This window comes from Muntiacus reevesi, chromosome 4 (genome assembly GCF_963930625.1).
Source record: "Muntiacus reevesi chromosome 4, mMunRee1.1, whole genome shotgun sequence".
Lineage (NCBI taxonomy): Eukaryota > Metazoa > Chordata > Mammalia > Artiodactyla > Cervidae > Muntiacus > Muntiacus reevesi.
Window position 1 is genome coordinate 77,354,351 of NC_089252.1, and position 143,845 is coordinate 77,498,195.

Below are 143,845 nucleotides of genomic sequence, written 5' to 3' on the forward strand. Positions count from 1 at the left end.
CTTCTGTGTCTGCACCCACTGTGCTATCCTCTGAGATGTGGACGATCCTGACACTTCATAGGCCCTCAGCCAAGTTATTCGTTTATTCAGTTGATATTTATTGTGCTCCTGCTGTGTGCTGGGCAGTGTGCTGGGCTCTGGAGGTAGAGCAGTGGGCTGGACAGGCGGGGCTCCTGCCCCCGTGTGGTCTTTGCATGGGGTTTGCTGAGTGCCAGGCTCTGGCGGCTCAGTGATAAAGAATCCACCTGCAATGTGGGAGACCTGGGTTCAAGCCCTGGATTGGGAAGATCCTCTGAAGGAGGGCATGGCAACCCACTCCAGTATTCTTGCCTGGAGAAGCCCATGGGCAGAGGTGCCTGGTGGGCTACAGTCCACGGGGTCGCGGAGTTGGACATGACTGAGCCACTAACACAGGCCCTGTGTTTGCCGGTAGGAGACTGTATTCAAATGTAGGTCTTCATACTGTTTATGTGCTATGAGGCCAACAGATCAGGACAGGGCAGCCCTTGAAAAGAGAGTCTGTTGCTCATTCCCAAGAGGAGGGACTCATAATGCCATGGAGGGCTATGCAGGGAAACGGCGGGGTCCTCAGGAGGCAGGAAGAGAAAGGAGGAAGAGTAGGCAGAGCCTTTATTGTGGTTTTCACAGGAAGGCATGGGAGAGGCAGGGTGAATAAGCTGAGCTGTCTAGGGCTGGGTAGTTTGGAGAATTTTATGTGAGCTCTGGACTTACAGGAGGGTTGGTCCCTTTTTGTCCAGTATGCAGCCTGGAGGTGACTTAGGGCAGGGGAATAGTGTCTCAAATTGCAGGAGTCTGATCAAAGGTGATGGATGAAGGGCAGGATCAGATTGGTTTTCATATCAAAGGCCTGTTGTTTAAGATCTCTAAGGAGTGACCAGCTCTGGGAGAGACAGTCAAGAATACAGAAAGTTAAGAAAATGCAGTTAATATAAAGACACCTTCTCTGCATGAAACAGACATGGTTCTGCCCTGGAGAAGCTTTCAGGCCAGGATGGGAGGACAAAACAATAGCAAACTCAAATATAGGCTGTTAATTCCTCTGTCAAACATTTATTCATTCATTCAGCCCAATTTATTGCGTGCCTACTCTGTGCTGGACACTGTTGACAATCCTGAGGGATAAAACATGAACAAGGCCCCTGTTTCATGAAGCTTACATTCTGGTGGAAAAATAAGAAGAAACTAAGAAAATAAACACGATCCACCCCTATATGTTGCACACAAGAAAATAGAGTTTTAAGTCATGTAAGAAATACATGTGTCTTGGTCTCTGCTCCTGCTTCCTGACACAAAATTCCTAACACTCTTGTAATTTCCTAGGTGAGAGGAGATCTTTGGTTCTATTGAGGCCTCCCTGGTTGGGCTCCTGAATGGGGCCAGTCACCAGAAAGACCAAATCCTGATTGGGACTTTCAGCTCCCTCCCCCAATCTAGAAAGAAGGGAGAAGGACTGGAAATTGAGTTAATAAGGAATCAGGTCCAAGTGATGAAGCCTCCATAACAATCCGTAAATCATGGGGTTTGGAGAGCTTGCACAGTGGTAAACACATCCATGTGTTGGGCGGGGTGGGAGTGATGTTCTCCAGCTCTGTACTTGGGACCCTTCCAGACCTCACCCTGTGTCCCTCTGCCTGACTCTTCATCCGTATCCTTTATTGCGTCCTACAGTAAACATGTAAACATTACTGAGTTCTCTAGCCAAGTATCAAACCCGTGGAGGTGGTCGTGAGAACCCTGATTCATGTCTGGTTGGTCAGAAGTACAGGTGACGCCTGGGGACCCGCGGCGGGTGCCTGGAATGGGTGCAGTGTTATGGGGCTGAGCCTTTAGCCTGTGGCATCAGTGTCAGAACTGCATGGCTGGACACTCAGCTGGTGTCAGAGAATGGGTGAGTCTGGGAAAGACCCCTGCGTCTGGTCCCAGAAGTGTGCTATGAATAGCGAGCATACTGAGCTGGACAGAGGAGGGGCTTCCCTTAGTTGGTGTAGAGAAGTTCTTGTGCCCCAGGCAGGGGTGTGACATAGAGTGGCTGGGGATGGGCCTTATGGATCAGGTGGTGGGCAGCGTCTCTGGAGAGCTGGCATCCGAGTCGATGCTGGACGGCAATGTGAAGCTGGTGTGTGACGACCGGAGGAAGAGGAAGCATCCCTGTACCCAGCAAGTGCAAAGGTCCTGGGGCTGCTATAGCTCAGCACTGTGGAGAGGCCCGTGTGGCTGAAACCTAATGAGTGAAGGCGGGGGTGAGGGAGGGTGAGATTCGGGAGGTTGGCAGGCGCTGCATTATTCCCAGCCACAGGAAGGAGACTGGCCTGGGTGCCATGGGGGGCACCATCAGGCTGTGAGCAGGACGGGACTTGGGCATGTCAGCACCAGCTGTGAGGAATGGGTCATGTGGGGACAGCAGTGCAAACCAGTTGGGAGGCAAGTGCCAGGTGCTAACCTGGACAATGAGAGCGCCCTGGGACGGATCCTCAGGGACTCCCAGTGTCGAGAGCAGAGAGCACTAGAGACCAGACCTCACAAGCCTGGGACAGAGCCCCCCCACCCGCAACACGCCAGCCTCTTCATGGGGTTTCCGACCTGCTCTACTTTCCCTTCAACATTTCTCTTCTGCTGTGAAACCAGCAAAACTTCTTGTCAAGTGGCCCCTTGTGGAGCCTTGTTGAGGCCCGGCAGAGTCAGGCTTCGCCCTGAGTGCCGGGGAAGAGCCCATGATGGATTGTTCTGGACCCTGAGTTTCCCTGTCTGTGAACAGAGCGCCAGGACCCTGGCCCCTGCCTTGAGCCAGGGAGCGCTTCTAGGGCCGTGAGCTGTCTGTCCAACCTCCTGTTACACTTCTCGAGTGTTTCCCAGGCCAGCCAATATTTTAACATGGATTCTGTGAGAATGGAGGTCATATTTGCCTCTCAGTTCATTGAACTGCAGTTAAACCCTGGTTCACACAGGGTTTTTCTGAGCCGGCAGGAACCAGGCCATTGTGGATGAAACTAATTGGGGTGGCGGGATTCTGTTTGCCTTTAAACTGCCTGCCCTGCAGGCAAAATATATGGGCAGAGTTACAATAAAACAAAAATACGAGTCTTTGTTCAATATCAGTTCCTCCTTTGCTTGCCAACCTCAATTAACTTCTCTGACCTTAGGCAAAAAATGACAAGGAAAACAACAAAAATAGTGGCAAAAACAGCCTTAGTGATTGCCGCCTGCTTCACTGGTTACTAGCACTGCTTTTACGGAGGAGGTGAAAGGCCTCAGGACAAGGAACCAGGAAATCGGGTGTCCAGTCCTAGTTCTGTCACTTCGCAGCTGTGTGGTCCTCAGGCCTGTTTCCTCACAAGTAAAATCCCTTCCACCCAGGTTATCATCAGTCCTGGTTTATCTGCTGTCTGCCAAGTGACCCGAGGCTTGTTCCATAACCTTCCTGAGCCAGTTTCATCATTTGCAAAAAGGAGATGAGTAACCTGCAGTGTGAGGGTCCCCAGAAACACTGTTTCTCAGCTGTGTTATTGATACAATATAGTAATGTCCGCTTACTTGAACGGTCTTGACATTTCGCCTGGAATAATCTTCCTCGGCTCCACGCTGGATATCTGGCAATCTTCAGTGACAGTCAAGGAAATAAACACAGTGGTTTTGAGCTTGCTTTCCTAAGAGCCACAGAGTCAGTCAGTTTAGGGGGAAAAGCAGGACAGAGCTAGTCCTTGAAGTGATGTAAGACCGAGAGCCACAACCGCTTTTTATGTTTAGGATCTGTTGTCTCCTGAAGGAGGCCGAGGTAGGTCAGACAGAAGGGGGGACCCCCAGAGCAGCTCCAGGTCCTCCTCAAGGCTGGGTGGCTGGCGTCAGCATCTCGGGTGGGCTGGGCCCATGTCCTTTACCTGCAGGACCCTGAAGCTGGCCTGGAAATCAGCGGCCCCGGGGCTGCGATGCAGCTCCAACTGCTTGGCTGGTTAAGCAAATCGAACGTGTGAAAACTACCCCCAGTTCGCCTCCCATCCATCACCATGTGGGTTGTTTGGACAAGAGCTGGGGTGGTGGTTTCCACTTGCAGCGTGTAGTGAGAGGCTAAGCTTGACAGAAGTTGAAGGAGAGCCATTAACGTGACCTGTCCAACCTGGGCCCAAAGACCACTGGCCTTGTCAGAGTCCCCTGCCCTCAGACCTGAACTGTGTAGTCAAATAAATGGTCTGTTTTGCTTTCTCTTTCCTCCTAATGCCCTTCCTTAAGGAACTTCCAGAAGGAGGGGGTCTGGCTTCTGCTCCTGCCTCAAGGATGAGCCTTAATGTCAAGAGCCCCTCCCCACCCCGCCCCCGTGGTTCCTGGGAACCCTGGGGTCTGTAAGGAGGCCTCATCAGTTTAGTGCATACGTGAACTGGGTGGGTCTCTGGCTGCTTTCCCCCTGCTCGTGCTTATAGCCCTGCTTTCATTTATTTCATGTATGAGGAAACTGTATAAATTTTACTGACATAGAGCATTTGGACAGTGTTTGCACATGCCTGAGTTAGGCCATCAGGGGCTGCCGAGAGAATGTCCTTCTCAAACCGGATTAACAGAAAGCTGATGTTTCTTCTGAGAATGTCAGAGAAGCAGGCAGTGCGTGACTAGGACTCTGTACAATACACACAGACCATTCCCATCCCATCTCTCGTTTGATCCACAACGGTGCTGAGGGGTGTGCGGGAGGGATGCTCTCGGCCCGGTTTTGCAGGTGAAACTGAGGCGAGAAAGCTCTCGGGGAGCAGGAAAGCCCAGGGCTGAGCTCCAGCTTTCTGCCTTCTGGGCCAGTTTCCTGTCATCCTCTTTCTAGAACCACCCCCCAAAGAAAGAAGGCCCTGACTAGAAAAAGTCTAAGTTAATGATGTTTGTGGGAATACACCACCCCCAAATGAACTGAAGTTCATGGAGAAGCAGCAAATGTAGGAAAACCTGTAAAAACAGGGCACAGGAGGAAATGTGGGTTCACAAGAAATTTCTGTTCGTAAAGATGACTCCCTGTCTCTCTATTATCAGCAGGAGACTGTTTATCACTCTTATTCACAGAGAAAGCTTAGACTTAAACCTGCCTAACAAACCCTCCTAAACAACCCTCGTTTACTGCACTTTTCCTGGTTACCTTCCTGTAACTTGACCAGCTCCCGTATCTCGAAGCCCAACCCCCCTTTCCTTTGTTCAGCCTGAAATGTGCGCTATAAATCTCATTCATCTAGCTGTCTCTTTGAGCCATAGTTTCCTTTGTCAGCTCCTGGGCACAGGTATGCAATTAAAAGATTTTTTCCTTTTGTTAATCTTTCTTTCAGTAGTTTAATTGGTGGGCCCCAGCCAATGAAAAAGAAGTTTTTCCTCCCTGCGCTAGCCTGCCGGCAGGGCCCAGATCCCAGGTCACAGAGAGATGGGTGCAGAGTGGTGTCCTCGTCATCAGGAACCTTGGAAAGTTCCTCTATGTAACACCTGGGACTGACTCCTCTGATGGGTCTTTCGGTGCTGGAGTGTCATGTGCTTCCTCTTCCTAAACTTTTCCTTACAACTCTGCAGCGTCTGGCCTCAAGTTGTTACTGAAAGCCAGTTCATGTGCCCGGCATGCAGTGAGGCATCAGAGTGTGAGGTAGAGAAAGGTTTTTGCAGGCCCATGCTAGGAGATGAGTGGCTTGTGCCCTCCAAGCCTCAAAATCTGTGCAGGGTTTCAGCAAAGCTCTTTTTATCTCTCTAGCTCTCTATGTTTGGCTGTACTGGGTCTTCATTGCTGCCTGTGGGCTTTCTCTATAGTTGTGACGAGGGGTGACTACTCTCTAGTTGCGGTGCATGGGCTTCTCATTGTGGCGGCTTCTCTTGCTGCCCAGCACACGCTCTATGCATGTGAGTTTCTGTAGTTGCAGCACTTGAGCTCAGTAGTTGTGGCTCCTGGGCTTAGCTGCTCCGAGGCCTGTGGAATCTTCCTGGACCAGGGATTGGACCTGTGTCCCCTGCAGTGACAGATGGATTCTTATCCACTGTCCCACCAGGGAAGTCCAGCAAAGCTCTTTTTATGGGAGAATGAGGGAGGGCTATGGTTGGTTGTTGCAAGTTTCTTGATGTTGGAATCCTTTGTTCTTGTAGCTGTTTACCTAAGTCATGTCATGATGTTCCTGTAACTCTCCAACAAGACAAATGTTTTTCTCTGTTCTGCAACTTTTTGCCTCTATATGGATGGAAAAGTGTTATACCCTTGAGAATGGGTTATCCTGTATATTTCAGGCTATAGGTAGCATTCTTAACTGGAGCAAAAGTATTAGAATGCAAATGTTAGAGTAAAAGAAACAGATTCAACATGGAGTCAGATTTGTTCTTCCCTATTACAAAGTTGCTTCCCAGGTAGTACAGTCATAAAGAATATGTCTACAATTGCAGGGGATGTAGGACATGTGGGTTTGATCCCTGGGTTGGAAAGAGCCCCTGGAGTAGGAAATGGCAAACTACTCTAGTATTCTTGCCTAGAGAATCCCATGGACAGAGGAGCTACAGCCCATGGGGTTGCAAGGAGTCGGACATAACCAAGCAACTGAGCATGCACACGCACATTACACAGTTAGCTGGGGTGGGTGGGGACAGGCTGACAAACCTTCTCTTCTTCCCCACTGACAGGAAGACCAGCGGGTCCCGCATCTCTAATGTAGTCATTTAGACTGCTGCCCAGGTGCCTGCAGACGACTTAGCCTTTTAAATAAGAGCCATCTCATTTTAAAGAATGATAGAAAAAATTTCTCTGATTCTTCATTATAAATGGAACAGACAAAATTCACCTATTCTAAATACTATTCCTTTTCTCTTGGTAAGTTTCCTAGCTTGGAGGATACCACATGGTGTCCTAATGGTTGGAACTGGGTTTGCCTTCAGAACAGAAGGAAGTTTCTTAGAGTGAACAGTGCCCCAGCCCCAGTGTGTGATGGATCCCCATGTCGCTCTCTATATGAAGCCAGTGGCTGGATTTGGGGGCCATGTGTGCGTTCTCCTGTGGGATTCTCTCTCCAGGCAACAGATGGCAGTCTCAATTTGGGCAGAATCTGGAAGATCTCACTCTGACTGACAGATGGACAGCCTGACAACAACCAAACCGAAATAGACGCGTGTACCCATCAGAAGGCACTTGAAACTCTGAATATGGAAGAAGAAATAAGAGTTAGAAGAAAAGCCAGCTTCCGAGGCCATGGCAGGCTGCCAGGGATTTTCTGACTTCACAGCAGTTCAGAGGATGTGTCTCTGGACCCACGTAAACTTGTTCGTCCTTCCAGCAGGAGGTGTTTTCATTTTAGGCTGTGGGTGTTTCATCTAGAATGCTTGGTATTTTCTTCCAGGCCTCTCTTTTAATAATATTTTGATTAAAAAAAATGTTTTCTTTAAAAAACGATGAATACTTAGGTATAATCACAGCTCATTCCCTCAGACCCACATGCTCATGTGGAATTTGTGATCATTCAGCTTCTACAGAATTGATTCCCTTTAGGGAAGTTGCATACGTGCTCAGTCACGTCCAACTCTTTGCAATCCCATGGGCTACAGCGTGTCAGGCTTCTCTGTCCATGGGATTCTCCAGGCAAGAATACTGGAGTGGGTTGTCATTTCCTCCTCCAGTTAGGAAAGTTATACCAGTCATATATGGTAGGGAAACCACTTTGGGGATAGTAGCGGGATTTTGGGTAGTTGGTGGCAGGGATACATAAAACTTCTGAAAGTAAATTACAATTTTCTTTTTTATAATCTCCTTTTTAATTGAAGTGTAGTTGATTTACAAAGTGACTTAGTTATACACATAAAGATGTTCTTTTCCATCATGGCTTATCATAGAATACTGAATGTAGTTCCCTGTGGCATACAGGACGTTGTTGTTTATCCATCCTATATATAGTAATTTATATCTGCCAATTCCAAACCCCAGTCCTTCCCTCCTCAACCAGCCTCCCCCTTGGCAACCTCAAGTCTGTTCTCGGTGTCTGTGAGTCTGTTTTTATTTTGTGGATAGGTTCGTTTGTGCCATATTTTAGATTCCGCGTGAGTGACGTCATATGACACTTGTCTTTCTGTGACTTCCTTCACTTGGTGTGGCCATCTCTAGTTGCATCCATCTCGCTACAGTTGGCATCGTTTCATTCTTTCTCATGGCTGAGCTGTATTCCATTGCATATAAAATTTTCAGTCTCTGGTTCCACCCGATTCCCATCCCTTTACCAAAGTTTGGCCATACAGTTTCGCCTAGATGGAAAAGCGCTGGTTACCCTGACCTAGAACTCTGGCTCGTCACACCCTGTCGTGCTGTGATGGGAGCCAAAGAACACCGTGTCTTACCACCAGCCCAGGTGGGATGCATGAGTCAAGTGCTCGGGCCTGGTGCACTGGGAGGACCCTGAGGAGTGGGGTGGAGAGGGAGGTGGGAGGGGGGATCGGGATGGGGAATACGTGTAACTATATGGCTGATTCATGTCAATGTATGACAAAACCCACTGAAATGTTGTGAAGTGATTGGCCTCCAACTAATAAAATAATATTTAAAAAAATAAAAAATAAAAACAGTTATTATCTAGGGGAAAAAAAAAAAAGAACACCGTGTCTTAGAGTAGACCCTCGGAGGAGGATTTCCTCCACGAGTTGTTGCCAGTTGATCTGTTGTATCCTCCGTGGGTTTTTGTTCACCACTCGTACCATTCATTCAACTGACAGCTTTGCTGCAGGGTGAAGCTTGACCACTTGTCACCCAGAAATAAGTCCCCATCCTAGGAATGTCGTGTTTTCATTTCATGTGTACTTTAGAACCAGGAAAACAAGATAGTTTACCTCCACTGTCTGTCCCTGCACACTCTCAGAGGACAGCACTTTACCAACTAGAAAGATGCATGTGGCATTTAAAAAACCCTCTTTTAGAAGGGATAGTGGGTAAAAATAGAGAGCATCACCCCCCGCCCCCTGACCCTGCTTGTAATTAGCTGAGCGAACGCTGGCTCACTGGCCACACCCACCCCACCTCCAGTCAGGTTTCACCGGCACATGAAGTGCCTGTTTGTTTCCGCGTGGTCTGTGGCTGCTCACCCGACACCGTGGCAGCGTTGAGTAGTTGCAACAGAGGCCGTGTGGCCCACAAAGCCTAGACTATTTACTGTCTGGCCCTTTACAGAGACGTGTTGCTGACTCCTGGCCTTGGGTTGGGGCGATGCAAACGGGCTGCCTTCAGAGCAGTTGTACCAACAGGTATGCTTTGGGGGTGTGTTAGAAAGCAAAGTGACGGGCAGCCACACGAGCCACTTGGCCCCTGCTGTTGGCACGTGGCCTGCTTCACAGATGTCTCCCATCACCTGGTCCCTGTAGGCACTGGCGTCCCATCCCTGGTTAGCAGGTTCAGGAAGGTTGTTGGCTTTGAAGCCAGGAGGCCTGGGTGGTGGTCTTGGCCCTGCTTTGAGCTCGCGGTGTGACCCTGATAAAGCTCTCTTACTCTATGGTCTGAGTTTCCTCACTTCTCAGGCAAGGGGTCAGGTTGCCTGGCCTCAGATCAGCCTTTGCAAGTCTAACATGCTCCGGCCTGGCTACACCGAGGGTGATCCTTAGGCCAACTGCATCGCCACCTGGAGCTTGTTAGCGAGGCAGAGTCTCAGGCCCCACCCCAGACCTACTGAAACGGTTGTTCAGTTGCTAAGTCGTGTCTGATTCTTTGCGACCCTGTGGACTGCAGCACACCAGACTTCCCTATCCTTCACTTTCTCTGAAACTTTGCTCAAACTCATGTCCACTGAGTCAGTGATGCCATCTGATTAGAATTGAATCAAACCCACATTTAACAATCTCCCCAGGCAATTCTTCTAAACAGTACATCTGAGAGGCCTTCCTCAAGAATGTCACCTTCCTGGTGTCAGCAGTGAATGCGTGCTTAGTCACTTTAGTTGTGTCTGACTCTCTGTGACCCCATGGACCATAGTCCGCCAGGGTCCTCTGTCCATGGGATTCTCCAGGCAAGAATACTGGAGTGGGTTGCCATTTCCTTCTCCAAGCAGTGAATACTGGGCTCCATGTTTTAAATCAGAGGCCTTTGGGGATTTCAATTCCTGAGCACTCGAGCTCAGTCTTCGACTGAATTAAGTGAGGCATAAAATGTATGACATTTTCAGAGGAATGTTTCCCCTACTTTTCCCCAGGTATTCCCTTAAGACTTCGTGGAACTCATTGTTGTGAGTCTGGGGGTCTGCAGGACCACTCACTATTCTTGTTTTTGTTTTTAATGTTTAACTGAAGTATAGTTGATTTACAAAGTTGTGTTAATTTCTGCTGTACAGTGAAATGACTCAGTTATACCCATATATGCATTTTTTAAAATATTCTATTCCATTATGGTTTATCCTAGGATATTGAATATAGTTCACTATGCTCTACATTCTGCATCTTTTAATGTGCACACTCCCATTTAATTTTCAGAACACTCCCTATAAAGGAAATGCTATTACTATCCCCATTTTATAAAGGAGAAACTTGGGAACAAAGTGAAGTGACTTATCTAAGCAACGCAGTGGAGGTTGTTTTAACATTGAGGCATCTAGCTGCCACGCCCGTGCTGTCAGTAGCGAGGCTGTGCTGCCGGACATGAAGGATCTAGTTGGTGACTGAGTGAGAAGGGTCAGGCCTGCTACTGGCCTGTTTTCAAGGAGGCTGGGGAGACCTTGGCAAGGAGCTCAAGCTGGAATTCTGCTAGGATGCAGGCCTGAGGGAATAATGGTGTTATTGGTGGCTCTCCTCTGATAGATTTTGACTCTGTTAGTGCAGAAACCATGCCTCTTTTGTCCACTGTTGTATTTTTAAGGCCTAGCACAGTGCCCATGGCCTAGTAGACATGGTAAGTGAATGAATCAAAGAATGAACTAATGAATAAGTTGCCTTTTCTGAAGACAAACGTGGAGTCTGACACATGTAATCTGGTCAAAGGCCACGTCAGTCACACAGTTATCTGAGACTGAACATCTGGAGGAGCCAGCAAGGGCTTCCTGGAGGAGGGAGCATTCCCACTGAGCCTTGACGTGGAGGTGGCAGAAGGGTGGCATTTGGGGTGGGAACACGTGCTGAAAGCCTCGTGTTGCAAGCCCTGGCCCAGATGTCATGGACACCTCTCCTGCAGAGGGGACCACACAGGCACTGTATTGAATAAACATCTTCTTCTTTGGCCTGGGACTCGGCGGGAGCATATTCCTCTGTCCAGCTTTGGCACACATGGTCCCCTTGCATTGGCCAAGGATGCCTGCCCACCCGTTGCCTCCTGCTCCCTCTCCCCTTATCAGCTGAGGATGAACTCCATCAAGCTCTCCTGTCAAACGATGCACAAACTATTCCCTTGTAGGGCAAAGACTTGTGGTTCTTTGCAACAATATTTCATAATTTATATATTTGATTAAAAACCGGAACCTGTGCCAGCAGTCTGCATAATCTAGCATATTGGGATCATTAGCTGCTGTGTCACTCTTCTATTTTAAAACTTTCCATATTTGAACTGGTGGACGTACATCCTTCACATTTATTAAACTTTTCCCATAAAAACAGCTTAGTAAGTCTCCATCATCTTTCATGGAATAAAAGAAAAAAAAAGGCCCCAATAAAACCCTGCAGACACTTCCTTTAGGGAATACCATTTTATTTGGACCTTTAAAAACATTTGTCTTTTCTTGCCAGTAATTAAAAAAAATACCGAAACAAATGAGAGTTTTAGTAGCACGATAATTGCTTCAAGATGAGCTCTGTGACTTGGCTTCCTCCGTGGCTCTTTGCTGTTCTGCTTCCAGGAGTCTGCATTCCCCAGTCCCAGGATGGCCTCGTCCTCAGATTCCTAAGCTTGGTTCTCTTCTAACTTCCCGAAGTGCTCCTTCCCTGTGCTGTGCTCCTCTAGTTTTATCCACCCTCCCTTTCTTTGCCCAGAAGGATTTCCTTTGTCACCTCCAGTCCTAACGGGACCTGTCTTTTCTACAAGGGCCTGACTTATGTGATTTAGGAGTGGCTGATCCCTTCTCTTCCCCTCTGGGATTGGCTGGTTAATCAAGGCACTGCTCATCAAGGTACCCTGCCTGTCTGGGCATAGTCATTGTTCAAGGGATTAGCCACAAGACCCATGTTGGGCCATTCCCAGGAAGCCCAGAAAAGGGAACCCTTTCATTAGGCTCACTGTCTCCAAGGACGAATATGAGCTTTGTTGCTTCTGGGGGGCTGCGTCTGCTACCATCTGGGTGAACCTGCTTGAGCATGAAGTCGACGCTGAGAAAAACAGTGGTGAGAGATGGAAAAAGGAAGCAGATTCTCAGCTAGAAAGTAGATTCTAGAATGTGGATTCCCTCCAGTTTTTTCATTTCGTTATTGTTGTTTAAACTGGTTTGCATTGGACTTCCCTCACTTGTGAGAGAGGCCTGGATAATATTTCTTCTGTCTACAAGTCCAAATCCTTCCTGTTGTTCAAGAACCAAAGCTGTTCCAGACTCAGACCAAAGAAACTCTTTATTCTCATGCCTGCAGATTCTATTATCATAGAACTGAGGGAATTAGTCCAAGAGATCATTTTGCTTGAAACTAGTAGAATCTGACTGAACACGCATCATGCTTGAGAAGAAGGAGCAAGCACACTTCTTCCTTCAACAGCATCATCTCCAGTCTCAGGTCAAAGGCAGGGAAGTGTGAATGGTCTGCATGCATGCCATGCCACCCTCTCAGCTTCCATGGAACTGTCCCAGATTTGAAGTCAAACTTTTGGAGCCAAAGGCTGATAATCTAGTGAGTCAAGCACTCATGTCACTATTGCCCGTGTCCCCCTGGACAGACTTGACTAAACGTCCAGATGAACCAGGGGGTGTAATGGCTTCAGAAATGTGTCAGTCAAGCTAAAACATGAGACATCTTGGGTATTAGTCACATTTTTTTCAGGCTACAGTGAACAAGACCTCAATAATGAGAAACTGTATGGTGAGGAAAGGTGTCATACAATTAAGGAATGTGTAGCCCAGCATAGAGTAGAAGGAAATTGTCTCCTGTGACAGAAAAGGCAGAAGTGAGTTCACTGTCTTGATGACATAACCAAGGATCTAGGTACTGTTTAAGTCTCAGCTCCATCTCCCTCAGTTTATTAACTTGGTTCAAGTGTCTCCTCATGGTTCTAAGATGGTGCCAGGAGCTCCTACCTGACAGCACCTAACTTAAGAAGACGGGACTTCCTGAGAAATGGCTGAATCCCAAACTGGGGCAGGAAAAGCACAAAATGAGCTGAGAGCTCCTTGTGGTGCCAGAATGTAAAATTATGTTCAAGGCATGACGGCAACCTGTCAAAAGAGTATAACAGCCAGCTTGTAAAAGTTTTTGTTGGCCATATTTGGGACAGTTTGAGCATCAAAAGTAATAATGAGAATAGTAGATCATAAGCAATTTAATAAAATAGACATCTGTAACTCCAAACTGACAGAACAATGAATAAATACACAAATAGGGAGAAAATAAAGCTTTTCCTTATAGTAGAAGGCTAACTGATAAATATGGAAGGAATGATTGAATTAGAGAAAAATCAGCATTTGGCAACTGTTGTAGTGATAATTAAATCATTCAAGAAACCTCAATGGATACTGACAAGCAGTGGGTGGAATTTTGATGAGGAACCAGGATATTAACATAGTCTCAAAGTATCTTCCCACAAAATAGTCATTAAGTACAGAGAAAAGGAGTAACTTTATAATGGAAGGATCTAGTATAATCAAGTGTTGAAAATTAATGTCAACACTGATAGAACAAATAAAAATCTTGTATTATTTATAGGATGCAATGAAAGGAAAATAGCATCACTTCTGTGGCCTTCCTACCAAAAAAGCGTAACCTGCATCTAGTTATAAGAGAATATCAATTCTCAAACCCAATTTGATGGACATTCTACTCATTAAGCGACCTTTAATCATTTAAGATGTTAAGATGGTAACTGTCACAGCAAGAAATAGGATTACTTCCCAACTGAAGAAAGTTAAAAGGGACAAGTTAAGTAACTGCAGTATGTAATCTTGGACTGGATTTTGGGACAACTGGTGAAACGTGACCAAGATCTGAGAATGAGAAGGTAGGATGTTAGTCCCTATTTTTGATGTTATCTCACGCTCAGGTTGGAGAACGTCCGTGTTTGTAGGAATCACAGACTGAAATATTTAGGAGCAGTGGGGCATTGTGTCAGCCAGGCTCTCACACAGTCCAGGAAGTCAGGTTCTTTGTTCTCTTTTTGAGACTCGAAGTTTGAAATTATATCAAAAGAAAAAGAAAGTAGGACTGTTCCCTCCAGAGCATCTCTTTTCCTCAAAGAAGCATTTTTAAGTAGCTTCCCTATGGCGAAGCCCCACTGACCTGGCGCAAGTCACGTGCCTGTCCTCCAGCTGCCAAAGAGGCTGGGAGAATGAGTGTATGTCATGGGAAGTGGGCTGTCCGCACCAAGAAGAAGGAAATGGAGCCAGCAGTGTCTGCCTCAGGCTGAAGTTCCCATATTCGATTTAGGCCCTTTTGGAACCCACTGCCATTAGCAACAATGAATCATCCCAGGGCCCTCTGCAATTTGTTCTTTGATTTAGTTGCTAAGCATTATTCTAAGGATTGGAGACCAAAGATGCTGAGAGTATGTGTTGTCTAAGAAGTGCATAGAGGAACCTTTCTCTAACTAATTTTTATAGCACAACAGAGTCAGTGCAGCGATCGCCGTAAGCCTGGGGGATTTGGGGAACACAGGTGAAGGGGAAGGGCACCTACAGCACTCTTGTAGGGAGGGTGAGGCCGGGGAAGGGGAGTGATGAGCGTGACAGCTGCTCTTCCTGCTGATGTGGGGATAAACCATGCACGAGTTATAACACTTTAGAGCACATGTCCTTCCAATTCTGATGCAGAATCCCATTTAGCTCTGGCAGCCCCATGGACAAGGCAGTAATAGGGCACCGTGTGGGGAACTCTGGGCAAAGCGAGCAGCCGGAGTAGCCAGCTGAGATGGGGGAAGCTGAGGTGTGTGCATTTGGCTTCTGAAAGGAGAGCGGGAAGCAAGGTGGGTTGGGGCTGGGAAAATTAAGAAGCTTGACTACAAAGCTAGGAGTGAAAGTCACTCAGTCATGTCCGACTCTTTGTGACCCCATGGACTATACAGTCCATGGAATTCTCCAGGCCAGAATACTGGAGTGGGTAGCCTTTCCCTTCTCCAGGGGATCTCCCCAACCCAGGGATCGAACACAGGCCTCCTGCATCGCAAGCAGATTCTTTACAAGCTGAGCCCCCAGGGCAGCCCACAAAGCTTTCCACCTTCTCCTGTGTGTGAACAAGGGGCCCCTGTTTTGTAGAGGAGAGCGCCCGGCAAGGCTGTGTTTCTGAAAGGTCTAGCTGAGCAGTGTGTGGACAGAGTGAGTTTGTGGCAGGAAGACTCACTAGGAGACCATTGTCAATCTGGGCAGGAAACATACAAGGTGAAGGACAGCCTTGGGGATGAGGAAGAGGTGATGGGAGAGAGGACTGCATTGTGTGACCATCAGGAGGGGTGTCAGAGGGGACTCGGGTGTTCCAAGTGCAAGGTCAGTGTCATTAGTAGGTACTGGGAAGGCAGCAGTGTGCTCTGGGTGGTGTCCGCCAGGGTCTGTGGGGGACATCAGTCCTGTCCACAATAGTGTGGACAGAGGCACCAGGACAAACTCAGTCAGGCATCACTCTGGGGCTTCATGTACCCCATGGTCTCTCTGTGCAGCCATCACCAACCCCTGCCGAAGACTCTATGCAGGCTACCTGTTGCTCTTAGGACAGAGACCGGTCTTGTCTGCTACCCACAAGGCTGATGGCCTTGTGCCTGAGCATCCATGCTCCCTCTCTGGACCTGCCACACCCGTCCATGGACCATGGTCACCACTGTGTCTCCAACAGCAATAAATAGGTGCTGAATAAACTGGCGCTGCTTCAGCCACAGGGCCTTTGCACACGCCATCCGTGCATCCATTTTTAACATCTTCCTTTCCCTCTTCAGATCTCAGTTCACATGTTGCTTTTCCAGGAACACCTTTCCAGACATCCCTGATTAGGCCCAATCTCTTTCATTTGCTTTACAGAGACACGTTTCCCCACCACCACCTTTATAGTATCCATGTGTACATGCATGCATGCTCAGTTGCTAAGCTGTGTCTGACTCTTTGGTCGTCTTGTGAATGGTAGCCTGCCAGGCTGCTCTGTCCGTGGAATTCTCCAGGCAAGAATACTGGAGTGGGTTGCCATTTGCTCTTCCAGGGAATCTTCCTGACCGAGGGATGGAACCTGTGCCTCCTGTGACTCTTGCATTGGCAGGCAGATTCTTTACCACTGAGCCACTTGGGAAGCTATAGCATCTATAGTAGCAGTAATTTTAAATCTACTTGTGGGAATATTTGCCCAAGGCCCATTTCCTGCACAGACTGTAAAGTCCGGGACATTGTTCTTTCTGTGAGCACCATCCCCACCTGTACTCAGCGGAGGAATTGGAACTCTCTAGTGCTCAGTGAATATTTGTTAATGAATGGATGAGGGAATGTATGAGTGAATGTTCCGTTGGTGCTACAGGAAGGGCTGAGAAGAAGGTTATGTTTCAGAAGCACCTTCTAGGACAGAATTTCAGTTGGGAGGAGTTGGTCTTCAAGGAACCAGCACAGAAAAGGGATGGGGGGAGAAGGGGAGGTCTTGATCCAGAGGAGTTTCTGAATGTTTAAGAGAAATCAGGAAATTGAAATCTAGAGAAAGAAAGGTTTTAAGACCAGAAAGACAGTTAAGCCACGTGTTGGAGGGATTTACATGTCAGGGTGAGGACTTGGTTCTTGAGAGGCAACTGGGAGCCGGGAAGAAGGTATCTGGAAGCTTCTCTTTGAGAAGGTGGACGTGGAAGAGAAACAGGGTGGCCGGAGAGAGCAGCTGGACACAGAGGACCACAGAGGACCAGGGTGTGGCCGTAGCTGTCACCGGGCTTGCGAAGTGCGTGAATGGGGTGTTGTAGACAAGAGGATGTGAGTGAGAGCTGGGTGGCGAAGGTAAAGAAATTGGTCAGTTTAAGAAAGAAGGCCATGGTTGACTAGACTGTGAGCTACCAAGATTCGGGTCTTTTTACACTTAAATCCCCAGTATAAAGGGAAATGTCTTTTTTTCCTGAAACTGGGGGAAGGAAATGAATTTGGAGGCTGTAAGTGCACCGAGGTCATAAAAGAGAGACTAGCCAATGAGCTGGTCTGTTTGGTTGGCAATGTTTAGAAAAGGGAGTGATTTCTCATGGAGTCCATATTTCCTCAGGTCGGCCTGCACTGGTCACCATGTCCCACGCGGCCCCCACTGGTTGAGCTGAGGTGGCCCTTTCTGAACACTCCACCTGGTCTCACTCCCAGAGGGGCTCACTCATCACCTGCCTCAGCTCTGAGAGCACTGAATTGCCGCTCCTGTTTCTAGGAGGCTGCTTTTAGGTTCCCGTGAAACACGACACTCTCATTTCCATCGGTGTCCTGGGGCTACCTGGAACTGGGCTATGGGGCTTCTGCCCTGAGGACCTACAGTCCCCAAAGAAGTCTGATGAGACACAGCTAAGGAAGAGACGCACCAGCATTCCTGGGGCCTTCTGCTGCCAGCGCTGGCATTCAGGGTCTTAGGGCAAACTAGATGCCCTGAAATGCGGGCCACGTGGAAATAAATAATGAGATCAAGGTGTATGCGAACTTCATAAAACTTTTATTGGTGTATTTATCATGCCAACATTATTTTTTTATTTAAAATTCAAATCCCATTTGAAAAGGAGGCAACAAAAGATCGTTGGGATCCCAGGCTGCTCCCGGAGGAGCCTCCGCATTCACGAGAAAGCACGCACACCCTACAGCTACAGGATTTGATCACTCAGAGTTGCATTCTGGGAAACTCCTCCTAGAGAGCCCTGGCAGGATGCCTTTCGTTGGTAGCGGGGAAACAACAACAACAACAAAAACAAAACAACTGCATCCTAGGACTTCTCAGAACATCTTTGGCTTTGAAACTCTTGACCCTGAAGGATCCATCACCACCCAACCTAGAATATATGTGTATATACATATTCCCACTGGAAAAAAGATGACTGTTTTTGTTGCTGGCTGTCTCGCCAGACCCTTAGGATGGCCTTGGCGCACTGGGCTCCCCTCCGCAGCAGGATCCTGTGGGTCCCGGCCGCGGGCAGTCAGCCCTTCAGGAGCGTTTGGACTTGCTGCATGTCGGGCACAGGAGCTGACCCTTGGTGACGATGTACGCCCGGCCGCTCAGCTGCTGCTCGCAGCCCTCACAGACAAAGTGCTTTCGATGCCAGGCCAGGTCTTCCACACGCTGGTAGTCCTCTGAGAAGATTATCTGTGGAGGGGAGCAGAAGACACGGACAACTCAGGTTCTGCCTTGAGGAGACAGAGCATGTGAGATGGTGGTCCCTCCTCCCGCATTCTTGTTATGTCCTTTAAATGCTTTAGTGGAGAAATCTGACATAAGTCTCAGGCAGTAAGTACAGTATGTGATCAAGATCATGGCTGCATCTTAGCATCTTGGAAGGAAAAAAAAACACACAACAACCCTCCACTATTGGCAGGTTTTACGAATCTGGCATCTGTGATGCTCTGTGGGTCAAATCCAAAGCCCAGTCGTGCTCTGAGCTGGTGAAGACCGCCTCACTACAGCCAAGTGGCCAATGGCCAGTCTGCAAGAGCAGGCACACCCAGCGTGACTTGGGCTTGGAGCAAAGTAAACTTTGGGACATCTGTGCAATCTGGTGAGGAACCAGAGAGCGGAACAGCAAACTGGTTAAATGTGCCTTCTCATTTCGAGGTCAAACAGGGACCAGGTATGAATGTTCATTTAAATACTTAACGGCCGCATGACGTGGGGCAAATTTCTCAACCTCCCTGTGCCTCAGTTTCCACATCTGGAGGATGGGGATATAAATACCACCCAGCCCAGGGGGTTTTACGAGTGCTCCAAGTGTTGCTGCAGATGGAGTACTCGGAATGTAACGGAGACAAAGTCAAGGCTGTGTGAATAGCACTGACCCCTCTGAGCTGCATTTTCCTCAGATGTCAGATGGAGATAGTGATTCCCTCCCCATAAAAGGCTGTTGTGAGATGTAAACGACACGTCACAGAAAAGTCTATAGCACATTGGGACGAGGAGGGGTTACTGCGAGCATACCGTGGTCCTCACGGTGTGAGCTGGGGGCCAGGCCTGCTCACAGCCCTTTTCCCTTCTTAATGTTCTTGCTGACACAGTTACGGTGTAGGAGGATTACAGGGTCTTAACTTCTCACAGAGACCAACATGTGGGAGGTGGGAGGGGAAGATGCTAGCTCAGAGTGAAGAAGGCATTTCTAACCCTCACGTGTGCCAAAGGTGAAGGTAGCGAGTTTCCCGTCACCAAGGGCATGCAGACAGTAGTTATTACTGTCATAGCTATTACTGTCACTCTTCACACACCTGTGAGTGCCTCTGGGCTAGACCCATATTGGAGAGCTGCACCCCTTTGCTAGCATCTCTATCTGTTGGATTGTCTTACGTTGATGCTACATGTTGTGGTAATACTGTTGTCTCATTGTGTATTACGTGATCCTAAGGGTACGGGCAGGAGGAGAAGGGGACGACAGAGGATGAGAGGGCTGGATGGCATCACCGACTCGATGGGCATGAGTCTGAGTAAACTCTGGGAGTTGGTGATGGACAGGGAGGCCTGGCGTGCTGCAATTCATGGGGTCGCTGAGAGTCGGACACGACTGAGCGACTGAACTGAACTGAACTGAACTGAAGAGTCAAGGCAGCTCCTATTTTTTCAGTCACTAGGTTGGGCCCATGCCAAGCATTTTCGGGCATGATCTCGTTTGTCCTCACAGCAACTGCACGGGGTGGGCACTGTTACCCTCCCACTTTTTAGGTGATAAAACTGTGACAGTTTTATCTGTCACATATGCAGTTAGGGACCTATATGCAGAGCCAGGTGTGAACGTCTTCTGTCTGCCTCCGGGTGACACCCCATGATGTTCTGAGCACTTACTAAGTGCCGGGCCTCTTGCCAAGGATAAGATTTGACAGGTGCTCTGTGTCCCACCCATCCCAACAGACCTGTGGGCAGGAACTAATTTCTGCCCATTTTGCAGATGGGAAAACAGAGGCCGAGAGTGTGAAGGGGGCTCTGCGCCGCAGTCTTCCTACCTGTGGATCACATCATTGGTGAAACCACACTCTCCTGGGCCTCGGGGTCCTCTCCTGCAGTCAGAGGCACGCCTACCCCACTGTCCACCCCTACCCCACTGTCCACCCCCACAGGTCCTCACCTCATCGCAGCCGGAGCACCGGGGCCGCAGGCTCTCGCAGTAGTGACGGCCACACCAGGGCGCCCCATCCTTCCAGAAGTAGATGAGGTCCACCAGCGGCTCAGAGCACTTGATGCACACGAAACAGGCAGGATGCCACTGCTTGCTGTAGCCTGCCCTGTCTGAGTAGACCACAGGGCTCTCGGCAGGGGCCACTCCCTTGCAGAGCTCACAGACCTGGAAGGAAGGGTGGGGGCGGACCCCCAGGACACGAGGCAGTCAGGAGCGCATCATGACCCAGGTTCCAGGGTTCACTCCAGTCCTCACCTCCTGGGTGATCTTGAGCAAGTTATGGAACCTCTCTGTTCTTCAGTTTTCTCATGTGCAGAGTGGAATAATAATATTACCTTCCTAGCAGGTATCTGTGAGGATTCAAGTGTTTGTTTAGTACAGTGATTCTCACACATTTTGTTCTCAGGGCCTTTAGACTCTTCAAAAATTATTGAGAACCTCAAACAGTTTCTGTTCGTATGGGTTAATACCTCATGGTATTTACCATACGAGAAATTATAACTTAGGAAAAAGTTAAATAACTACTTATTAATTCATTAAAAATAGCAAACCAACAACATATTAATATAAATATTTGTAATTAGAAATAACTGTATTTTCCCAAACAGGAAAATTGAGTCAGAGTGTAGCCTTGTTTACATTTTTGCAGACCTCTGATGACTGGCTCAGTAGAGAATTTCTCAATTCCGTGACTGCTTTAACTTTTCATCTTTTGCATTATGTGGTTTTCTTTGAAATATATGAAAATCTGACTTTACACTTATTAGGAATTGAAAAAGGAAGGCATTTTAAAATAGCCTTTCCAGATAACTGAACTATTTTTGTTTGCTATTAATCAAAATTTGACAAGTGGTAGTTTCTCAGAGGGCTTCCCTGGTGGCTCAGAGGTTAAAGCATCTGCCTCCAATGCGGGAGACCCGGGTTCGATCCCTGGATCAAAGCAAGTTAATGCAGAGTCTGAAACATATCAACCAGACTTTCATCCCTGTTTTCAACACAATAAAACCCACCGGTCCACCTTGCACTTTGAATGAATCTCTTACCTATGCAGGGTTGCCTTTTAATAAACTTAAAATTTTAGAAGTTTTTGATTTACAGAAAAAAACTGTACAGCTAGTGCAGAGAATTCTTGTAGACCCCACACCCACTATCCTGTTTTCTTGGCATCTTACATGAATATGGTGTACTTGTCACAGTCAGTTAACCAGTACTGATATGTTATTCTTAACTAAAGTCCAAACTTTCTCCAAATGTGCTTAGATTTTACGTAATGTCCCTTTCCTCTCCTAGGATCCCATCCAGGATCCTGCATTACAGATAGCGACCATGTCTCCTTAGGCTCCTCTGGGCTATGACAGTTTCTCAGACTTGCCTTGTTTTTAATAACCGTGGAGGGGTTCTGGTCAAATACTTGGTATTTACCACAGAGGTAAATGGCTGCTCTCATCACATCCTATTCAGACGACATCCTCAATTTGTAAAATCTTTCCAGTTGTTTTGGAGTTCTCGCCCACTCCCCAGAACTCCCGTGCTGAGGGTGATACTGGGTGTCATCTGGGGCAGGTGTATATCCAGCATTATGCTTGGCTGTTTTCACTCCTGACTGATACCCTCATGAAACCCAAGAGACTTACTTTCCCTTCTGGAGTTATTTTCCTTTTAGGGAGACCTGTGTGTCCTCCTCCCTCCCTCCCCTGACCGCCCACCCCCCAAACACGGCAAAATCCAGGTTCACAGAGATCCAGTCACTAGAGTGGAAGGGAGGCAAAGCTGGGGTTTCAACACAGGCCCAGCCGGACCCCAAAGCTGAGGTTCTTCCTACTCCATCATGTGGTCTTTCCACGAGTGTTGGCACAACTACGGCAAACACAGCTTCTGCCCGTTCTTGTAGCGACCGTCAGCTTCAAATGCATTTTACGTTTGAACTCCAATTTAGTGACATGTTTTTCTGCCCCAAAAGAATTCCATTTTTCATGAGCAGACCTGAGTTATAGACTGAATGGTTAACCTCCCCCAATTAATATGTTGAAGCCCTAAAGTGTGACAGTATTTGGAGATAGAGCCTTTAAGGAGTTAATTAAGGTTAAATGAGGTCATTAGGATGGGACTCCAATCAGACAGGACTTGTGTCCTTAGAAGAAGAAGAGAAACCAGAGATGGGTGGCTTTTTTTGTTAGTCTCTATCTGGGTGTGCTCACAGGGAAAGCCGTGTGAGGACACCCTGAGAAGGGGGGCCCCTACAAGCCCGAAAGAGGGGTCTCACCAGAACCCAATTGTGCCAGCACCTTGAGCTTGAACTTTTATCCTCCAGAACTGTAAAAAAAACACACTTCTGTTGTTTAAGCCCCCTGGTCTATGATATTCTTTATGGCAGCCCGAGTTGACTAATACAACATGTATTGTAAAAGCCTGTCCTAATTATCCTACTTTATTTTGAATTTCAAAAAGTAGTGGACGTTTATTTTCTCTCTTGCCACAGAAAGTTCTTATGTGATATCACTGATTTTAACTCTTGGCCCATAACACCTGATTAATTGATTACCTGGCCCTCTATAGAAATGCCTGTTGATCCATGGCTTGAAATGAACATACTATCTTACTAAGCACTAATTATATGTCACCCCAAATAGAGATATTTATTGTTTTGCTATGTAAAGATGAGTAGGCATGTATTGAAAGCCTAAACACTTTGTCTTATTTATATACTTTAATTGCATACTTAATATATTCTTATAAATGAAGAAGAAATAAAATGGTGATAATCAGGGAGGGAAAACCAAGTGACAAAATAAGCCCAGGTACTGACAGTGGTCCCCAGGCACAGCCGTGGTTGAGCGCGTGCCCAGATAGGAATGTGTTTGATTAGTTGGTCCTGGCTGCCTGACGACGTGACTTGGACCACACTGGATCTGTGGTTTCATTATGCCCACAAGAATGATGTGTGTGAGTTCCTCCCCAGAGTGAAACCCTGTCACTTTGCACATGACTGAGCCCCAGCTCACCTGGAACTCATCAGAGCCTGCCTGTGCACGCCTGCTCAGTCGTGTCCGACTGTGTGACCTCAGAGACGGTAGCCCGCCAGGCTCCTTTGTCCACGGGATTCTCCAGGCAAGCATACTGGAGTGGGCTGCCATTTCCTCCTCCAGGGAATCTTCCCAACCCAGGAACTGCACCCTCATCTCCTGCATTGGCAGGTGGGTTCTCTACTACTGAGCCACCTGCGAAGTCTTACGGGAAAACAGATAATGGATCCACATTCACTGACTGTCACATCTCTTAAGCATAACTGGGAAGTGGCAGCTGTCTGGTGAGGGCTGTTTGAGAACAAAGTGAGTTTCCTATCCATCTGTCTTTCCATATTTCACAGAATGAAGTTTCCAGCCCCTTTTCTCCCACACAGAAGGGCTTTCTGTCCATCCATCATGCCTGGTCAGGTATCACCAGGCGACATCAGTGGGGCTCCCAACTTCAAATTTCCAGCTGTTTTCTAACACAGAGGTGGGGAAAGGAAGGGATATAAATGCACCTGGGTGTGTCTGGGGGGAAGTGGGGGTACCGGCAGGTGCCTGTGACCCAAGAAGGAAATAGAGGGATGTGAGTCAGAGAGGCAGTCTGGGGTGATCACGGGTGACTCTGAACTGTGGGTTGGGATCTCACTCTGGAGGTAATGGGGAGCCATTGCTGGTTCTGGAAGCCAAGAGTGCCGAGTTCTGGTTCGTACCGTTGGAGAGAACTCTGGGAGCACTGTCTGAAAGGGCTTTGTCAGGGCCTCTCTGGGGAGTGTCTTTTCCCTCGTTGTCCCCCAGCATTCCTGGCTCTGCACCCCATTACTACCAGTAGCCAGTCCTTTTTCTTTTAAGCCGATCCTTTTTAAAGCAAACAGTGTCACTGCCATTTTACGAAAACATGATGTCTGATTAGTAAGTCCCGTCAACATGCATCAGGAACCAATTTCTTCTTGTCTCTGAGCTGGTCTCAAAGGATGAGATATCTGATAGTGTCTTGATTCTATCACTCTGGCAGCCCCTCAGCCACTAGGGCCATCCTGGCAACCAAGAGTCCAATGGTCCAGCCTGCCTGGGTCCTGTGATCCAGGGTCTGCCTCTGCATAAACTTAGTCTATCATCCTCAGTACTGAGGATTACCATTTCTAAACTGCAGTGGATGCTTGAGCGGGGCGGAGGTTAGCTGTGTGACCTTGGGCAAGTTAACCAACCTCTCTGTGCCTTAGTTTTTTTCATCCATCAAATGGAAAATACTACTAATGATACTCAGAACATCATAGGCCTGTTATATGGATTAAGTGAGATCCTAGAATTAATGAACTTTTTAAGGGTTCAGTACTAACTAGCTAAAATCTACCATCATCCCTACCCAGCCCTGTTTATAAAAAGTTGAGGCTTGGAGGAGTTAAATCCATTTCCTAAGATGACAAAGATGTCTCAGGCAGGATCTGCTGCTGGTTTGGAGGCTTGGGTTCCTTTCAGTAGGACCATGAGCACGTGGAGTGTGAGGAGTTCATTCCTCCCACCCGGGGCTCTGTGTTTTTCCATGTCTGTTCTCTTTCTCTGTACAAGGCCAGAGAATAAAGTCAGGCGAGTTCTATCCTGTCACTACCCCAGACTCGGCTACAACCAGTCCCTGGCTTGGCAGGCCCGCTCGTCTCCCTCTCCCATCGTACCCCTGCTAAGACTGTGCTCTCCGTTCCCCCACCCTGCAGGGTCTGCTGAGTAGATCTGGGAGGGGGTAAGGAATTTGCAGACTCCCAGGGGATGCTGGTGTAATCAGGGGACCACAGTTCACGAATCACTGTCACAGAGCCTTTAAACATGACCTTATATATAAAATCAGCAAAAATGACATCACCAGTTAGGTTCAGTTGGAGCAAAAGCCAATTTGAATTCCTGGGATGCTTCAATTCTAGACTGTTTTGAAGAAAACTCAATGTAGTCATTCCCAGGCAATGTCCCCTCTGGAGGAGACAGCGTGGTCCAGCAGAAGTCCTTTGGGACTGGGTTAAAAGAAGCAGAGAAGAACATTGATCATTGGCATGTCAGTGGGTTCTCATTCAGACTCCCAATTGGCTAAAATCAGAGCTTCTTCATGGGAATCTGTCCATGTACTGGTTGCCATGTGACCTGGTTTTCAGACTGTCGTCCCTTGGGGAAAGGAGCTGTAGCACAGACCTTTCTTTTCTTTTTTTTAAAAAAATATTTATTTATTTATTTGGCTACTCCAGGTCTTAGTTGCAGCACTCGAAATCTTTAGTTGCAGCATGCAAACTCCTAGTTGCAGCATGTGGGATCTAGTTCCCTGACCGGGGATCACACCCGGGCCCTCTGCAGTGGAAGCATGGAGTCTTGGCCCCTGGACCACCAGGGAAGTCCCCAGACCTGTCATAAGTAGAACATATATGACATTTCTCTCGTGAATGTCTCTTCACACTGAAGTTTTGCCCTGTCCCTGTTCAAATGGTGAAAGCCTTCATTACAGGGGTCTAAATGAAAGATTTATCTATTCTGTACTTTCAGTTCAATTCAGTTCAGTCTCTCAGTCGTGTCTGACTCTTTGCGACCCCATGAACTGCAGCACGCCAGGCCTCCCTGTCCATCACCAACTCCCGGAGTCCACCCAAAACCATGTCCATTGAGTAGGTGATGCCATCCAGCCGTCTCATTCTCTGTCGTCCCCTTCTCCTCCTGTCCTCAATCTCTCCCAGCATCAGGGTCTTTTCCAATGAATCAGCTCTTCGCATCTGGTGGCCAAAGTATTGGAGTTTCAGCTTCAACATCAGTCCTTCCAATGAACACCCAGGACTGATCTCCTTTAGGATGGACTGGTTGGATCTCCTTGCAGTGCAAGGGACTCTCAAGAGTCTTTTCCAACACCACAGTTCAAAAGCATCAATTCTTTGGCACTCATCTTTCTTTATAGTCCAACTCCCACATTCATATGTGACCACTGGAAAAACCATAGCCTTGACTAGACTTTTGTTGGCAAAGTAATGTCAAGTAATGGCTCTGCTTTTTAATATGCTGTCTAGGTTGGTCATAACTTTCCTTCCAAGGAGTAAGCATCTTTTAATTTCATGGCTGCAATCATCATTTGCAGTGAGTTTGGAGCCCAGAAAAATAAAGTCAGCCACTGTTTCCACTGTTTCCCCATCTATCTGCCATGAAGTGATGGGACTGGATGCCATGATCTTAGTTTTTTGAATGTTGAGCTTTAAGCCAACTTTTTCACTCTTCTTTCACTTTCATCAAGAGGCTCTTTAGTTCTTCTTCACTTTCTGCTATAAGGGTGGTGTCTTCTGCGTATCTGAGGTTATTGATATTTCTCCCGGCAATCTTGATTCCAGCTTGTGCTTCCTCCAGCCCAGCGTTTCTCATGATGTACTCTGCATATAAGTTAAATAATCAGGGTGACAATATATAGCCTTGACGTACTCTTTTTCCATACTTTGGGTCTTTGTAAACACCTGCTTTGAGAAAGCTGAGGAGCATGCTAGATTCAGTTGCCTCCAAAGCTCATACACTGTAGGTCTGGGTTCCGTCCACTGTGATGTGTGGAAATGATGCTGGCAACTCTGTGGACCTTCCTCCCACCAGTGGGTGTCTGTCTCCTTTGTTCACATGGGGTCCTGCCTTAGTGACTCATTTCTGTAGAACCGAATGTGACAGACGGGATGCTATCAATTTCCAAGGAAGATCATAAAAGGCAGCTCGGCTTTCACCAACTCTCTTTTTTTTCTGAGTTCTGTTGGGGGTGGAGGCGGGGGCTGGGAAAAAGTCCTGAGGCCCCCTTTCTAGGGCAACTATGCAGGGAAAACACCAAGATAGAGGGAGAGGCCAAGGCCCCTGCTATGGTCCAGCCCCAGCCTTCTCTGTCTTCCCAGCATCATGGCCAGAGACAGGCTAGCCCGCTGCCCTACCCGAACTGCTGATTTGTGAGCAAAACAGACGTCAGTGCTCTGAGCTGCTGCATCCCAGGGTGGTTTGCTGCGTGGCCCTAGGTAACAGAACCAGCACACGTGGGCACGTAGAGTCACTCAGGCTTCTGAAGTGGAAGTAACCAACACGCAAAGCATTTCAGGAAACAGCAGGTCCAGGCCAGTGGCCCCAGGTCCCGCAGTCAGAGAACTATCTCCAGGGACGAGACACCCTAGCCTTCAGAGACAAGTCTGCAGACACCGAGAACCTTCCCAACCAGTCACATCCTCTCCGTCAGGGTGGCCAGCAGTTCTGTCCTAATCATGCTGTTCTCTTCTAGAAGGCTCTTATCCAAAGGCCTCCCCAGTCTAAACTCAGATTACCTCGTGAAAAGCTCACCATTATAACACAGTAAATATTAACACAAGGGCCTTGAATCCAGGCGCTGGGTTCCCTCCAACACAAATACTCAACAATTTATTCATAAACAGCATCTCCCCATCTCCTCTTATGGCGATTATTCACCATCTTGGCTTTGCAACCTCATGTATCCCAGAGTAGTTTGGTTCCCCGCCCCATCTCTTTGCTCTTTCCTGGCCCCGTGTGGTGGCGGGCATCTTCAGCCTCTTGTGTTCCGGGCCCCCACAATGGCATCTTCCCGGGCTCCCTCAGGTGCTGACTGCATGTGATGGTGCAGGCGCAGTGGTCAGCGTCCTGGGCTTTTGTACGAAGTTCCAGCATTGCTTCATCTTGGGGGCACCTTGGATGACTCAGCCGCCTGTCTGAGCCTCAGGGTCCTCCTCTGTGACACAAGGCGGGCCCTGATGGTGCGAACTGCTTAGCCGCCCTGTGCTTTGCCTCCCACATCTTCTTGGGCCAGATCCTTTTAGGAGTTGGAGCTCTGCCAAGCGAGGTAGAATGTCAGGCATGTAACCGAGTCTCCCTCACTGGTGGTCTGCTGAAGGGGGAAGTGGGGGCCACAAAGCCTTCCTACATGCAACACTTGGAAGAGAGAGGCTGTCAGCCTGGGGTGTTTTCGGGTCCAACTTTGACAAGCATGTCCTTACAGAGGGAGAGTAGGGACAAGGCTCACGTGTGGTCATCTCCACTGCAGCAGCCTCACGTGGTGCCCAGGCCCCCTGGGAACTCTGGAAGTAGGGGAGCTTCCATTGTTTGGAGTCTGTGTGGGGTTTGGGGTGAGGCTGGCCTGCGTTCCAGTTCTGGCTTCAGCACTCACCAGTTAGAGACTAGCTCGGGGGAGAGTCTATCTTGTTGGGTAATTCTTAGAACTGAAGCCCGGGCACGACATAGGTCGTCAGTGAGTGGCAGATGACACCACCCTCCATGTCATCACTGTCACTGAGTAACCTCCAGCAGGAAAAGAAAAGCCCTGTTTTAGTCAATGGAGCATTACGCAGCCACTTCAAGGGGGGCGGGGTGGGGCAAGATACTTGTGAGGCCTTCTGTGGCAACACGGAGAAGTATTTATAGTATCAAAAGTGGGATGAAAGGAATTTTCTGTGGAAAAGAAAAATCTCCTTTAATGTCATTAAAATTTCTCCGCCGTAAAGGAGGAGGCAGGCGGATGTGGAGGAGCCCAGTAACCATGGCGACTGGGAAGGCTGCCTCTTGGGCCTTTGACCCTCGGTCCTCAGCTCAGACGGGGCTCTCAGGCATGGGGTGCTGGTTTCAAGTGTGCAGAGAGAGACGGGCTCTCCTGCCAGCCCACAAGCCAAACATCTGCTCTGACCACGCTTCGGCGGTCCCTTGCCCACAAATATGTCCCCGTCGGGGTTGGAGTTGGGCTGAGCTGCCAGCTGCTGTAAGTTTCCATCTGCGAGCCGGCCTCACGGGAGGGAGGGGACCCAGGCCTCGGGTCCCTCCTCTGTGCATTCTTGTGGGGAAACGGGCCCGGGGGAGGTCCACTGTCATTTGGGACCTGAGTAACGCATCTTTACGACTTCCAGAAATGCCTTCGCTTCTTTCAGTCTGTTCTCCTTTTAATCTTCTCCGGGGCTATGGCCTGGCCCGAAAGCAGGAGCTGGGGGGCTCCTGGCAGGAATGAAAAATACGGAAGGGTGGAGATGACATTAAATGCTATGTCCTGGCTTGCTTTCTTCTTTCTTCAGTTACAAGTTTGGGGTGTAGAGAAGGGAGGAAATTCCTGGGCAGGATGAGCATGCCCAGGAAATCTGTATATTGAGTTTCTGAGAACATATCCAGTAAGCTCTGTAAACGCAGGGCAATGGTCTGGTAGAGCTGTTCACTGCCAGTGCATCAAGGTCCAGTGTCTGTGGGATCCATCCAGGTTCGGGGGGTCGGGAGCAGGATGCGGGGCCCTGCCACGCAACTGTGGAGGTCCAGGCTGCTGGGAAGGGCAGCTTCCTGACCACAGGATGCTTCGAAGCCTCCAAGACTCCTGAGAACCCATGGCGGGTGGCATTGGAATGGGGTGGACGAGCGCTTCCCTTGTTCCTGACTTGCCCCCAAATTCTTTGCTGGCTGGGCTGTGACTGACTCCACACATTGCCACTCACCCCAACAAACAGAAATGCACACGCCTTTGCTTTGTCTCCACCCTGCCAAGACCCCACAGGGCTGGTGATGCAGAAGGACCTGGGCTGGAATCTCACTAGCAAACCAGCTAACCTCTCCATGCCTCAGGCTCCACATCTGTAAAATGGGTATAACAACCCCACCCTCTCTCACCAGTTGTTCAGATGATTCAAAGAGATGAATGAGACTGCTGTGCAATGGCAGCCCCCTCCCCACTCCACGCACACGTAGTGGGGCAAATCAGGGAGAGAGAGGGAGGCTGAATACTGGGGGGGTTTTACTTGGCCTCAGTGGTTTAAAGGGCCTGCTTTGAGAGTGACAGTGGACAAGCTGGTATCTGGGATTTTTCTGTGTGACTTTTCCTCACGAAGAGGGCTGACTCTCATGGGCATTTCCCATGCTGCCACCTCTCCTAAGCACAGTGTCAGGGTGACACTTCCAGGGACCTGCTGCTCCCACCATCCCGCTGCTCTCTGGCTTCACCCAGCACTCAGCCCATGGGCAGGGATTCCACACGGATGACTCGGAGCAGGCTCTGGTGGGAATGCTCCTCTGGTCTGGTCAGTCTGGTGGGGGGAGGACTTGGCAGTCCGACCCTGGGGTCGCCCCGGGTTCCTCCCAAGGTTTCCGAGGAAGGCCATCACTGTAACAGGCTGCCCAGCCTCAGGATGAAGCTGAGTGAGTGCCGGGGAGGACCGCCGTGGGGTGCAGGCTGCCGGGGGCTCAGAGAGGGCGGGGCTCCTGGCCTCTGTCTGCTGAGAGCAGAGGGTAGTGAGCTCCTGGCTGGGGCGATCAGGGCCGGTAGAGAGCGGGGGCTATGTTATCTGCAAGTGTTCCCTGAACTCCCCATGGACAGTTCAAAGAATTCGAGAGTGCCGCATGATGTTCTCAAGACTGGACCCCCAAAGCCGTGGGGACGCCACACACATCTAGAACACGCCCATGTTAGCATCTCACGGACCCTCACTGTGTAACAGATTGGCGATATCATTTTGGCTGAGTTTATATGTCAGGTCATTTTCAACCTTCTATAGCAGTGGTACTCAGAGGGTGGCTCCCAGCCTAGCATTGGCATCAGCCTGGAGACTTGTTGGAAATGCTGATTCTCAGGCCCCACCCACACCCACTAGTCTGGGGTGGGACCCAGGCCGCTGGATTTTAGCCAGGGTGCCAGGTGCTTTTAGACATTGCCATAGTCTTCTGAAGGTTCTGAGAAGTCCAGCCTGAAAGAAACCCAGTTCGTCTTGTCCACTCTGATGTCCCCTTTACACACCCACACAGCCCTTTAACAGCTTCATATCCTTGAGCTTTCCAGGCAATAAGCTTTGGGAAACAGGAAGATGGGCTTGGGGGCTGACAGAGGCTGGTCTGAGTCCCACAGCCTCACGTCCTGTGGCTGGGTGGCTGGGAGCTCTACATCAGATGCTCCCCTGCCTAGCCCTGTCCTTGGTTCAGCAAAGGTCACAATGGTAGCTGCCGGCAACAGTCCTGGCGCTCACCATCAGGGTGACAGAGCGTGGCGTGTTACCACTGTAGCTCCAGGGTGCTTCATGTCACGTGTCCTTCTTTCTGCCTCCTCTTCCTTCATACGTCGCTGTTTGATTTGGAATGTCAGTTCTGTGCGTCCTTTCTGTATCCGGGTTCTTAGGTTGAATGCCCCGATGGCTTCTAGCCGAGTTCACTTCCCTCCTCAGGGTGAGCGAAAGTCAGGTCTGTGCCTGACATTTGGCTTTGGAGGCTGTCCTGCTGCCCTTTTATGAGAACAAGAGGAGCCCGGCACACAGGCCGGCCAGCACCCACGTCCCCTTGATATGCTGCCCCCCTGGGTTGGGGCTGCCAGGGACCACTGTCTACAGCCTGGCAGGATATTAGTTACCTTAATAGAATTTGCTCCCTGGCTTCGAGGAGATAAACACTGAGTTAAAAACAGATAACAGGCAGGGTTTTCTATTCAGCATCACACAGTAGAAAGAGTATCAGATCCGGAGTCTGCCCACCCCTGTCCCCCCCAGAAACGATGGGGCCTCAGATGAGCTACCTATGTTCTCTGAATTCCTCACACACCTGCAACACATGCGTGCAAAGAGTCGTGTCCGACTCTGTGCGACCCCAGGGACTGTAGCCCGCCAGGCTCCTCTGTCCACGGGATTCTCCAGGCAAGAATACTGGAGTGGGTTGCCGTGCCCTCCTCCACGGGATCTTCCTGACCCAGGGATTGAACTCGCCTCTCTTGTATCTCATATATTGGCAGGCGGAGTCTTTACCACTTGCGATACCTGGGAAGGCCCAACTATAATACGGGGCTTGTGAAATCCACCCACCAGGTAATGGTTTGAATTCATCCAAGACCTGAAAGTAGTGAACATAGCATGTAGCACACAGAAGATGCTTAAGGCACGTAAACTTGAGATCTCCTTGTCCTCTCAAGCAAAACAGCCACCCAAGTGGTCCCCGTCTTTAGAGGATCAATTTAGTTTCAACATTCATTCATTCATGCATCACATAATTATCAAGTACCTTCTCTGTATATTATATCAGTGGCACCTGCTGCAGAGAGGGGTGGTTAGATGTGTAGCCCTAGGTTACAGAGATGGACAAGACAGGACCTCAGCATCTAGAGGGGGAAACGGATGTGAGTCTACTAGTGACATAATTAGTTATCTCATTAAGATCAGGTTTAGGAAAAGGAAGGGGCTATGGTGCTGGAGAAGACTCTTGAGAGTCCAATTGGTTTGGAGATCAAACCAATTAATCCTAAAGGAAATCAATCCTGAATATTCATTGGAAGGACTGATGCTGAAGCTGACGCTCCAATACTTTGGCCACCTGATGTGAAGTGCTGACTCGCTGGAAAAGACCCTGATGCTGGGAAAGATTGAAGGCGGGAGGAAGAGGGGGAGACAGAGGATGAGATGGTTGGGATGGCATCATCGACTCAATGGACACGAGTTTGAACAAACTCTGGGAGATAGTGAAGGACAGGGAAGTCTGGCGTGCTGCAGTCCATGGGGTCACAAAGAGTTGGACACGACTTAGTGACGGAACAACAGCTACAAAGGAAGGAAAAGTCTGTCTTCCCTAACCAGCCCAACCAACCAATATCACCTTCCTGTGGATTCCCTATTTACTGTCTGGTCTTGTTTAAATGCTTCTAAAGTGTCAGAGCCATTTCTAGAGCTGACTGTCGCCAAGGACCTAGGGTCTTAGGCCGCCTCTGCCCTACTTCCATGCTGTCCAAACACGTGGAAACCAGGATGAAATACATTCTCAGATCAGCATTTCTCTCCTGGGAACAGCAACTGGGAAATGTCACAGACTTAAAGCTGCCTTCCAATTTGGGATTCTGCAGTAATTACTTGTTAAGAGGCAATGGAGGGTGGATAGAGAGCAAGGCTGGGTAGGGGGCTAGTTTCTGAAAACATGGTCACTGCATCTAATTTTTAAAAATCAGTTCCTGTGGTGTGAATTCTTCCTGAGAAACAGGTCTTTTCAACACCATCACCAATTTGTGCTAGGAAAAATCAACTTCATTCTTTTGTCTTCGAGTTCATCGGATGGCAATCCCAAATGAATGTGCCCATGGGGTGGGCATTGGAAATGCAGGACGCCGGTTTCAGATAGCAAGTGTGAGTTACTACAGAGAAGAGAGACCCCTTCTTGATGTAGTGACAGCATCATTTGGGTGGGCATGTCCCTGGGGTGCCTGGCTCATGTGGGTGACTCTTGTCTGTTGCCAGCAAGGTAGGTGATTTGTTTCATGGATTGGGACTCATATTTCCAAATGTCACGTAAAGTCATAGGGCCTCTTGACTGATGGGGGTTGGGGGTCCCATGAAACTTAGCAGACAGCCCCACCTGGCCCCCAGTGCCAAGCCCACTGTTGTTGCCTATGGCCCTGGGAGTAAAGTCCTAAGTCCATGACATCCCAGTATGGGGACAGGGTCCTCTGCTTGTTTAATTTCCTGGATCTCGGCAGACAGTACAGGCTAATGGATACTTGAGAGATGGATGGATGGAGTGCATGACTCTTCAGGAAATGTGCCTCTGCTGACCTTGCCAGCCCCCCAGTACCACACCATCAGCCACCTGGCACTTCATTCACACAGCACCTTTGACTGTGCCGTGCTTTGAGACCCTCACCTCTTTTAGGGCATGCTCACCTCTTGAAGGCAACACAGGCCTTTCCCGAAGAGCCCGAAGGCCTGGGGGACTCCTAGTGACTCTTGCAAGGCCACAGTGGGCCTCACCTCCTCCCCCAAGCCCACCCTCCCCATCAAGCAAGGAGAGATGCCTTTTCTCTGAGCGGGTAGGGTCTGCTTGTCTGTGACCACCTCTGGACCATGACCACAGATGAATGCAGGAATGAAGAAACAGGGCCTGGAGCTGACCCTGACCCTGAAGCCCTGGCCTGGGCATTGTCATCCAGACCCGAGGCGTGAATGGACGGACGGACGGAGGGGTGGGAGAGACTTACATATTCCTTGGACGGGTCACCGATGCTGCCGTTGGCGGTCGGGGCGGCGGTCTCGGCTCCCTCAGGCTTCTCCTGCTGCTTCCCCTCCTCCTTGGGCAAGCCGCCCTGCCCGGGGAGGGCCACCTCGCCCACACCCAGGGCCTCGCTCTTATACTGCTTCACAAACTCTTCCATCACTTTCAGCTCGTTCTCCAAAAGTCCGCGGCACCGAGAGGGGTCCTGGTCGTAGATGGGGAGCTGGTGCATGAGCTGGCGCCGGCGGTAGAGGGCGCCCTCGGTGCCCGTCACCGGCTGCTTCTCCTTGGGGATGAGCTCCATGTACTGCAGGCCCTGCGGAGGGGAAGACCCAGCACCGTGATTCCCATGCACCCGCGCAGAGATCCGAGCCCTGGCAAGACCTGGGCTCCTCCAGGTTTCTGGAGAACCCAAGGATTAGTCTCAAGGAAGAAAAGAGGTGACTCTTTGGAGAACACCCAAGAGAGGCCTGAACAAGCTTCCACTCTCCCCCAAGTCGTAACCACAGCTTCACATGCTTGATGAGAATGGGATAATTTCAGTAGACTTTCATTTTAGATCTGCTGGCTCTGCAACATGGATTTTGTTTCCTTACAAACTGAAGATTTTTACCTCATTTACCTCATGGCAATGCTTCTCATTAAAAAAAAAAAAAATCTCATTTAAAATCGCTTTTCTTAACAAAGTATAATTAAATCCTTGTAGGCAGAAGGCATTTCATGGTTTATTAATTTTAAAATATGCAAAGGCCCCTTCTACTAGTAGAATCGACAATGTCTCAGGTCAATAACATTTCCACACTGATAGGGCTGGGATAGATGGTAGACCATCTGAATATAAATATGGCCATGAATAACTGTCCGATTGGCCTTTCATTAGTTTGCTGGCTTGCTTTTCTTTAAAATGAGTAGAAATCTTACAGTTGGGTGGGTCCCAGGTATGGGGAGATAGGTCAAGGCCACACAGCATGAGAAAGTGTGAAACGCAAATTGTTTATCCCCTACTACTGTTCTCCACCTCTGTGCCCAACCCTGACCCTAACCCTCCCACCGGATAGCCTGATGATGCCCACGCCCCGTGGCTGCTGCCTTCTGTGGAAGCACTGCCTGGGTGCCAGGATGCCCAGGCCCTGGATCCGTGTGTGGCTCCCACCTTCTAGGGCCTGCACCCCTCCCTGTTTGACTTTACAAGTCAACCCTGTGGTCGAGACCATGTGTGTGACCTGCAGAGCTAGGGGGTGCCTGGCTGGCGTCCTGGAGACAGAGACCTACTTTCCTGTTGCAGCTTAAAGCCCCAGCTGGGTACCAGCTCTCCGCCTTTGCACTGACAAGGCCCCAGCATCCAGTTGCTGCTAGTGTGTGCTTCATGTTCCTGGCTGGCTTGAGACCCATGCTACCACTCCCTACTCACTCATACATGGCAGACATTAATAATCAACCCCAATGAGGGTCTCAGAACCCACCTCAGCATAGCTCTCGGACAGCTGCCATCGATTGGTATGGACTTGGGAAGGGGGCGATAGAAAGAGAGATTGGGTCAGAATCAGCGATCTCTTTAGGAAGCCAATCAAGGTCATGTAACCAAAACCTTTAGCAAGAGGCCTTTTCTCAGATCAGTTGGGAAGACTGCTTTAGGTCCTAAACCAATCTTTGGTTTAAGACTGGATGACCTTTCCAAATCATTTGGTGCTTTGCTGTCTGGTGCAGAATTCATGGGGAAGAGGTTCCCAGAATCAGGCTTTTCCAGGAGAGAAATCAAAAGAGCAGAGAGAAAAGTGGAGGAGAAAGGTGATCTTTCCTAGGGCTGGGCAGTAGGACACACACGGACTCTGCAGTCAGAAGAACCAGTCCCAATTTTGCTTTTCCTGATCTTCTCTAGCTGTCAGACAAGGACGGTAAATGGGCTTCACACTCCATATGAATCCTGGTCAGTCCTGGCAGCCTAGAGTGCTGTGTTGAGAAGGATTCTGAGGTCCAATAGGGCTCAGTGGGAGACTGATCAGTGGGAGACTGATCAGTAGTGTCTGCCACGGGTCCGGGGGTAGACAATGGCACGTGAGAGTGCCGGTCCTGCATGGACTCCTCCCAGGCCTCTGTTGACTCCTCCGTAAAATGGGAGCACTACCCCCACCCCCCCATGGCTCAGATGGCAAAGAATCCACCTGCCAATGTTGGAGACCTGGGTTCTTCTATCCCTGGGTTGGGAAGATCCCCTGGAGTAGGAAATGGCAACCCACTTCAGTATTCTTGCCTGGGAAATATGGTGAACAGAGGAGCCTGGCAGGCTGCAGTCGCAAAGAGTCAGACACAACTGACCAACTAGCACTTCCTGCGCATGTATATCTCTTAGCATAGCGCCTGGCTCACAGTATGTACTCAATAAATTCAGCAAGTAGGTTTATCATGACTTTAGTCTTTAAAAGCTCAAGCATTTCTCTGGTTTTTATTCTGGTTGGGAAGGGTGATAAAGAGCAAGATTCAGTCCATTTCCAAAGTGCAGTCAGTCCCGATCACTTGGTAATTTAAGGAAAAGTCGGAAGGGTGAGTGGGAGGAGAGTCATCCAATCTCAGAAATGCGACTTGCTTAGGCGGGCCAGACGCAGGGCAGACAGAAGGGCCTTTATCCCATGCGGTTTTATGAGCCGCCATTAATCACGGCCCGGCGATGCCTTCCTCTGATTAGGCTGGGGCCGAGCCGTTTGAGGTTTTCACCAGCCAGTTCCTGTCGCCCACAGCTGGCTCTTTTATGAGCTTCTTGCTTTAGTTTCCACTAACATCTTGGAGACCCAGTGATGGCTCACCCGGGCCCGGGCGCTGGAGGCAGACCTGTGTTCGGAACCACCGGACCCCAGCACTGCTGCTGTTCAAGGCCTCGCTCCGTGGCCCCCGACCTGCCCCCGCCTACCCACTCATGCTGGCAAAGGGCGGTTAACCGTTCTGTGTCCCCTCACAGGTCAACTACCCCTACCTCACCGGGTGGCTAAGCTCAGGCACCTCATGCATGCTGAAGTGTTCTTTGAAAGTATGCTTCTCAAAAAGCAAATTTTAAAAAACAAACAAACAAAACAAAAAAACTTTGTCTCTCTTTGCTTTATCTAGAAGCTTTGCTTTATAGACAAAGCTTTGCTTTATCTACATTTCTGCTCCCCCCCGCCCCTGCAAACTCCAGGCTTGAACCTTCTATGGTAAAGAATCAAGGTTTGTTTGGGGGTTCTGTTGGGTGGCTTGGATTGCAGGGTGATCTGTGGGCTCACTGTGCCTGATGAGACGGTTCTCGGGCCACAGGAGGCTGTGCACATGAGAACTTTGGCCATCACGCACTTGGATGTCAGTTGCCACAGAGGCTTCCGGATACTTATTCTCAATTCCTGCGCTTCTGTTTGTGGGCCAGTTCAAGGATTTTTACGGAGCAGGTCCAGCCCACTCACTGACAACACATGGTGTGTCACTGGCTGGGAGGTCACGTGGGCACAAATACTCATCACGCCTGCTGCACGCTCTGAGCGGTGTGAGGTGAAGGATGCCTAGGACGTGTGCGCGCATGCTCCGGGTGATAATGAAGCTTAGGCTTTGCATGAGACAACGGCTGCTTGAAATAAGAGCTTCTAAGGACATACCTATGGCTGATTCATGTTGAAGTTTGACAGAAAACAGCAAAATTCTGTAAAGCAATTATCCTTCAATAAAAAATAAATTAAAAAAAAAAAGAGCTTCTAAGGAGACCATGGAGAATGGAGAGAGAGAGAAAAATATATAGTGGGATGAGTGACATCAACTGCAGATGGGGTAGTGTGGTGGAGCCTGTCTGACACTTGATTGTCAGAAGGACCCAGCTATACAGAGAGGCAGGAGAGGATGTCTCAAGTAGAGGAAAGAGCATGTGCAAACCCTGAGGAGGGCAAGAGCCTAGAGTGGTCCAGGGCAGGAAGGCAGAAGGCAAGCGTATTGCCCGGTACTGAGTGAGGGGGAATGGCAGGAGCTGCGGGAGGAGGCTGAGGGCCAGGGCCACACAGGACTGGAAAGGCACTTCTTTTCTCCCACGAGGGATGGGATTCAATGGCAGGTCTGCATTGCTAACATTGCAGGGCTTTTAAAAATCTCATTAACCTGTAGGAATCACCCAGGTCCTTGCTACTTCAGGTGTGGTCTAGGAGCTGGCAGCCTCAGCATGACCTGGGAGCTTGGCACGCCAGCCCCGAGCCTGCTGGATGTGTTTCTGTGAGCTTTCCAGATAGTTTCTACACTTGTGGAAATTTGAGGGGCACTAGTCCACTGCTCTGGGTCTTGAGGGGACCTGCATAGGATATTACCTGGGACTTCATTTAAATTCTCATGTCTGATGATTCTGACCCCACTGTCTGGAGCTTCCCAACTTAACTGTCTGGGGTGAGGCCTGTTCATGGGGACTTTCCTTGGGTTCTTTTAGTTGGAGCTGAAGGGGGGCAACTTGTGCAACTCACTTGCTCTTTTTAGGCCTTGTCCTTCTCTGGGTGCCGTTTCCCCAGAGTTATGTAAAGTAAACTGGCATAATTCCCTTCTAAGCCCAGGAGTTAGGGAGAAGAGAGGAGTGTTCCTGTGTTCTCCCCCAGGCTTGCAAAAGGCACATCCCAGGCCACTTTGAGGGAAAATGAACAACTTATGGATGAAGAAAAGCACTCTGAGAATTCTGAAGGATAAAGCATCCTCTATTCAGAAGCAGAGAGCCCAAAGGGAACCATAAGCAACTGTGTACTGCAGCTGGAATTCACATGAACACCTCTACCCATTTCATGGATGAGGAAAAATGAGGCACAGATAGTTTTCACTTCAAGATCCCAGAGGTAGGAGCAGCTATGAAACCATAGCTATTCCCACCATTCTTATAACCTTGCACCTATGTTCCCTTGTCTTTGACATTCAGGAACCCATGACATGACTCCTATTTACAAAAGAAGGGAAATAACCACGTGGTTGCAGGAAGCTGTCTTACCAGTTTCTGGGTGACTCCAGGGGGAGCCCACTCGTAGGTGATGGTGTCAAAGGTGGGATCTTTCCCCGTGGCAATAGGGTTGGTCATGATCATCCGGTTCCTCTTGTAAATCCGGATGCCGTCCCCACCTTTCACCCGGGCAGTGAGCGTGGAATACTTGGAGTCCATCAGCAAGCGGCCAATTTTCCGATCATCTTCCAGGTCAGAGCTCAAGCAGTGGTCCTCTTGGCTGCATTTGCATGACTTGCATATTTTCCTGAGGGGTGGGATGGGGACAAGTGAGATCAACCTCCAGAAAAGAGAGGCAGAGTCTCCCGCTGGCAGCATCTATGCTTTGGAAAGCAAGCTCAAAGTTTAACTTTAGTAACTTGAAAAGGTTAGCAGCAGACAAATGGTAACCGGAGACCAAAAGGCCTTTGGAATCAGAACCTCAGTGTCTTCCTATCAATCTGTCTCTGGGGAATTTGGTATGACTTTTGTTGGTAAAAAGAACAGCACAATTTTTCTCTTGAGAAAATATTCCACCGCATTGGGGTGGCAAAGGCTGGTTCATCTTGGAGACGTTCTAGGTCAGGGATCTTCACAGCCTGTGGGCTGAACCTGGCCCACAACTTGCTTCTGTAAATAAAGTTTTATTGGAACACAGCCATGCCCATTCATTTACTGTGGTCTGTGGCTGCATTTGGGTGGCAACAGCAAGTGAGTAATTACAAAAGAGATCACGAGGCCTGCAGAGCCTAAAATATCTGTTATCTGGCCCTTTATTTTAAAAAGTCTGCTGATTCTTGCTGTAAAGAATTATTGAAACTGTCTCCCAAGATTCATGAGTCTCAGAGCTTCAGCAATTTGTAAACACTTTAGCACTCATCCTGAAGTTAAAATACAGCTGGAAATTTTCTTCAAGAAACTGGTGGACAGGACTAGGGGGAAAGAGGATGAGCTTAAACCCCTCAGGCTGGAGAGTTTGACATCCATTGGCAAGGCTTTGTCTTGGGGCTGGAAAAAGAAAAAGCATCCTGGGGAGGCTGCATAGGTTAACTTGAAAGCCCGATGCTTCCCTCTGACAATTAAAAACAAAAGCAGTTGGCGGCTCTGTGTCAAGCTGTTAAGGTTTAGCTATCCAGAGTTCCCAGAGTGAGAGGAAAAGCACTCCCCTCCCTTCCTGGCTGGGTCTCCTTAGGCAGGCTGCGTCTCAGATGCTGGAACACACGCAATGTAGAGCTTGTAAGGTCAAGTGAGCTGCATCACGACCCACGGTGGGACAGGGCAGGCCTCAGCGGGGAGATGTCAGGGCAGTTGCCTGAGCGCTTCACAGCCAGGCCTGCTAGGAGGAAGCCTCCTTTTCCCTTCGAAACTCAGGAGATTGATGCATTTAATCACTTAGCACAAATTTTGATTGTGGGGCTATGGGAGGCTTACCTTGATGTTCTACATCAGTGGTTCGCAACCAGGGTCAGAACCGTCCCCAGGGGGCGTTTGGAAATATCTGGAGACACTTGTGTTTTTCTTTTTAAATATTGGAGTATAGTTAATTTACACTGTTGTGTTTCTGCTATACTGCAAAGTGAATCATACATATGGATGGGCATATATCCACTCTTTTTTTTTTTTTAAAGATCCTTTTAGATTCTTTTCCCATACTGGCCATTACAGAGTATTGAGTAGAGTTCCCTATGCTATATAGCAGGTTCTTATTAGCTGTCTATTTTACATATCATAATGTGTATATCTCAGTCCCAGTATTCCAACTGGTCCCCCCCAACCTTATCCCCAGGGAACCATAGTTTGTCTTCTACATTCGTGGACTCTATTTCTGTTTTGTAAACAAGTTCATTTGTACCTTCTTCTTTAGGTTCCGAATATAAGCAACATCATATGATATTTGTCTTTGTCTGGTTTCCTTTATTCAGTACGACGCTCTCTAGGTGCATCCATGTTACTGCAGATGGCATTATTTTGTTCTTTTTTATGGCTGAGCATGGAGACATTCTGGAGAAGGAAATGGCAACCTACTCCAGTATTCTTGCCCTGGAGAATCCCGTGGACAGAGGAGCCTGGCAGACCACAGTCCATGGGGTGGGAAGAGTCGGATATGACTCAGCGACTAAACCATGGAGACATTTTTGATCATCCCAATGGGGTGCTCTGGTGTCTGGGTAGAGGCCAGGGTTACTGCTAAACATCTTACACAGGACAGCCCCCTCACAGCAGACAACCATCCAGCCCCTATTGTTGGCAGTGCTGAGGTGGAGAAATCCTAGCCTGATATGAAGAGAAGGAGGCCCCGCTGAAGCCTTCAAGGAGACTGCAGTGGGGATGGGAGAGAGAGAACAGATTGGGTGGAAACTGTGACGTAAGGTAGAATCAGGTTGGGTCATGACAGTTGCATACACTCTGGGGTGGTTCTGCTGCCTCGACCAGTTCCCCCGGGAAGTCAGGATGTCGCACGTGGAAAAGTGCTCATCGGTGATGAGTTTGGAGGACAGTGGGCTATAGAAGGTTAAACACATTTCTTCAGTGCAAGGCTTGCTTCTTGTTTTTAACACATGGTGTGCAGTGTGGTGTTCAGGAGAAGACAGCCTTTTAAGCATTGTTTGAAGAGAAGCTTCCAGCTTGCATTCAGCGGGCTGCCATTTCAGTCAGTTCAGTTCAGTCACTCAGTCGTGTCCAACTCTTTGTGACCCCATGGACTGCGGCAAGCCAGGCCTCCCTGTCCATCACCAACTCCTGGAGCTTGCTCAAACTCGTGTCCATCGAGTCAGTGATGCCATCCAACCATCTCATCCTCTGTCATCCTCTTCTCCTCCTGCCTTCAGGCTTTCCCAGCATCAGGGTTTTTTCCAGTGAATCGACTCTTCGCATCAGGTGGCCAAAGTACTGGAGCTTCGCCTTCAACATCAGTCCTTCCAATGAATATTCAAGACTGGTTTCCTTTAGGATGGACTGGTTTGATCTCCTTGCAGTCCAAGGGACTCTCAAGGGTCTTCTCCAACACCACAGTTCAAAAGCAACAAATCTTTGGCGCTTAGCTTTCTTTATGATCCAACTCTCACATCCATACATGACTATGGAAAAAATCCATAGCTTTGACTATACGGCTCTTTGTTAGCAAAGTAAAGTCTCTGCTTTTTAATATGCTGTCTAGGTTTGTCATAGCTTTTCTTCCAAGGAGTCAGTGTCTTTTAATTTCATGACTGCAGTCACCATCTGCAGTGATTTTGGAGCCCATGAAAATAAAGTCTGTCACTGTTTCCATTGTTTGCTCATCTATTTGCCATGAAGTGATGGGACCGGATGCCATAATCTAGTTTTTTGAATGTTGAGTTTTAAGCCAGCTTTTTCACTGTCCTTTTTCATTTTTATCAAGAGGCTCTTTAGTTCCTCTTCACTTTCTACCATAAGAGTGGTGTCATTTGCATATCTGAGGTTATTGATATTTCTCCTGGAAATCTTGATTCCAGCTTGTGCTTCATTCAGCCTGGCATTTTGCATGTCATTTGGGACATCTTAAAATCAACACGCTCAAAGATAACTTCAGGGAAATTATCTCTAAAGATGAATTAGCACCCTAAAGATGGTAGGCAGCAAATGCAAGAAGGCTTTTCTTTTCCTTCTCATGAGAAGGGGTTGCTTGTTTATGCAACTGGAGCATTTTATTCATGACCAATGGACTTTTCAGGTGGCTCAGTGGTAAAGAATCCACCTGCCAATGCAAGTGATGCAGGAGACGTGGGTTTGATACCCGAGTCAGGAAAATCCCCTGGAGAAGGAAATGGCAACGCACTCCAGTATTCCTGCCTGGGAAATCCCATGAGCAGAGGAGCCTGGTGGGCTGCAGTCCACGGGGTCATAGAGACGCGAACATGACGAGCGACTGAGCACACATGCACATTCATGACCAATAGTGTTCTCTATGACCAGGCGGAGGAGACTACTTCTTTAAGGAGACTGGTGAGGGCACTTTTGGCTTATGGGGGTGAGGCAGCAGCAGAGCCAGAAGTGGAGAGAGGAGGAAGAGGAAGGAAGGGAAGGGAAGCCCAGAGTCTCATGGGGTCCTCTGACATCCACAAACCTTCCGTACTCGGATCTGGGGGAAGAGCTGCCCTCTGGCAGTTTTGGTTCATGTAGATGCTCAGGATGCTATGAGAGGTGTTCAGATGCAGAGCACTTTGAAACGGAAAATGCCGAGAAATATGAGATGTCCTTTGATTGTGTCAACATTCAGTTCAGTTCAGTTCAGTCGCTCAGTCATGTCCGACTCTGCGACCCCATGAACCGCAGCATGCCAGACCTCCCTGTCCATCACCAACTCCTGGAGTTTACCCAAATTCACGTCCATCGAGTTAGTGATGCCATCCAGCCATCTCATCCTCTGTCGTCCCCTTCTCCTGCCCCCAGTCCCTCCCAGCATCAGCGTCTTTTCCAATGAGTCAACTCTTCTCATGAGGTGGCCAAAGTATTGGAGTTTCAGCTTCAACATCAGTCCTTTGAATGAACACCCAGGACTGATCTCCTTTAGGATGGACTGGTTGGATCTCTTTGCAGTGCAAGGGACTCTCAAGAGTCTTCTCCAACACCATGGTTCAAAGCATCAATTCTTCAGCGCTCAGCTTTCTTCACAGCCCAACTCTCACATCCATACATGACTACTGGAAAAACCATAGGCTTGACTAGATGGACCTTTGTTGGCAAAGTAATGGCTCTGCTTTTTAATATGCTGTCTAGGTTGGTCATAACTTTCCTTCCAAGGAGTAAGCGTCTTTTAATTTCATGGCTGCAATCACCATCTGCAGTGATTTTGGAGCCCAAGAGAATAAAGTCTGACACTGTTTCCACTGTTTCCCCATCTGTTTGCCATGAAGTGATGGGACCAGATGCCATGATCTTAGTTTTCTGAATGTTGAGCTTTAAGCCAACTTTTTCATTCTCCTCTTTCACTTTCAACATTATTTCTCCTTTGTTTGTGCTGTTATTGTTGCCAGACTCATTTCTGGGACTTTATAGATGAGGAAGACACCACCTTGGTCCCATTCCTGCTCTTTCCAGGCACCCAGACTGCAGAGGACATACACGCAACTAGAGAGATCTCAGCAGTGTCACAGTGGGCATTTCTTCAGTCTGTCACAGGCAACTTGGAAATGTGGAAGAGGCATGACATGGGATATAATCTCAGCCTGAACACTAGCCTACCGCAGGCTCCTGTCAAGTTTCTTACCTGTAAAATCAGGCTTTGTCTACATCAGGGGTTGGCAAAGTATAGCCCACTGGCCAAATCCAGTCCATCACCTCCTTCCATATGGCCTATGAGCAGTTTTTATATGGTTGAAAAAGATTGGGAAGAAGGTGATTATCTGTGGACACAGGAACATGGTGAGAAAGTTGAATTTCAGTGGCCCTCAATAAAGATTTACTGGAACACAGTGACATTCGTTCATGACAGGTTGTCTCCAGGGCCAAGTCAAATAGTTGTGATGGGAGGCCATGTGGCTTGTGTCCTGGATAGGCAGGACCTACAGGCTGAAGTCTGTATTTCTCAATTAAAATTCACTGGATGTTCTGGGAACTGGTAGGATGATGAGAAAATGTCAGGATGGAAATGATGCTGAGAGGCTTCCGCTCCCAGCCAAGCAGAACAGTGTCCAGAACTGCCCTCCTGCTATAAACAACTAGGAAACCAGAGAGAATATACCGAACACCCATTCTCAGATGCCCGACAACAGGCAGCGTGGGCCTGTGCACCTTGAGAGAAGGGAGACGTTGCGGTACTGACTCCATGTGCATTTAGGGAACACCATCCCCTGGGCCCAAGAACTCTGAAAGGGAGGCCCCGTCTCTGGTCTTCAGGAAGAACTGGTGAGGAGCCAAACTCGTCCTCTGACACCCTGATGACAGCCTCAGGACCGGCGGGGCGAGACGATGGGCAGGCAGACCCTCTTCAAGGCCAGAAAGAGCTCACATGGCCAAAACAGATGTGTGAGGAGAGGATCCTAGCTGTGGGGGGAATTGGTGCAGGGGATGGGAGTCAGGATTGGATGACCTTGACGGTCCCTGGCAACTGAAAGCCCATATGAGCTCCTCTGAAGTGGGGAGTGTCTGGGAGTAGAGTCAGGGAACAATCTTGGATGTCAGGACCCTGTGCAGAATGGCTGGCAGCATGGCATGGGGCTTTACTCACAGACCTGAGTTTGAAGTCTGCTCTATAGTCGCCAGGCCCTCATTACCCACCCTCAGTTTCCTGACCTGTAAAATGGACATACTAACACCTCCTACTCAGGGTTATCTCAACATTCAAGTAGAAGAGATTTAGCTCAGCTCAGTGTATATGTTTGTTACTGCCATCTCACAATGGAAATCAACTTCTCTGAGACAAACACCTCCTGAGATGAGTTCCCTCTCTGAGTGCCTAAGGCCACCCTCTGGCAGTAGAGACAAAAGCCCTTTTTGAGCTGCCATGCCCTACAGGGTTTAGCCTCTCTCTCCCAGGGCTGGGGGGACGGCCCCCTCAGGCTGTGCCCTGCACACCTCCAGGGGGTGCCGGCTACACAGAGGCTGATGTGAACAGTGCCTGAGGCTTGTGCAGAATGGCAGCAATACCTCTTGTTTTGAGTCCTCAGTGGAAAAAAAAAAACAAAAGAAGAACAATGCCGTGAATCCAAATCCAAGCTAGATCTCACCGCCCTCCTGCAAGGATGTGAATACCAGGTCCTGGTTTTCAAGTACTGCAAACACGGGGACTTTTATTTAGTTCCCCGGGGCACTTTGAGATCAGAATCCTGGGGGGCTGATGGTGCAGGAGGGGAGGATGAAGCCCATGCACCAAACCCCAGGATAGATGGGTCTACCCAGCATGGACCAGGCAGCAGCTAACAACTGCCCACCACTTCCCCAAGCATCCTTGCCTCCACCTGGAAATGGTTTATAAAGCCTGAACTCCTTTTTCGTCTTGGCTCCTCAAGGGCTTTTCTGTCATTTCTGAATTAAGCCAAGCAAGAATGCATTCACTCCCGAGCCAGTCAGCCAACAACCCATGCACCCTAAGCAGTCCCAGGGTTCCCAGAAAGGACAGCCAAGAAATGAAGGCAGGCAGAGCGTCTCCTGACAAACTCCGTTACCTCCATGAATGTGGCTCGAAGCCCGAACACGTCCCCTTGCATCTCAGACAAGGCACACCTCTTGCTGACTGCTGCTGGCCCAGCGACATCTGGAAAAGGAGACAGAAAAGAGGGTGTTTTCCTTCCAAACGTCTTGGACCGGAGATGCTTGACCTCTAAAGACTTGGCATGCTGGTAAAGCGATTGTGTGGGGTTCAAAGGGCTCCAGATGAATAAGCCATGGCTTTACTGTTTACCAGGAACAGAGGAGACCAGCCGGGAAAGTGGCCACAGGGTAGGCAGGTGTGGAAGGGTGGAGCCCTTCCCATAAAAATGAACTGGGGGTTCATCGGCTTCTTTCTCCCACCCTCACCCACTCCCATGATCCACTTGTCACTGGAATGGAATCTTCCAGTGAGTGTTTCTTCTCTCTCATTTATTTGTGATTTATTGATAGGGTGTGATTAAACCAAAGCTACAGGCACAAACAAATGTTCAAGCTGCCAAATGTTTATAGCTCAAAGCATAACTTAAATATTTTGCTTAATCATGGACAGTCAGAAGCATTTGAAATCTGGTCATCCTTTGGAAAAAGAACAAAGCGGGAGACAGGTTTTATTGTTCATCATCAGCCAAAGGTAACCAAAGTGCATTGACTGCTGTTGGCTGATGCATTTAGACTCCAAAATGGGATCTTCAAACCAGCTGCATCACCAGAAGCTTGCAGGAAATGCCCCACCTCTGAGGGTCTCAGTCCTTTTGAATCAGAATCTGTATTTGAAGGAAATTTCCAGGAGGTTCATAGGACGTGAAACTTGGAGAAGCAGTGGGTTAGCAAATGGATCCACCAGCTGAGAAACTGACTTGATTCTGTGCTGGGGATGGGGGCTGACTTGGGGGTGGGTACCACGTGTACTAGGATTTTATAGAAGCATTGCTCCATCACCCAGTAAGATAAAGGGATAAGCTTCTCACTCCACAGACTGTTGATTCATTTAAGCATTTATTTAGCATCTACTATGTGCCAGGCACGGGGATACACTGTGAGACTTGGGGTGCCCTGGAGGAACACACAGTCTAGTGGGAGGTGAAGAAACACACACTTCCTGGAAGGGGCAAGTTTGAGGCAAGGGTAGCTGTCTACTGTTTGGTAGAAACACAAGGACTTTGGAGCCTGAGAGACCTGGATTTCAAACTCAGCTTCATGATTTAGCAGCTGCGTGACCTTGGGCAAACTAAGCCTCAGTTTCCTTACCTGTCAAGTGGGTACAGAGATAATGCATGTGATGTGCCCAGACACCGTAGCCACTACAGATGGTAGCTGCTATTATTTTGCACGTAGACTTTAGGAGCACAGAGGAAGGTTAACCTGAGTGGGAAATCCAGGGAGGCTTCTTGGAGGAGGTGGCTCAGAATTGGGGTTGTGCAATGTATGCAGGCAGGAGAAAGGCGAAGAGAATTCCTGGCAGAGGGAGGAGGTGTGAAAAGGCAGAAAGGTTCAAAAAGGCTGGATGGTAGGGTGTCACAGTCTGAGCATGCTCTGTAGGGCATGATGCCTCTACCCTCTCTGCTTCTAAGTGGGAAAAAGACAAGTTGTGAGGCTACCCTCATTGCTAGAGTCAGAATTCAAAGATGAACATGGAAAGAAACAGTTACTCTTCACATTATTTCTCGCCTCCCCCACCAGTTCTTCTCATGATAATACCCAGTTCCATGCCACCTGCTTGACGACTTGAACACACCATGTCTTCACACGCTATGCTGTTCTCTCTAACACACCTTCACAACTTGAGGAGTAAGAGTCATGTGGCATGTATTTAGAGGGTTGCATGCTCATATCTGTGCCTATTTGGTGTTATATTCATGTTAAAATGGAAAACCAAGACGATGCTCACTGCCATCTCATTATCTGAGCCAGGGAACTTTGATTCATGGGTGGAACCTTGCTCCCTAAAGCTGTTGGCATAGAAAACCTTGCCTCTCATTTCTGACCCGTTGGATTCTGCTAGTTGAAATACAATGGTCCCCTTACACTTAATATTTAAGTAATTCAAAGCTTTGGGTGGAGGTGAACATTTTATGAATCAGGCTTCATCGTTAGATGGTTTCAGACTGATCCCCGAGGCAACAGAGCCTGAAACAGGAGAGCTCAGTGGGAGCGTTTCCTCTCTGGTAAATTACCCTGCCCGCTTGAGCACTGTTGTTATTCTGGCTGATTTCACAGCCATCCTACGAGGGGATTAGTCCTAATGCTTGGCCAGGAGAGCTAACTGCCGACTCAGGGTCTGCTTTAGAAACAGTGGTGTAAGGCAGCTCAGTGCAGCCGGGTTCTGGCCGGCAGGGTGAGGGGCTGGCCCTCTGGTGCCAACTCTGACATTTATTAGCTGTGCAGCTAGAGGCAACTTATTCCCTGCCCAGCCCACGTTAGTCCTCCGTGAGATGAGAAAACTGGCCTGGATCGGAGTGGCCCGTATCCTGTTCTGTGGAACCCTCATTGTGTGGGATGTTACAGAGGGGCTAATGGCTGGAGGCGGAAAGGGTGACATGATCAAACAAAAATGGCAAACGCTGGATGGACAGTGGTGTCCAGCGCCTTTGAAGTGCGAGGCTACGACAGAGACATGGAGAGAGATGGAGAGAAGGCAGCTGTTTCAAGTCAGGAGGTCCAGGCTTCAGGGTCAGAGGGCTGGGTTTTGATCCCAGTTCCGTCCCTTTCTTCTGCTGGACTTGGGCCAGTGACTGCACTGCGGAGTCTGTTTCTTTGTGTCATGGGGACAATAAGAACCACTCAGGTGCGTGGAGTCACTGAGAGGGTTAAATGGGCTGTGCACTGCAAGGGCTTGGCATGCACTTATTATACTCTGAATGTTTGCTGTTGGCAGTACACCTCGTATAAATGTACTCTGAATCAGACATTCTCAAAATTTTTTTTTACCCAGCTTATGATGTTCTTGGGAACATCAGGGGAACTACTTTTTTAACTGCACACTTCATATAATTTCTTTTCCTAAAATTAATTTTTTTTGGAGTATAGTTGCCTTTTTTTTTTGGCCTCGCTGTGTAGCATGTGGCATCTCAGTTCCCCAACCAGGGATCGAACCCACACCCCTGGTATCAGAAGTGTGGAGTCTTAACCCCTGGTACTGGAAGTGTAGAATCTTAACCACTGGACCACCAGGGAAGCCCCCACCTCATACACTTTCTTACTCCGTCCTTTGTTTCATGATTATAAATGTTGCCTCTCTGACGGTGCAGGAAGCAGGGTTGGCCTGCGTCTCCATCCTGCTAGTGAAATGGTTTCCATGGCAACAGAAGTCTGTGGGTGAGAAAAATAAATGACCTTGCAAGGAAGAAACCGATTTGGGCCATTGGACCACACTCACTGCCAGTTTCCTGGCTACCCGTTTAACACAAGCAGCAGTCATTTGTCCAGGGCAGGCATGCCATCCAGCCAGGAGCCAGACAGATCCAGCTACCCCCCAACACTCTCCTGTTTGTTGACGTAGGGGAAAAACATCAACCAGAACAAGTGTTTCAAATAAGACATTCTGGTTTGTAAACAGTAGGTTTCTCTGATGTGGAGGCAGTTGCAGATGAAAGATGGCAAAGTGACTCAGTTGAGAAGCGAAGAACTTGAAAGGAGCCACCACTTAAAAAAATGGGTTCCTGGAATGCGGCCTTCTTTCTGTCCTTTTTCCTGAGGGGAGGATAAAGTGTCTGGACAATTTTCTTTGGCTCAGGATAGCAGGATGTGGTTCACCTGATGCTGTGCCTCTGAATCGTGTCGGGGACTTAAAAGGACTGGGATGAGACCAGGAACCCGCTGGGATGTAAAGGGTGGGAGTCAGCAGGTGCCTCCCTCCCTCCCTCATTTACCTCCAGTGAAGCCCAAGGGAAGTCTGAAAAGAGACAAATGCCACTGAGAGTGACGAGGGGCTGAGGTGAGGGGGAACTGAGAAGGCCAAGTGTGAGATGGAGTTTAGGGGCGAGCGCCAGACTCAGAATCAGGAAGCAGGATTCTCCTCCTAGCCCAGCTTCTCTCTCTTCTTGTGGAACTAACTCAGTTTTCTCCTCTGGAAATGGATTTTCCCTGACCCTTTTGCCCCAACAGGGCTATTATAAGCATCATGTAAGTGAAGTAAAATAAGTATTTACCAAAATTGTTGGAAAAAAATATCCAAAACTTGGATGTAAGGCAGAAAGGGGGGTGGCACACCCTTCAAGGTCGCATGGTGGCATCATGACACTGTTCGCCACTCCATCCCATCCCTGCGAGGATCTAGGGAAATTCCCTCTGTGCTCTTCTTAGACTTTGTGAAGTTCCATGTTAACTTGTAGATTTTTGTCCAGTAGGGACACCCATGCAGATAGTTTTTGTCATTTTGAAAAAGACAGCCCCAAAGGTTATGGTTCATTGTCATGTAGGATATCAACTAGTTCTATATCTATTCAGTCTTGTCCTAACAGTAAATTGCTTAAGAACCCCTAGCTCCTCAAATGCTTTTTGGACTGCTCTAAATATCTTACTGGTCCCTTCATTATACCATGAGTTGAATATAATCTTTGCTACGTTTCGTTATATAGTCGCACAAGAATGCTGACCTTACCTTTTTGAAAACTATGTCTTAACACCATCACATGCCCTCCTGACTATCTGTGGGTTTGCTCTTTGAGCAGGGATGTTCTGAACTGATACTAAATTCTATTCCAAAGCAACTCCTCTGACTTGTCTTTTATGGTAAGCTCTATAAGCATACCTGTGTTGTTAGAAAACATTACTGGTCAACGTGCTTTGTTACTTAAAAACATCCCTTTCCCCCGGGGTCCCAGGAGAAGAGGTGATGAACCCAGAGAGGCACTTTTAGGAACCTTGTTTTCAGGTGAGGAAACAGGCTAAGAGAGGTTTCACCTCCCCTTCAAAATCCAACAGTCAGTAAGTGGCAGAGCTTGGACATGAAACCAGGCAGGTCTTACTTCTTGGTTATGCTCTCATCTCATGTTCTGTGGCACTTTCCACCATAGGTACAGCCTTTACAGGTTACAAAGTGCATTCACACCCCTTCTCTCACTTGGTTTTCACAACCAGCCTAAGATGTTAAGATTTAGCATTTGGCTCATGAGCAAAACAAACTCCCAGAACTGATAGGATACACCACTCAGAACATGATTCACACTCATGTCTTTGGATTCAGACCCTGTGGCTTCCAACAACACCAGGTGTCTCCAGACCCCAGACAACCTCCCACGAGTCTAGCCTTGACTCAGGGCCTTGGACTACTTGGGTCCAAAGAGGTGGACAGCATTTCTTTGGGGGTGGGATGTCCTGGAAGGGGTAGGGGCGGGAGGCAGTAGGAAAAGGTCATGATCGCCCTGGTCCCAGGATTTCTACCAGCCAACCTTGTTCTGCAAAATAAAATGTAGATGCTCCGGGCATCAGACAGGTTTCAGTGGGAGAGGTGATGGCCAGAGGAGAAGGCGGATCAGAACCATGGGCAGTGCCTCTGTGAGTGAAGCACTGGGCGCTGGTTCCCCCAGTTTATCTGCCCTGTCCTGGGAGCCTGAGATGGCTACAGGACAAATGGATAGGACCAGGCCAGGGAGCTGGTGTTTATGCTGTGACCCAAGTTCACATTTCAACTTAACCCATACAGTACAGGCAAGAAACTGCCTCTAGGTTTTCTGGGGCCCCTACACTGACTTCCGTAACAATTCACATACATGAGCTGAAGCTCCAATACTTTGACTACTTATTGGAAAAGACCCTGATGCTGGAGTGATTGAGGGCAGGAGGACAAGGGGGCAAAAGAGGGTGAGATGGCTGGATGCATCACTGACTCAATGGACATGAGTTTGAGCAAACTCTGGGTGATAGTGAAGGCCAGGGAAGCCTGGTGTGCTGCAGCCCATGGGGGTCCCAAAAAGTTGGACACAACTTAGTGACAGAACGACAATAGTGACTTCTGTAGTAACTCACCTGAATATACTGATACAATTACAAGTGCAGTCAATGCCAGGAAGGAGGAAAGGCATGTGCCACAAAACTGTACTCGAGTAAGATGATTTGGCTTTGTGTCTGTGTGTGTGTGGACCAGCGCGTCTCAAGTTACCCAACTCTCTGATTAGCAGAAAGATCCCCTGAGATCTGGCTAGTGTGCAGATTCTTGTCCAGCAGATCTGGAGTGAGCCTGATATTCCATGGTACTCCCAACCTCCCAGCGGAGGTCAGTGCTGCTGGTGTGGGGGCCACACTCTGAGTAGCCAGGGGCCACATCAGTGGTTCCCAAACCTGAGTGCATATTACAATCACCTAGTAATGAAATGAAAGTGTCAGTTGCTCAGTCGTGTCTGATTCTTTGCGACCCCTTGGACTGTTGCCCACCAGGCTCCTCTGTCCATGGGATTTTCCAGGCAAGAATATTGGCGTGGGTTGCCATTTCCTCTTCCAGGGGATCTTCCCAGCCCAGGGATCAAGCCCGTGTCTCCTGCATCGTGGATTCTTTCCATCAGAGCCACCAGGGAAGCCCCTAGAATCACCTAGAGATCTTTGCAAACTTCCAAAGCCTAGGCTGAACCCCAGAGTAACTTAGCTCCAATCTTGGGGCATGGACCACAGGCTGTAGACATTTTGGAAGTTTCCCCAGGGGATTTTAACATGAAGACAAGTTTGGGAACAACTGAGCCTCAGTACTGGGCCCTCGGCGATTCCAACTTGGACTTGAAGGCTCTCAACTCCTTGGCTTAATGTCTTCTCACCCTGTACGCCTCTCGCAGACCACCACTCCTCCAGGGTGAGGTTTTACGGGCTGCCTGGCTTTTGTTGTCCCTTCATTTTGGTCCCATCTGCCCCAGCACAGGCCGGCCTCGCAGACGTCTGTGCCAAAAGCGGTAACATTCTTAACAGCCAGACGGAAGGGAAACCACACCCTTCCTCTTCCTTTAAATTTCACTGGTGGCTCAACGCCCCTCAGGGGCTCTCAGGGATCCTGAGACACTCTGCCAGGCCTGAGGTCACGGGTGGTCCTCCCCTTACCCCACCCTGGGGCCAAAGCGGGGAGCGGGTGACGGTGCCAGGCGGAGGAGCCCAGCCTGGCTGTGGCTTCAGACCTTGGCCGTGAGAACCCTGTTTCCCCAAAGAGGAGAGGAAAGGCGGGGCACGTGGAGCCCAGACCGTGGCAGGGTCCTTTATCCCCTCCTCCGCCTCAGGAGGACTGGCTCAGAACGTGGTAGCAGAGAGTGTGCAGAACCAAATGCTGGCGGCCTCTCCCTTTTCCAAATTTCCATCCTGTGCCGTCCCACCCATGCTCTCCCGGATGACGTGTGTATCAACCATGGAGACAACTTTGGATAAAGTGCCTTCTAGAACCATAGAGAATCCCCCCAGCCTAAAGTAACAACCTTGTCTACGTTAGAGGTCATATCTGGGGGCAGAGATGTTCTCCAGGGGGCTGTGTGTGTCGAAATCTACTGTTTCTCCCCCACGTTTGCTCCTTGAGAATTTCTCTTCCTCTGTCTGGACAAACACGAATGTGAAGAAATCTCTTGAGTTTAGACCCTCTTTTCCTAAATTGTGTAATAAGACTAAAAATGTACAGACTAAACAAATTGAGATGAGCCCTACTAATCTAGTGCTTAGAATTCTGTGCATGGAAAACTTTTTTCTTTTTTCTTTCTGATTATAAAGAGCAATCCTATTTAAAGTGACAGTAAAGGAAAACATGGGGTGGGTGACAAGCTGATTGTAGAAGTGGCTGAGTAGTTTGCATTCTAGGGTAAGACTCAATTATTTTTCCTATTACATATGTGTGTTGAAATTGATTCCCTGGACTGGCTGTGGTTGGGAAGAGTTAGTCTGACGGCGTTAGTTTAGGGTGTTAGGAGTGTCTGGTGTCCCAAAGATGGTTTTACAGATGCCCCCAAAGAGTACTTTTCACTCCCTATGAGAAATGGTGTTTCATTTGGGTTTTGTCCATTAAGATAGTTTGTATGGGTTCAGCTCTAGGAGAATTTGGGTTTGGGGCAAAATATACCATGTTGTCCTTTATTTTCCTCTTTTTAAAAAAGCTGAATATAGTTCCCTGTGCTATATAGGAGTACCTTGTTGTTATCTGTTTTATAAACAGTAGTTTTTTTTATCTGCTAGAACAAAACTCCTAATTTATCCCCCTCCCCTTTCCCGTTTGGTAACTGTCAGTTCTCTGTGTGAGTCTGTTTCTGTTTTGTAAATAAGTTCATTTGCATCATTTTTTAGATTCCCTATATAAGTGATATCATGTCTTTCTGATTTGCTTCACTTAGTATGATCATCTCTAGGTCCATTCACATTGCTGCAAATGGCATTATTTCCTTCTTTTTTACGGCCGAGTAATATTCCATCATATATATGTGCCACGTCTTTATCCGTTCATCTGTCAGTGGACACTTAGGCTGCTTCCATGTCCTGGCTGTTGTAAACAGTGCTTCTGTAAACACTGGGGTCCATGCATCTTTTTTGCATCAGAGTTTTCTCTGGATATATGCTCAGGAACTGTCCTTTCTCTCTCAATACATCATGTTTAACAGGTAAAATTAAGGTTAACTCAGGGTGGCCAGGAAGGAGAATTGAATTCACAGATGCTCCAGAGCTGTAGTCCCCAACCTTCCTGGCACCTGTGACCAATTTTGTGGAAGACAGTTTTTCCATAGACCAGGGGCGTGGGGGTCATGGTTTGGGGATGATTTAAGCACATTACATTTATTGTGCACTTCGTTTCTAATCTAATGCTGCTGCTGATCTGACAGGTGGTACCGGTCTGAGGCCTGGAGGTTGGGGACTCCTGCTCTAAAGTACGTGAAAGGTAGGCAAAAAGCATGGCGGGTCCAGACCCTTTGTGGGGTGAAGGGGCCTGTTGCTTCTGCATCTCCCACACCAGCCGTCCCTGAAGTGCATCCCAGTCATCTGTTCAGGCTCCTCGACAAGCATGTGCCAGGAAAGTTCTAGAAACCACCGTCCATTTCCTCTATTGCTTCCTCAGGGAGGTTCTTGATTTTCCTAGACTGGGTCCTCCCTCCTGCCCCCCCTTAAGTTCCTAACCACCATACATAACCCTTTATGGAGCATTTTTAATAGTTGTAATAACTTATATGGTTCTGTTCCCCTCCAGGGGAAGATATGATTTCGAGATTCCCAAGGTTCACATCATATGTGAACAAGGGTTAATCTGGCTAGGAAAACCAGGTCGGAAAGCAAATCCATATGTGGCCAGGGAAATATAAAATGAAAGCCTTCTCTGTTTAAGACCCGGCCTTTGCCTCCCCTGCCCCTACCCTTGCCGGACAAGCCTCATTGATTTGAGGTTGGTTCCAGAAAAGCAGGAATGCCCAGACGGCCTGCCTTTGGGGCGGCTGGTTCTGTTGGTGGTATGGCAGCCGCCCCACCGTCCCTGCACCCCAGCTGACCCCATGCTCAACTGGCTGCATCCTCGAGCTATCCCCTGATTAAAAATGTCTTATTGCCATCATGGTAGAGAAGGAAATGGCAACCCACTCCAGTATCCTTGCCTGGAAAATTCCGACAGAGGAGTCTGGCAGGCTGCAATCCATGGGGTCGCAGAGTCGGACACAGCTGAGCGACTGAGCATGCGCGCACACACACCCCGCCATCGTGGGTGCCTGGTATCTGCCTGCTCGGCCAGTCTGTGTGTAGTGTCTGCCTGTCGCACATCATCACTTGGCAGCGCTGGGTGGGCATCGAGTGCTGGGGCAGCCACGATGGCCGATCATCTACCCCGGTTTTTTTCTCCTTCTTTCTGTCTGCCTTTTCCATACATTGACTCTTTTGTATTTTTTAGCACTTTCATCAAAAAAGAAGCTGAGAGGCCACGAGACTGAAATCAGGACTTTTTTTCCCCAAGGGTTGCCTGCTCATGGAAGGGCCTGACAGGAGGGCTGGTTGGACAGAATGGCTGCAGCAATGCTATGAAGCAACTGGCGTGGCCGGGCTCCTCTCCCAGCTGTCACTGCCAGAGCCCTGGTAAGGGGGCAGCCTCAAAATACTTGCAGAGTATCTTTTACCTTTCAAAGGAGCTGGGACTGGGGGTCATTTTGAGAAAGAGGAGCACTGACTGGGGCAAAAAGTCCCATCTCCTAAATTGAACCACCGATGGCTGGGTAGCTGGATCTACTTGATGGTTACGGAAAACCTAGGGCACTGTCAGCCACCACCCAGGATTCTGACTCCTTTGTTTAACATTCCGTTGGCAGAGAGACAATGACGACGACCCGGGAGGAAAGCAAACCAGCCTCTTGGGCAGCCAACTTCTTGTTGATAGCTGATGTGGTATCCAAAGCAGGTCCACAAATCTTTGTATTAGGTTGGCCAAAGAGTTCGTTTGGGTTTTTCCATCTGTAGCATCGTATGGAAAAAGCTGAACGAACTTTTTGGCCAACCCAGTATGAGGCACCCAGCTGGACTCAAGTGAGAGGTGTTTGTTTTGGACTGAATTCTTATTTCCCTTTGACATCAGCTTGCTTTGCACCAGCAGCAGACCCTGCCCAGGAGACCGTGAAGAGCGCACCACAAGACAGAGAGAGGTCAAGCCAGCCCTCGGGGCACAGCCCTTCTCTTCTGTTTTTGAGGATTGCCGATTTTTAGAAAAGCCTGCCCATCATCTGAGCGGCTTGCTCTCCTGCTTAATCAGTCAGTGTGGGGGGGAGGGGTTCCTCCTGCCTTCCTGCTCTGCCACCCCCAGACTTTTATGGATCTTCTGAGACACTCAGGTTCCCAGAACATGGGCACCGATTCATCCACTGTGAAAGGGGTTTCCACAGGGCAGGAGCTGACCTGGCATTTCTTTTCCAAATAAGTGTTTCCAGAAGCTCCAACAAGCTTTTTTTTTTCCCCCTTTGCAGTTGTTTTTTTTTCCTTCTTGGAAAGGCCCTGCCTGCTTTGGGGGAGATGGCAGTAAAGCCACCAGTCTTGCTCAGAGCCAGGAGTTATCCAGTCCTCCTGGGACTCTTATCTAGAGGTTTACCAAGTAGCGCAGGGAGTCAAGATCAAAGAAAATGAAGTCCCTGCAGGGAGTGTTTACCCCCCTAGCATCTCCCCTCTTCTAAATGAGAACAAGCCCGGTGTCCTGAAGTTACACTTGGAAGTGAAGGTCTCATTGGCTACATGGTTCTTAGGTTTGGACCCTTAAAAGACTCCGTCTCAAGTATAAAACTGTAAGCTTGAGGCTGGCAATGTTTACTTATTATCGCTCCTCAGTTTTGCTAAAATGCTCCTCATTTTAGAGGCCTGGTATCTTAAGAACAGCTTCTGGGACTTCCCTGGCAGTCCAGTGGTTAAGCCTCCATGCTTCCAGTGCAGGGGGCATGGGTTCGATCCCTGGTGGGGGAACTAACTTCGCTCATGCTGCTTGGGCAGCCAAAAATAAATAAATAACAGCCTTCTATAAAGATGTAGTCTGGGGTGTGTGATTGTGTGCATCTGCATCTTAAAATGGCAGCATCACTGAGTTTTTCAATGATAATACGCATTTATTGGAGTTCATTTTGGAAATGTGTGTGTGTGGTTGGGGGGAGCACCTACCTAGCAACTCAAATTGAAGAATTTTTTATCTTGCCTATCTGAATCTGAATGTCTTGAAAGGAAATGTGTGGTGTAAAGGTATAGCCCTGTTATAAAAGTCTGAAGTCTTTACTTATATAAGTGATGCCTGCTGGGAATCTCATGGTTAATGTATAGGACAAGGGAACCATTGAGACACAAATGTTTCCTTCAGCCAACACCGGGGCCTTGATGGAAAAAAACCACTTGTGTGTTAGGGTGGTGTCTTTCACAGGACATTTTCTTGGTTTAAAACAAGATCCTTCTTATAAACGACTTCTCTCTTCTCTCTTTATTGCTATCATATGTTTCTAAAACTAATCCTCAATACACTTTCAAATATTTCATCCTTTCCTTGATTTTACAACCCTGCATAATGCACTAGTTGTCCATACTCTGTAGAGTTGAATGCAGCATTTAAGAAAACCTGACACAAGAAAATCACAGATTCTGAGAAAGGAAAAACACCTTAAAGAGGAGGTAGGCCAAGTTTATCATGTTTATGAAACAGAAACTAGCAGATGTCATTCACTTTCCAGGTCCCACCTTTGGAGCTCAAGGAACAGAATGAAAATGTAGAATTAGAGATACAGAAGCCAAGTGTCCTGCCAGCAAATTATCTCTGGAGTAAATTTAGAATTACTCATTTAACTGTATGCCCTAGAAAAGATGCCAAATTCCCCTATACCTCTAAGCCAGCCGATAGGTATGGACCATCTTCCCTCTGCTTGGACCATCTTCCTTCTCTCCTCCCTCCACCTAACAAACTTCTACTCATCCTGCAGGTATTTAGGGTCTTAGAAAAGCCTGCATCATGCACTTCTTTGCTGTATCCATTGTGCTTATAGTTATTTAATGATGGCATACCATGATTATATACACTCTGATGTCATTTTTTCCTGCTGGGCTGTCAGTTGTCTGGGGGCAAGGTCCTGGGTGTCTGGTTTTTTGCTCCATCACCAGCGCCTAAGGTGGGGCCTTGCACCTAGTACTGCCTCTGTAAACATGGGGATCAATAGCTTCCTCTACAACAATTTCACTTTTGCCGTTGAGCACTGCTTTTTGGTGCTTTCCAGGTGGCTCAGCTGGTAAAGAACCTGCCGGCAATGCAGGAGACCCTGGTTCAATTCCTAGGTCGGGAAGATTCCCTGGAGAAGGGATAGGCTCCCCACTCCAGTATTCTTGGGCTTCCCTGGTGGTTCAGATGGTAAAGACTCTGCCTGCAATGTGGGAGACCTGAGTCCCATCCCTGGGTTGGGAGGATCCCCTGGAGGAGGGCATGACAACCCATTCCAGTATACTTGCCTGGAGAATCCCCATGGACTGAGGAGCCTGGCGGGCTGCAGTCCGTGGGGTCATAAAGAGCTGGACATGACTGAGTGACTAAGCACAGCGTAGTGCTTTTTGGCGCATTAAAAGCGAACACATAATAGTGATCTTCCACCTGAAGCTGACCTCTGTAGTTTGAGTTGGAAGAAGACAGATTGACCTTGGTTTCCTGTTGTCCCCAGAATTCTAGCCTCCCCTGATCACCCTACCTGCCTGGCCAGCCCTTGTGCGTGTCCCTCACTCGCTGCCCTCCCCTTTCCTAGGTTCTAGTGCTGGGCTCTGGTCTCCCTTTGGGTCTCAGGATGCTTCTGTCTTATGCATCAATCAGCTCAAACCCTTCCCTCTGGCTCACAGCATCCTCCTCAGGAGTGTGTTCAGCTCCTGCAAGTTCTTCCTGGATGGACTGATGGAAATGTCAACTCACCCCCTTGGTCATCCAACCCCACCGGTTGTCCCACACTTATGGACTTCCTGCCCATCCAGTCACCTGGCCCTGCAGTCTGAACCCTGGTCAACTGCTGGAAGAAATGTTCTTCTTCCTGGGCAGAAGTTGGCTTTTCCTCCTTTATAGTTGTGTCATCCCTTCCTTAGTGTACCCCAGAAAGTTGGACATGGTCTCCCGACAGGAGAACCAGTTAGGGAACCATCTAAAAAGTGAGTCATTAGCAAGAGAAAGTCAGGTATCTCTAACAAAACTAGAATGGAGCAACTGTAGGCTTGTCCATGAAACAGAATGTATACCATCCCTGGGAACTTACAAAACTCAGACCAGTCAAGTGGCTCATCAAGTTCCACCGACATTCTCTGGCATTTTTGGCCTTGATTACTTGCCTTGGAGTATCGCTTTCTTCCCTCCTGCCCCGACATGATGTGTTGGTGGAACACTGGGGGAGGCACCATGGACCTTGGACTTGAACCTGAGCCCTGAGTGCCTTTTCAGTGTCTGTGTGACCAGGGTGAGCACTTCCTGCTCTCTGAACCTTGATATTTTACATGGCTCATCTTTGAAATGGATCATAATCCCTACCAGCTTCATGGGGTTGTGGTAAGAATCCAGTGGGGGTCATTTATATAACAGATGTTGAAAATTGTAAAGTCCTGTAGAGACCAGGGATTATCAAGTATTAGATGTTTATGAAGCCCTACGTTCCTCTTTCCTGAATCCTATCCTCAGTATACCATCTCTGTGGTTATTTACTTTTAATTTTTCTTTAAACAAATCACTTTTTAAAAATATATTTCTTGAAAAACCCTTTTTCCTTACAATTTAGAAAAACTGTAGAACCACAGACATAGAAAACAAACTTCTGGTTAACAAAGGCAGGGAGGCATAAATTAGGAGTTTGGAAATAACACATGTACACTATTGTATATCAAAGAGATAAACAACAAGTACCTACTGATAGCACAAGGAACTAAATTAAATATCTGGTAATACTGTATAATGGAAAAGAATCTGAAAAGTATATATATGTGTATATATATATACATACACACATACACATGTACACACACACGTATGTGTATGTGCGTATAACTGAACCACTGTACACCCAAAACTAATACATTATAAATCAACTATATTTCATTAAAAAGGTGCTTGTTTTGAAAAAATAAGAGGTAATGATAAAAATACAATAAATATGAAACAACACCATTAAATTCTAGCTAATACTCTTGTTTTAAAGCTCTGAACCTGAGGACTGCTTTCCATCTGTTCAAAGCGACACTGGGCAAGTGATGCAGGTACTAAAGCCCTGTTAGCACCAGGTGGAGACTGTCTCCAATCCAAAAGGTGAAACAACGGAGACAAAGGGTGAAAACGAAGACAAATTCTGACTAATGTGGTTCGACACTGTTAGTGCATGTCTGGGTACTTACTTCATTCATCTGGTGACCAACAAGTTCACGGCCCATCATTGTGGAACCCTATAAACATGCTTGGTATAGATGAGAAATGGTTTAGAGGGAAGGCGGTTGCTGAGGACTGAACTGTCTACATTTAATTCCCATTCATCACATTAGCTTTATCACAGTGGCAATTTACTTCATCCCTCTGAACCTTAGTTTACCCATCTGTAAAATGGGATTTATGCAAAGATGAGGGAAAAAACCCATGTAGCCTAATGCCTGACACATAGCCCACGTGTGGTTTAAGTGCAGGTCACATGCCAAGTATAAGAGCAAGGCTTCTATTTTTGCTCCTCATACCAAGAGCATAACTGGTTCAAGTTTCTGGTGTTTTGGTTCTGAGGAGCATGGAAAGACTAAAAACTGAGAAGAAGAATCTGGGGCCATTTCTCTACTAGCAAAGTAAAAAGGTGAATTAAAGTGATGAATTGGACCATTCAGATTTTCAAAAGATGGGCAAAATATCAACCAACAAAACAATCTTACCCAGCAGAACATTGAATAGGCTTATCCGCTCTTTCAAAAAAGCAGTCATGGTCAGCAGGGTGTCAAAGTCTGGCTAAAGTTATAGAGCACTGAGAGGTGTTGATATTATGCATTTTTAAAGAAGGGAGTGCCAACTCTGAGTCTGCAGGATAAGAAGAAATATGATGGGTCCAGGGCCTTTTCAGAATTATTCTTGCACTTCAAAGAGCATGTACTTGGCATTGATTCCACCACTTTCCTGAGTTTGGTCAACGTGGCTGAGGGAAGGCAAAACTCTTAAAAATCCACACAGATGGAACTTTTCCACTGGCCCTATTTTGGTATAAATATTCATCAAGGACTAGAAACTTTAAGTAGATATCGGTGTGAGCTATGAGTGGTTTGGACTAAATTTCAGCCAGTTTTCAGTCGTCCTGCTGCATCTTATCTCTCAGGAGGGCCAACCCTTCTGAGATGTGGCTGCTGTTGTTTAGAGATCCCAGCCAACCTGTCTCCCTGGACCAGGGAAATCATGGGAGTTTGTTCTCAAGAGGCTTCCCGCCAGAAGCGGGGGGCCTGCTTCAGGTTCAGATGGAGGTCTGTGCTAGTCGTCTGAAGGGAGGAAGCAAATCAAGGCTTGGCTCATTCGCCACCCTGGGGTCCACCCTTGTGTAGATGAGTTTGAAGCAGGATGATACAATTCGGCACCAGACATGGAAAATTCAGGCTGCTCTGGAAGGGTGCCTTTCTGACCCCCCCTCACTTTCAGTTCCTTTTCATCTTAGGATCCTTCCTAAATACTCTCTAGGAGTCTTCCTCCCACTCTTCTGGCCCTATTCCCACCTTGCCGGTTCTGACCGCGGTCCACGAATCAGAAGGTTGTAGATTAAGCAGTGTGTATGGGGCTCTGGAAGAGGTTGATGGTCTACCCTATGCTATTCCATCTCTCTCCGTGTCCTCTGCCCTGCTCCTCTCCACCTCCCTTTCTGCCCCTCAGGATTCCTTGTCTCTGCCAGGAAGGAAAACCCACTTGCTCTTACTTCTTTTGATGCCTCTCCTTCTCTCTCCTGTATCCTGATTCCATCTGATTTCCTTCTCAGCCCATTAAGATTTTTGAGCCCTTCCTGTATGCCTGGCTTTCCGGGGTGACACAAAAGAGAAATAAGGCCTGGTCCCTGCTCTCAAGGAGCTCACGAATGGAGGATGTAGACACAAGAAAGATGTCATGGGATAGGAGTTAAATGGCCAGGAAAGCGCCCGTTAGTAGAAAAGCTAGGATTAGAACTCAGAGTGTCTTAGCATTTCAGATTCAGAAGGACTTAAAAATGATTTTGTCCAAGTACCCCATCCACAACCTTAAATGGAGATAGACCAGGTGGCCAGATGCTGTGAGAACCACTTGTATGCACTGAGACCTCGTCAAAAGATCAAGCCTTTTGGATTCCTTTAATTATTAGACAGCTCTTTCTTATTGTGAGCTAAAATTTCTCTCTCTGAACCTAACCTCCCTCTCACCCACTGCTTCTGTTTCCTTAGTTCCTTAGTTCAGGGATGCAATGGCCACTTTTTTTCTAATGTCTGGTTCACCGTCCAAGTCCTACATATTGGTCAAGATTGAGGTCAGAGCATCTGTTTCTCGGGTGACTTCCTACCTGCTGGGAGACCTAGTAGGGTTCAAGGGAAGGCACAGGGCGGGTGGCAACAGCCCTTCTAATTAGTGTGGATCTTGCTATGGAGTGTGTTCGCCCAATGGGCTGTGTGCCTGTAGGCTGTGAAAGAGGACAGACTTGAGGAAACACAGCTTTTCCATCAAACCTCACCTCTTTGTCAGATCCTGGCAAACCCAGGGATGGTCCCCATAATTTAATTTTCCAGATAATTGACAGGGAATCATCTGTCATCCCCACCCCCACCCTGTTTAACATACCATCTGCAACTGACACAAATCAACTGACAATTATTCCAGTGGCATTTCGATATACAAACCATGTGGTTTTCATTGTGCTGCGTTACCTGCTCAGAATCATGGCAGGAAGGGTCCCCACAGTCTCAGACCAAGTCAGAAACCTGAAGGAATTGTTCTGATGCAAGGGATCATTCTTACTCAAGTTTCCTGACTTTCCTTCTCACAGTTTATCAAGGAATTCTCTGTGGAATTTCTTTCCCTCTAATTACTAACTGAATGACTTCAGAATTGGAAGGTGGATAAAACTTGGGGTGCACACGCCATCCTGTGGTCCTCACAATTGTGTTTTCACATTCGGCTCACAGGCAGAGCACGCTTGATTTCACAGAGTGTGTGTGAGAGTGTGTGTGTGTGTATGTGTGTGTGTGTGTGTGTTCCTTTCTTTCCATATATGTTGCATATCCTCAGTTAACTTTTTTCCCTTTGATCACAACACAAATCTGCATCTTCCTGTAAAAATTCAAACTGAATCAGGGTGAGCTTGCTGTAACCCCTCTGCTGAGCTTGGGAGTCTCAAGCATGCCAGCTTGGCAGGCTGTGCTATCCTATCATCCCAAGGGTGTTGGTTGACAGGTGAGAGGGACAAGTTCTCGGATGAGAAAGTTACAAGACGTGCCTGATGGATGGATGGATATGTAGGAGTATGTCTCTCTGTAGTTGAAGATGGATGATATTTCCCAACTTAGAAGTCAAGTGAAACGGAGAATATGCGTGCCAAGACGTGGAACTCATAACACTGGCCTGTGACCCAAGCATAATATTCATTCATCCTTGTCTTTCAACATTCAGCTCAGATGTCGCCTCCTTGGTGAGCGTTCCCTGACCTCCCCAGGTCGGGTTAAGTACTTCCTCTCTGATCTCCCTCACTCCCTCATTTGAACCTCTGATCAAGGCTTTGATTCTCTGGTAGCCAGGCTGGCTGTTCCATCTCTCAAACTATCAGCTTCAGGGATTTCTTTCCTTTTTACTTCTCTGCTTCCCAGCTCAGCCCCTGACATAATAATTATATGGAATATGTGTTTGCACAGAATGAATTCTTAAAGTTGGCCAAATCAGAGGGAGGTGATGAGTTTCACCAAAATAATGTTTGCACATTTCACTTTCACTGGGTCTTTCAATAGTGATGATAACTCATGTGTAACACACATTCATGAGCTTTCAAATGCTGTGTTAAGAACTTAATAGGTTATTGTCATGAGGACAACTTTTAGGCCCATTTTATAGATGAAAAAACTGAGGCTCAGAGGTAATGTGATTTACCCAAATAGGAAGCAGGTGACAGAACTGGGATTTGAACTCAGTTTGTCTACTCTATCCAAGAGCCTCAGAACTCAACCCACTATGGTTGTACATGTGCATGTCTGTATACATATGCATATATGTGAATATTTGTGTGTGTGTATGTAGAATATTGTTACAGCTTTTTTTGGACAGAAGTCTTAATCTGTTTGTGTCCTTTTGTCTGACATGAAAGTGTCCCTTCTCAGAACCATGTTCTAAAAGCACAAATGAAAATATGTATGATTATAAAGAAAATGAATATTACTGAAATAATATCAATACATAAAAATTAATCTGTAATTTAGTAACATACATGCCTTTGTTAAATTAATTAACAAGGCCAGTCATGGATTTAATTACTGTTATTTCAGAACAAGGATGAGTATGAGCGGTATGCCTGGCATCTCTCTTGGCTGTAATAGGATATGAAAATATCAGATTTCCATCGGTATGAAGGACACAGGGCCTATAGCCAGTTATCTTTTTCTAACTTAAATGTCACATTCAATAGCTTTATTTGCTTTTTAAAAAAAGGCACAGGGGGTGCTAAACTGCCAGGGCTTTTGTTTTCATTTATAATGAAAAGAAATGTTTCATTTCAGTTAGAGGTTAGGTATATAAGGATGCACTATTTTCCTTCATTTCTGTTCCTTGATACCCTCAATTCTATCCACAGATTGCTGTTTAAAAAAAAAATCTCTCCTCTGTCTGTTGATACTAATGAGTAAAAACAAAATCTCCCTCCCACACTTTCTCTAAAATAAGCCTCAAATGCTGACCCCTCCCTCCATCAGAGCCAGACCCCTTAACAAGGACACTGGTGGCCACAGGGCCAAAGTGGGGGCGGGGAGCACAGAGTGGGGGGGCTCCCTCGGCAGGTGGGTGGCTCTCCTCCAGGACGAGGGCGGGGCTGGGCTCCACTTTCCCTCCAACTCTTCCAGCCAGAGGACTAGCTGGGTCAGTCACCTTGGTGGTCAGCCATGAATCAGTACGTGGAAATGCCTCTTAGTCACACAGCCCAAATAGCCGCTACCTTCCTAAGGCAGGTTTCTTATGGGGCATCAGTCAGCCAAGAGCTCTCACCCTGCGTTCCTGCCCTTTGGAGCCCCTGACACCAGCATCATGAAGGACATCACGGGGTGCTGAGCTGCCTCTGAGGACATGGGCTGAGCACAGACAACTGGTCTACCACCATGGGTGTGCAACAGGGCCGAAGGGGCCACTGTCTACTGGTCATTGCCTTCCCCAGACTTCTCTTCACTCAATGCCCTGTTAAAATGCAGCAACTGGGAGCAGAACTGTCATACTTACATCACTGTGATACTGTAGAGATGACTGGGGTCGGGAGTGGCTCAGATGTGTGCAATGCTCAAATCTGAGGGCAGACAGTAACGGAGGAGAAAAAGAGTGGTGTGTCTGTGTGTCTCTGTGTGTCTGTGAGATGGAGGAGGTAAGGAAAACGGAGGAATAGAGAATGACATTATTTGGCTCTTCTCTCTCATGTGTGCTAAGCTGCCTCAGTTGTGTCTGATTCTTTGTGAGCCCATGGACTGCAGCCCACCAGGCTCCTCTGTCCATGGGGATTCTCCAGGCAAGAATACTGGAGTGGGCTACCATGCCCTTTTCCAGAGGATTTTCCCTCTTCTCTTACTTTCATGTGAAGCACATTCCACTGGACTCCAGTCTGCAAGGCAGGGACCAGAACTTTCTTATTCATTGTCTTGTATTAAGCGCTCAGCAGAGTGCCTGGCATGTAACAGGTATTAAATAAATATCTGCTAAATCAAGAAATGGTGACTACTATGCTGTTTTAAAAAGCAAGACATCCGAGGCTTGGCATGGCTAAGTGCCTGGGTAAAATCACCTAGCTGGGACCAACGAATGGTCTCCGTGAAGAGGAGGACTACTTTTTAGATAACTGGACACCCGGGGCACATTGTTGCCATTGTCCTGATTTTTGCAGATGCCGTGACCGGGGTCTATTTATGGCCAGGTCTAAGTTTAGCTACAAAGAGAAGGTCCTGCAATCTGATATCTTAGAAGCCACCTGTGACGTCAGTAAGATGAACTTGGTCTTCCACGTTCTAGCACTTAACTTCCTATAGGATTTCTGTGCTGGGGCCGATGAGGATACCAATAGCAGCAGGAGGAACTGTTATTTTGAGAACATACTATGCATCCAGGTGCTTTACATGCTTTCTCATTAGACTATTGCTTAAATATAAAACTATTATTAAATCTCTTTCTCAGATGAGGAACTAGAGGTCCAGAGAGGAGTAGTCAACTTGGTTGCAGACCTATGAAAAGGCAGAACCACACATCACATCTAGATCTCCATGCTTGCAAAGGTTGCATGTTTAACCACTTCTCGAAATGGCCTTTAAACTGTGTGGCCAAAGCTACACACACAGCCAAAATGTTCACCTGACCTTCTGAGCTTTGAGGGTATGAGGGTGACATGAAGTCAGGGGACCCTGGGCATGGAAGTGATGAAACAGAGAAGATACCCTTTTCTTCATTCTTTAAAGATGCTGTGAGTGGCCTCTCTGCTATGTCACATGTACATTTTGGATATAACATTTTGCCCCCATGTCTCCTCTGCCACCTGAAGGGACTGACCAAGCAGATCAGTAGATTCTTCTCAGCTCTTTTATCTAATGATTCCTTTGCATTTTCTCCAAAGATTTATTTTACAAAGGAACCCATATTTTAAAATAGGAGAAGGGGAAAAAAATCAATACATACACATAGCATATGAATTTGAAACAACTGCCATGGGCTGGACCCTGGCGCCAACTTTGTCCTACAAAAAGAGTGACTTGCCAAATAGAGCCTTTGGTTTCTTCTCCCTCAGCAATCTTATTTCCTTTTAAAGCATGTCCTGGTGGGGGCTCGGGCTGTGTTTTGCTTGGTCCTGATTCCTGTGTTATTGGGTAGACCGTGAGTCAGGCTGACCAGGCATGGAGAGAATACACATTCCAGAGGCCAAGCTTATCCCCAGGATAGAATTTCCTGGAAGCTCTGGAGCTTGGATCTCTAGGATTTTTTTTTTTTTTTTTTTTTTTTGGTCAAGTGTCCTTGCTTCTTCAGTAATTTCTGGATACTATTATATGATCCCTTAGATTGTCTCTCTACCAGCCTCCTCTCTAAACAGTTCTAGCAGACGTCTAGAAAACCAGGAAGGGACAGATCTAGGAAGTCTTTCTTTTCTACCTGGGAAATCGCTTTGACTTGGGGTGGATGACCGCATACACCTGGTTGTGGCCAAGAAATATCAGAGAGGTACAGATGCCTGGTAACCTTTAGCAAATGCTGGGCTGGCCCTGAATCACCATCAACAGTGGGCTGACCTTCATCTGTGTGTGAAGCCTGTAGTAGTCATCCTAGTCCTTCCCCACCAGACTTCTGCTTCTGACAAAAGCCTTCTGGTATCTTCCCGCAGTGGAAAGAGCTTCAGTTTTAGAGTCAGAGAGGAATGGGTGCGAGTTCTTAATCTGTCATTATATGATCTTAGGCGAGTCATTGAAACCTTCAGTCTTCATTGACTCATGTGTAAAAAGGACGTCGTTATGTTTGCAATGTAGTCCTAAAGACTAAATGAAACAGTGAGAGAGAACATCAGGCATCCTGAGTGTGCTCAAAAGAGGTCTCTCTTTTTCCTTTCCCTTGCCTTTCCCCAAACTTGTCCATCCTAACAGAGAACAGGTGAATCTTCATGCATATCCTTGGGGGACAAGAGTCCAAATGGATGATGAAAGTAAGCCCAGCACAACCTGAGAAAACATGTGAACACTTCTCATATAGAAGAGCAGATGGTGAACAAATAGTTGATTCAGGGGTTTTACAAAGCTCTGTGATTGTACTATTATTTCTGTTTTTGTGAAAGTCCAATTGAATTTCCACATCAAATATTTAGGCCTAGATACCAAATACAAGTTTAGGCCACTAAAATAGCCTAGGTTCACATAGGAGACCAGACTTCTTATTTCACTGTTTCTTGAAAAGCTTTATAGAAGGTATTTCTGGGGCTTCTGCAGATCTGGGCCATTGATACACTCTAAGCTCTGAGATTTAAAGATGCTTGCTTCTTGGAAGAATAGCTATGACAAACCTAGACAGTATATTAAAAAGCAGAGACATCACTTTGCTGACAAAGGTTCGTACAGTCAAAGCTATCATTTTTTTTCAGTAGTCATGTATGGATGTGAGAGTTGGATTATAAAAAAGGCTGAGAGCCAAAGAACTGACACTTTCGAAGTGTGGTGCTGGAGAAGATGCTTGAGAGTCCCTTGGACAACAACGAGGTCAAACTAGTCAATTCTAAAAGAAATCAACCCTGAATATTCATTGGAAGGACTGATGCTGAAGCTCCAATACTTTGGCCACCTGATGCAAAGAGTTGACTCATTGGAAAAGACACTAATGCTGGGAAAAACTGAGGGCAAGAGGAGAAGGGGGCAACAGAGGATGAGATGGTTGGATGGCATCACTGACTGAGTCTGAGCAAACTCAGGGAGATAGTGAAGAACAGGGAAGCCTGGCATGCTGCAGTCCATGGGGTCACAAGGAATCGGACAGGACTTAGAGGCTGAACAGCAGAGCTCCAGGAATGGGTTCAGGACTGAAAGTTGCACGGGAAGTGAAGGAAATGATACCACCTCGAGGGTCTCCTATAGAAGTGGTTGGTGGCCCTGCACCTGGTGAGATCATAGCAGCAGCTGCCAGCCTAATCTCCTTCCTAATCAGCAAACGAAAGGGGAGAGGGGGCTATTTCCAAATGAAGGCACTTAGAGAGCAGCAGCTGTCTCTTCCTCGTGGAGGTCTCAAAAAGCTCTTCCCCTGTTCTGCTCTCAATGGAATGGCGTTTGTGTCCTGTTTTCCCATAATCATTTGTTATTTAGGAGACAGTCTGGGGTCCAGAAAACGTCAGTTGATGGCAGGAGGAACGAAGTTCCCAGCCATCATTCAAAGTTGGCCCCTTCTGAGGAAAAGTGACCTGTCCAAAGTCACCAGTAAATGCTTGCAGTTACTGTGACAACTTGGCTTCCTGCCAGAAAATTCTGCTTATCACACATACTTCAGTGGTGTTGGATGAACATGGGGGAGATAAGAACTACCAAGGTCTATGCTTTCAGGACCAATTTCCACTTTATTATAAACACACTATTTTGAATGTGCAAGTTGAAAGATTCTCCCTTGAAAAGTCAAATGGCAACTCTCTGTTGGAGCCCACCTAGAGGGTGGTTACAAGAGGAACTATTCCCTGACTTCTCTGCTCCCGATCCAACCCTCCCCAGAAGTGGCCAGGGCAGGGGAGGGAAAGAAAGATGCCCATGTGAGTCTGCACATCTGCCCCTTCTCCTGGTCCCCATCCTTTGCTGAATCCAGCTCATTCTTTTTCTCCCTCGTCACCTCTGGCCAGTTAACATGGAGAGGAGATCAAACTGTGGGATCTTCAGAGGGGAATGCCAAAGTCACTCCATGTCCTGCTTGTAGAACTGTTAGTCAGCCCTGGGCCCTGAGAAGGTCTTGGAGCTGAAATGGCTAAAATAAAGCCTACAGCTGATCTGTGAGATACCTTTCCCTGCCCCTCACCACCTCAGGGGGCAGATGTATTGATGCAAGTCAATTGTCAACCCTAACCCCACATATTTGAATACGTCTGTGCGACATGACAAGCATCTTCAGTGTACAAGTAATGGCTTCAGCCGTCTGTCTGGGGAGAACTTAAAGGACTTGGATAATTTCTTTCTTTCTTTCTTTTTTAATATGGCTCTCTTTGGGCCAAGTTGCTTATACACCTATGGGCATGTCTCCAATGATTTGGCTATTAAAGTCTTTAAATGACAGCTTAATATATTTCTAAGATGGAGGGAGCCAAGGACAATTCTCGAGGAGCCGTGTTGACATTGGATCGGCTCACCCAGGCGGCGTGCCAGCAGTTTTGCACACGGCAGGAACTGGAGGTGAAAGCAGGAAGGGCTGAGTACAGGGGGGAGGGCGAAGCTGGAGGACAGGAAAGCCAAGAGGGACGTGATGTGGAGAAGGGTGGAGGGAGACGCCCAGCTGATCCTGGCAATGCACTTGGACGAACCATCCTTTCATGCTCCTCGGACATTGTGCTGAGGGGTGAGAAATAGAACCCTCTGGAGCCGGTCCACTGGCAGGCACACAGGCAGCAGTGAACATGCTCTCAGATCTCTTTGTTCTAGCCCTTTCTAAATTCCTGCAAATGGTTCTTTGGCAGCTAAGAGCCTGTATTCTTGCAGAGCCTCCTGGGCCCCAGCCCACCTTCTTAGCAGTCTCAAAGAAGGGAGCTGGCTGCTCTGGGTCTCAGTTTCTATATCTATAAAGTGAGAAGAGCCCCATGTCTCCTTCCATGCTTAACTATTCCAGGACTCCAGAGTGAAATGCTCACTGACTGATGATCTCTGTTGTGTAAGCAGATTTTATATGTGTTGGGCTAGAATGAAGACAAGGTCATCGGTCATTGTTCTAGGTTATCAAGGCTGCTGGCTTTCGTTCAGCTGAATGAAAATTAGTTGCTCTTCAGATGGGCCAGTCATCTGAAGAAGAAAAGTGTGTCCTTCATTCACCAAAAGACTCCTTTCAGCAATCACACGCTCACTGAAATATACAACCACCACCACTGACAATAACAATGGCCAAGTCCACTTGCACTTACCTTGCTGAGCCCTTTGTATACATCAGCTCATTTATGGAGGGAGATGCTTTCAGTGTCCCCTCAGTTTTCGGATGAGGGCACAGACTCAGAAGTTGATTCCACCAAGAGAAATTGCATTTGATCATCCAGGCTTTTTGTTACTAGGGAATGTTGGCTAGTTCCTGATTCTCAAGGAACAAGATCTCCATGCTAGGAAACCTTTTTCCCAGTCGAAAAACAAACCAGGGCTCAAGAGTGGCCAATGGGAGCATTTGGCTCAGCGCAGATGGGAGGAGGGAAGGAACTGTTTCTATACCCTGACATGAACTAAGGATGGGACCCACGGCCAGTCTCTCTGTCTGCTTGGAATTGGGGAGATGATCTCAAAGGCTGCCCCAATTTGGGGATTTTAATGCTCTCTCTCTCAAAGACTGTTTTCTGACTTTCTAGTTCTAGGGATCCCCTGTGGTCCCCCTCCCTTTGGGTGCTGGGCAGCAGAGTCCTCATGGAGGCCATTTGAAACCATTTCTCATTTTGTAAATTGGTCCCTTGCAGCTCTAAGAGTCTATGAAATTGCTTCAAAATGCCTAAGTGTGATTATGCCTCCTGAAGCCAAATGTTAGCAAACCCAACACTGTTACAGATTTAAAAAGTAAATATGCCATAAAAGCTCTGCAGCACGCTGTTGATACAACCCAACATTTAACCGCCGATATACACCTCAGCAAGGAGAGATTTCCCCCCCATTCCCTTCCCTTCCTTCGGCTTTCTGAGTGGAGGACCTGGGTTCATCACCCATGTGGTGATCCTCCTGATCGTCACAGTCCCAAGGGGTAAAAAAATATCCGCCCTTTCATCTATACCCACCACATTCTTTCACTAAGCCTGTAATTGGATCTAAATGGAAAATAAACCCTTTGCAGGGCAAGGAAGTTGGCACTAGAGGGTGACAAGTAGGAGACTGTGTTCCACCTCTAATCCAGATAATCACATTCTCCCATGCAAAGGAAAATACAAACAAGGCTTCCTCTGAGTGGCGACCTGGGCTGTGCTGAGGAGAGAGGTTCCGTGTCTCCTGTCTCCCTTCACACATTAACTGTCCATCAGCTTGTAATAAAACCACCCTGAATCATCTGATGTGCCCCTGGATGGTGAGACACCGCCCCTTTCGCTCTTAACTCTTTTACTTTGGCTGAATCTGTGGAGGCAGTTCAGACACACAAATATGTTGGAGCTGCCACAAGTTAGAAAACAGTAACACACAAACTGTACTGTCCGTGAACACTATGGTCTTAGCTGGTTCACTCACAGTTTATTGAGTCATGCTGTGCGTGGCAGGCTGCGTCGGAACAGAGATGAGTAAGAAAGGTTTGTCCCTCAAGGAATTTAGAAAGATGGGTAGAAAAGTAAGAGCAGTGCATGCCTGACTCACTAGTAGGTAGAAATTAACAGGACAAGTAGTTTACCAAGGTCTAACATGTTGTGAGAATTCAAGGGGAGAGATGACTGGATTCTGCGAACAGTCTGGCAACTGCGAAGCAGGGGTGGGTGTGGGGGGGCAGGAACATTCCAGAGAGATGCTCTCTGGATGAAGTCTGCCCTGGTGTACACATTCAGAAGGTCCGATGGACTCTGTGTGGGAGTCTGGGGCAGGTCAGCCTTGCAGTGGTACAGTCATAAATCAGATGCGTAAATCCTGCACCTCTAAGTGGCTGACTTGCATTTTGATTCTGATATAGTTTTTCATTTTCCTTCTCCCTCTCATTCTATCCTGCCTTGTCCAGGTAATAGCAAATGTTTACAGGGGATTTTGCCTTGAAAGACCCAAACTCTGATTTTTCCTGAAATCAGAGTTTAAGTTTAAAAATAACTACTTTGGGAGACAGCACTATGGGGTACCATAGCTATTACTGCTGCTGTGAGGGAGGCGGGGCCTAACATCCCTCTATGGGAGACAAGGAAACTGAGGCTCAGAGAGGTGATGGTCATGGTTGGTCGTTGTGGTGCAGCTAGAAAGTGGCACAGCTGGGGTTTCCATGCCTAAGGCTTTTCCATAGGCTCCACTGCCTCCCAGGACCAACTCTCTGTGACCCTGAGACTCAGTTTCTTCACTGCTCTAGGCTGTGTCTGGGCTTCCTTCCAGTTCACAGGTCCTCTTAGCCCCTAGCCTGTGTTTACCCGCCCCCCACCCCACACTGTGTGCAGGTAAGTAACCATTGGGGATTGGAGCTAAGGGCACAGCTGCAGGCCCCTCGGGCAGTCATTCACCCGTGACCTTCTGGGCTCCCAGCCAGCCCTTCTTGAAAGGGAAAAGTGAAGACCCTGGAGACAGAAATTAGTTCCCGTGTGCTGGAACTGTCGCCACTGCCAACACCATCAACTAAAGAAACTGGTTTCTTTGTATGTGTGTGTGAAAAACAGAAAATGCTGGGATGAGAGCAAAGGTGTAGATTCCTTGTGAGTAAATATTACCCCTTCCCACCTTCACCTCAACCAGTGGAGGAGGAAGGTAGAGTTCCTTACCCACTCCTCCAAAAGCACAGGGTTAACATTTAAGAAAAAAGTTTTACCTTATTTAAATTTTAATTGGCATCATCAAAGAACTAAGATCCTTTGCAAAAATACTTTACACAAAGGCTTTTAAAAGTAGCATTTGGGGTATGTGCCTGTTAGCTCAAACCTGTATTCCCAATGATTCTAGTTTCTATAAAGTCTTGGAATTTAGTGAATTTTCTTATCCATACATCTAGGAAAGCCTCTTCAAACAGGAGAGGGAAATGGGAAAAGAAGAAGTCTGCCTAAGTACAGACAGATCTCAGCTCACCTTCTGAACTCTCGGGTTGAGGTCCTTGGCCACCTTTGCCATCCTCTTCTGGGGTGGACAGACAGCGCCTGGTTGCTCAGGCTTAGGCGCGAGGGCGTGCAGTGGGGACAGCTGCGCTTGAATGGCTAAGACGGCTGGCCCAGGGGGAGCTCTGTGCGCGACCGGGTGCGGCGGGGCCCTTTAATTGGAGAGCGGGACTCCCTCTAAAACCTCGCCAGCCAATCGGCGCGGGCGCCCGCACTTGGCCAGCCAATCCCAGCGCGCGGGTCCCCCCCCACCCTTCGGGTGTTCGGGCCGGCCGGGAGGCTGCGGCCGAGTGAGCGCCTCCCTGACGTCAGTGGGGCCGCGGCCCCTGCCTGCCCGGGTGGCGCACATCTGTCCCTGAGCGGCAGGAATCCGTCCCCACGCCCTTCTCCTTTAAAGGACAACGGGACGAGGGTGGGGCGGGCCGCCGGGCCCCACGATCCATTCAGGTCAAAAGGGAGAGTGATCAAACAGGGAGGCTTGGGGTATTTTTAGTGAGGTGGGTCCCAAAATAAATGCTGAGCTGTGTTCCCCTGCCCACCCGTTCTGCCTTGTCGTCTGGGGGGTGCGAGGGCAGCGGGGGCGGGCAGGTGGTGTAGGCGGCAGCTTAACTCAGCTGGTTAGCTTTTCCCAAACCTGGGCAAGTTTTCCAATCACCGGAGAGGAAGTGAGATTCCAGTGAGTGGTGATTTCTTTAAAATTAATGTTTGTAAAGTATTCGTCTGCCTTTTATAACTTGCTTTCGCGTAAATCGTCCCGATTCAGGGAGGGAGAGAACACTGCCCTGATTTTATAAATGCCAACATGTACATCTTCACTCCTGGAGTCCTATTTTCTCATTACAATCTCATATTCATCACAAGTGTTGTTACAACATGATGATGTTGATGATGATCACTCCCATTTAAGAGATGAGGGAATAGGATCAGAGAGGGTCAGTGATTCAAAGCTGGACTTTTCAGTGAGGCTTTAACCAGGGAGAGGGAGGGTGAGATTTCACCTGGGTGGAAGGTGCTCAGGATAACAAGCCATAAACTAAGAAATTAATTTTTTTTTCAGATTAATTGGATCATGCAGGTCTGGACAAGCAAGATTTCTCATATCCTTGGGATGAAGTCTCTTGCAACATCTCACAAGTCCGATAAGTCAAAATCTACTAGGACTCACTGCCACACTGTCTGCCTATAAACCCACATCTATTAAGCCAGTTCCACAGACTGGGGGTTCCTAAAGGCATTATCCTAGTCTAGACAGAAGATTAAACACAGTCCCTTATTCACCTTTTTTCACAGACAGAATACTCTGTCATGAGGTGACTTCCTGTCACCCTCTGCTGGAAACCAGGGCTCAAGCGGACTAAAACCTGGGTTGTAAGGAGAATGCAGAGTGGCTTCAGATACATGGTGTGGCCTGATGTGAAGGGAATGGGGAGCTGCAGGTCACTATGTAGGAGTTTTTCTCTTACTGGAGGTGCTTTCCTTAAAGACACCTTCCATTGGTTCTTTTCTTTTTCCTTTTTTTTTCTTTTGGCTGTGCTGGGTCTTCATTGCCATGTGGGGTTTTCTCTGGTTGTGGTGAACAGGGGCTGCTCTGTGTGGTGGCTTCTCTTGTTGGGGAGCACGGACTCTAGGACACTTGGAGTTCTGTAGTTGCAGCTCCCAGACTCCAGAGCACAGGCTCTATCAAATAGTTGTGGCTTATGGGCTTAGTTGCTCATTGGCATGTGGGATCTTCCCGAATCAGGAATGGAACCTGTATCTTCTGCATTGGCAGGCAAATTCTTTACCACTGAGCCAGTAGGGAAGCCTGCTAATTGGACCTTAACACATCATCATCTTCAGTGATCCCAAATCTGATTTTGGGATCCCATAATCCCTAATTGTGGCTCACTTTTCACATTCTGGAAAGGGCTTTCTATTTATGACTCCTCTTTTCCAACATGAAGAATGATCTTTTTCTTCTTTCATGGATTTCTGCTATCATCAATGTTTGTCTCCTTTGCCCCTACCAGTAGCTCCAACACCTAGCATGCAAGCAATGCTCAGAACATGTTGGTGGAATGAATGGAGGTTGGCTCTGGCTTTTAATTAGCAGTGAGTTGGCAAGGTGAGACTAGGAGAGATGACCAAGTGCCATCCCTGGTCTGGTTTGTCCAAACTTCCTAGGTGGGCTGCATGATTAAGCCAGGGTGTAAGTAAATGGTAGCCAAAGGAAATCTGGCCTGGGAGAGGTTTCCATGTGAATAGCCCTTTCAGTAGCAAAGCCTAGGAACAATGGTGTTGAAACTGGGATGTTCTGCCAGAAGCCTTTATACTTCAGAGCTACTGGAACAGAAGCCAGAAGAACAACAAAGGCAAGCTTTATCCTTTGCAAAATAGGCAGAAGCCTGCCCAGTGAAGTCATTTCCCACTCTCTTCCCAGCCACACTCCTTGCCCCATCTCGAAAAATTATCATTTCATGGAATAGTTTGACTTTTATGAGCTTTAACAACGATTAGCTCCAAATAAGACCCTCTTCCCCTCTCCTTATTTTTTATCCTTGGCCCCAGTTTCAATCAAGGAGGCAGATACTGTGGCTCTTTCTGAAAGTGTAAGAATCAAAAGCTACCGCTTGGATGGCCTTGTCTTTTTTCCTGCTAAGTTGCTTCAGTCGTGTCTGATTCTTTGCAACCCTATAGACCAAAGCCCGCCAGGTTCCTTTGTCCTTGGGATTCTCCAGGCAAGAATACTGGAGTGGGTTGCCATGCCTTCCACCAGGAGATCTTCCCGACTCAGGAATCAAACTCTTATGTCTCCTGCACTGACAGGTGAATTCTTTACCTGTGAAGCCCCTTGGCCTTGTCTTTTTTTTCTTTTTCCTAGTAAAGAAACTGTCATGGGCAGAAAGCTGCTCCCTACTCCTCTGGAGCTTGTTCTGTCCCCAGCTGAAGATGCTGACTCTGACTTTTTAAATCCTACTCTCAAGCTAAAGGTTTCAGGGGATCCATAGTCAGTTTTGTCTGGACACCTGGAGAGACTCTTATAATTGGGATTCTTCTGGAAGATGGAGGAAATAAGACCCATTACATCTAAAGCCTCACTCCATGTCTAGGATCCTTTTGCCTCTGTTTGGAGGAAAATGGGGTACCTGGAAATAGGGTATCTTTTCCAGGTTGGAACAGTGGAGAGATCTGACTTCCCCAAGGTTCATTGCTTTGCAGTGCTGGGCTTTTTTAAGAAACTTTATTCATCATCAAGTAGTTTTGGGGCATCTGCCTTAAGCCAATCCTTATTCTAGGTGCTGAGGACACCCATGTAAATAAAAGAATCCTTCCCCTTCAAGAATGTCTCGGTCTGATAAATGTCACTGGGACTCTTTGACTGACAAAGCTGTTATCTTACTTGATCTTCACGATAACCCTGATATAATTCTAATTATTTCCTAATAATTCTAATTATACCTCTGGGAGAAAATGGAGATTTGGGACAGTCAAGGGCTCCATGCAGGGTCACACTCCAGCAAATGGCAGAGCTGAAATTTAAACTCAGGGATTTTAGCTCCAGACGGTGTCCTTTTACTTATTACACTGCCTCCTATAGTGACTGTAGAGGATTGATTGCAGGGTAAGAGTCAGCAATTGGAGCAAGATGGTGGTGTCATCCTCCACGTCATTGGGTTTGACCTAAGTGGAATTTTTGACTCTGAGTTTCATGCTCTTTTCCCTGTTCATTCATGCATTCAGCAAATACTGAGCTGAGAACTATAACTGGTGGAGCCCTGAGCTGAAGATATGACATTGACTGAGTAAGACCAGAAAGTTTCCTGCCCTCACACAGCTTCTATTCCATTGTGGGGAGACTGACATGGAACAGGTGAACAGATCATCAGATGAGGTAGCTAAGAACGGCAGTGAGGGCCTCGGAGGAAATGAGGGGTGAGTCACTGGATGTGTGATCCCTTGAGATCAGGTGGTCCAGAAAGGCCTGGCTGAGGTGATGTGTGAGATGAAATCTGAAGGGGGAGTTTGAGTCAGCATGGCAATGAATAGAGCACCATGGAAAGAGCATTCCAGAAGGATGATGTCATGCATGAAAAGACCCTAAGGTGGTCATGGGCTTGATGTGTCTGAGGGATCATAGGGCCACTGTGGTTGGAGAATAATGAGGGACGAGGAGAATTTGTGAGGAAACCTGGGGGGACCAAATCACTTTGGATACTGCTAAGAAGTTTAAATTCTTTCTGAGGACAGTGAGAAACTATAGATCAGTGCTTTCCCTCTGAGATATAACATGGGCCACATATGCTATTTAAAACTTTCTAATAGTCACATTAAAAACATTTACAGAAAGGTAATCTGTTTATATTTTATTTAACCCAGTATATCTGAATTGGTATCATATCCATCTGTGCATGCTATAAAACATTCCCTTCTCCAGGGTATCTTCCCAACCCAGGGATCAAACCCAGGTCTACCCACATCGCAGGCAGATTCTTTACCAGCTGAGCTACAAGGGAAGCCCAAGAATACAGGAGTGGGTAGCCTATCCCTTCTCCAGAGAATCTTCCTGACCCAGGAATCAAATCTGCTGCATTGCAGGCAGATTCTTTACCAACTGAACTATCAGGGAAGCCCCTACAGAATATTATTGAGATGTTTTCCATTCTTTTTTTCATGCTACATCTTTGAAACCTGGTGTGTGTTTTATACTTACAGGACATCTCAGCCGAGGTCAGTCACACTGCAGATGCTTAATAGCTCTGTGTGGGGAGGGGGGTTCAAGATGGGGAACACATGTACACCCATGGCTGATTCATGTCAATGTATGGCAAAAACCACTACAATATTGTAATTAGCCTCCAATTAAAATAAATAAATTAAAAAAAAATAAAAGTAACTGTTCAAAAGGAAAAAAAAAGAGCTCTGTGTAAACTGTGGCTACCATATGTGACAGGGTGTTACACAGAGCTTTAAGCAGGGGAGTGCGAGTACCTGATTTACTAGTTAACTCACCAGAAGGACACCCAGGAGGTTCTAGAAACCCATTTGGTCACTAATGGCCTCTCCTTATGAGAGAGTAAGGCCGAGGGGCGGGGGGCCCACAACTGAGGGTCTGGTGTCCTATGTGTGTTTCAAGCCGTGAGCTGGGAGGGGAAAGTGCTTTCCTCAAAATCACAGAGCTAGAAGTGAGGCCAAGCAAAACCCTGAACCCAGATCTCTTAGCTTCATGCCAGTTTAGAAAATCCACACTCATCATGGCTCAGGAAGATGATGTTTTTATTGTGTTGCAAGCGTGGCTTAGTTGTTTTAATACACAAACATGAGTGATGGCTTCTATTTGGTTGTGATTGTTCTCAGCATACTGTTTTCATTAAAAAGAACCAACACTTAAGAGTAGGTAGATATCAATAATCCCTGAACCACATAGTATATTTTAATATGTATTAATTGATATAAACATACCATGAACCGCATAATACCTTTTATTTGTATCAGCTTGGCCCATCATCTGTACCATATATACGTGAATTGTTCACAACTTGAACTTTTTGATTTCTTTCCTGCCATTCTTACAGTAACTTTAATTTTAGAATAACTATCTAATTTTCTCCAGATTTTTGGATGGACTCCTAGATCAAGAAAGGCTTTGCCTGTGACGCCAAATCATCTGGATGAGAACAAAACATGATTCCTGGACCCAGCTATTCTCTTGCCTTCGACCCTGTCTTTGACAGGGACAGTGAGAGACGAGATCTGTCCATTGTGAAGGAGCACTGAATCAGGAGTCCAGAGCCCTGCATTTGATTCTAGCTCTTCTAAAAGCCATGTGGCTGTCATCGTACACAAGGCCATTTGCAACTCATTTATCATTTACTGGGATCAAGTGATCAATATGCTCTGGACATCAGCTACGTGTCCCACCTGATGGTGCGACAGAGCCTCCCCTTCTTTGCCAGTTTGAAAAGTGGAGGAGAGAGAACATGATTTTAGATGCAGAAAGTCTCCCTGTGTGTTTCAGCTTTGTCACAGAGGCGAGCTTATGATTTGGGTAATATATTTAAGAGTCTCTGAGTCCCTGAAAAAATGAGGTTAACCATCTTTATTCCTCATACCTTACAAAGCATATCCATACATTCATCTATAACTGTCTGTAATGGGCAGAATTCTAAGTTATGTCCAGGTTACCCAGGCCCTTGTATAGTCCCCTCCCTAAGAATATGGGTGGTACTTGTAACTTCCTTCTAACCAACAGAATATAGCAAAGATTGTGGATTCTGCTCCTATGATTCTGCTGAGTCTTGTGGCCAAAGTGAAGAGATTTTACAGATGTAATTAAGGTCTCTAATAGGGAGAGTCTCCTGGGTGGGCCTGACCTAATCAGGTGAGCCTTTCACAGGCGGAGCCAGCAGTCAGGGAATCTCTACCTCTGACCCACTAGCCTTCAAGAAGTGAGCTGCCACGTTCCATATCTGTAAGGAAGTGAATTCTGCCAACAACCACGTGGCAGGATGATAAATGAGTATTGTTCTAAGTTGCTAAGCTTGTGGTAATTTATCATTCAGTGTATTGACAAGCTACATTCTGTCATCCTCATTCTTGGATCTGTTTAAAAAAGATTTACTTCTCTGCCATTTCTTTGGGTGAAGATGTTTGGTATCCCTTTTTAAAAAGAAATACTTCTGCTCCCCTCAGTTTTTAGCGCTTCTTGGAGCATTAAGTAACAGGAGTTGGGTGAGTCCTTTGGGAAGCAGCCTTTACCATGGACAAGTGTCTAGTTACAGCCCTGGAGGACTGAACCATATCCACATTTAATTTCTGTAGGTGTACTATGTACTGCTATCGTGTGTGTGTGTGTGTGTGTGTGTGTGTGTGTGTGTGTTCGCGCCCACGTGTACTGCTATCGTGTGTGTGTGTGTGTGTGTGTGTGTGTGTGTGTGTGTTCGCGCCCACGTGCGTTCCTGGACGCGCACGTGCGTTTCCAGGTGCGCACGTGGCTTCCTCTGAGCACACGTGGCTTCCTCTGAGCACACGTGCCTTTCTCTGCACGTGCGCACGTACGTGCATGCGCGCGCATGTCTGAATAGCGGGGAAAGATGAGAACAGGTGCGCGGGATTTGCTCTGTGCCGTGTGCGTTTCACGTGGATAAGCCTTAAGACCACCCCCCAGGTGGCAGGTGTTGTTAATCCTATCTGCAGATGAGAAAGTGAAGCTCTGCGGTGTAAAGTGAGCTGCTCAAGCTTCAGAGCTAGTTGGGATCCACACCCGAGAGGGGTCCCTCAGGAGATGCCTGACTTTGGAGAGAGGGCTCAGCCCGGACGTCGGCGGAGGGACAGGACTCCCGGCCGTCAGAGATGGTTCTGGATGTTCCCGGTGACCCCCCTCCAGCTCTGGGCCTGGGAGGCAGTGACTGAGACCTGAGGTGGGTGTCTTTAATCTCCCCGCTTCCTCCCTGTTGGCCTGGGTGTTGGATGGTCGTTTTCCTCCACCTGTCGCCATAGCTCCTGTCAGCCTGGAGGCCGCTGTCTCCCGCGGCCCCTTCAGGCCGGGCGGGGTCCCGGAATCCCGCGGTCGCTAGCCCGGGGGTGATTCCTCCTCCCCTCCAGAGTGGGTTCAGGGCCGCTGCTGTTTCCTCATTCGTTGGTTGCCCTTTCGTTAAACTCTTCAGTTACTCTTTCAGTGTTTCCAGTCAGGACCCTGATGAGTCTGGGAGCAAAAGGGGCTTTAGCGAGGACTCCTCCCTGGGTTGTGGAGATGCGCGTCGCCTGCGGTTTCTCACGTGGGGTTTTTGGCTCTTGGCGTGTGAGTGGGTGAAAAGGTGCCGAGGCTTGGCAGCTCATCAGGATGGGAAAACCAGAGAGAAGAACTGGGAAGGCAGGACAGGAAGCTGGCGACCCTCTCCTGGGAACGCCTGCCGGCTGCTTTGGAGTCTTGAGGAGAAGACTGAGCGTGCCGGGCTCCTTTGGCCGGTGACAGTGACTCGCGGTCCCTCGCTCCCCTGTGCTCCGGTCCCTGGTGTGTGGAGACGGCGGCCGCGAGGCGTGGTGCGGGGCTGCGGCCTGCATCGCCTTTCCAAAGGGGCCGCGTTCCCATGCCCGCCGCTCGCCTGACTCTAGCCTTGAGGTTTTGGAGACGAGGTTCTTTTCGGGAGACGCTGGGGAACCCGGAGCAGTTCGCGGAGCTGGGCCCTCTTCCTAAAATGAAATCCCTGTAATTCGCTGACCTGGATGGAGTTTGCAACTACGTGGTAGCAAAATACTTGTATTCCGCCTGGCCCCCTGGGAGGGAGGTGTTGCTATGACTCACTCCCGAGAAAGGCTGTTGAATGCGATGAAGAGGCAGACCTGCAGTTCCGAGTTCCTAGGCTGAGAATGATTTTGATCTTTGTGTGAGGGATGGACCTGGAGGGGACGCAGTGGAGGGTTTACCGTGGCCTACCCAAGGAGGAGTTGCTCAGCTTCAAGAGAGGTGCTCAGGATAATGGAACCCAAGTGCCGTTTTTGAGCTCCCAACAAGACTGTCCCTGAGTCATTCCACAGCATCCTCACAACACCTTCCTGAGGTGGTGGTTTTTTCCCCCTTTGACCGAAGAGCAAACTGAGTCCCAGGGATGTTACATAATTTTCCCAAGGCCACGTAGCTGGTTGCAGAGTCTTACATTGAACCCCCACGTATGTCAAACTCCAGAGATGGTAGAATAAAAACTGCAAAACAACAACTAAAGCACCAGCAACCATTTCTTGGACTGTTCTCCATACAGCAAGCAAAATTTCATCACATTTAATTACTCTACAGTGTAGCGTCTAGATCCCTAGCATAGATGTAAAAAGCATTCCAGCCCCCTGACCCCCAACACACTCTTAACATTGGTGGTTGTCTAATTGTAAGTAACCCTCATGATCTAATTATAACAACTATTTAGAATAAAATATTTAAAAATTTTTTGAAAACTTTTTATTTTATATTGGAGTATAGCTGACTGTGTGGATCATAATAAACTGTGGAAAATTCTGAAGGAGGTGGGAATACCAGATCACCTGACCTGCCTCTTAAGAAACCTGTATGCAGGTCAGGAAGCAACAGTTAGAACTGGACATGGAACAACAGACTGGTTCCAAATAGGAAAATGAGTACATCAAGGCTGTATATTATCACCTTGCTTATTTAACTTATATGCAGAGTACATCATGAGAAATGCTGGGCTGGAGGAAGCACAGGCTGGAATAAAGATTGCTGGGAGAACTATCAGTAACCTCAGATATGCAGATGGCACCACCCTCATGGCAGAAAGTGAAGAAGAACTAAAGAGCCTCTTGATGAAAGTGAAAGAGGAGAGTGAAAAAGTTGGCTTAAAGCTCAACATTCAGAAAACTAAGATCTTGACATCTGGTCCCATCACCTCATGGCAAATAGATGGGGAAACAGTGGCTGACTTTATTTTTCTGGGCTCCAAAATCACTGCAGATGGTGATTGCAGCTATGAAACTAAAAGACGCTTACTCCTTGGAAGGAAAGTTAGGACCCACCTAGGTAGCATATTAAAAAGCAGAGACATTACTTTGTCAATAAAGGTCAGTCTAGTCAAGGCTATGGTTTTCCAGTAGTCATGTATGGATGTGAGAGTTGGACTATAAAGAAAGGTGAGTGCTGAAGAATTGATGCTTTTGAGCTGTGGTGTTGGAGAAGACTCTTGAGAGTCCCTTGGACTGCAAGAAGATCCAACCAGTTCATCCTAAAGGAGATCAGTCCTAGGTGTTCATTGGAAGGACTGATGTTGAAGCTGCAACTCCAATACTTTGGCCACCTGATGCAAAGAGCTGACTCATTTGAGAAGACCCTGATGCTGGGAGGGATTGGGGGCAGCAGGAGAAGGGGACAACAGAGGATGAGATGGTTGGATGGCATTACTGACTCAATGGACATGGGTTTGGGTAGACTCTGGTAGTTGGTGATGGATAGGGAGGCCTGGTATGCTGTGGTTCATGGGGTCACAAAGAGTCAGACACAACTGAGTGACTGAACTGAACTGACAGCTGATTAACAATGTTGTGATAGTTTCGGGTGTATAGCAGAGTGACTCAGCCATTTTATTTTATTTTATTTTTTCATTTATTTTTATTAGTTGGAGGCCAATTACTTTACAATATTGTAGTGATTTTTGTCATACATTGACATGAATCAGCCATGGATTTACATGTATTCTCCATCCCGATCCCCCCTCCCACCTCCCTCTCCACCCAATTCCTCTGAGTCTTCCCAGTGCACCAGGCCCGAGCACCTGTCTCATGCATCCAGCCTGGGTTGGTGATCTGTTTCACCCTAGATAATTATACATGTTTCGATGCTGTTCTCTCTAAACATCCCACCCTCGCCTTCTCCCACAGAGTCCAAAATTCTGTTCTGTACATCTGTATCTCTTTTTTTGTTTTGAATATAGGGTTATCGTTACCATCTTTCTAAATTCCATATATATGCGCTAATATACTGTATTGGTCTTTATCTTTCTGGCTTACTTCACTCTGTATAATGGGCTCCAGTTTCATCCATCTCATTAGAACTGATTCAAATGAATTCTTTTTAATGGCTGAGTAATATTCCATGGTGTATATGTACCACAGCTTCCTTATCCGTTTGTCTGCTGATGGGCATCTAGGTTGCTTCCATGTCCTGGCTATTATAAACAGTGCTGTGATGAACATTGGGGTACATGTGTCTCTTTCAGATCTGGTTTCCTCAGTGTGTATGCCCAGAAGTGGTATTGCTGGGTCATATGGCAGTTCTAATTCCAGTTTTTTAAGAAATCTCCACACTGTTCTCCATAGCGGCTATACTAGTTTGCATCCCCACCAACAGTGTAAGAGGGTTCCCTTTTCTCCACACCCTCTCCAGCATTTATTGCTTGTAGACTTTTGGATAGCAGCCATCCTGACTGGCGTGTAATGGTACCTCATTGTGGATTTGATTTGCATTTCTCTGATAATGAGTGATGTTGAGCACCTTTTCATGTGTTTGTTAGCCATCTGTATGTCTTCTTTGGAGAAATGTCTGTTTAGTTCTTTGGCCCATTTTTTGATTGGGTCATTTATTTTTCTGGAATTGAGCTTCAGGAGTTGCTTGTATATTTTTGAGATTAATCCTTTGTCTGTTTCTTCATTTGCTATTATTTTCTCCCAATCTGAGGGCTGTCTTTTCACCTTGCTTATAGTTTACTTTGTTGTGCATAAGCTTTTAAGTTTCATTAGGTCCCATTTGTTTATTTTTGCTTTCATTTCCAATATTCTTGGAGGTGGGTCATAGAGGATCCTGCTGTGATTTATATGGGAGAGGGTTTTGCCTATGTTCTCCTCTAGGAGTTTTACAATCTCTGGTCTTACATTTAGATCTTTAATCCATTTTGAGTTTATTTTTGTGTATGGTGTTAGAAAGTGTTCTAGTTTCATTCTTTGACAAGTGGTTGACCAGTTTTCCCAGCACCATTTGTTGAAGAGGTTGTCTTTTTTCCATTGTATATCTTTGCCTCCTTTGTCGAAGATAAGGTGTCCATAGGTTCGTGGATTTATCTCTGGGCTTTCTATTCTGTTCCATTGATCTATATTTCTGTCTTTGTGCCAGTACCATACTGTCTTGATGACTGTGGCTTTGTAGTAGAGTCTGAAGTCAGGCAGGTTGATTCCTCCAGTTCCATTCTTCTTTCTCAAGATTACTTTGGCTATTCGCGGTTTTTTGTATTTCCATACAAATTGTGAAATTATTTGTTCTAGTTCTGTGAAAAATACTGTTGGTAGCTTGATAGAGATTGCATTGAATCTATAGATTGGTTTGGGTATAGCTGTTTTGACAATATTGATTCTTCCAATCCATGAACATAGTATGTTTCTCCATCTGTTTGTGTCCTCTTTGATTTCTTTCATCAGTGTTTTATAGTTTGCTATGTATAGGTCTTTTGTTTCTTTAGGTAGATATACTCCTAAGTATTTTATTCTTTTTGTTGCAATGGTGAATGATATTGTTTCCTTAATTTCTCTTTCTGTTTTCTCATTGTTAGTGTATAGGAATGCAAGGGATTTCTGTGTGTTAATTTTATATCCTGCAACTTTACTATATTTGTTGATTAGCTCTAGTAATTTTCTGGTAGAGTCTTTAGGGTTTTCTATGTAGAGGATCATGTCATCTGCAAACAGCGAGAGTTTCACTTCTTCTTTTCCTATCTGGATTCCTTTTACTTCTTTCTCTGCTCTGATTACTGTGGCCAAAACTTCCAAAACTATGTTGAATAGTAGTGGTGAGAGTGGGCACCCTTGTCTTGTTCCTGATTTCAGGGGAAGTGCTTTCAATTTTTCACCAATGAGGGTAATGCTTGCTTTGGGTTTGTCATATATAGCTTTTATTATGTTGAGGTATGTTCCTTCTATTCCTGCTTTCTGGAGAGTTTTAATCATAAATGGATGTTGAATTTTGTCAAAGGCTTTCTCTGCATCTATTGAGATAATCATATGGTTTTTATTTTTCAATTTGTTACTGTGGTATATTACATTGATTGATTTGCAGATATTAAAGAATCCTTGCATTCCTGGGATAAAGTCCACTTGGTCATGATGTATGATTTTTTTAATATGTTGTTGGAATCTGTTTGCTAGAATTTTGTTAAGGATTTTTGCATCTATGTTCATCAGTGATATTGGCCTGCAGTTTTCTTTTTTTGTGGCATCTTTGTCTGGTTTTGGAATGAGGGTGATGGTGGCCTCATAGAATGAGTTTGGAAGTTTACCTTCTTCTGCAATTTCTGGAAGAGTTTGAGTAAGATAGGTGTTAGCTCTTCTCTAAATTTTTGGTAGAATTCAGCTGTGAAGTCATCTGGTCCTGGACTTTTGTTTGCTGGAAGATTTCTGATTACAGTTTTGATTTCCTTGCTTGTGATGGGTCTGTTAAGATCTTCTATTTCTTTCTGGTTCAGTTTTAGAAAGTTATACTTTCCTAAGAATTTGTCCATTTCTTCCAAGTTGTCCATTTTATTGGCATAGAGCTGCTGGTAGTAGTCTCTTATGATCCTTTGTATTTCAGTGTTGTCTGTTGTGATCTCTCCATTTTCATTTCTAATTTTGTTAATTTGGTTCTTCTCCCTTTGTTTCTTAATGAGTCTTGCTAATGGTTTGTCAATTTTGTTTATTTTTTCAAAAAACCAGCTTTTAGCTTTGTTGATTTTTTGCTATGGTCTCTTTAGTTTCTTTTGCATTTATTTCTACCCTAATTTTTAAGATTTCTTTCCTTCTGCTAACCCTGGGGTTCTTCATTTCTTCCTTCTCTAGTTGCTTTAGGTGTAGAGTTAGGTTATTTATTTGACTTTTTTCGTGTTTCTTGAGGTAAGCCTGTATTGCTATGAACCTTCCCCTTAGCACTGCTTTTACAGTGTCCCATAGGTTTTGGGTTGTTGTGTTTTCATTTTCATTCGTTTCTATGCATATTTTGATTTCTTTTTTGATTTCTTCTATGATTTGTTGGTTATTCAGAAGCATGTTATTTAGCCTCCATATGTTTGAATTTTTAATAATTTTTTTCTGCAGTTGAGATCTAATCTTACTACACTGTGATCAGAAAAGATGACTGGAATGATTTCAATTTTTTTGAATTTACCAAGGCTAGATTTATTGCCAAGGATGTGATCTATTCTGGAGAAGGTTCCGTGTGCACTTGAGAAAAAGGTGAAGTTGATTGTTTTGGGGTGAATGTCCTATAGATATCAATTAGGTCTAGCTGATCCGTTGTGTCATTTAAAGTTTGCGTTTTCTTGTTAATTTTCTGTTTAGTTGATCTATCCATAGTTGTGAGTGGGGTATTAAAGTCTCCCATTATTATTGTGTTACCATTAATTTCCTCTTTCATACTCGTTAGCGTTTGCCTTACATATTGTGGTGCTCCTATGTTGGGTGCATATATATTTATAATTGTTATATCTTCTTCTTGGATTGATCCTTTGATCATTATGTAGTGTCCTTCTTTGTCTCTTTTCACAGACTTTATTTGAAAGTCTATTTTATCTGATATGAATATTGCACCTCCTGCTTTCTTTTGGTCTCTGTTTGCATGAAATATTTTCTTCCAACCCTTCACTTTTAGTCTATGTGTCCCTTGTTTTGAGGTGCGTCTCATGTAGACAGCATATATAGGGGTCTTGTTTTTGTATCCATTCAGCCAGTCTTTGTCTTTTGGTTGGGGCATTCAGCCCATTTACATTTAAGGTAATTATTGATAGGTATGGTCCCATTGCCATCTACTTTGTTGTTTTGGGTTCACATTTATACAGCCTTTCTGTGTTTCCTGTCTAGAGAAGATCCTTTAGCATTTGTTGAAGAGCTGGTTTGGTGGTGCTGAATTCTCTCAGCTTTTGCTTGTCTGTAAAGCTTTTGAATTCTCCTTCATATCTGAGTGAGATCCTTGCTGGGTACAGTAATCTAGGTTGTAAGTTATTCTCTTTCATTACTTTCAGTATGTCCTGCCATTCCCTCTGGCCTGGAGGGTTTCTATTGATAGATCAGCTGTTATCCTTATGGGAATCCCTTTGTGTGTTATTTGTTGTTTCTCCCTTGCTGCTTTTAATATTTGTTCTTTGTGTTTGATCTTTGTTAATTTGATTAATATGTGTCTTGGGGTGTTTCGCCTTGGGTTTATCCTGTTTGGGACTCTCTGGGTTTCTTGGACTTGGGTGGCTATTTCCTTCCCCATTTTAGGGAAGTTTTCAGCTATTATCTCCTCGAGTATTTTCTCATGGGCTTTCTTTTTGTCTTCTTCTTCTGGGACTCCTATGATTCGAATGTTGGGGCATTTCACATTGTCCCAGAGGTCCCTGAGGTTTTCCTCATTTCTTTTGAGTCTTTTTTCTTTTTTCCTGTCTGCTTCATTTATTTCCACCATTTTATCTTCCACCTCACTTATCCTATCTTCTGTCTCCATTATTCTACTGTTGGTTCCCTCCAGAGTGTTTTTGATCTCATTTATTGCATTATTCATTTTTAATTGACTCTTTTTATTTCTTCTAGGTCCTTATTAAACATTTCTTGCATCTTCTCAATCTTTGTCTCTAGGCTGTTTATCTGTAACTCCATTTTGTTTTCAAGATTTTGGATCATTTTTATTATCATTATTCTAAATTCTTTTTCAGGTAGATTTCCTATGTCCTCCTCTTTTGTTTGACTTGGTGGGCATTTTTCATGCTCCTTTACCTGTTGGGTATTTCTCTGCCTTTTCATCTTGTTTAGATTGCTGTGTCTGGAGTGGACTTTCTGTATTCTGGAGGTCTGTGGTTCCTTTTTATTGTGGAGGTTTCACCCAGTGGGTGGGGTTGGATGATTGGCTTGTCAAAGTTTCCTGGTTAGGGAAGCTTGCGTCAGTGTTCTGGTGCGTGGAACTGGATTTCTTCTCTCTGGAGTGCAATGGAGTGCCCAGTAATGAGTTTTGAGATGGGTGTATGTGTTATGTGTGACTTTGGGCAGCCTGTAAGTTGACGCTCAGGGCTATGTTCCTGTGTTGCTAGAGAATTTGTGTGGTATGTCTTGCTCTGGAACTTACTGGCTCTTGGGTGGTGGTTGGTTTCAGTGTAGGTATGGAGGCTTTTGGATGGTCTCTTATTACTTAATGTTCCGTGTAGTCAGGAGTTTTCTGGTGTTCTCAGGTTTTGGGCTTAAGCCTCCTGCCTCTGGATTTCAGTTTTATTCTTCCAGTAGTCTCAAGGCTTCTCCAACTATACAGCACTGATAATAAAACTTCTAGGTTAATGGTGAAAAGATTCTCCACCATGAGGGACACCCAGAGAAGTTCACAGAGTTACATGAAGAGGAGAAGGAGGAGGGAGATAGAGATGAGCAGGAGGAGAAAAGGGGGGACTCAAGAGGAGAGAGACAGATCTATGCAGTTCTCCGTTCCCAAAGTGTTCTCTGTAGCCCAGACACCCACAGAGATTCACAGAATTGGATTGGGAAGAGAAGGGGAAGGGAGGAAGCAGAGGTGTTCTGAGGTAGAAAACGGAAAGTCAAAAGTGGGAGAGAGTAATTAACACACTCCTGAGTAAAAATGGGTACTGAATATTGGATTCTTATATGTCCAAAATTGATATCAAATACTGAAAAACAAAGATTAAAAATCTAGAGTAGAGGTTAGACTCTTAAAAATACAATATTAAAAACAAAAACACAAAAAATTTTAGAAATATATATGAAGTTCAGTTTAAAAATATGGCTTCTCCTTTTTTTTTTTGCAAGGTTATAGTGAAATGAAAATGAAAATTAAGGAGTAATAGAGGACTTTATTTTATTTTATTTTTTTTAATTATTTTTTTTTTATTTTTCAGGGGGTTTTGTCATACATTGATGTGAATCAGCCATAGAGTTACACGTATTCCCCATCCTGGTCTCCCATCCCACCTCCCTCTCCACCCGATTCCTCTGGATCTTCCCAGCCCAACAGGCCCGAGCACTTGACTCATGCCTCCCACCTGGGCTGGTGGTCTGTTTCACCACAGATAATATACATGCTGTTCTTTCGAAACATCCCACCCTCCCCTTCTCCCACAGAGTTCAAAAGTCTGTTCTGTACTTCTGCGTCTCTTCTTCTGCCCTGCATATAGGGCCATTGTTACCATCTTTCTAAGTTCCGTATATATGTGTTAGTATACTGTAATGTTCTTTATCTTTCTGGCTCACCTCACTCTGTATAATGGGCTCCAGTTTCATCCATCTCATTAGAACTGATTCAAATGAATTCTTTTTAACGGCTGAGTAATATTCCATGGTGTATATGTACCACAGCTTCCTTATCCATTCATCTTCTAGGTTGCTTCCATGTCCTGGCTATTATAAACAGTGCTGCGATGAACATTGGGGTGCACGTGTCTCTTTCAGATCTGGATTCCTCAGTGTGTATGCCCAGAAGTGGAATAGAGGACTTTAAAAGAAAATAAGAGAAAAAAATAAAACAGGAAAAAAAATTTTTTTCCTAATTAAAAAAAAATAGTAAAAATATATGAAAGTGAAAATGAAAATTAAGGAGTAATGGAGTAATAGGAAATTTTTTTTTTTTTTAAATATTATTTTATTAGTTGGAGGCCAATCACTTTACAACATTTCAGTGGGTTTTGTCATACATTGACATAAATCAGCCATATAGTTACACGTATTCCCCATCCCGATCAATAGGAAATTTTAAAAGAAAATAAAAGAGAAAAAATAAAAAAAGAAAAAAAATTTTTAATAAAAAAAAAAGTAAAAATATACCTAGGAATTTCTCTGGAGCTGTTGTGGTCAGTGTGGGTTCGGTTCAGTTTCAGATAGCTCCTCGTTCCAGCTTACACTTCTCGATATCTATAGGCCCTTCCGGTGTAGTCGGTGTTACCTACAGGGATTTTAATCTGTTGTACTGGTCCCTTCTGAAGCGGTTCCCTTTGTTTATTTGGCTTCTGTTTGCCGGTCTCTTCAGTGTCTAACTTCCGTCCTGACACAGGCGGGCGGAGGTGGTCTCTTGTTTAGGTTCGCTTGTTCATTCGTGCTGCGGGGAGGGAGGGGCGCTGCAGACAGCTATCGCTGGCATGTGTGGGGAGCACTCACAGTGTTCCAGCCACACTGGGTTTGCCCCCGCTCATGGGTGTGTGCTCTCCCCGTCTACGCTGCTCAGGCTCCCAGCTGCCCTCTATGAAGCGGGCCCTGCGTTGCGTGTGGTTCCAGTTTTTGGGTACTACACAAAAGCGCAGACTCGGTTGGGCCTGCGTTTTGTGCCTTCCCCAGCCTGAGCAGCTAAGGCAGCCAGGAGCTGGACGGGTGCACTCTCCCCGGGTGCGGTGCACCTTCTCCCCTCCATGGTCCCAGCCTCAGTTTCCGCTGGTCGGGTGCACCTTGTGTCTATTCTTGGGAGCTGGCCTCTAGCTGTGACCCTCCCGGCGGATGTCGACCATCCAGAATCTCAGGAAGTCTTTGGTTAGAAACTGGAGGCCTGTTTGCAGTGCGGTAGGGGACGCCATCTCTGGGGTCAAGTTTGCCCCTTTACCCTCCCCCGTGCCTCCTGCCTCCGGCGCGGCTGGGCCGGTCCGCAGCCGGCTAGCTCTTCTCTGGAATTGCTCAGTCCCTTTGTTCTGCGAACGGCTGGCAGTGTGTTCGGACTGGTTAATTTTCTCCCTCTCTCTTGCTATCCCACTGTTTAAGTTGCTATCTCATGTTAGCTCCCTCCGATTGCCCTTAGGGCATTCAGGCCCGGTTCTTACCCTAAGCAATGCCGCCTGCTCCTCTCCGTTCCGCCCCCACTTGCTGGTGGCAGATGCGGACATCTGGGGTACTTTTCTGCTGGGAGTTGCTTTTAGGTATGTAATCTGTGAGTTTTTTATTTTTCCTCCCAGTTAGGTTGCCCTCCGAGATTCAAAAGCTTCCCCCAGACCTGCCCGTGAGAGGGTTTCCTGGTGTTTGCAAACTTTCTCTATTACGACTCCCTTCCCGGGACGGGTCTCCGTCCCTAGGTCTTTTGTCTCTCTTTTTATCTTTTATATTTTGTCCTACCTCCTTTCGAAGACGATGGGCTGCTTTTCTGGGCGCCTGATGTCTTCTGCTAGCGGTCAGAAGTTGTTTTGTGAAGTTTGCTCAGCTTTTGAATGTTCTTTCGATGAATTTGTGTGGGAGAAAAGGGTCTCCCCGTCCTTTTCCTCCACCATCTTGGCTCCTCCGACTCAGCCATTTTAAAAACTATTTATTTGACTGCGTTGCATCCTAGTTGTGATTCCACATGGAATCTTTCCTCCTTGTTGTGCCATGCAGCATTTAGTTTCCTGGCCAGGGATCGAACCTGGGCCCCCTGCATTGGGAGTGCAGAGTTTTAGCCTCTGGACCACCAGGGAAGTCCCTAAAATCTATTTTAGAATAACTTTTACACACTAGGGATAATGGGAATATTCAGCCATGTTCAGCCCATCAGGAAGTCTCTAATGAACAAGAGGTTGGGTGGGTGCCTTGTAGCACCCATGTTTTCCAGGAGAACTTAAGGAGCAGAGAGGAGATAAAAATCAGTATAGTTAAAGCTGTCATTACCATCTTTTCTCATCATCATGTTTTCCATTCGGTTTGCCATATTGGCATTTTAATTTTCCAAAGCCTTGTGAACCTATTTCCTGTTAACATCTTCTCATGGCATGTTGAAATCATTCTGTACTCTGGAAAAAAAAAAGAGGTAATGGTGCTTTTATATGTTACCTTTAGGGACAAAATTGACATATGTAGGCTTCATTCAGATTGAAATGTCTGAGGTCCCGTCTGTGAACCTGTGTTATGGGCAGTTTGGAACCAGTCGTATAGCTTGGTCTCAAGGCCAAAATGAGACTGAATTGTGAAGGAGGTGATGTCTGGTTTGATCCATTTCCTGTTTCTTGTCTTTCCTCAGTGGTTAAATTGACCTGTCTGAGCAGCCCATTCTAGCCTACTCCCCATGTCTTACTCTACACAGCAGCGTTATCTATCCTTTTCTGTCCGTCACAACCTACCTGTCCTGAGTACTGTGCTTTCAGAGCTCTGCCCAATCTCCCCTTCCCTGAGTTAAGTATGTACTTTGAGTACATATTGAATTGATAATTCCAAGTTTCACATTGTTATTGTAAACCATATTAATAAAGGTTTTAATTATTCCCATGCACAGTATGAAAAAAAAAAACTTTGGAGAAAAGAGAGATGGTTTTGAAATAAGGCATATCTGAGTTTGAATAATTATGAGCTGTGCAACCATAGGCAAATTAACTGTTAGATTGGTCTAGCTGTGAGATAATCATGATGACCCTACTTTGAGAGGGTGGTACCTGCCTTTAATAAAGGAATGTAGCTAATCCATTGCAAGTAACACAGTAATACCCATAGTTTCCTTCCTCTCCCAAGAATTTTGTCCCTTTTAATGTCCACCCTGTTCTTCTTTGTTTATCACAAATAGATTCAGAATAACAGTTTCCCATCATTGCTTCCTCTATCCTGAGGAAGATGAAAGTGTCACAATGGACCAGTTCTGCATAGGTTGTTTTACTTGCATGCCTGTGGCGGATAAGTGCAAGGGTAACTTTGTCAGATGGTTACTAAGCAGCTCCCCAAAGCTAACAGAGGGAGCTGGGCAGGACCTCTGAGCTGTCTTCCATCCCCTCCTCTTTGGCACCCAAGAGGATGTTTGCTGCCATCTGCGAGGACTCTTTCTGTGTCTGAGAGCCCATTCTCTGGCTGGAGCCAGCAGTTGTGGACAGCACTCATTGTTGCAAGGTGTTTTGCCACCTTGGGCTGACATCTGCCTTCTGGGCTGTCATCTATTCTTTCCAGCCTTTGGAGTCTCTTTGGACGGCTCTCCTTTCCTCACGTGATGGCAATAGATCAGCTAGCAAACTGTGGTCATGTGTTCATGAGGTCTTCTCCCCCTTCTCCCCTTTAGATTTTAGGCGCCACTTTATCCTTCTCAAGTTACACCCCACTCTTCTGTTCCACTTGGTTGGCAGTCACCTTTCCCTCCTATCTCAGTGGGGTGTGGTTCAGCCTCTGCAGGGGCAGGAGCACCAGCTTTGAAATTAGGTCTGGTTCAAATACATACTTGACACCTACTGGAAGCCTCAGTTTACCTGTCTGTAAAGCGGAAACAGTAATACCAATGTCATAGTACTACCATGCAGGTTAAATGCTCTGCTATCTAGAAAGTATGCTGTCTAGAAAGTGTGCAGTCCAGTGCATGGAATGGAGAAGGTGTTTGATCCCAGGTGGCTGTGTAATTATTATTTAATTACTAGGCAGTTATTGTGTGTTCAGTTTCAGGGAGGTAGTCATCATGTTTGGTTCTCTTAGAAAGTCTTCTCAGGGACCCTTAAGATTTTGCCCAGTTGGGATGTGGGTGTCCTTTCCTCTCTTACAACAGGAAAGTGACCTTAAGTAAGTGTTTCTGTTATTTTGTTTATACTCACAGATTCTTAGGAGGATAGGATTGTCAAAATACCGTCTGATGGTCATGTTAAGTACCTTAATTTGAGGCAGGTTATCATTTAAGAACAGTTTGCATCCTCTTTGGCTGAGTATGTCCTAAGAGGCTCCCTGAGAATGCAACACGATGTCCAGACGTCTGTGGGCAGAATTCCAGAGCTTCTGAAAGATGAGCCTGTCCTGTGGCTGATGAACAAGGTATGAAGACACTAAATCCCTCTGAGGGAGTCTAGCAAGGCCTTGCCCCTGACCTGCCTTTCTGGAAAGATGGGATGAGTTCACCCAGAAAAAAAAGGATGGGGGTGGTTTCAAGGAAGAGTCTTCCTTGTCAGAAATTAGACAGTGAAAGATCTGGGGTTTTCTGTTGATCTTCCCAGTTGTTCTCACAGCCCAAGACACATAGTTTGGCCATGATGTCATCTGACACGGATAGACATGCCACAGCCAGAAGCTGTCAAGCAGGTCTTGGGTTATGATGGAGGGCGGGAGGGATATGCAGTTTGAGTAATGTTTTCCAGTAGGGTATTATCACCCATCTCATCACTGATGGAGGGGAGAGAATTGAACTCCTTAAAATACTCAAAACCAGCTTTTCTGTATCACCCCCAAAGACCCTGATTTTCCAAGTTAAAATCCTGTATTTAGCAGTCTTGTCTTTTGTCATGCTGGGAAGTATTTTCAGATCATCCAGTTGAATGTAGATGATGAATTTCAGTCATTTGTCTATTAATTCATGCAATCAATGGATCATTCAGTCATTTGGTCTATGGTTCAGTTGGTCATTTGGTCTCATTCCATTGGTCCATTGATTTTTCAGTCTTTCAGTCATTCAACACACAGCCATTGCATAACTCTGTATCAAGAGCTCTGTGGGTGTGGGGCATCCCACAGTGGGTTAAAAAAAAAATTCACTGGATCTTCTGCTGGGAGAGGCAGATGTTAAACAAAAAATTACAGCCAAAGGTGATGAATGAGGAGCATTGTCATAGGAAAAGCAAGGGCCCTGAGGGAAAGGATGATCAGTTTGGCTGGATATTACAGTTCTCTGTCACCTAAAACATCAGATTCCTGTGACTTAACTTTCAGGGTATCTAAATAAATAACTCCAGACAGCCCTCCACTAGAAAGAATTAGAGATCATATTTGTGAAGCTTTTGATATGTGGTCAGGCCCTGAACTAAGTCTTTTACAAAGATGGTCATAGTTAATCCTTGCAATAACTAAGAGTTAGGGTTTACACGCTAGTAAAGTAATACTTAAAATTCTCCAAGCCAGGCTTCAGCAATACGTGAACCGAGAACTGCCAGATGTTCAAGCTGGTTTTAGAAAAGGCAGAGGAACCAGAGATCAAATTGCCAACATCCTCTGGATCATTGAAAAAGTAAGAGAGTTCCAGAAAAACATCTATTTCTGCTTTATTGACTATGCCAAAGCCTTTGACTGTGTGGATCACAATAAACTGTGGAAAATTCTTCAAGAGATGGGAATAGCAGACCACCTGATCTGCCTCTTGAGAAACCTATATGCAGGTCAGGAAGCAACAGTTAGAACTGGACATGGAACAACAGACTGGTTCCAAATAGGAAAAGGAGTACATCAAGGCTGTATATTGTCACCCTGCTTACTTAACTTATATGCAGAGTACATCATGAGTAACGCTGGGCTGGAAGAAGCACAAGCTGGAATCAAGATTGCAGGGAGAAATATCAATAACTTCAGATATGCAGATGATACCACCCTTATGGCAGAAAGTGAAGAAGAACTAAAGAGCCTCTTGATGAAAGTGAAAGAGGAGAGTGAAAAAGTTGGTTTAAAGCTCCACATTCAGAAAATTAAGATCATGGCATCTGGTCCCATCACTTCATGGAAATAGATGGGGAAACAGTGGAAACAGTGTCAGACTTTATTTTTCTGGGCTCCAAAATCACTGCAGCTGGTGATTGCAGCCATGAAATTAAAAGACGCTTATTCCTTGGAAGGAAAGATGACCAGCCTAGATAGCATATTAAATAGCAGAGACATAACTTTGCCAACAAAGGTCCATTTAGTCAAGGCTATGGTTTTTCCAGTGGTCATGTATGGATGTAAGAGTTGGACTGTGAAGAAAGCTGAGTGCTGAAGAATTGATGCTTTTGAGCTGTGGTGTTGGTGAAGACTCTTGAGAGTCCCTTGGACTGCAAGGAGATCCAACCAGTGCATCCTAAAGGAGATCAGTCCTGGGTGTTCATTCAAAGGACTGATGCTGAAGCTGAAACTCCAGTGCTTTGGCCACCTCATGCGAAGAGTTGACTCATTGGAAAAGACCCTGATGCTGGGAGGGATTGGGGGCAGGAGGAGAAGGGGATGACAGAGGATGAGATGGCTGGATGGCATCACCGACTCGATGGACATGAGTTTGAATAAACTCCGGGAGTTGGTGATGGACAGGGAGGCCTGGCGTCCTGTGATTCATGGGGTCACAAAGAGTCAGACGTGACTGAGCGACTGAGCTGAACTGAACTGAGGGACTCTTTTTTTTTTTTTATTTTTTTTTTATTTTTATTTTTTTTAAATATTATTTTATTAGTTGGAGGCCAATCACTTTACAACATTTCAGTGGGTTTTGTCATACATTGACATGAATCAGCCATATAGTTACACGTATTCCCCATCCCGATCCCCCCTCCCACCTCCCTCCCCACCCGACTCCTCAGGGTCCTCCCAGTGCACCAGGCAAGAGCACCTGATTCATGCATCCCACCTGGGCTGGTGGTCCGTTTCACCATAGATAGTATACATGCTGTTCTTTCAAAACATCCCACCCTCACGTTCTCCCCCAGAGTTCAAAAGTCTGTTCTGTACTTCTGTGTCTCTTTTTCTGTTTTGCATATAGGGTTATCGCCACCATCTATCTAAATTCCGTATATATGTGTTAGTATACTGTAATGTTCTTTATCTTTCTGGCTTACTTCACTCTGTATAATGGGCTCCAGTTTCGTCCATCTCATTAGAACTGATTCAAATGAATTCTTTTTAACGGCTGAGTAATATTCCATGGTGTATATGTACCACAGCTTCCTTATCCATTCATCTGTTGATGGGCATCTGGGTTGCTTCCATGTCCTGGCTATTATAAACAGTGCTGCGATGAACATTGGGGTGCACGTGTCTCTTTCAGATCTGGATTCCTCAGTGTGTATGCCTAGAAGTGGTATTGCTGGGTCATATGGCATGAACTGAGGGACTCTTAAGTATCCCCATTTCACAGATGAAGAAGCTGAGACTCAAACAGCATTAGCAACTTGTCTGTAGTTGCACAGAATGAAGTGGCAGAGCCAGGACTGAACACTGTTCTCTCTGGTTCCAGAGCTTATGGTGCTATCCACAGATGCTTTTTTCCTACTCATGCCTGGTAACTGGGAATCCTGTAACAAAAGGAGAGAACCCAAGGCAAAGAGGACCCCTCCTAGCTTACTCCCAAAGAGCCAAGTGCTCTGCAGTGAGGCTGGCAGCCGATGGGAATAAGAGCAAGGACTTGGGGTGACCAAGTCAGAGAACATCTTGGGGTGAGCTGTGTTCCTGCATCCGAGAAAGCCTGAGAAGTCTATGGGAAGCTGTTTGTAACAACAGAAAGACCTTAGGCAATCCAGCCCAGAAATAAATCAATCTTATGCTCATGCATGCATTTTAAATGTAGCTAGAGTAATACAAACTGAATTAAGAACCTACTGCCCACATGACATCTTTATTTGGTTGTAAAACACTCTATTACACACGCTCGCTTGCTTTTTTGATGATCAGAAAAAGAAAGTGAGTCAGTCATTTCTGCAAAAATAAGTCCTGTGTTTCAAAAGAAAATAGTTTTCTTAGAGAACACAGCCTTCTTTCTATTTTTTCCCCACTCCTATGTCCCCTCCTCCCATTCAGTAATATGTATCTCCTGTCCAGATGTTAGATGACTTTGAACTAATTTGGAAGTCTTCATGCTTAATTTAGAAGTGATTCACATACACATTGAGTAGTATCCAAGTTTGGCCAGAGATAGAGATAGTTGTAGGATGTGATTCAGGCTTGCCAGTGAGAGGTCAGCCTTCTATCACTTGAGATGTGACTGAATCACTATGGTGACTCAGCTTGAGTCTCTACGACTGTGGACATATGGTGAGCATGCTCAGCAGCTTCTTTTAGTGTCTGCCACGTGGTTTGAGTTGATTCTCTGCTAATGGGCAGATATTCTCAATGGAGATGTGAGTGGGTCATGTTTCCTTATATCTCTCTGTCCATTTGCTTTGGTATCTGCCATTACCACAGGCTTAGTTCATCCATCATCCCTTCCCCAAAGGGATTCTTTTACCTGATGTCTTACTATCCTTAAAGACTGTGTGTACTTGGTCATGTCCATCTCTTTGAGACCCCATGGACTGTAGCCTGCCAGGCTCCTCTGACCATGGGAATTTCCAGGCAAGAATACTGGAGTGGATTTTCATATCCTTCTGCAGGGGATCTTCCCAGACCAGGGGTCAAACCTGTGTCTCCTGCATTGGCAGACAGAGTCTACCACTGAGCTACTGGGGAAACCACATCATTAAAGACTGCTCCATCATTAAGGAGGAATAAATTAGGAGTTGGGGATTAACAGATACACACTAATATATATAAAAGAGATAAAGACCATCGGTATAGCACGGTGAACTATAAGTAGTATCTTTAATAGCCTATAATGGAGAAGAATCTGAAAAAGAATATATATATATGTAAATGGTCACCCACTCCAGTATTCTTGCCTGGGAAATCCCATGGACAGAGGAGCCTATAGTCCATGGGGTCACAAGAGTCAGACACAATGTAGAAACTAAACAGCAAATACACACACACACACACACACACATATACACACACACACATTTATATGTATATACACACACATACATAACTGAATCACTTTGCTATGCCACTGAAACTAACACATTATAAACCAGCTAAACTTTAATAAAAAAAAAAGATAATTCCTTCCTTTCCAGAGTCACAAACAGTGAGCATCAGAATCCAAGAAGTCTGCCCAAATGCCATATAACTACAAGGGTACTGTCTGTGCCAGTGTAGTGTTACGACTGTCACCACCATCTGCACTCCTGTTAGTACCAGCAGGTGATACTGTGTGACACTTACCATGTTACAGCCACTGGTTGAATTCTTTATTTGCTGTGTCTCTATTCATCCTTGTACCATTTGCATTCGGTGGGTGCTATCTGGATCCCTCTCTTCTGAAGAAGTGAAATGAAGGGTCAGATAAGCAAAGGGGTTCACCTGAGTGTTTGAAGTGAAGTGAAGTCGCTCAGTCGTGTCCGACTCTTTGCGATCCCATGGACTGTGTAGCCTACCGGGATCCTCAGTCCATGGGATTTTCCAGACAAGAGTACTGGAGTGGGTTGCCATTTCCTTCTCCAGGGGAACTTCCCCACCCAGGGATCGAACCCGGGTCTCCCGCATTGTAGGCAGACGCTTTACCATCTGAGCTACCAGCTGAGTGTTAGCCACGGGTAAATGGCAGAGGTATTTTGTAAACCCAGTTTACTCGACACTGTACTGTAACCACCTCATCAGTGCTTTCTACCTGCCTGATCTTTTTCACCACCTCATATCCAGTCACCTCTGTGCTGTTGTTTATGTGATACTGGTGGCTTGGCACTCGCCATACTCAGAGGAACAAGGCGGCAAGAGCAGCAGAGTCATTTCCAGAGGTCACAACTTTTAACCTACTGATACTTCAACTACAGTCTGCCTCATCCATCAGAGAAAATCCCCGGGAGGAAAGCAGAAACCTGGATTAGAAACGGATTCTTCAGGAAGAACTTGTTGAGCCTCTCTGTGACACTTTTCTTATCATTATCCAGGCAAGAGAGCCATTCTCAAAGTCCTTTCTTTTTGCCTCATAGAATTTTTCCCCCTTGTCACACTATTATTACAATTTTGTTTCCTCTCCTGAGGATTTTAGCTTGTTCTTTGTAGGAATAGTCTGATGGCAACTAAAATGTTCTGTGAAAACTGTGTTTCCCAAGGTTGGTTGACTCTGATCTCTACTCAGGAGGACCTGATGGTGTGTTTGGACATTGGAAAGCATTCCATGGTTTCTAATTTCAAGGTAGAGGGGTTACACCCACAGGCAAGAGTAGCTCCTGTCCTGGGTACTCCACCCTGGCTTCCTGGTCACCTAGTCCTTCCAGGCCAGGTTTAGGTTCCTTGGGCCCCAGAATTCCGTGCTCAAAGGAGCCTATTCCCATTTTCAGAGCAGAGCAGGTCTCTTCTCTGGGGCCATTCTCTTCCACGGAGAATGGTGGAGGGAACCAGGAGGTGGCTGTTTATGGGGTGTGGATTGAGTTTGAGAATCTGCATATGTGTGAGTAAAGACAGATTAGAGTGTGGAGTGGAAAAGGAAGATGGAAACATACTAGAAGCCAGAGGGGAATCTAAGAGTTTGGAATTCAAATCTAGCCTTCCAGGTAGTTTTAAAGACATTTATCACCGTAGGAAGATAAACCATATTTTTATTGAGCAGTGTATTATCTGGGTTAATAGCTTCTGTATATTCAGACATATAATATGTAAGCCTCTGCTGGTGCCCTTTCTCCTGGGTTCCTCAAATATTAGGAATAGGCCTTTAGCTACCACTAGGGTGATTATTCAGAGAAAACAATGGCACCCCACTCCAGTACTCTTGCATGGAAAATCCCATGGACAGAGGAGCCTGGTGGGATGCAGTCCAGGGGGTCGCTAAGAGTCGGACACGACTGAGTGACTTCACTTTCACTTTTCACTTTCATGCATTGGAGAAGGAAATGGCAACCCACTCCAGTGTTCTTGCCTGGAGAATCCCAGGGATGGGGAGCCTGGTGGGCTGCTGTCTATGGAGTCACACAGAGTTGGACACATCTGAAGTGACTTAGCAGCAGCAGCAGAATGCCGGATTGAAGCTGCTAATGGAGAAAGACCTAGGCAATAAGTGAGCTGATCTCTTGAGAAACTCACTATCTGTAATATACTGACTGTTCTTGGTTTGTTTAACTAAACAAAACTCAAGACTCCTTCTTTTTGGGGCAAGAAAGAGCTTCTATTTACGTTTTCATCATAATAGCACACTAGAAATTCCATTTAATGATAGACCTGTTCACAGAGTCAGGAGAAAATTAAAGGTCATTTAACCACAGGCAGGCCTCCTGTCTCCAGGCAGGATGCTGCCATTAGCCGTGGCCTTTGTAAAAGTGCCACCAAAATCAACAGCAAGTGTTGAGTGCCCACTAAAAGAAGAAACGTCATAAGAAGGAAATCAAAATAGATTTTTTTATATCTGGGATGGTCTTATTTTCTCCATGAACAAGGGGACTGGACTGGTTCCACCAGCATTATTCCTATCCCATTTCTGACTGTGTTGTCTAAAATGACTCCATGCCAGAGAGAGCCTACAGGTAACCAAGGACTATGGACATTTTGAGAGTATTTGGCACCTGAAAGAAGACTAGATGGGAGCATCTTTAACCAGACAACTCTCTAGGCAGTATTGAGAGGTAGACAAATCTCGTCTCTACTGAAATTGCTGCTTCTATTTTTCCTGAGTTCCTGGGAATAAGACATCCTTTCATTTATTGAATGAGGCCAACAGGAGTAGCTTTCCAAGCAAAAGGAACTGCAAGAGCCAAGGCTCTGCAGCAGGAACATACTTAAGTTGAAAATCTAAAAGCAGACGAGCGGGGTGGGCTGGCAGAAGGGAAATATGGAGCAAGATGGGATCTTAGGGGCGGGGAGGGGCCAGGTCACCTAAGAGCTAAGAGCCACAGTAAATGTTTCGGATTTTGACAAGGGTGATGGAAGCACAGCGTGGTAGGTTGAATTGTGAGTCCCCCAAAGAGATCTACACCCTGGCCCTGGAATCTGTCACAGATAGAAACGGACTTTGCAGATGTGGCGAAGTTAAGGATCTTCAGGTGGGAAGGTGACCCTGGTTTGTCTGGGTGGGCCTTGATTGCCACTACATGTCTCCCTGAGAAGGTGAAGGCAGAGGGAGCATTGTCACAGGAAAGAGAAGCAGTGTGGTGGATCAGGGAGTGGGTGGAGTGATGGAGTCACAAACCAGGTAGTGCCAACAGCCTGCTGAGGCTGCAAGAAGCAACGAGCAGATTCTCCTCTGGAGCGTCCAGAGGGAGCCACAGTGACTGCGGCCCAAGGACACTGCTTTGGATTTCCGGCCTTCAGAACCGTGGGGCAGGAAAGTTTTTCTATAAACCACCATATTTATGGTGATTTGTTACAACAGCCAAAGGAAGCGGATACAGGCACTGCTTAACTTTAGGCTGGAGTGTGATTTGATGGGTTTTGCATCTTTCAGTGACCACTTTGAGGGCTTTGTGGAGCAGAGGGCAGAGGCAGGCAGAGGTGGAAGCTGAGAGACCAGCTGGGATGCTGTTGGCAGAGCTATGATGCAGCAGTGGAGGTGGAGAGAGGTGGAACTTTCAAGATTTTATGCTCTGGAGGGTGAGTGACGAGACTTGCTGACAGATGGCCGTGGGGAGAAGCAGGCTGTGAACAGGCTCATCAGCAGCCGAATCTGAACGTCGATGTGCTCTTTCTTCTGAGAAAAGCTTCTGATTTTAAAAAGAAGCAGGAGGATAACCCAGTGGTGGGATTTTAAGCCCTGTATAACAGTACAGATGTGGAGAAAGTGCGTAGGGGGTTGTGGGCTTGGGAACTCTCCCTGCAGTCCATTGTGTCGCTTGGTCTAGCTGACTGGCTCCGTTCATAAGCTGTCACCAGTCCTTTTCCAGAAATAGATGGGCTGCACGTCAACCAGACACCTTCCTTGTCATCTCAAAGGACATGTTTGTGATGCTTCTGGGTAGGGGAGGCATCTGGAAGATCTGGTCTGAATGCCACAATGATGATGTCCTTATGACATTTCAGAGGCCCCCACATCCTGGTTCACATTCTGGCATGTGTCCGATTCACCTGGGAAGTTTCTCCATGAAACAGATTGCAGAGGTGAGGCTGGAGAGATTCTGACCCTAGGCTGGCGTACCATGTAGGACAATGCTTCTCAGACTTTAAAGGTTCTGATTCGGCCAGTCTGGGGACAGCCCGAGATTCTGCATCTCAGAGTTCCTAGGTGATGCTGATGCTGCTGGCCTCTGGACCACACTTGAAATAGCATGATGTAGGGGTCACTCTCAGATCTGTAAACCCCACATGTTAAGGATGAGCTTGACTCCAGTTTGGATGTGAAGCTACATGTACCAGAAACAAAGGCAGCTGGACATGTGATGAGCCCTCCTGTGCAAGGGCCCAGCTGTGACTGGGGGCGCCACAGACCATTTCCTTCTGTAAAGCAGGGGCACGCGGTGTTCTCTCCTACTGAGCTCGCAGAGGCTTCCTGCCAAGCCCAACAGGGATCAGCTTCCTAGACTGGATTGTGAGGCTGAGGTCTGCCAGGCTCACCCCTTCAAGAAGAGCCAGGGCCAGACGCCTGCCTCAGCCCGGGGGTGTCCGTCTTGCTCGGGGCCTCGTGAGGGCTGGCTTGCGGTCCTCAGCTTACTGTTTGTTACACACAGTCCTGGCCAAGCTTCTTCCTTACTTCAGACCTGGCCCTGCTCACTGGTTTCCCCGTCAAGTTCCACTCCTACCTCCAGCCTCTACAACCCCGCCATGTATTAATCCCTCGATTCCTATGTTCCCTTCTTCTTCTCTCTAGGCCTGAGGAGTCACAGTTTAACTCAGAAGCCATCCTCATATGATGGGGAAGGATATCTGTGGTGATGAGAGAGAGGAGCAGGATCTGGGCCTGAAGAGAGACAGTGCAAACTGGTGGTTAAGAGGGTAGTGTATCTTTATCTCAGTGTAAATCCCAGCTTGGTTGTACCTCATCTGGGTGACTTTGGACATTGTTGGGGCCTCAGTTTTCCAATCAATAAAATGGGGGAAATAAAACTTGATTCTCAGGGTTGTGTTTTAAAGGGTCAATGAGCTGATGCACTTTTAAAATTAAAAGGCTTTCTTTTGCAAGGGGCACGTTATAAGGGCAGTTCAGATTAGCCACTGCTGTCCTTCCCTCTTCTCTCCTAACCTGGCCATCATCATCCCTCCTCTCCCTGCTCTTAGGATCTTGAGCCTTTAGTTGAGGTACAGTCCTCAGCATGTCCTCCAGGTGAAATTCCAGAGGTAGGAAGAATTGATTGAATTATTCCAGAGACCATTATTTATTTTTTAACTGCCCCATGGGCATGGTTTGGGGCTACCCACTCTGCTGGGCTGGCCACAGCCCTTTAAAAGGAAATGAAGGGAAGTGCTGACGATTCCGGCCATTAGTCCAGACTTGCAACAAACAGGAATCTCTAGGTCCAAACATTTCCCCTGTAAAGCTTTGTTTACCTTGGAGACCAACAGCAACACAATTAGGTTTCAATATCAGCAACATGGAAAAGTTTGAGGCCAAGGGCAGTGGAAGCCTTTTAAAAATCTAGTGTCTGGGACCAGAATTAATGCCTTCCTTCCTAGATGGGGAGGCGGAGACATTTCAGGGTTGCCCCATCGTATTAAATAATGAGGAGTTGGCATTCGGTTTGATGTATGGTCCTCCCTAGATGTTTGGAGGAGACTCTGAATCAGTGCAGTTGAGGCCCCAAGATGAGCATTGGCTGGGGCCCTGCCTCCTCCACAGCCAGCCAGGGTAGACGTTGTTGTCCATGGGCCACCTATGGAGAAGAAGTAGAGGCTTTGGCTGGGGTTCATTCACCTACATGCGTCACCAGATGTTCCTCAAGTACCTGGTACACATCAGTCGCTGGCGGACATGTGGCGGTACAGCTGTGAAGGAAACGCAGGAACCCTTGGCTTCGCGGAACCTGTCTTCTGTTGTAGTTACGGTGCATGTTTAGGTCTTAGAAAATATCTGTTTGCTTCAGCCTGAATTCAGAGACATCAAGGATTCCAGGACCTGGGTTTGGTTGGGAGAGCAAAGATTATCTCGCCTAATGGTGCCTTATCTTTCTTAGGGTCTCTTGAGCTGCACCCCACAGTACAAACACTGTACTTGACCAACTTCAGGAGCAAAGAAAGAGCCCAGAGTCAGCAACAGAGGCAGCCATGGTTTAATGGATGGGGGATCTTACATGTCTGAAGCAAGGTCTCATAGCGACACTCCTGTGTGGTGGAGAGCAGGCAGGATGTGGTGCCAGTCTTTGCTCTGGCGTCAGGGAGGGGAAAGTTACCAGTTATAAGGGGAATTGATGTCATGTTGGCTCATAGGTTACCACGGAAACGAGCAGAGGGGCATACCCCTCAGCACCCCTTTGTTAAGCCATCACAATGGCTAACCTTAGACCAGTCACTAGCCTGGGGCAAGTGTGTAAGAATGTCAGTCAGGTGAGTCAGGTATAAGTGAGGCAGGCACTGATCCAGCAGGTGATGTTCAGAGAGCAAGAGAATGGCCATCTTGAGTTGCATACTTCTATGAGAATATTAAGAAGTTGTGAGCCTGCATTCCAGTCCTGAAAACTTCTGTCTTCAGTTTCAGAAAGCTTTAATTTCATCCTCTCTTCCTCCCCAACTTCCAGCTTCTGATCTGGTTCTAGCAGAACATTCTTCAGCATCTTTGCTAAGCGGGGCTTACCACAAAGTAAGAGTGTGTGTGTGTGTGTGTGTGTGTGTGTGTGTGTGTGTTTTAAGAGATGGGAACTTGCTGCCTTTCATTTTAGAACTGTGTTGACTACGAACCAGTTTCTTGTTTCACCATGTTCTCTGCCTCCAAGCCTCGAGACTGAAATCTGCCACCTTATTTACCAGTGTCCTGATTTTTACTTCTACTAACCCTTCTGGGTTTGGGGGCTTTTATGGGCTTGACTACCATCATTTTCCCTGAAAGGGAAAGACTCCAGTAACATTTCTTTTACTAGTCTTTCCATAAAGATACTGGCCTGGGATAGGCCTCCTTAATCTCCTCCACCCTCTGTTTACCTTCTTATCTGAAAATATGACTGGATTTGCAGATTAGCCAAAGGAAACAGAGACATGTTTTTAAGGCTGGCGACTTGCTTTTTAAGCCTGCCGGTATTTATAAAAGCTTAAATGACTTCTCTGTTCCTTGTGTTGTGTGGGAGGAAAAACTCTTACCTACAGCGGGCTGGGAGAGCAGTGTCAACAAGCTCCCCCAGCCCCCCTCCACCCCTTTCCTGCTGAAAGCCAGTTTTCTTTTTAACCCAATGTCCAGGCTGGGTGAAATCCTTCAAAAGGAGAAAGCCAGAGGCTCAACTAGGAGAGTTCTTCAGAAGTAGTGCAGGCAGGTCACAGCCCTTTCAAAGTGTTTTTACCCAAAAAAAGTCAGCGGAAGATTTTGGAAATAACTGGGCCTCATCATCTACTGGACAAGAGCTGGGTGATGTTTAAAAGCACCAGGCCCAGTGGAGTGGAAAGGTTGCATTGATTCACAGAGTCGGTGAAGCCATGAGGCAGAGGGAGTTGGCGTGGAAGGAATTTTATTTTCTTTAGCTCACTTGAAGCTGTTTTCCAGCCACATGCACACCATGAGCATGCGCCACCCACCACCCCACAGAGGGTGCCTGTGTGCTGAGTCCTCACCGTGTCCCTGCGGGAAGGATACATTGGCATCCTTGCCATTGGTCCTCGGCATCTCAGGATTGGACTAACAGCGACTCTGAGTTCACGAAACACGTGAAAGCTTACATATTTTAACAGTGCAGGGACCAGTCACGGCCTGAACTTAAAGAAGTGCAGACACTAATTCGCACCTCAGCATAGGGGTCCCTCCTCCCATCACCTGTGCCGCCCCTTGGAGACAGCCATTATTTTGAACCCCATTCCCACCACCCTGAGCTTTGTCTGTTTATACAGTTGTGTGGCCTGTATGTACATTCATATATACATACGTGGGTATTTCATTTTCGTTTCTTTTCCTTTGTATCACAGGCTGTCACACACTATATAACGGAGGCGCTTGGTGTATGCACGTGATACCTGGCTGAGGTCATCTGTATTGCGCCCTTCTCCTGGTGTATCTAGAGTGATGGCCGTAGCAGATCCCACTGGGGGAATATCCACGACTGATTCTTTCACTCATATGCTCCTAGGTTTTGGGTGATCACCAGACTTTTGTCCTTGTTAACAGTGTGGCCTTTGAACGTTCTGCCGTGTCTCGTTTTTTTTTCCAAAGTGGTTTTGTCCATTTACACACTTATCAGCAATGTAGGAGCATCTCATTATTATTCTGTGGGCTGGCGTTTCTGGTAGCTACTGACAAGAGACCAAGCTGTGTGTTTTTCACATACAAACCTGGCCATGCTGTGAGAACTGTTTAAACTTTTTTTTTTTTTTAATTGGAGTGTAGCTACTTTATACGAACTTGGGCAAACTCTGGGAGTTCATGAGGGACAGGGAGACCTGGCATGCTACAGTCCATGTGGCCGCAGAGTCGGACACAGCTGAGTGACTGAGCAGCAACACAGTCGCTTTCGAGTGTTGTGTTAGTTTCTGCTTTGCAGCAAAGTGAAGCAGCTACATGTGTACACGTGTTCCGTCTTGTTTGGATTTCCTTCTGATCTAGGTCGTGACAGCGCTGAGCAGAGTTCCCTGAGCTCTGCAGGGGGCTCTGCGTAGTATCAGTAGCATGTGTATGTGTGTGAGTCCCGGTCTCCGAGTTCATCCCACCGCCCCCCTCCCCCTTCAGTATGCACACCTTTGTTCTCTTCATCTATGTCTCTGTTTCTTTGTCCACAAGGAGAACTTGAGGTCACCTCTCATTTGACAGAGGGGGCTCACAGAGTCAGGACTCAGTCTTCCCTTGCACCATCTGCCCCCCGCCTCCGCCGCATCTGCACGGGCCGCAAGGAGGACGCTCTTCTTCTGGCAGCTTCTCCACAAGCCTCAGGGGCTCCCGCTGAGTGGCTAGACTGAGCTTCAGGTCCTGATCCCGTTCTTGTCGTCGGTGCCACGGAATGTGCCAGTGGATGAGACGTGGCTCCATCAGGTGCCCTGGGAACTGAGAGCGGACTTCTCCGCTCCCAGCCTCCGGGAACCCACGTGGGAGATGGTCATTCCCCTCCAAAGAAAATGAGAGTGTTGCTCCCAGAAGAGAGGAGCGATGCTAGGCAGGCAAAACCAAACCAAACCTAAAAGGCAAGTTTTTAGAAATAAAAATGGCTCCATTTATTATCATAAAATCTCAGGCGGGGAGCCCCTGACATGTCCATGTGGAAACCTCCTGTATGTCTCTCCAAGCTCACAAAGACCTGGGATTAACGAGGGGAAAACAGTCCTAGAACCTGGCTCTTTGTGTTTCTTCCAGTTTATCTCTCTTATCTCCATTTTTGGATATTTTCAGGCTGGGGAAATGTGACCCTTTGGAATACATTTTTAATATTGTTTCTTATCCAAGAAGGCCCTTGCTTTTATAGCTGCTCCTGCAAACCTACCGCTGTCATTGTTTTCATTCTTACAGTTGCCAAAGGTGAGTTCCAAAGACTGGGTCAGGACATTTGTGTGAGAGGGTAAAGTTCATTCCCAAAATATTTTTGAAGCTTCAGAGTTGCCATAGTTGCAGATGTTAGCAAGGTTACATGTCTCTAAGAGGTCTGAGATGTCTCTTGTGGCTTTGAGAAATCTACATTCTTTAGAGAATTCTTTTCCCGACTGAAACCATTTCTCAATGGGCAGGGTTGGACCATAACAGACAGACACCCACAACCCAAGGAACAGGCACCTGATTAGGGATTCAGACTTGCAGTCAGATTTGTGTCCAAATCCAGGCTCTACCCCCTTTTAGCTGTGTGATCTTAGACAAGTTGCTTAACCTCTCTGAGCTTTACCTTTATATCTGTTAAATGAGGATAACACTGGTGTTGAGAAGACCAGATGAGACAGTGTATGTAAAACTTAGGTCAGGGAGAGAACAGACCCAGTCTTTGTCCTTAAGAAGTTAATAGTAAAATGATTATTAATACAGTAGACAAGTCCCTATAGTGTGTTACAGCAGGAATGCCTGTGCTGGCTTCTAGCTCAGTCTGGATTCCAGCCCTGGGTATCCACTTAACAGCTATGTGGCCTTATGTCCTTGAGTTTTATTTACTATTCTTGTTTGTAAAATGAGGGTGAGGATACCACCTCACGGGATAAAGATGTGAGTTAAAGCATTTTCAGTAAACCACTTGACGTGATGCCTGGCAGAAAGCACACGCTCAGCCGGCAGGGTTACCCTTCCCCTTTTCTTTCTGAGAAGCTGGAGCCAGCCCCTGTCCCTGCAGTGAGAGTGGGGTGGCTAATGTTGTCACAGCACAAACCAGCTGAATTCAGCGGGGTTGAGAAGAGAGAGTGTTCACAGCCTGTCTCAGACACTGGCAGTCCAGTGTGGAGAACTGCCAAATCCCCGCCTCTGGGTACCCAGGGAGTTCTCATTATGTTACTTCCCCTTTTACAGGGTTTGACTTATAGAGCAACTGCCGTTGCTGTGTGCATGGCAAACATCATTTGAGAAGTGAGGAAGCATGGTCCGATGACCAGGAGGAACCTCAGCTGTGTGTGGGCAGGGTTGCCCCTGGTAGCTAGCCTGTTACACATGTGGCCTGAGTGCAAAGAACCGTGTGACATTTTACTGCCACGACCCCAACTGGAGAATGCTTTGGGAACAATTAATTGTGGTGTAAGAATCTGGGTGGGAGTGCTTGGCTTCCAGAGTGAATAATTCTCTGAAGACAAACCGTCCCGGGCTGCCTCCTGCCAAGAGAACGCTGTTTCTCGTCCTGGCACTGCTGTAGCCGGGCTCGCTGAGCAGGAGCCGGATAACAGGCAGGTCCGGTCAGAAGCGGGAATACACAAGGATGGATTTGCCTGGAGCTGGGAGACTTACAGATTCCCTTTGGGGGCCCTCGGCGGTGGGACATGGTGAGGATAAACACTGATGCTTGTTGCTGGTGACTTTCTTCTCTCCCTAACCTGCTGTCTCTTTTCTGCTTAAACGCATTCCTGTCTTCCCTTCCAATCTTGTTCCCAACTCTGCCTTCCGTGCCTTTCTCATCGTCTGACCCAAAAGTGTCTTGCAGGGCAGCCCTGCTCGCGGTCAGCTTGAGAGAAGTGGAGAGCTCTCCATCTGCCCGACTGATCCGCTTAAAATGCATTACCCAATGTCTTCTTGCAAGGGACTGAAAGTCTTACTCGGCCATGTGACACTGGAATTTTAGAAGGTCCGTGTTGTAGGGAAAATCGATTACCCAGGAGACGAACACCAAAATCCACTGATGCCCGATGTGCTGTTCGGCTATTGCTGGATAACAAATAATCCCTGAATCTTAGAACAAGGAGTGTTTAGCTCATAGCTCTGTGCATTGACTTAGGTTGCGCTGGGCTGGCTTTGTTCCCCAGGGCTTCATTCTGGGGCTAAGTGGAGGGCTCTGTGTGTCCCTGGGGGAGCCCATTTCATGGGGATGGCAAATGTCAGAGGATAAACACAACCGCACAAGCACACTTCAAGCTGCTACTTGTGTTGCATCTGCTAACATCCTGTGGGCCCAATCAAGTCACATGTCCAAACCCAAAGAGAAGGGGAAGGGTCATACTATTTGCCTAATTGTGGAGGACCTTCATTGCTGCCCAGCAAGGGGCGCAAAATGCAGGGAGGAGTGAAGAACTGGGGCTGATTATTCAGTCTGTGACCGCCAGTAGCACCTGAGTGTGGATTAGGTGGCTTAGGCCAAGAGCAGCAGCAATGGGAGAACCTGGCAGGTAGCTCTCACACAGTTCCCTGAGGGGAGGTGAGAAAAACATAAATAAAGCCTGTCTGTCCTCTAGATGTGGCAGAGATTTGGGGCCTGAAGACAATGTGAGGCCATTGGATAACTAGGAGCACTGTTTCTCAAACTTCAGCCTGTATCAGAGTTAACCTGGAGAGCCTGTTCACATAGACCACTACACTGTCCTTCCAGAATTTCTGGGAGTAGAGAATTTGAACTTTCAACAAATTTCTAGGTAATGCTCATGCTGTTCATTCAGGAACTACATTGTGAGAACCACTTCCCAAGGGACACGGTTATGACTGAAGACAAGTGTTGTTCGTTACTGATGGTCTTCCCTCTCCCCTTGGATTCCATGCCAGTTCTGTTTCCTTCATTCCCATTCACCTCCGTCTTGATTCTGTGCCCCCTTTTCTTTCCAGAGTGGTGGTCAATCCTTCTCCTTCTCCCTAACTCCTTGACATACATTCCCCTTTTCATTTCCCCTGGAAGACATCAGAACCCAGAGTGTGTGTGGCTGGAGTGTGCCCGCCACACACATCAGATACAGCTTAGCAGCTGAGTCACAACCTTCTGGAGGAAAACACTCCACGTTTTGGATGAAGATCACCGTCTATGGGGGCGCACAGAGTCGGACACGACTGAAGCGACTTAGCAGCAGTAACACTAGTCAATACAGAGATAATAAATATCCCAAGGAGTATATGTGTCCCTTCATTCTAGTTATGACAGTTTTTTTTTTTTTTTTTCTTTTTGCATGTGTGCTACATCATGTATTTGTACTTTCTCTTCAAAAATGTGTTTGGTGCCTGGTGTCAGCCATCACAAGGCACTGACTATAATGACTTCTGAGGGCTGAAGATGGTCCCTGTGGGACCATAACAAATGTGTCATGAAACTTACCCAGGATTTTGGGAAGTGATTAGACCTCAACTCAGTTCACACTCACAACCCAACTCACCAGCACCATCATTCACTCCCAGCGAGCCCAGCTCAACCTCCTGGGCTTGAAGTGCATAGTGGCCAAGATGATGGTTGCTCCAGCATGTCCTTCAGCTCCTGTCTGAGCAAGTCAGTGATCTAGAGATGTCTATAGCTGGTTCTCAGAGAAACAGAAAGAAGAGGAGGCAGCTACTGCACAGGAGCCCACCGTGGCTCCTTAATGGCTTCGCACTGTTTTGTAACTGGGGCCTGGGTCATGCACAAAAAGTCCTCTTTCTTCTTTTTCCTGTAGACCTCAGGGTCTCAGTCTGCTATGTCCTTGGCCATAACACGCATCATCCTTTGGGACTTTCTGGCTCCCAGGCCTGGCTGGGGGTGGAGCAATCCTCTTCCTTTCTCCTGTTGCTCCAGAACACATTCCCAAAGGGCCATTAAAGTCAGTTTAATGCTGACTACCAGAGGACATCACATCACGTGGACCATTGGTTTACAGTTTTTGTCTCTGAAATAGTAAATGAAGGCATCATGTTCTTTATTTTCGTGGTTGCAGGCCCTATAAATTCTGATTGCTTTCAGTTCAGCTTGAGTGCGGAAGGCACCTTCAGTAGAGGTGCCTTTGTTCTGTCAATGACTGAATGACTTGAATCTTCTCAGTATTAGTTTTCTGCTGCTATGAAACCATTTACCCCAAATTCAGTTATTTAGGACCAGACTGTTGTTGATTACCTTAAACTTACTGTGGGTTTGATGTCCCGGCACCGCTTAGCAGGTCCCCCACTCAGTCTTACCTGCCAGCCGTCCAGGAGTCAACCAGGGCGGTGGGCTCACCAGTTCAACTGTGGGAAGAATCGCCTCTGAGCTCCCCTGGGTAGTTGGCAGAGCCCATCTGCTGTGGTTGTAGTACCGAGATCCCCGTTTTCCCCCTGGCTGTCCTTGGAGGACCACTCTCAGCTCCTGACCACTCTCAGAACCCTTTGCCACATGGCCCTGACCATCGTCTGTCTCACAACATGACGGCCAGCAGCAGAGAGAAGACTTCTTTCCTTCTGGTCGGCCAGGGTAGAGTCTCACATGATGCTATGTAGGAGTCACAGCCCATCATCCCTGCAGGTTTTGTTTTCATCGTGTATTTTTAGTTCATTCAACAAATGAACTAATATCACTTATTCTGTTTTTTTTTTTTTAAATTTTTATTGGAATATACTTGCTTTACAATGTTGTGTTTCGGCTGGACAGCAAAGTGAATCAGTTATATGTATCCATATATCGCCCCTTGGTTGGATTTCCTGTCCATTTAGGTCACCACTGAGCACTGAGTTCCCTGTGTTGCAGGTTCTCATTAGTTATCTATTTTATACATAGTATCAATAATGTGTGTATGTCAACCTCAATCTCCCCATGCATCCCGTCTACCCCCACTCAACAAATAATGATGGAACACCTATCAGATCCTGGGCACTGTTTCAGGCACTGGGGAAACAGTTATGAACTTGACAGGGTCTCTGTTCTCATGCAGTTTTCATTTCAGTATTGGAGAGAAACAATAAACAAAAATGTTTAAGTAAGTGACAAGTGCTGTGAAGGAAATAAAATGTGGCTGGAACATGCAGGAGGAATACTTTAAATGGAGGCAAGGTGTTATCCAACAAGTGGTGTTTGAGTTGAGCCTTGAATGATGACAAGGAGCCACCCATATTATAATTTGGAGAAAAAAAATTAAGGTAGGGGGAAGAGCAAGTGCAAAGGCCCTGTGGTTCAGAGGAACTTGACCTGTTTGAGGAGCTGACAGGGAAAGCCCATTGGCTGCAGCTGGAGGGACATGAAGTTGAGGATATTGGCTGTGGGCTGATCTTGTGGGGTCTACAGGGGCACGAGAGAAGTTTGGATTTGATTCTTGTGTGATGGGCAGCCACTGGAGGGCTTCAATAGGGATGTCATGTAAGCAGACATGGGAGACTGTAGGACTAGCCCATTTTGAGTCTACTGCAGTTTTCCAGGTAGTGAGACCATTAGCTTGGGCTGAGGTCGCAGCAGTGGACTTGGGAGAAGTGATGGGAGTTGGAATGTCTTTGAACTTGCTTCATTTACCTCTGCAACGTGTGAGTTGAACAGACTCTGGTCATTTAGTTGGTAAAGACATCAGTCCTCAAATTGAAGATGATCAATTTCTTCAGTTTCGTGAATGTTTGCACATTTCTCTGATGAGCTGAGGAGGTGATGGGGGTCTTTCCCATGCCCCAGTCTAGCTGCCCCGTCAAAGGCTCCAGCGTCCATTTTCAGCCACAGGAGGGTTTGCTCCAACATGAAGACTCACAAAGTAATTAGAACTTCACTGACTGAATTCCATATACTAGGCCCTTGTGCAAACTGACTTTTGCCCCTGTGGTGTGGCTGTGGCGCATCCATAAATATTTTCCCTCTGCTTCAAGGAAGAGAAGAGAAAGGGCCACGAAGTTCCCAGGGCAAAGGAGGGAAGCAGATTGTGTGCTGGAGCTTGAAGCCAGTGCTTCCTGTTAATGCAGAAACACAGTGTCCATTCATGGCCAAGGACTCAGAGTCTACAGTGAGAATGTCTGGATAAAGTCCCTGTTCTGCTGCATCACTCTGAACTACTTGCTTAGCTTCCCTCTGCCTTGGTTATCTCATCGGTAAAGTGGGAGTATAATAAAACCAACTTCATTGTATTTAACACATTCACATTTGTGAAGCACCCTTTCAGAGTAAAAGGAAATGCGATAAAGGTGTTAGCTAAATAAAAACAAGTCAGATATTGCCGTTGTCTTTGAGACCCTCAGGATATAGAAGGAGCCTATTAAAAATGCAAGGTGATTTTTCTTCCTTTAATGTAAATGTCACCATATTTATTATGGAAAAAAATGTGAGATTTGGTGTCAAATGAAAATTGATTGAATCCCCAACCCTGCCATTTACAGACTATGTGACCTCGGTCGGGTAAGTAACTTCACCTCTTCAGAGCATTGTTTCCTTCACTGGAAAAAGAGAAAGGATAATTAGAGTGGTGTTCCGATAAATGGCTGATGACAAGCTCTTGGCTAATAAAGAGCTTCTATTTGTAGTTGGCTGATTACTTTGGAGTAAACGCATCCCGTGTGGTGGACTTGAAGCTGTCTGTGTGATGGCAGGAGAGCAGAGGTGGCAGGAAATGTACACAGTCTGCTCTTCGACCATCGTGTCTGCTCCTGCTTCTGGATGAAAGCACTGCCTGCCGTTTACTGATCGCTTAACTTGCATGGGCTTCCCTGGTGGCTCAGATGGTAAAGAATCTGCCTGTCTTGCGGGAGAACTGGGTTTGATCCTTGGGTCGCGAAGAACCCCAGGAGAAGGAAATGGCAATCCACTCCAGTATTCTCGCGTAGAGAATCTGTGTGGGCAAAGGAGCCTGGCAGGCTGCAGTCCATGGAGTCGCAGAGAGTTGGACACGCCCGAGTGACTAACACTAATATGCATGCAGATCGAAGCTGATATTAAGTGAAAGAGAATACTTCACTTAATCTTCAAAGCAGCTTTATGATGAAGGCATCACTATGGTCTTTGTTCTACAATAGATTCCATCAAGGAATAGATGGGTAACTTGCTCAAGGTTATACCCCTGGTAAGGATGCACATTGCTCAGTTTAATGCCTGGCCCCTGGGAAACGCTCAAGAAGATGTAGACATTGATATTATTGCTTCTGTGACTGAGGGAGAAATACTTAATAGTCAGTCATTTCTATAATGTTCCATTGGTTTTCTTAAAGTCACCCCCGATTGTCATACTTCTAAAGGAACTATAAGTTCATTCTTTTCATTGACAATGAGAGTATGAGGTACAAAGAACTACTCTCTCAATTATTTATTACTAGACAAAAGCTGAAGATTTGACTTTGCTATGTACTTGGTAGAAGGATTAGGGATGGAGAGGAGATGTGGATGTTTATTGAGTACCTACTAAGTGCTCAGTGCTTCACATGCATTAAATTGTCCTAGAGGTAGAACAAATTGTCCTTGTCCTGCTTCCCATCCAACAGATGAAGATACTAAGGCTCAGAGAAATGCAGTGACCTGCCCAGTTTTACATCGTGATAAGTGGCTGTCCTGGGATTTGAACTCAAGAACATTAGCAAAACTTGGTTCTCTTTGCTGTACCATGCTGCTCATGCTTGGGCTCCCCTGTTGTGTGACCTTCAGCGAGACTATTTAATAGAACTCAAGTTGGAACTCTGTGACATAAATAGAGCCTTGCCAGTTACAGAGCATCTTTTGGCAGCTGGCTCAGCCCTTCTCCCTCTGACCACCGTTAGTAAGAGCAGTGGCTCAGCTAATGTCACCGCCGGTGGCTAGAAAAACACAGGGGCCCCGCTGTGGGCCTCTGATAGTGTTTATATTAAACCCGCTCCATCCGTGCCCTGGGCTCTGGCTGCTTGTTGAGGGAAAATATCAGCTAGTGCTCCATTTCTGGTTACCATCTGTACCCATTCCAAAAACGAGCGCTCCATTTTAGCTCATGACTAAGTCAACTTCAAGACTGCAGATACACAACCCTACTTGTCATGACTCACAGTCATCTATTTGCTTTAGGTCCAGAGCCAGTGTCCAGAGCAGTCCTGAATTTAAGTTCTTATCTTCATGGCCAGAAGGCTGAGTAGATGAGATTACATAAGAAGTACCATCGGAAACATAGACAAAAATATTACTGCTGTAGTATCTGGGATTTTCTGACCCAACAAATTGAATGGGAAGGGTTATCTTTTTCCTGTTTAAGAGGGGTGGCAAGCCCATATATTTTTCAAGCATGACAGGGAACCCTAGAATGTCCAAATGGAAACGGTCTCCATTTCCCATATTCAGTCATTCCATTGCTCATTCCATTGCTCATCAGATGTTATTTGAGCATCTTCTGTGTTTCAGAAACTGTTGGGTGTCCAGATTAAAAGGTGAATGTGGCATAATTCTCATTAATATGAAGCTTCTGGTCTAGGTGGGGAGGAAGCTTCAGAAAACAGTCCTATAAATACATCTAAAATTGCCACTGTGAAAAAAAATTGTATGAAAGGTAAGTACAAGGTCCAGTGAAAGCACTTAATAAAGGGTCTTGACTCAAACTATGGGTGCCCTGGGCGCCTTCCCCGAGGAAGTGATATTAGAACATGGAAGATGGAAAATGATGGCTGAAATGGAGGGAAAACTCCAGGTAAGGAAATAGCACATGCAAGGCCTGAAGGTTGAAGACAGCATGCTTGTCCAAGAGTAGAAAGAAGGGCGGAGTGGCTGGACCATTGAGATTAAGTGGGAAGGAGGGGTAAGCTGAGACTGGGGAGCCAGGTGAAGAGGGACTTGACTCTAGGTTAAGGATATTGCTCATCTCCCGAGAACCAGGGGAGGCACTGGAGGTTTCCAAGCCCCATGGTGGTGTGATCCATACTGTCCTTTCAGCGGAGCACCTGTGGACAGTAGTGTGGAGGGAGGAATAGGTGGGTGCAGTGTGGGGATGGAGAGTTCAGATACTTCTTTTCAGGGGATGAGAGAGAGAACGTGGGGAGAGAATAATGGTGGCCTGACTTGAGATGGTGGTATTACAGATGAACGGGGAAATGAAGACATTCCATTCCCAGCAAATTCAGGGAGCAGGTTGACAGAGCTTGAAATTTTTTTTAGGAAGGAAGGGAAGGGAAAGAGGTACAAGAGATAAATTCCAGATTTACAGTTTATGCAGCTAGATGGATGTTAACCTCCTTTACCAACATGGGAACGTGTAAACTTTTTTCCAGGTGTTTGAGTTCATTAGTCAGTTTAGGCTGAGGTGTGTGAAGGTAACAAATGACCCCAAAATCTCAGTGACTTGCAAAAACGGAGGTGTATTTCTTGCTTGTGCTCTTTGGCCACAGTGGTCAGCTACATTTCTCTTGCATGTCCTCTTTGGGACCCAGGGTGGTAGGAAGAGGCTGTTGACAGGACTGAGGGAAAAGAAGGCAAAACCAGTGTTCTTAAAGCTTTAGAGATGACACACCCCATGTCTTAGTTTTCAGAGGACAAAGCAGGTCACATGGCCATGCTTGCGCATATAATCCTCTTATAGGCAGGGGTAGACAACGCATGTTTGAACAGTATAAAAATCTTCAGAAGGAAAATTTATATTTCAACTTCATCATCTGTAAAACCTGGATGATGATGGTATTTACTTCATAGGATTCTTGTGATGATTGAATCAATTCACGCAGGGAGAGTGCTTAGGGAATGCACACAGCATACCCCGTGTCTCAGACAGGAGAAAGAATCTGCCTAGGAGTCCTGTTTTTATTTAGGCCCACTCCACCTATCTCCCAGCTATGTGGTAAAAGTTAACTTCCACCTGGGAAACACATACTGAGCATATGGTACGTGCTGAGCTGAGATTCAGATAGGAACACTTCTGGAAGGAATTTGTGGGATAATAGGGCAAAAGCGTGTGCCAACAAGTGTAGAACCCAGGGATCGTGCAGCAGTGCTAAGTCAGAGTGGTCAGCTCCGGGACTTCCATTTCTTCTTTGGTTGAGGAAACACGTCTGAAATTCCCAGGGTGTCTCAGAGATGGTGGTTCTTGACCTAGGCCTTGACACCTTGAATAGTTGGTCAGATGGGCAATGTGGAAAGGGTGTGGTAGGAAGAGGGAACGGTACATGCATGCACTCACGGAGCCGGAGCTGCCTCGTGTGTTTGTAGACTCCACACGGTGGGTGAGGAGCATCCGCACCTGCCACTCCCTGGCCTGGCTTCCCCACGAGTGCCTGGCTGGCAGGGGTGTCTGATGATCCGACTCCAACCTTTCAGCTAGCTGCCTGGTTCTTACTTTGTTCAGTGAACATTTGAGCTGAGGGTGGGGTGAGGAGAGGGAGTTAACTTCAGTTGGAGAACAGGTTGTTGTTGTTTTTTGTTTTTTTAGTACTTATTTATTTGGCTGAGCCAGGTCTTAGCTGTGGCATGTGAGATCTAGCTCCCTGATTGGGGATTGAACCCAGGCCCGCTGCATTGGGAACGTGGAATCTTAGGCCCTGGACCACCAGGAAAGTCCTTGGAGAGTAGTTTTGGCATCAAGAGGGGAAAGAGACGGTTGACAGTTGTCATAGGGAAACGAATTTTGAGAAAATATTTTTTAAGGGACATTTGGTGAAATGATGCACAGTCTAATCCCCCTTTTTGTCCTTCTCTCCACAGACCTTCAGTAAAATTCTGCTTTATGGTCTGACTGGTACAGGTCATGGATTTGTGTGTCTGTGTATCTGTGCATATGTGTGCATAAGCATATGTGTGTTTGAGAGAAGGTGATATGTTGACCTTGACTGTATTGCCATCATGAGCTGGCTGTGAAAGTCCGGGTACATTTGGGTCCCAGATAAACACCTTGGTATTGTTAGCGTGTAAAGTAAAATAGAGGCACTGGTAGGGTATGGAAATGTAGAAGCAGGCAGGGTCAGTTGTAAATGGTGTTGAGTATCAAGCTAATATCTTGGACTCTAGCACTCAGGAGTGAAACCTAGTTAGAGTACACAGGATTGATGTTGTATGGGGGACTAGAAAAAGACTACGATTGCTTGGTAAAGATATGTCCTCATGTGCCCTCAAGAGAGCCTGCCAAGACTGGTGTGATTGTGGAGTGAGAGGAAAAAGGGGAGAATTCAGTTCAGTTTCAAGATAAACAGTATTTTTTTTAAAAGTCAAACCTACCATATCTCTATGTACTGTTGCCATGGAAAGAGCTATTTTCATCGAATGTGAGAGCAGGAAGCCACATAAAACATAGAGAAATGGCTAGAATGCAGGCTTGAAATATCCCTGGGCTGCCCTAACTTAGTAGCATTTTTAGAGAGGGCAGTTTCTTCATGTTTATATGACAGGAATGAGAAAAATGAAAGGTCTCAATGACCTATTCCTTCCATTTTCCCACTGAATGAGAAAACATGCCTAAAATTCGTGGAACAGATATTCCAAATAAATGACGACTTGCTGAATGAAGAATGGTTTCCAGATGGCACGTCTGGGATCACATGTCCATCATCACCTCCCCCTCCCAACCCCAGTACCATCTTGGAACGATGTAGCGGATCTTGTTGCTTCCCTGTTAAACGTCTGCATCGAAGCTGTCCAGGCAGTGGCGGTTGACTTTTTAAGGGGCATATTATGCTCCAGTGAAATCTGGAAGGCCATAGTGAGGACATACAGATCTTTCCAAGAAAAATATGTTTTAAAAAAGAAGCATATTCATAATGTTGGATGAAAGGAAAGCGGAGTCAGAACTTGGAATGAGATTCTGGAGCCACCTTAGGGGTCTGAAAAAATGATCCGTGCCCCATTGGGTGGTGAAGTTAGGGACCAGGACAGGAATTTTCAGAGTCTGGGGGACTCTGGGAATTGAAGGCTCTTGGTAAACACACCAGAAACCAGGGAGGCAAATCATATTTTGTTAGCACGTCTGGCTCCTCTGTGACCCTATGGTCAGGATCTTAAAGTTGACAGAGCCCTTGAGGCTAGAGAAGGGAAGGGTTTGCAATTTGAGGCCACAAAAGGCTAGGACATTAGGTCTTGTGTTTTCTGGACAATTTTGGCAGGGGGGAGGGGTAGTAGACCTCTGCTTGAGAAGTGGGTGTGAAGATGCATCCATTTCAGAGAGAGATGAGGCCCAGATAACAACCAACCCAATGTCATTTCCTGCTCCTGTGCGATCACCCTGATAAACAGGGGTTAGGAGGGCAGAGTGCGCACAGTAGACTTTAGACTGAAAACAGTTCTGTCTGGTGTGAGAATGCGGGGCAAGATTACTTTCTTATGGCTGGCAGCCTTTCTTCTTAATGTTCTGCTCAAGGCACGAGTCGTATGGGTTTGCCTTCTCTGGAGAGCTGACGATCAAGGAGTACAGAAGCCCCTCGAATGCCCGGGTCAGGTTGGAATGGCAACCAATGTAATTTACAGAATGCAGAACATTTACTGAACACCTACCGTGTTTGAGGCAAAGTGCAAAACTTGAGAATACAAAGAGAAACTGCGTGTCTTTCTCCCCTTGAAGAATTCATGACCTATCGATACACACCCTCCCACAGATCTATGTGATTAATGCTGGAATCCCAAAACAGTGGAGTGAGATGCTGGGGCTGACCTTTCATTTTCTGTGTGCTTGACCCCATGTAACCCTCCCAGGAGTTCTGTTAGCTGATGCTGTTCTGACCACTGCTGTTCAGATGACGAAGCTGAGGCCCAGAGAAATGAACTGTTTTCCTGAGCACCCAGAGCTGTAAAGTGGGGAGCCAGGACTCATGAGATTGTCCAAGCATGTGAGTGCAGGACCTGTGTGCCCAGCGGGGAACAGCCTTGGTGAGGACGTGGAGGCAGAAGAGCAAGGAATCAGCCATGGCCCCTGTCTGGGCAAAATGTCTAAGGGATGCCAGTGATAATCAATTCATCTTTCACCAGTGCCAGTCGCTGGTGGAGGCACTGGCCACATAATGACGATGAGAACTGGACAGTACTCTGTCGTGTGGGGCATCCTTAAGCCAGGACATAAACAAGTCTGTGGATGTACCAGTAGACCACAGACACATCAGCTACCCAGATGCTGAGAATTTACATCACATTGGGAAATTGGTCCTGTGGTCAGGCCTCTGTGATGAAGTAACGTTTAGGTTGAGGTCTGAAGACCAGGGGCTTCCCTGGTGGCTCAGTGGTAGAGAACCTTCCTGCCAATGCAGGAGATGTGGGTTTGATCTCCGGGTCAGGAAGATCACCTGGAGGAGGAAACGACAGCCCACTCCAGTATTCTTGTCTGGGAAATCCCATGGACAGAGGAGCCTGGCTGCCTACAGTCCATAGGGTCACAAAGAACTGGACACGACTTAGTGAATAAACAACAGTGGAAGACCAAGTACGAGCCAGTTGTACAGAGATCATGGGGAGGGGTAACTGGCGGGGGGGAGCAGTCAGTAAGGGCAAAGGTCCCTCAGTGGGAAAATTGGGTCAAAGAATCCGTCCCCACCAAAGCTACATTGCAGTGTGTGCTTATTTTTGTCATGTGATCACATGATGATGTTTGATGCCTTAGAGTCCCTTGGACTGCAAGGAGATCCAACCAGTCCATCCTAAAGGAGATCAGTCCTTGGTGTTCACTGGAAGGACTGATGCTGAAGCTGAAACTCCAATACTTTGGCCACCTCATGTGAAGAGTTGACTCACTGGAAAAGACCCTGATGCTGGGAGGGACTGGGGGCAGGAGGAGAAGGGGACGACAGAGGATGAGAGGACTGGATGGCATCAGCGACTCGATGGACATGAGTTTGGGTAAACTCTGGGAGTTGGTGATAGACAGGGAGGCCTGGCGTGCTGCGATTCATGGGGTCACAAAGAGTCGGACATGACTGAGCGACTGAGCTGAACTGAGAGGCTCATCCAGGATGGCTCCAATTTGGAAATTCTTCTGAAATTAGTGCATTGATTGTGGGTTCTGAGTTGCATAAAACCTACTCACGTGTGTTATGTGTTCAGTCATGTGTTTCATCCAACTCCATCTCCAAGCAGACAGCCAGCTCAGATGATTGCTTAGCCGTGTGCTGTTTAATCATGCCTGCTAGGTTGGTTCTGCCCTGGCCCTGTCCCCAGTCTCTCCCCTCCGAACAAATCTTCTGGTGATTAAATTGCCACATTTTAACCAAATGGCATCAATTACTGTCCTCCCTCTGTTTTCACTGTGGCCATGAAAAGCAAACTTCATTCATAATCTCCCGAGTGTTCCTGTTCTAAACCTAGGCTAAATGAGGTTTCTACCACTGAGATCATTTGAAGACTGCCAGTTTCCATTAATTAAATGTGAACTTCTTTTCCCAACCACCTACCCTGCTCTTGGTTTGGAATGATTCTTGAAAGTCATTTTTGTTGTTCAGCCCAGAGAGGAGAAACTATTGAAATGCACAGACTGGTCACTTGGTTCCTACCTGCCAGGGAAAAAATTAGGTGGAAGTTGTGAGGACTGTTGGAAAATGCCAAAGGGAGACAGTAACGTGACCCCGACCTGGTGGATATGTGACTGGAACTGACCAATCAGCCTCCCTCTGGACAGAGAAGTTGGATTGGGGTGGTACCTGGTCTGAGGCAGGCCATTGAGCATCAGATCAGGGACTTGGGCTGGAAGATTGGGGTAGACAATGCCCTTTCTCCTGGGGTTGGTCAACTGGGAGCACTTGGGCTTTGACCATCCTGTGACAAGCAGAGTCCAGAGATGAACTGAGACAGATTCCTGAAAATATTATTTGAATACCTGGATCCAGCCATGTCTCAAAGCCAGTACAATGTCAGACTTCCCGATAATGGGAACCAGTAAATATACTTCATCCTCTCCAAGACTATTTTGAATGGTTACTTATTGCTTCAGACTCAAAGGGTTGTGTTGAAGACGTGGCCACAGCGGCTCTGCTGCTTCACCTTTGGTAACTGTCTCGATTTGCTTGTTCCTTTTCCTCACTAAGGAAACATTTATGGAGCTCTTGGGGTATGCCAGGGGCATGACCACTACAGCAGACCATGACCCATATCTGTTCCTCACCTGCCTCCACCTTTCCTGGCTGGCAGAGTCCCCAATAATTCACTCCTGCCCTTTTCCATAGAGCTGTGCTCCAGGCATGGTGATACTTTCTTCATTTCCTGTAATGGATCTAGTCCAGGCAATTCTCTTTTAAAAAAAAAAATTTTTTTTTTTTACTAATTGTAAGGGTCTTTTGACCAATTTCTGGCCAATGAAATATGAAGGGAAATCATCATGGAGAGGGGGTGCTTTGAACAGTAACAGTAGGGCAGGAAAAGTCTCTTTTCTTGTGATGAATCATATTTCCATGTGAGACAATGAGAGGTATAGTGAGACCGTGGCAGAGAAAAAGTTGGGAGCAAAAATGTGGCCCAGGATGCCATCACTGAGCTACTGAATTGACTCTGGGTCCTCTGCTCTTCCTAATGGGGGGAATAGTGAGCGGCTTTATTGTTGAAGATTTTGGATTGTGTCTTGTGTTCCTCACAGTCAAAAGGATTCTAATAAGTACAGATGCGCATAAACAGTGATGCATGAATTGACAGCAGTGTGCCTCCTAGGGAGGTTATCTGATCCAAGCAGGTGGTCCTGTGGAGAGTAAGGGCACCGTGTTCTTTCTTTTTAAAATTTTTCTTTGTTGAAATATAATTGATTTACAATGTTTTGTTAGTTTCAGGTGCACAACAAACTGACTCAGTTTTATGTATACTACAGGTTATTGCAAGACATTGAGTATAGTTCCCAGTTTTATACGTTAGGTCCTTATTGGTTATCTATTCTAGATACATAGTTGTGTGTATATTTTAATCCCAAACTCCCAATTTATCCCTGCGCCCCTTTCTTCTGTGGTAACCATAAGTTTGTTCTCTATGTCTGTGAGTCTGTTCCTGTTTTGTAAATAATTTCACTTGTATCATTCTTTTTGTTGATTCCACATGTAAGCATAATCATGATATTTGTCTTTAACTTACTTCACATAGAATGGTAATCTCTAGGTCAATCCATGTTGCTGCAAATGGCATTATTTCATTCTTTTTAATGGCTGGGTAATATTTCATTGTATACGTGTGTGTGTGTGTGTGTGTGTGTGTGTGTGTGTGTGTGTGTACATGCAGACACCCCACATCTTCTTTATTCGTTCATTTGTCGACAGACACTTAGGTTGCTTCCAAGTCTTGGCTGTTGCATATAGTACTTCTATGAACATAGGGGTGCATCTATCTTTTTGATTTATAGTTTTCTCCAGATACTTGATCTGGAGTAGGATTGCTAGATCATATGGTAACTCTATTTTTAGTTTTTTTAAGAAGCCTCCATACTGTTCTCCATAGTGGCTGTACCAATTTACATTCCCACCAACTGTTTAGGTGTCTCCAGCATTTATCATTTGTATACTTTTTGATGATGGCTATCCTGACTGCTGTGTAGTGATGGAGAAGGAAATGGCAACCCACTCCAGTATTCTTGCCTGGAATTCCATGGACAGAGGAGCCTGGTGGGCTACAGTCCATGGAGTTGCAAAGAGTCAGCCATGACTGACTGAGCACATTCTGACTGCTGTGTGGTGATACCTCATTGTAGTTTTGACTTCCAGTTCTCTAGTAATCAGTGATGTTGACCATCTTTTTCTGTGCCTGTCGGCCATCTGTGTCTTCGGAGAAATGTCTGTTTAAATCTTCTGGAGGGCACCATGTTCTGTGTCTGGTTTTTTGTTGTGTGAGCTTGGACACCGGGAAGACTGGGCCCAGGGGACTGACTTCCTGGTGATGACCAGATTCACTTAAGATCCGTTAGGTATTAACAAGAATTGGAGAATCAGTTTTTCAATGTACATTTGAAACTTAACTCCTGTCTGAACATTCTCTCCCTATAGACAAATCTTCATTAGAAGCCAGTGATAACTGGAGAGTAGTGACTGAGCTTGGAGATGGAGCCACAACCAGGAGGCTTGGTTCTCCATTGTATGACTGTAATGACTCTTGTCACCCAGTCACCAAGACTGAGGCCTCTGTTGCCACTGTCTGTCCAACCTGTTCTTGCAGTTCCCCATTCTTGCCTCCCCCTCTGTTGCCTCCAGACATGCCACTGTTTCTGTATAGGACAGTTTCCATAGCCAGCTTCACTCACCTGGCAGACTTCTGTTTGTCCTTTAGATAGCAACTTGGTGTCACCTCCTCCAGGAAACCTTCCTTGACTATGTTCTCCCTCCTAGTCCATATCAGTCTCCTCCCAGATTGCTATAGTTCCTTTGTGTTAACCCAAATGTTTCATTTCTCCTGTTGAATTGTAATTGTCTATTGATTTGCTGTCTACTGCTCAGGTGTGAGCTCCTGAGAAGACAAGGACCATGTTAGTCTTGGTTCCCATTGTATCCCCATTTCCTTTGGCTTTGCTTGGCACTCCAGGTGATCAGGACATGTTTGTTGAATAAACAATGAATGAGTGAATAATTGTGAGGACATTTCCAGAGTCAATCGTATCCCCAGTCTTACTTGGTGGGTACTGGCAGTGGCCTCTCACGACTGTTTTTTGGTGGGTTAGTCCTTCTGTAGTTACTTAAATTCCCTTAGCTGGTTAATTTCAGCTACTCCCAGCCAGTCTGAGAGTCCTGCTTTGGATTCAAACCTGTGTTTTAAGAGCTCTCCTCTGTCATTTACTTGTGATCTTGGGAGATGTTCTTAATGCTCAAGAACTATAGTTTTACATCTGTAAAATGGGGCTGATGGCAATACTCTGTCTTATAAGTTATGGTGAGAATTAAATGGAAAAAATTCCTATGAAATGCTTTCCACAGCATCTAAGATACACCAGATGCTCAATTTACATTCTCAGTCATTATTATGAAGCTTGGTAGTCCTGCTTTGAACTTGGGCTGGAAAGGGAGTGTTTCTCCTAGGATTATTGACCACTGACATTCTCTGCCCTTCATAACAGAGGAAGACAGAACTAAGGACTTCCACCTAGCATTTCCAATGATTGCATTTGTCCATAAATGTTAAAACAAAACAAAACAAAACAAAACACCAAAACACAGTGTAAGAATGTTTGAATTCGGCCCAAGAATGTATGTTATGTTCTTTAAAAAGGAAATGTCAACAAAGTGTTGGGTGACAACCAGTCTCATGCAGATCCTTCCAACAACTCGAAGAGTGCATTCCATGGAAAATAGTTCTAGAGGGCCTTCTCCGGGGGAAGTTAGTTCTAAGTCAGAGGACAAGGGGTCAGATCATGAGATGAAGTGAGACTTCTTAAATGAGCCTCCGTAATAGCCAAAAGGACCTAACCACTCCCTTTGGAGCACCATGTGGAGGCAGCCTGGCCTGGCAGGGGCGCTCCAGTGGTGAGAGATACATAGACTGCATGGTCCAAACTCTGCCACCTCCTTGCACAGGCTGACATCTGCAAGTCTCAGGTTTCCCATCTGTAAAATGGGCATAAGTATAGGTAGATACCTAATGAGAGATGTTGGGAGTGGAGCAGTGTCAGAGCCCTTTCTTGTTCCTCTGCCACTTCCCTTTCTCTGGAGCCAGACAAGAGAGGTGCCAAGAGTGTCAGGGTGTGGGGGAAACAGTGACATTTGGGTGCTGGACCTGACTCTGACCCTGGCCCTGGATGATGGTGGACACAGTGAGGAGGAGAAATAGCACATGGTGGTCGTTGTGGCCAAGCCTCAGGTCACAAAAGAAGAAACTGAAGCCCAGGGAGGTGAATGACTTAACACCAGTAATAAGAACACTGACTTTAGAGCCAGCCTGCCTGGGCTTGCTTCCTGGCCGTGGACTTTCTCCATACTTCCGTTTCCTGATCTGTGACCATGGCCCCTAATTCACTGGATCGCGATGAGCATTAAATGTTGAACATGCGTGAAGCACATGGAGCGGCACCTGGCGCCTGGTTAGTGCCCCAGAACTGCTAGCTCCTGCAGTTGTTATTTATTGGTATCACTATCTCACCGGATCTCACAGAATCGGTTCATTCTGCTTGTCTGACTGCCTCGCCAGCCCTGCTATTCCATTAGACACAGGCAGCAGATGTGGAGGTGTTTACAGGTGTGTGCGACCTTCCTTTGGGGCCAGCAGTGAGAGGATCGGCAGGAAGCAGAGGGAAAGCTGAATGGCTCTCCAGGCCCCACAGGGGTTCAGGAGGTGTTCCCTGTGATGCAGAAAGGGCCAGGCCTTTATATGCATCCTAACTCAGTTGTGGGCTGCTCCTGGAGGCCGGAGTTCCTGGGAACAGTCCTCTGCAGCTGAGGCAGACTGCTCCCCGCGAGCCAGGAGCCAGAGACAGCACGGTTCTCTGGAGGTGGATCTGGGAAGCACAGCTCTGGGTCTGTGGGGCCACATGCCAGCTGGATTTACAGGTTCCCGTGGTTTGTTGATCACTCCATACAGAGCTTCTCTTGAGTTCCTCCAAGAAAGACTGCAGAGCAGGGAATGCCGCAGCTGGAATAGGCCCTGCAGCCTTCTGGTCAGGCCGTCCCCGCCTTTATTTTCTGATGAGGACTCTCCGGTGAGGAGAGGGGATGGGACTTGCCTAAACCAAACCCCTGAGCTGGGATTAGAAGCCAGTGGAACCGAAGACCTGCATTTTAAATTTTAATTTCAAATAATACATATTTAATATCTTGATGTGGCAAGGGGCTGCTGAATTTAGACAGTGCGGTAGCCTTAGCATAAAGCATCCTGTTAATCTCCCTGAGAGCCCTCATGTCATCGCTGGACAGGCTGCAGAGAAGGTAGAGACAGGAACGTTTTGTGACCTCTCTTCTGCTCCCGCACCAAGACCAGTGTTCTGCCCCTCTTCTCAGTCTTAATATCCTTTGTTTTCAGTCTATTCAAAGGACTTTGTTTGCAAAGATTGTGAAGATTGCTTACTCTCCTTCCCTCATCTCTGCTGTTTACAAATATGTAACTTGCTTACCTGCAGACTGGTAATCTCTTACATTCCATTTATAAGGCATCACCTTGCCCCTCAGGTGCCCTAATTTACACCAGGAGCTCTAAATTCAGCTCCCCAGGGGCCCACACTTGGGTTCCTCCCGTGCCTCCCTCCATCTTACTTCTGTGACTAAGCATCGTCATTCTCCCTCTGTGTGGCCTTCTCTCCAGGCCTGGATGTGCCAGCTGCCTCTCCCAGTGTCCGCAGGGACGCTGTGTGGTGCTTCGCGGCTGCGATGATCTTCCTGTGTGTACCAGTGATGATCAGAAAGCGGCAACGACCTGCTGTTCGTTATTAGAAAGCGTCTTGGAGCCTTAAGTCTCTGGTTCTGCTTGTTAAGATGAGGATGTGTTTCTAAGTAACAGATGGCCTGCAACCCACCCATCAGAATCCCATTGAGGCTGGGTCGGTTTCTGGGCACTGCTTCTTAGCTAATTAGATTCTGAGAACTTTTCTTCTTGCCTTCCTTCCTCCCTCCTTTCTTTATTTTCTCTTTCTCTCTTCCCTCTTTCCCTTTCTTCTTTCCACCCTCCTTCCCCCTGCCCGCTCCTTTCTTTAAACTATTATCGAATGTGGAAAGTCTAGCATGTACCTTATAAAACCAGTAAGATGAAGGCCGTCTTTACTTCATCAGTTGTGAGGGTCTCGCTTACCTTCCTACAAATCTCAACTTTCTAGATTCCCACTGAAAGGTGAAGCTCTTTAGTTGAAATTAATTTAAAGGAATAGCTTTCATTGCTTTGTGAATTCAAGATTCTGGCCTTGATTATTCGTTACCATAGCTGCTGCCCTTAGTGAGTACTCATAAAGGATTCCACACCAGAATGAACACTTCTTATTTGTTCCTTTTAATCCTCAAGACCACCCTGTGAACAGGTACTAATATTGTGCCCATTTTACAGACGAAAAGGGAGAGACTGAGGAAATGACTCTTTTCAAGTCACCCAGTGGGAGAATCAGAGTTTGAACCCAGGTTTGACTGCTGAGCTCACACACTTGAGCCCTGGCCACCCAGTTACCTGTCCCGTAGTGGAGGGAGAGGCGGAAACCTGGGCGGGAGGGCTTCCGTGGTGGAGGAGGTGTGTTTGGTGGATTGGTGGTGGTTTTGACTGTCCAGCAGTCTTTCCCAGACTCTCTTTTGGTAACACATTTTGTCTTTAGGCCAAGTTTTCTGAAAGCAAACCCTGAGAGGGGATTTGGGTACAAATTGAGAGGGTTCCCCTGGTGGTTCAGCAGTAAAGAATCTGCCCTCAATGCAGGAGACACGGGTTCGATCCCTGGATTGGGAAGATCCCCCTAGAGGAGGGCATAGCAACCCACTCCAGTATTCTTGCCTGGAGAATCCCCATGGGGAGAGGAGCCTGGAGGCTGTATAGTCCATAGGGTTGCAAAGAGTCAGACATGACTGAAGCAACTGAGGACGCACACACGAGTTGTTAAGAAACTGTTCCCCAGAGACCCTGAGAGAAAGTGGGGAAGTAGAAAGTGCCGAGGAAGCTAGGTCCCATCCTCAGCCAGATCCTCTGGGCGCTCTGAGCTGTGAATTTCAAATCTCTTTCTAATGTGAGGCAAGAGAGCTGGATTTCCCACCCCAGCTCAGGGCTGTCCGTGGGGGACGGACATTCTCAGGCCCTGTCAGTTCTCTGAGCCTCTAAGTGGCTCCCACAGCTCGAGGACCATCCTTTGAGGGAAGTGGGAGGTGGAAACAGCGACCTGGGTGAGGGGAAAAGAGAAATGGCCAAAGGGACTCAAGAAATCTCGGCAGAGCAGACAGTGGACATGTCCTCTACACCCTCAACTCTCCATTAAGGAAAGGTTCTTTTTGCATTCCTGTTGGACCAATGAATCAAAATTGGAGTAGTGGTGTCTCAGCTTGGCACTCCCGATATTTGGGCAAGAAGGGTCTTTGCTGTAGGGGCTGTCCTCCTTATAGGATATTCATCAGTTCCCTCATTGTGACTACCCTTAGATGCCCTGGGATGTGTCCAGATGGTGCCAGATGTCTCTGGGAGGAAGGGGAGAAAATTGCCCCATGTTGAGAACCGTTGGTCAAGATGACTTGCTTCCCCTGGCTTGAGGGATGGACATTGGATCCAGACCCTCTCTCTCTGGAGTTTCACTCTTGCTGAGTGAAGCAAAGCATACATGTTTGGTGTTGATTAATCAAGAATGCAGTGTCATGAAGAGACTGTTTCGGGCCTCTTTCTTGCTCCCTAGGTGCTCAAGATGCTCTGACTTCTGGCTTTTTGAGGACCCTTTCTTTCCTCCCAGTTTTTCTCCTATTCTGTGAGTCATCCTACATGCTTCAATATATTTCTTCTCTGCTTAATTTAACCTGAATCAGCTTCTGATGAAAGACTCTGAATGATTAATCTATTAAATTTTATGGCTTGGTAACTTAAACCAAGAACTTGAAAGTATCTGAAGACCCAGAAGGGAGTGGAAAACTCAGCTAGACCGAGTTCACATCTCCTTTTTTCTAAATCTCCATTTTCCCTCTTTCCTACCTTCACATACACTGTTGACAATTTTCCTGTCATTCCAGGTTTGTTAAATAAAAGAGCCAACAATACCCTTGAAGAAAGCCTCTTTCTTGGTTGCTTCACCATTCGTTGGCTACAGAACAATCTATTGCTTCAGGAGACATCATCTTTCTAGGAGACATAGATCTGGATTTTCTTCCAGGATTTATCTTTTCCAGATCTCACATATAGTTCTTTCCCTGCAAAAAAAAAGGAGGTGTTCTTTGCTTTCTGTTTTTGATTTGGAGACTATTCTTTCTGTATTACTGGAAAGTTACCTAAGGCGCTGGAATATTTCCACTCACAGAGATGTATAGTATAGATTGTTCTTGATGTTTGAGTGTAGCTCTTTGGGGATTGGGTGTGTGACTGAAGGCTCCCTCCCAGTTTGCCATCTTCTCTTAATGCTGGCATATATCTTTCTGTCTTTGCACGGGGCTGGACTACTGTAAAATATTAGGGAATAGCATTAATGATAGACTGGCAATTTTTAGAAGAACTTATCAAATTCTTGTGTTTAAATCATTGGAAGATTTGGATCATTTGGAAATGTTTTTTGGGAATTTGCCACTAGTGAAAAACATTTTCTTTATGCTTTTGTTAAGAATCACTTGGCCTGATCCTAGGAATTAATGTAGTGTTTCCCATTTTCTTCTGCCTGTCAGAAAGCTCACAGTGAAACTTGATGCTGCTCATAGATTCTATGTTATCTATGCCACCAGGTTTCATTTCCTTTCTCCCCTTTTCCTTCGTCTGTGTTTATTTTGCTAAACTTGTTATACTCTTTGCTGTAGGCTTCCCTAAAACTTCTAAGAAGTAGGATATGAATAAAAAGCAGTTTAAAGCCGGTTGTTGCTCCGGTGAGACTGTGCTGAGTATCTCAGTGCTGTACACTCTGATGTCGCCCTTTTGCTCCTTCTCCATCTTTGACTTTAGTGAATGGAGCAGCCCCAGACACATTCAGTACTTGGGTGGTTGGTTAATTTTTCATTGTTTTGTTCATTTTGGGCTCTTTGGATTGGAAAGGATCGTGTTTATTTCAAAGTGAGGGGAAGGACGTAGGAAGAGACATTTTGTTTGGTCTGCTTAATGTTTTAAGAGCCAACATATTAGGGCAGGAGTTTCATTTGGTTGAACAATAAGCAGCTCAGCTCTGTCACCTTACCTTCATTTGGGCCCAGCATTTGATGTTACCTGTTTGGTTCTCATGGTCACTTACATTTGAGATGCCTGCTCTATGATTATGAACCCATTTTATCAGTTGTTAACAAATGTGTAAAAACAGAATTAGGTCCTTAATTATAAGAAATGCACAATATTGAAGTCATCCAGATTCCTGTTGAATGAATGCCTATTTTGTGTTCTTTTTGCAAGCTCTGACACTGGAATTGTAATGGAAAAATTTGTCCAGTGCTGAAAATCTAACTTTGAATGCATTAAATTCTGTAGATGTGTTTTATCTTTGAAAAGAGTTAACTTTGTATGGGTGTATTTCAGTGTCCTTAATATTCCAGATATGAAATGGCATCATCTCTTTGTGGATATTTGCATATGCATATTGGGTTTGGGGGGGGTAAACTCAATGTTCCCTCAGTCCCTTCCAATACTGTTGAGTTCACACATGACCTGGGAACAGCTGTTGTAACCCTCTGGGCCTCAGTTTCTCTGAGAACTTTTGACTGGCTGCATGCATAGCCCATGTCTGCTATCAGCTTGTGTAGTCCTGTCATTGCCTTGGAATTGACTGAAGCTTCAAAGTGGTGTGGCCTATGGAGAGAGTGAAGAGAAAACCCACAACGTAGGGCAAAATGTTTCATCTTGTATTTGGTTCTGATCTTCTATCAAGAATACATTAATATCTCGTGAAGTGAAGTGAAAGTTGCTCAGTCATGTCTGACTCTTTGTAACCCCATGGACTGTAGCCTGCCAGGCTCCTCTGTCCATGGAACTCTCCAGGCAAGAATACTGGAGTGGGTTTCTATGTCCTCCTCCAGGAGATCTCCCCCATCCAGGGATCAAACCCTGGTCTCCTGCATTGCAGGCAGATTCTTTACCCTCTGAACCACCAGGGCTCAGACAAGTCAGTTAAAGCATGGGTAAAGGACTTGAATATTTCTCCAAAGAAGATATATAAATGGTCAGCAGGTACATGAGCACAAATGATGCTCATGTCATTAGCCGTTAGGGAAACACCAAATCAAACCCAGAAGGAGATACAGCTCACACCCACTAGGTTGGCCACAAAAACAATAACCACAACAAGAAAAAAAACCCAAAACAAGTGCTGGTGAGCATGTAGAGAAATTGCAACTCTTCCACGATGCTGATTGGAATGGAAAATGGCATATCCTATGGAAAACAATAAGGCAGTTCCTCAGTAAGTTAAACAGAATTATCATATGAGCCAGCTGTTTCACTCCTACTTATATATTCCAAAGAACTGATTACAGATGTGTAAACAAAAGCCTGTATGTGTGTGTTTATCAAAGCACTAGTCACAGTAGTTAAAAGATAGAAGCAACCTAAATATCTACCAGCTGATGAATTTGATCAACAAAATGTAGTCTAGCCACACAGTGGAATATTATTCAGCCATAAAAATGAATGAGAGACTGATGATGTTGCAACATAGATGGACCTTAAAAACATGTTGCTCAGTGAAAGAAACCAGACTCAAAAGGCCACATATTATGTGATTCCATTTATTTATGTATTTAAAAATATTTATTTATTTAGTTGTAGCATGTAGGATTTTTTTAGTTGTGGCATGTGGGTTCTAGTTCCCTGATCCCAGGGATCAAACACCAGCCCCTTGTGTTGGGAGCATGGAGGTTTACCCACTGAACCATCAGGGAAGTTCCCTATATGATTCCATTTCTATGAAATGTCCAGAATATGGAAATCTATATATAGAGAAAGGAGATTAGTGGTTGCCAGAGATTCAGAGAAGCCAGAAGTGGGAAGTAATTGCCCCAAGGGTGTTAAGTTTCCTTTTTTGGGGATGAAGTTCTGGAACTAAACAATGGTGATCGGTCCACAACATTGTGAATGTATGAAATACTCACTGAATTTTATGCTTTAAAGTGATTAAAATGAAAAAACGAGATTAAAATGGTAAAATGTTTTGTACTGTGTGCTCAACACACAACTGCAAAACATCCAAAACGTGCAAAACTTTTCTGGATTAAAGGAGATTTAAAAGACATAACAACCAAAAAAAAGGCATGGCCATTTTTGTTTTAGTAGGATTTGTATGGATTCTTTACATGGAGGTACATTAAATAATATAGAATAATATCAGTTTTACACCAGTGTTACTCAAAGTGCGTTCTGCAGATAGATGATGTCTCCACTGTCTAGGAGGTTGTTAGAAACAGAAATTGCCAGGTGCCTCCCAGGCCCGTTGCATCCAATTCTCATGTGCTCAGGGATGGCTGCTCTGATTTCTCCAGGCAGCTCTTCTGAAGGCACACTCAAAGAGCACGGCTTTCAGTTCATCAGGCCCATGGGGATCAGTTTTCATTGTGGGTCAGAGTCGTCTGGAGATCCTGCTACACATGCGCTCTCCTGAGTCTGCAGATTAAGCTTCCTTAGACGTGGGTGGTGCTCAGAAATCCTGTTTCTAACAGGCATCCAGGAGATTCTAATGCAGGTGGTCCAAGAACCCATGGTCAAAATAATGGTGGGAGAATTGATTTGCAAACGTTACTGGGCATGAGTATCCCCTGGGGAGTTTGCTGAGAATGCCGATTGCTGGGCCCTGCTTCCAGGCAGTCTGGTTTTAAAAGTCTAGGATGGGGGCCCCCAGGAACCTACATTTTAAATAATCACATCAGTTAATTCTGGTTCAGGTGCTTAAGAAGACCACAATTTGAAAAACACTGCTCCAGACAGCTCTTTGAGGACAGATGACAGCTTTTAAATCATCTTTCTGGACTAGAGCTTTGACCTCAGTCTAGTAAAACAGGATTAACTGGGATGGTTGACAAATCCAGGACTTGAATCTGGATCGTCAATTATATTGGTAAAAAATGTAGGACATGTAGCTGAGCTGTAGTTGATGTAAAAAAAAAAAAATAAGGAAAACATCACTTTGTGCTTTTATTCAGTGGTAGATACTAAGGCAGATTGAGGCTTCCTTACAAGAAATGAGGGAGGTGATTATCTCATACATAATAATGTAGTGTGCAGACCATCCTGAGACAATCTCTAGTTCTAGATGTTGCACATTATATGGATAACCTGCAGTGGAAAGTGAAGGCACTGTTTATAAAGTATGTCCTATATGCCAAATGTACATTTTCCTCGTTCGTTAACATATTTTATCTCAGTGAATGCTCCCAGTGACCTTGTCATGTGTAGATTATACCCATTTTAAAGGTAAGCATAATTGAGGCCGCCAGAAAGGGGAAGGAGCTTGCCCACTGATTTCCTACTTCTTTCCGGAATAACTCGACACCTTTTTGCCAGTCACACCTCTAGTCTGGAAAGACTCCATGCTGCAAGATACTCTAACCATAGCACACTGTAGAGATGCCCTATCTCCAGCCGTTGAACGGGGAGACGGTCCTTTGTAGCCTGGGAACCAAGCCACACGGTCTCCAAGTTCAACGTTGCCTCCTGGAACTCTTCCAGCACGGCATCCGGATGACTTACTATTTGTCTTGTGTCTCTGGTATGTGCCTGGTGTGATATTTACCAACTAGTCGGCTCTGCGGACACAGCGGGCCGTGAGACTGTCTGTGTTTGCCCCGCTCGGCTTCCTGGCTGGGCCCGTGTCCATGGTAACGGCCTTTCCTGTCAGCAGCCTTGAGGAGAGGTATCAAAGAGCACACTGTTAGGCGTTGCTGTCTGGGGCCTAATGGGGTCGGATTTTTCCCTTGGATCCTTAACAAGGAAAGTGGATTAAGTCTTGCTCTTAAGCATTCCCACTGCATTTTCCTGTGCCCTGAAAACTGTCTTCTCAGCTTTGTGTTCTGCATCGGCCAGGGAGGTTAGATGATGTGATTGGGTAGTGAGCAGGGGTTTCCCTCCGGAGGACTGTAATTGGATCCTGTGTCTTTTCCCAGTGCAGTGTCTGAATTTCACCTGCCAGGGATTTTCTCTTCTCCTAAATAGTTCTCCCAAGTTCCCCCTGCCTCTGCTTTGTTCAGACCTAAACATGTCTGATTTAGGAAATTGTAATGGCCCCCAGAGAGCCCTCCCAAACCACAGCTTCATCCCTCCCATCTACACCCGCCCAAGGTGTTTCTGAACCCTCAGTGTGTTGCATCGATCCTCTGCTGCAAACCTCTGGTGACCCCCGCTTGCTGCCAGAAGAGCCCTCGGGATGGCATTACATGCCCTGATGAGAGCGCCCAGCACTGTCCAGGGTAGTTGCAGGGCAAGCTGCATTTGCCATCTGAAATTTTCTACTTTAAAATAGCAAAAACAAGCAGGCAAAATTCATTTCAGTAATAAATATTTTATTTATTTAACTCAGTACATCCCCAAAAGTATCATTTCAACAGGGAAACAATGTAAAACTATTAATGAGCTGTTCTGCTTTCTTTGTCTCCCGAGTCTTCACAGATTTTACATGAGCAGCACATCTCCCTTCAGGCCAGCCGCACCTCAGGTCCTTGGGGGCTCGTGGCACCACATCTAGCCCCTGACGCCCCCTCCAGTCTCCTCCTGGCCCACCTCCCTGATTCCCTCACATTTCCCAGGCCCCCAGGCCCTCCCAGACTGTGAACGGTTGCCGTCCTATGAGCATTTCATGCCCTTGACCCCCTGTGCCTTTGTGTCTGCCCTTCTGTGGGTCAGCATCTCGTTCTGTACCTGAGCTTCTACTCAACTTGGAGATCCCACAGTGTCTGGCGTTGTTTTCCTCAAGCCTCTTCTATCGTCCCTGCCCTCTTCGTTCCCTCCAATTGTCTGAATCTCCAATGCAGCACTGGCTGTGTTGTCTGTGATTTCTCAGAGGTCTTCATGGTGGGGACCGATCCTCAAGGGACAAGGGTGTGCCTTGGCTGCTTCTGTGGCTCCCAGGAAATGTTCAAGACAGGGAACGAGTGTGTCCTTGGGATTTTCCAGCTCCTCTTCTACACTCAGGATCCCGCTCCACTCCCGCTCTTGTTTACCCTCGACCTGGGGAAGCTCAGTGTGTGAGTGGCAAGGTGTGAACCTCGCTGAGCTTTCCAGGCGTCTTCCATGACGTTTCTCTCTGTCTGCTTCCTCATCCACTTCCTATATCAGACAACATATCCTCTCAGATGATATTATCCCATGCCAAACAGTTTGGGGAAGATAAATAGGTTGATTAAAAAAACAACAACAACAACAAGCAAGACCTCCCTCATTTTTCCAAATGCAAATGTGTGAAATATCTACAAATACGTCAAATCTTAAAAAAAAAGAAAAAGAAGTTCTGCTGGTTGGGATCATCCAGGCTACCGTTCCCAGATGGAGTGGTACCAATCAGCAGTTGTAGAATCAAGCAGAGATGTTGTATTAGGAAAGTGGAGTTATTGAATGAAAGAACTGCTCGAGTCTGCCCTTGGAACCTCATGACTCGCTGGACAGGTGACACCATGTTATGTCCCTGGGTTGTATGTAATTGTACAGATGAAAGAGCCCAGATGCAAAGTCAGTCCTAGTGGAGACACTTCCAAGCTTTGTGAACTTGGGTCAGTAAGAGGGTCTCAGTGTTCTCACCTGTAAAATGGGCTAGCAGTGGTCCTGCCTCTTGGGGTGTTCTGAGGCTTCACTGAGACACTGTAAATCTGAGATGCAGACACCAGACCCTAGACTTGTGGCATCACCTTTGGAGACATTAGGAAAATCAGTCCTCCTTGACCTCAAGTGATCTATGTGTAGCATTCCTTAGCTTTGAGACTTTTCAGGGACTGAGTGCAGGCTATTTTTAGGATTGAGATTCTCTGGCTTTTTCCTTAGCCTCCTTTCTTGTGGGTTTTGCGTTTGGTGACACCTAATGGTTGGATGAGGTAGTTTCCAAAGCCGAGTGCAAAACCTCAGATTTGTTCTTCCCTCCCGCCTCTGCTTTCCCCAACCTGCCCCCTTCCCCCTCCATTTGCCACCTCCCCGTCTCTGTTCCGCCATCCCTCTGGAGTCAGGCAGCATCTTTCCGGCAACATCCCTTAGCAGTCATACGGAACTGGTCCCATTCCATCCCCTCTGCTGCAGAAGGGCACTGCTGGGAGGACCAGAGCTAGTGTTCAGATGCTGGGCTCCCCTCTGCCTGGAGCCCGGTGATTATCCTCTCTGCCGGGCAGAATCATTCTTCACACACCAGCACAAACAGCCACCAACTCCATGAATGGTCCCTGCTCTGCCCCGGCCATGCCAGGCACTTTCTCCTCTGGGGTTTCTATCTCTATTTGAACTCTTCTTGAGTCTTCTCGTTTCTTTGAAACTATTTGCTGAGAAATCGGGCTTCTCTGGTGGCTCAGATGGTAACGAATCCGCCAGCAGTGCGAGAGACCTGAGTTCGATCCCTGTATTGGAAAGATTCCCCTGGAGGAGAACATGGCAACCCACTCCAGTATCTTTGCCTGGAGAATCCCCATGGACAGAGGAGCCTGGTGGGCTACAGTCCCTGGGGTCACAAAGAGTCAGACATGACTGAGGACTAAGCACAGCACAGATGAAAATCCAGTACTTATCAAGCCCTTGTCACATGAAATTATAGAAATATATTCACACACTGATGTCTGCCATTAAATATTGAGACCCCACTGCCCAACCCCTCTTTCCCCTCACTCTCACTTTCTCTTTTATGTTCTAGGCACTAACATACAATGGGCACACAGCATGCTCTAGGTAATGTTTTATTTTTTTTTAAATACCTTTTTCAGTATCAAACACAAGAATCATTAATGGAGAAAATGTCAGTCCCCTTGGCACCTGAGATGGGTAATATTTTCATCCAGTTGGAACTGGCCTTCGGATTACCCCCCAACTGCTATGTACTTAACCAATGGTCAGAATAGACAAATGTGTGGCTCAACTGAAAATATATAACAAAATAAGTAGCCAGATAGCTGGGGGGAAAGTACAGTGGGTTTTCAGGGAGTGTAAAGCCCAGGGGAACAGGAAGTTACGGTAAGGATTTTACTGCTTTGTTTCCCTGCTTAAAAAAAATAAGTTTCCCTTTGCCGAATGCACTGATTTCTAGTGTTTTGACTGTGCCTCAGCTATGAATAATCCGAAAATACCTCCAGTATGTGGATGGTACTTAGAAATTCGTGTGTCCTACTTTAATTATGTGCTATTTTTATTAAAAAGCATATAAAAAGAGAAATTTAAAACTAATAAGTGAACATAAATAGGAGCCTGCCACTTTGCTGTGTCTGCATCCCCCTGACACCCAGAGCCTTCTGACACCCTGATGCAAACTGTCTTCTGGAGTCAGTCTGGTTCAGTCACAATTTCCCTCCCTTCTCCCTGCCCAGGGTCATGCCATTCCACCCACCTGGAACTCTCCTTCCCCTCCCCCCAGCCCCTGCCAAAATCTATCACCTTCCAAGGTCTGATTCTAGATCCTTCCGTTTCAGAAAACTCTCTAGAAACTGAGACCCGAGAGGGTAGGTTGGTGTTCAGGCAGGAGTGTGGGGAGGAAGAAGGTAGACCCAGGCCTCCCATCTGATCGTTCATTCATTCATTCATTCAGCAGGTATTTGTCTAATCTTATCTGCACTGGCCAGGCATGGAACCTGGGTCCATTGTATTGTAGCAAGTTCTCATGGGTTGGTGAGCTGGGGTTCCTTGCCCTTGACGTATTTGGAGGCTAGAAAGATATTTGAATAAACTGTGAGGTCAGTTGGATTTTGTGGCATAGTCTGAACTGAGTAAGCTTGGCTTCTGAAATCAGATGAGTCTTGATTTAAATTTTGTCCCAATGACCGACTTTCCATATGAATTTAGTCAAGAATTACCTTTCTAAGCCTCCGTTTCTTCCCCTGTAAATTGGGGACCCACTGACCAACTTTCTATATGGTTTTAGGCAAGACTTGCCTTTCTGAACCTCAATTTCTTCATCTGTAATTGGGATCTAGTATCTACCTCATAGGATCACTGTGAGGGTTAAAGGAGGTGATATCAAGTTTGATGACGAACTTGCCCTTGTTCCCCTGGGACTTAACTGATTTTAGCCCTGAAAGTCCTGCCTCCTAGAAACCCAATGTGTCTAGGGAATGGTTGGTCACCTTAAGTGTAGAGAAGCTGCCTAGAGAGGTTCTATCACTAATAGATGCCCCATAAATGCTCTTTTCATCTTCTGCTTTTCTGGCACCCTGCATTCTTCTTCCTTCCTTCAGTCTTCTTGTAAGGTATTCAACTTGATCCTGGCTGAGAGGGTAACTCTGCGGTGCTGAAGGTTTGTCTCTTCCTGAGAATTGTGCATTTTACTAGGTGGCTTTTTGTTTAGGTTCAAAGGAATGAATTTATAATGACAAAATTTTGGACACAGCAAGGGGGCTATGGAAAACCTTTGAGACAGAGACTCCCCCTCTCATGAATTCTGAGGTTTTTATTGTGTGCTTGCTGTGTGCGAGGCTCTGGGCCAGGCACCGGGGATCCTGCAGGGGGCAAGGTGAGCCAGCTCACCGTCCTGCAGGTAGACGGATGAATGAGTGCCAGTTTCTGACCCCCTTTTGTGTGTGGAGCCGTGGCTCTTTATCATGAACTCCTAACAAAGGCCCTGGAATTATTCGTCCTTACATTTCCCTCCTCCCTTACTGCAGTGGACTTCCTCTGAGGGGTGTTACAAATGTCCTTTGCTCAAGATGCTTTTCAGAACTAAAGCACGTAGGAAATGAGATGAAGGGGCTACAAGGCATGCCCAGAGTTTAGCAAGGTTGCCAGACCCTGACACAGGTGTCCCCCAAGCCACCTGGGAGACTCCTGGAACCTGCCGAGGGCTTTGCGCCCCACTCATGCAGAGGCCAGCCGTGGCCTCTGTCAGCACTCCTCTCGGTCCCTGGAGGAGTCCTCCCTTCCCATCTGATCTGTGATGGTTAGAGGTGTACCAGGGCGCGGCTGGAGGATCTTCATGACTCAGTGAGGAGCTTGAGCAGTAGGCACGGATCTAGTCTGAGCCCTAAGTGTAGTTTGGTCTTGGCTGCAGAGGTTAGAAAGGGAATAGTTAGTGAACAGCGCCTTTGAGGGTGGCACTTTGTCAGTAGCTCTAAGTGGTCTAAAACTTGAGGACCTAAGTGTAAATCTAGAAGTGTGTGTGTGTGTGTGTGTGTGTGTGTGTGTGTGTGTGTGTGTGTGTGTGTGTGTGTGTGTGTGTGTGTGTGTGTGTGTGTGTGTGTGTGTGTGTGTGTGTGTGTGTGTGTGTGTGTCCTCTGTGGGGCACGGGGACACTCTAAGAACCCAGCATTGAGTTCTGTCCTGGCTCTGCCAATGCAAAACAAGTCTTGGATAAGATTCTTAGCAGCTGAATTTCTCTGTCCATAAATTGGGAATAACTTGTGGGTTTGTTATGAAGACCCAGCCACCTGATTTTGCCGTTGGACAGCTGACATTTCAGCATCTCCTAATCTGAGTGCACCTTCCAAGCAAGAGTGTTATCTTCAGTTCTGTCAGACTCTTAGCCACCCCATGGACTGTAGCTCACCAGATTCCTCTGTCCATGGGACAATCCAGGTAAGAATACTGGAGTGGGTTGCCCTGCCCTCCTCCAGGGGATCTTCCTGACCCAGGGATCGAACCTGTGTCTCCTGTAGCTTCTGCATTGCAAGTGGATCCTTTACTGCTGAGTCACTGGGCAAAACCAAATACAGTGAATTGAGTGACTTAAACCACAGAAATCTGTTCTCTCCTTGTGCTGGAGGCTGAAAGTCCCAGATCAAGGTGTGGGCAAGACTGTCCTCCCTCCAAAGGCTGCACGGGAGGCTCTGTTCCAGGCGGTTCTCCCAGCTTCTGGTAGTTCCTTGGCTTGCAGCAGCACGGCTCTGATCTTTACATCATGTTCTCCCTGTGTTTCTGTCTCTTCACATGGCGTTCTTTTCCTGTGGACACCAGTCATACTGGATCCAGGGCCCACCTGACTTCAGTATGACTGCATGTTAACGGATTCTATCTGCAGTGACCCTGTTTCCAAATAAGGTCACCTGAAGTCCTGGGGGTTAGGGTTTCCATATAGGAAATGTGGGAGCATGTGATTCCATCCATCACAATTTCACCCATTGCTATTATAATTGACAGCATTTTTAAAAAATTGATGATGTGTCTTTTCCATGACGGCACGTTCAAATCAGTGAAACACAGCAAATGAATATATACGAGCATTTAGTACAACACCCGCCATATGGCAAACACTTGACTAATGATAATGATTGTTATCATCACAGCAGTGAATACGTTCTTTGTACTTCGGTTTTATTATCCGTCAAATTGGGACAAGAATACCTACTTGGCAGAATTCTTACAAGGCTTAAATGAGGCATTACGTGCGCCTGTGTCCATGTGTGTTCCTGTATTTAGCTGACACGTAGCCTGTGTCTTCTCCTTTCTGTGTCTAGTCTAGTGCCCAGAGTCCACTCTAAGGTCACATCTTCCATGTTTCTAGCATGTCATAAACACCTGTTGGAGGACCTAGTAAATCAGTGAGTGGTGGCTAGATGATTGCATTAGTTGAGTTTCTTTAGCTTGGGAATAACAGGAATGCATCTTATGTGAGCTGAGGGGGGCCTCTGTTGGCTCATAAAACCAGACTACAGTAGGGGTGGGGATGGGGCTGCCTT

The 143,845-nt window shown here is 46.6% G+C and overlaps 1 protein-coding gene and 1 non-coding gene across 2 annotated transcripts; both read right to left on the bottom strand.

Annotated features, from left to right (window-relative positions):
- Positions 1–17,706: 17,706 nt before the first annotated feature.
- LMCD1 (LIM and cysteine rich domains 1) lies at positions 17,707–74,593 on the bottom strand. Its single transcript, XM_065933253.1, has 6 exons — positions 74,435–74,593; positions 46,432–46,520; positions 39,320–39,575; positions 34,337–34,666; positions 20,327–20,542; positions 17,707–18,369 (listed from the first exon to the last, which is right to left on the bottom strand). Exons 1-6 carry the CDS (start codon positions 74,474–74,476, stop codon positions 18,211–18,213), a joined length of 1,092 nt encoding a protein of 363 aa, XP_065789325.1. The 5' UTR covers positions 74,477–74,593; the 3' UTR covers positions 17,707–18,210.
- Positions 74,594–93,229: 18,636 nt separating this feature from the next.
- TRNAG-CCC (transfer RNA glycine (anticodon CCC)) lies at positions 93,230–93,302 on the bottom strand. The gene has a single exon. It is a non-coding gene; the product is annotated as a tRNA-Gly (tRNA).
- Between the last annotated feature and the right edge of the window lie 50,543 nt (positions 93,303–143,845).

Coding starts and splice junctions, on each gene's coding strand:
- LMCD1 (XM_065933253.1), bottom strand. CDS start 74,476: ATGGCAAAGGTGGCCAAGGACCTCAACCCGAGAGTTCAGAAG. Junction 39,576..46,431: donor TTCGAGCCACATTCATGGAG/GTAACGGAGTTT, acceptor CCCACCCCTCAG/GAAAATATGCAAGTCATGCA. Junction 20,543..34,336: donor GTGACCCGTCCAAGGAATAT/GTAAGTCTCTCC, acceptor CCTTCCTTCCAG/GTCTGTGAGCTCTGCAAGGG.